This window comes from Amphiura filiformis, chromosome 20 (genome assembly GCF_039555335.1).
Source record: "Amphiura filiformis chromosome 20, Afil_fr2py, whole genome shotgun sequence".
Classification (NCBI taxonomy): domain Eukaryota; kingdom Metazoa; phylum Echinodermata; class Ophiuroidea; order Amphilepidida; family Amphiuridae; genus Amphiura; species Amphiura filiformis.
Window position 1 is genome coordinate 30407089 of NC_092647.1, and position 144179 is coordinate 30551267.

The following is a 144179-nucleotide window of genomic DNA, read 5'->3' on the forward strand; positions in this document are numbered from 1 at the left end:
AGCGGTATTTGCTTTGTAAATCATCGTTCTTGACATTATTCGCAAAAGGTAACAAAGTGTTACTAGAACACGTTTAAATGTCGGGTTAAGTAAATGGTATATAAAGGGTACAAATTGTTTTTATAACATTCAAAATTGCGTGAAAACTTATTGCGTAAAAACTTATTGCAAAACAAAATATTTTGCCAAAATATTTGCCAAAATTATTTTACAATAACATTTCGACAACATTTTAAAAATGTTGTTGTAGTATGTTTTCATAGAAAACGTTTTAAAATGTTTTCATGACCTTTATAAAACCCGACATTCAATGTTATTAAAACGTTTTAACCAAAACCAAAGCCCAAAATAAAAACCGTTTAAAACGGTTTGTGTTTGCTGTTAACTATGGAGTGCTTCTTGTTGAAATATATTAAGATACGATCAAAATAATTTCAAAATTACATAATTATAACGACCCGGTGTAAGGACATTATTGTGCTTCTTGTTATTAATATTACATGTCTAATTTATGTTTAATGATGCGAGTATCATAAGGAATCTTTTGCTTAATGAAACGGTATTATAATCAATGTTATATCTGACGTGTGTATCATATTGCAATGAATCTTTATTTATGTGTTAGTTGCTTATTTTCGCTACCAAAATATATAGCTGTTCATGTAATTAATCATTGAAACTTTAGTCATTCAACATATGCTCATACCACAACGCTAGTGAAGAAATTGAGGTGATGGCGCCATCTGCCAACTTGAAATTATTTTACAATAACATTTCGACAACATTTTAAAAATGTTGTTGTAGTATGTTTTCATAGAAAACGTTTTAAAATGTTTTCATGACCTTTATAAAACCCGACATTCAATGTTATTAAAACGTTTTAACCAAAACCAAAGCCCAAAATAAAAAACCGTTTAAAACGGTTTGTGTTTGCTGGGTATAAACATCTGTTAACTATGGAGTGCTTCTTGTTGAAATATATTAAGATACGATGAAAATAATTTCAAAATTACATAATTATAACGACCCGGTGTAAGGACATTATTGTGCTTCTTGTTATTAATATTACATGTCTAATTTATGTTTAATGATGCGAGTATCATAAGGAATCTTTTGCTTAATGAAACGGTATTATAATCAATGTTATATCTGACGTGTGTATCATATTGCAATGAATCTGTATTAATGTGTTAGTTGCTTATTTTCGCTACCAAAATATATAGCTTTTCATGTAATTAATCATTGAAACTTTAGTCATTCAACATTATGCTCATACCACAACGCTAGTGAAGAAATTGAGGTGATGGCGCCATCTGCCAACTTGAAATTAACAATTACTATTAAATAGTCCTATTATCATAATAAGAAGATAATATATTGTATTATAATGAGGCTCTTAAATTATGCTTATTGACCTAGGATGTCGGTATTAAGCGTATGTATTTCTAGAAGAAAGATAAATTCAGAGTAAATTTATATCAATATAAACAATAAAATATATTCATGAGGGGTATGTTTATTTCAAGCGCTATCATTAACAAATTATATTTAAAACAATTTCAATTTAACTTCATCCAACATATTCCATGTTCAATTTATAATATCAAACACTGACAAAGGAGAATGCTCATTATAAATTGGGCGTGGACTTGTCGCACGTATTAAACAAAATGGCGGCTGTGGTAGTGATGTATGCGTTGCTTATGCTGCGATATTTTTCTGAAACAAAGGCAACAACAGTAGAAGTAACTGTTCCAGTTCATCCAATAACGGTCGGTGGTATCTTAGCATTACAGTGTCAAATATTGAATCTGGAAGGTGGATATACAGTGAAGATATTTCGAGTTGTAAATGACCAAACAGAGGAAATAACATCTGAATTACGGTATTTGTCATCCGTATTAGATCAACGTGTATTCATTACGAAGAGAGCAATGCCTGGAGGTTATGTTGTGTATTTCATGACAATAACTGATATTACTGTGCAAGACAAAGGTGAATATTTATGCAAGGTATTTACTCTTTCCAGAGGAGATTTTGTAACAGTAGCTGAAGATTCATTCCATGTTGAAGTATATTTTTTGCCGGATTCTATCTATCCACAATGTCAAAGCACTCCAGCAGAAATTGGTAATTTGAAATTAAACATTGATATTAGACTAACGTGCTTATCATCAACTGGCATCCCTACAGTAACTTTGAAATGGAAAACATATGCCAACATTGACATTGTATCACGAAATAAGAACCAGGATGATACAGTCGTTGCGGAAATCAATCTAAGAACATCACCATCTCATGACAGCGCTGTGTTTGTTTGTGAAATGACAAGCTCAGGGTATCCAGATTTTATACGGACATGTCAGATTGGTCCAGTAACCATACAAAGGATTCCAACAAATACAGGCATTGTAATACAGTCACCACTAGTTACCAAGCAACCAATCAAACATCAAACTGTTATATCAAAAAATAATTGTAACAACAGCTGTCCTTCTGATAGCAACTTAACTGTTTTATATTTAAGTGTTGCCACCATCGGAGCCATTATTCTATGCTTAGTCTTTCTTACAACGACGATTATTTGGTGTTATAAATACCATAAAATTTCCAGGGGAGCGAGAAATACACAAAGAAACATAACGAGTAGTGATGGAAGTGAACCAGTTTATGTGTCATTACAGGGGCGTCCTGATAATGAACGGAACTCGATGTTTATGTCTGTCGATGATCCAAACAACCCAGGAAATAAAGTACTTATGCCCAAAGACGTTTTTGATGAATTCTACAGATCATTAAGTTTAAAGAAACGTTTAAATCGTGATGAAAATGTTCAGGTGTGAGAAATTTAAGTCGAATGAATAATACAAAGAAAATGCACTTAAAATGGGGGTTTTCTGTATCTTCGATGTAGTGCAATACGCTTGTGTTAATTAAACCAAAATATTTCAATTTATAATTAAAGTACATTTTTTATTCATCTCAGAGTTTAGCAGCGAAATAGAAAGACAACATTGTTAACAAATGAGACTGTCATTAGCGTCGATTTTAACAATAATTTAACTGAACTTTTAATGAATTAACTACGAACGTTTGTAAGCACGCTTGCCTGTATTATAGAATCAAGTCCGCTATGGGCTGTTCAGTATAAGGTAAAACATGACCTGCACAAAAATGTATGGATCTAATATACAAATGAGGAAAAGGTCGTGCAACCAACTTATCATGCTTATGATGGAACAGACTTTAGCTGTTACAGATCATTTAGAGTAAGATATGAAACATGACTTAGGACAGGGTTTCTTAGATAGCAAAGATTAGGTCATATTCCACCTTATACTGAGAAAGTATATATAAATCATTTTTAAAACTGAATTGCATTTAACCTGTTCAATAAAGAAATTAAATTTAGTTTAGTAAACGTACATTTCAGGAAACCATGATTTCTTTTAATGATTCATGTTGCTTTTTTGATTTATTTCACGCGCATAGCTTTATTAAAATATGATGCAGACATCGTATATAATAATATAATATATAAATATAGCCGGGGAAACAAATCAAATGATCTTGCTTTTCAATATTATGCGTGTCATTTGTCTTAATTGATTTGTATAAGCTAAGGTTTTCAACTGCTTCCGCCACATATCGCACTTGTATATTTGAAATAACGCCATCTGTTGGTCTGATAGGAATAATGACGCTTCATTATAATAATTATTAAACCTGTTTAATATATTATATTCTAATATTGATGAGTCGTGTATATTATGCTAATTATCTTAGGATGTCGGCATTGTGAATTTATATTAAATGTGTTTCTGGAAAATCACACAGTAATGTAATCAATTTAATACTGAAAGTGATAGGTTTCATTATATGTTATGTTTAATAAATTTCAGATTTCCAAAATATATATTTTATATCAGAAAAGTTTAAATTTAAGTTTCATAAAACACATTCTCCGTTCAATTTATAATTTCAAACACAAAGAATTGGGCGTGGCCATGGCTGTGTGCATAAAACAAAATGGCGGCAGTGATAGCTTTGTGTACGTTGCTTGTGCTGCAATATTTGCCTGAAACAAAGGCAACAAGGGTAGAAGTGACAGTTCCACTACATCCAGTAACAGTTGGTAGCATCTTACCAATACAATGTCAAATATGGGACATGGATGATACATATACTGTGAAAATATTTCGTGAAATAGATGGTCAGACAGAGGAGTTAACGTCGGGGATAACCTATTTCCCATCATCATTAGGGCAGCGTGTATTTGTCACTGAACGACCAATACCAGGCGGAACCCTTGTATACTTCATGACGATTGTCGACGCCTCATTACAGGACAGTGGTGAATATACGTGTATAGTTTTCGATTTATCGGATAAAAATTATGTAAAAATTGCTGACGGTTCAACTGATGTAGAAGTATATCATTTACCAGACCCTATCTATCCACAATGTCAAAGTACTCCTGCGGACACAGAAAATTTACATGAACATGTAGACATTCGACTTACATGTATATCATCGAAGGGCATTCCTACGGTAACTCTACGTTGGAAAACTAATAAAAACCTTAATATTTTTCCAAGAAATACGGACAGAGACGATACGGTATCTTCTGAAGTAAGCGGAAGAACAACACAATCTCATGACGGAGCTGTGTTTATTTGTGAAATGACAAGCCCAGGATTTCCAGATTTTATACGATCTTGTCAGGTTGGTCCAATAACCATACAAAGAAATACACAGAGGGTAACCACTGTCACGCGACCTCCAGTCGTCACTGAAGCGATAAAACAAAAAACGTTTATTCCAAATGATTGTAGCACCGAATGTCCACGTGAAGATAAATATTTAATTTTGTATTTAAGTGTAGCTACCATTGGCGCTGCTATATTATGCATAGTATTTCTTTCAACTACGATCATTTGGTGTTACAAATACAACAAAATATCTGCTGAGATGCCGAGAGATGCACAGAGGAATGTCACAGCTAGTGATGGAAGTGAACCAGTTTATGTGTCATTACAGGGGCGTCCAGATAATGACAGGAACTCAATGTTTATGTCGGTGGAAGATCCAAACAATCCAGGAAGTAAGATACTCATGCCTAAAGAAGCATTTGATGATTTTTATAGGTCATTGAGTTTGAGGAAAGGTCTGCATGCAAAAGATAATGTGCAGGTGTGATATTTGGAATCTCGTTTACAGAAAAACACTTAGGGCCATTTTGATTTCCACATAACATAATGTTAACAAATAACACAAAACGAATCATAACCACCGCTTTATCTCCTACTGTCGATACGTCCATACGTAAATTTTAATATGATACACTTAAAGGCTATTTGGGGCTACTTTTGATACGCTTTGTGTTATAACTATTACTTAACAATAAAGATATAATTCTTTACAGAAGAAATTTGAATTGACAATGATGTTCATTAAAATCTGCCACCACATTTAGCCGTGAGACAAATAAATATAATAAATTAAAACTTGTTTATACCATGTTGATGCTTGTATAGATATTTAGCAATATTATGTTGAGCTTGTTTGCTACGTCTTTGTCCATCATCTGTAGTTAAAGCATGAGCATATTAATCATGAAAACATTATTGTTAAGAATATAAGTAACATTACCAATGTTCATTATGTGCAATATGTAGCGTTTTTCCTTGTGTAAAGGTCTGTTCATACTACGCTGCATTTGCGTTGCGGTGCGTAACGTTCCCGAAAATATCGATTACTGTTTGCTGCAACTCGACGCAACTCGTCGCATTTCCAAGTTGAAATGTACTTAACTTTGTTGCGATACCGCAATGCAGTATTTTGCGACACGATGCAGTGCAGTAATTCAACGCATCGCAAAGCAATTGCGACGTAGTATGAACGTACCGTAACACATTGTAGCAGTTTATAACCACATATCTTGTATGATATTATCCATTTATTATTTGAAATAATATCGTTCCATATTTAGTACTGTTTGTGTATATATAATGTTATCTTGTATTAAGCATGTACATAATTTTTTTTTCAATGTGTAACTGAATTGTTATTATGTAATAGCAAAACAGTTTGTCATGTTCTATCAATCTAGTATAATAAGACGATATCGATATAACTTGCGATCATTCGGACGAAGACTTACATTAATTATTATTTCAAATGTCTTTCAGTATCAAACTTCAATTAAGATCCCAAATGTTTATCTCTCTTATTAAAATACTATCACTGCTTTTATGATGTCCCACTTGTAAATGTGAAATAACGCCATCTGTTGGCCTCATAGAGACAACCACGATTCATTATAATAATTATTAAACATGTTAAATATGTTGTATTGTAATATTAATGAGTCGTATATATTATGCTCATTATATTAGGATGTCGGCATTTTGAAATTATATTAACTGTGTTTCTGGAAAATCAAACAGTAATGTAATCAATTTAATGTTGAAAGTGATGGTTTTCATTATGTGTTATGTTTAATAAATTTCAGATTTCCAAAATAAATATTTTATAGCAGAAAAGTTTAAATTTAAGTTTCATAAAACACATTCTCCGTTCAATTTATAATTTTAAACACAAAGGAGCATGCTCATTATAAAACTGGGCGTGGACATGGCTGTGTGCATAAAACAAAATGGCGATAGTGATAGATTTGTGTACGTTGCTTGTGCTGCAATATTTGCCTGCAACAAAGGCAACAACGGTAGAAGTGACAGTTCCACTACATCCAGTAACGGTGGGTAGCATCTTACCAATACAATGTCAAATATGGGACATGGATGATACATATACTGTGAAAATATTTCGTGAAATAGATGGTCAGACAGAGGAGTTAACATCTGGGATAACCTATTTTCCATCATCATTGGGACAGCGTGTATTTGTCACTGAACGACCAATACCAGGCGGAACGCTTGTATATTTCATGACGATTGTCGATGCCTCATTACAAGATAGTGGCAGATATTCGTGTATAGTTTTTGGTTTATCTGGTAGAAATTATGTAAATATTGCTGAAGATTCCTCTGATGTAGAGGTGTATCATCTACCGGACTCTATCTACCCACAGTGTCAAAGTACTCCTGCAGAGACTGAAAACTTACATGAAAATGTAAACATTCGACTTACATGTATATCATCGAAGGGCATTCCTACGGTAATCCTACGTTGGAAAAATAATAAAAACCTCAACATTTCTCCAAGAAATACGGACAGAGACGATACAATATCTTCTGATGTACGCGTGAGGATAACCCAATCTCATGACAGAGCTGTGTTTATCTGTGAAATGACTAGCCCAGGATTTCCTGATTTTATACGTTCTTGCCAGATTGGTCCAATAACCATACAAAGAAATAAACAGAGGGTAACCACTGTCACGCGACCTCCAGTCGTCACTGAAGCGATAAAACAAAACACGTTTATTCCAAATGATTGTAGCACCCAATGTCCACGTGAAGATAAATATATAATTTTGTATTTAAGTGTAGCTACCATCGGCGCTGCTATATTATGTTTAGTCTTTCTTTCAACTACGATAATTTGGTGTTACAAATACAACAAAATATCTGCTGAGATGCCGAGAGATGCACAGAGGAATGTCACAGCTAGTGATGGAAGTGAACCAGTTTATGTGTCATTACAGAGTCGTCCTGATAATGACAGGAACTCAATGTTTATGTCGGTGGAAGATCCAAACAATCCGGGAAGTAAGATACTCATGCCTAAAGAAGCATTTGATGATTTTTATAGGTCATTGAGTTTAAGGAAAGGTCTGCATGCAAAAGATAATGTGCAGGTGTGATATTTGGGGTCTAGTTTACATTAAAACGCCTGGAAGTATTACGTCAACAGACAGCAATAAGTGAAACACAACCTTCATTTATCTTCGACTGTCTATGCCTCAATATCTAAACTTTTAATACAATGACTTTTTTACGTGGGGGTACTTTTGAATTGCTTGTGTTTCTCTTAACTAATCATGCTAACACAAACAATCTCGTTACCCAAGACTTTGTATTGGTAATAATTCACATCAAAATCTAATCAGTAGTATTATTTGTGGGAAAAACAAATTGGACATTAAACACGATAAAATTTTCACTTTCATGTAGATATCTTTACAATATATGTGCCCATCCACCACAAACTGGTCGTAAAGTTGGCAATCTCCATTTTGAGATACAATCAAAAATAGTATATGGATTTCTATGTAAAATATACTAGGAATTTGACCTTTGATGAACTATAACTTCACTTCCAGATGTCCGATGAAGCTGGTTAAAGTGTCATCTTAAAGCTAAAAGTGCATCCTTTTAAAATCGGCAATAAACAGAAAAGGACCTGGAGCCGACTTAACTACCATTTTGTGGTGGATGGTCACATATGTTGAGCTTTCTTGTTTGCTATGTCTTTGTTGCCTGTGCTTATGAAATAATTATGTTAATAACGTCATTATCATTATACTTAAAGACATTATAATTGCTTACCAAATGACGTAAAAAAACCTATCAATGTGCAATACTGTAGTGTATTTGAATCATGTGACAATTTCTAACAACATATCTTGTGTAACCGTATTCATTTAGTATTTCAAATAAGAATCTTTGCACCGTCTGTGTATTATTTTATCTTGTATAGCATGTAAATAATATTTCGTGTGGTTTTCACTGTGCAATCAAATTGTAATTATGCAATGGCAACAAAGGTTAAAATGTATAGATTATGAAAAATTGTCATGTTCAAGCCATTCAATGGTATAATATAGTTTGATCAGCTCGTAATTGGCGGGAATTGTTAGGCTTTTATCACTACGCCGAAAAGTAGACCCACATTAAAAGTGTCATAGTTGACCCGTCTGGTCTCTATTGTGCTTGTTAAAAAATAAACAACGTATTGGACTTGAATGAATAATTTGAGATGCTTCTGGCAAGTTGTCACAAGACAATTCACGAAATAAAATATATAGATATTAATCCGCGACGCTATAAGGCTCGCCGATTAAGAGCTGATCAAAGTGTAAATAGAGCCTACAACTTATATTACTCTATAGGATAGAAACCACCAATGAAATGTGTTGATATGTTACGATTAGCATTGTATAGCTTGGCTTAAATGCAAAAGGCAAATGTTACTACCGATGCCCTAACAACCACTGCCTAAAAAACTATTTGAACGTCTTTCAATATAAACTTTAATTTAGATCCATATAGTCAATAGAACTGTGTCATGACGTCTTGAGTGGGAAATGAAATAACAATTATATCACCCGTAATTATATTTTACTAGCTTCATGACATTTTAAACGATTCATTAAATTTATTTTTTGTGTAAATGATTTTTTCTGAAAATTGAAATGACGGGAGCACAGCCATAATACTGGTGGTGTGAAATGTTATCTCTTTAGTTCATTGTTTGTATAATACAGATGTATCTGTTATTACTAAAGTTTTTAAACAAATTCCATACCATATCAAAGAGTAATTAACATACATGTATTTTTCATATGCAATTGTATATAATGCTACTTATACTCATGCTATTGCTCTGTATTTTGCTTAGTTGAATATTATATTTTACACAGGTTGTGCAAATGCAGATCTAAAAGTGACACCCCGCTTATATAAGTGTAAAGATTACACCATATTTTGGTTAAGCAGAAGAGTTGATGCTTTTGGGGGAACTTAATTTGGTATATAAATTGGACATTACTGTTATGAAAAATTCACAATGACATATAGCATTTTACTTTGATTACTCTTGAATATATGGGGGCACGGTTGCGTAGCGGTATGGGTTCTGTCTCGTAATCGGAGGATTACAAGTTCGAGCCCTAGCGGTACCATCGTGTTGTACACTTGTGCAAGCCGTTTTGTCTCATTTGCCTCTATCTACCCAGGGGTAAAATAAGGAGGCGTTACAAATATTTTCCACCCAGCGCCGTCAAAACATATGAGCATGTATGGTAGCTGACATATTCTAGCGTAAGTGGAATAATTATAACGTGCTGTATAAATAATTTATTTATTAATTTTATATAGTCTCAAATCTGTATTTCTCAAATTAAATCCTTGTTAGCGCGTCACCCTACTTCTTGTCTCTGTAATATGCAAAGAAATGTTTCAATGTTCCAACCAATTGCTATTATTAAAATATAATAATGAACAAAATGACTCTTACGTTTGTCATTATTTGAAATAAGATTCATAAAAACAGAAGATGAAGAGGAAAAAGATAACTCCAACGATTGCCCTTAAATTGAAATAAGATTACTCTTAAAACGAAAGAGCTAAACATTTAGTTTAATAAATCCGTGTCCAAAGAAAAATATCTTTCCTGAAGTGCCTATTTGGGGCAAAAGTGACCTGGCCTCTGTATAGTTTCAGTAGATGCAATACCTTATACTGCACATTTTGTGGATCTTCTGTAGCATATACATGTAACTGGTCTAATTAACAGAAAGGATTCCAACAACCTGAACAAAAGCACCCCAGTGTCGTCATCAATTCTTCTGTTGTTTCAGTTTTCTTTTATCACTTTTATTCTCTTTTCCTGTGGTACTTTGTGCGACCACCATTCATCATTATTCACACATGCTTTAAAGAATTGTCGCATGCTCCTTTACTAAGCGTTTGTCCTGTCCTTGTTCAATCTGGTTTCATTGCATACCCGAGGAAAATACGGCAGATATGATATATGCGTAGGACAGATCTACAGAATACTACGTCGATGTACGTGATTTACTGAAAAGATACAAAAGAACTAAAAGAATCTAAAACAAAGGAATTGAAAAGCTATGAAAGATACGGGGAAGAAAGGGTGAAATAATAACATGATGCTTCAATGTGTTGACAGACATGAAAAATGTATTGCGTTATTTTGTTCCGCTTGTTAGAATCATTTCTGTTTGTATAGGCCAGTTTGTTGTTTTAAAATTCGACCTCCGCCCATTCAATTACAAGCCCAGCCCGTTTTACAGAAGAGGGTTAAATGTCTGGTTATATAAAGGGTATAAAGACGTTTTAATAACATTCATAAAACAATTTTTGTAAGGTGGTGCAAAACATTCTATAACAGATTGTTATTTTACTGTTGACAAAATAATTTGCAAAAAAATGTTATTTAAACGTTTTGAATAAACGTTTATACAACATTTTTTGTGTTTGCTGGAAGGAACTGGTAGAGGTCGCAGAATAAAATATCACACTTACTTGTAATACAAATTTTTTTAAGTGTAAAGAAATTGCTAAAGCACAAGCATAGTAAAACACCAATATTAATCATGAATTGCGCCGATTGAATTTCATATTTCAAGGCCATGTTAGCCACCACATTTTGTTTGGTCCTATAGCGCTATCGGTGCCCAAAGAGGTACCGATGACACTTTTCTTTTATCGTACCCTGAATATTTGTACAGTGCATTTGTTTTTTATTTAAATGAAAAACAATACAATATGCAACTCTTAATTATTATGCTTGATACAATTGATTATATCTCCAGGGAGCGATGTTAAGAGTCATCGGTACCTAACCGGACACCGGTAGTTCTATAGGACCAAATTGAACGTGGTGCATTATGGTGCAAGAATCCCTAATTAAAAGATAAAAGGATCCAATGTAATCTCTTTGCTAAATATCAAGTCAATATCCGCAAATAAGTAACAATATGATAGTATTTGTATCTCAGTGACCTTTGTTCATTGACCATGTTCAATAGTCTTGGTCACTATTATTAAGCAGCATACTTGCATATTGCTACAAACTATAGAATTTATTCCACAAAATACTGCCAAACGTGTCCATGTTAATTATTTATATGTCCGCAGCTTTTCCTGAAAATGGAGGTACGTATAAACCGATTTTCTACAAAGGTGTGGTTTTGTTAAACTTTTTAATTTACACTTATAAGCTTTTTATCACTGCCAGTAACACGTATTGACATTTAGACCCTGCAATTTAAAGGGTAAAAATATTCTTTAATATTTGTGAAATAAATGTTTTCACCACATCGATCAGCATTTTAACAGATGTATTTAAACATTTTGTCGAATGTATACTGTTATTTATTTCTTCTTCAGATTGCCTCGAAACAAAGTATGATTCTCAGCGGAATCGCTAATTCTCCTCCTACAAAAGATGGACAAATCTCCCGAAAAAATGGCAATGATCAACTTGATATCAATAATAATTGTGGCTGGTTCTCATATCGTCCTGACTGTCTCCATTATTGCAACAATCCTCGATGGCTTCTCTTCTGGACTTGTCTTTGGTCATTTACTGGCGGTATGGTCGTAAATGGAATCACGGATGTCTCTATAACAAGTATAGAAAGACGGTTTGAACTTTCAAGTTCAAAAAGCGCCTTAATCCCAAGTATTTACGTTATTCCGTCTTCAATATTAGGCGTTCTTGTAGGTTACTTTGGTACACATGGTAGCAAACCGAGATGGTTAGCAATTGGTGCAATCTTACAGGGAATTGGATGTATTATTTTTACCTTGCCTCATTTTCTAACGGGTGTCTACATTCCAGAAAAATCTTCTTCCATAACAGGTCTATGTGGAGAACATAATAGCACGCCGTCTTGTGGTAATAATGATGAAGAAACAATATCCAGTCTTTCATCGAATTTATATATATTCATTCTGGGTCAAATTTTGCTTGGATTGGGATCGAGTTCAAGTGTACTTTTAATAGCTTTCATTGACGAAAGTGTGAAAGACAAAGATGTAGGAGTGTATCTGGGTAAGTAGTTAGAGCGATTTTTTGTTTTGCGTATTATTTAGTGACGAACCGTGCAAAATTTCCGAGGGAGGCAAAATCGCAAAATCGTCCCGTTGACCGCCTCCAGAATAACTTATATGGGACAAATACACGCGGAGCAAAATGTCAGCGCAAATTTGGTAGGAGCCTACAATTCTGTGATCAAAAACATTCCTAAGAAGTTTGAATCAAAATTAATGACATCTGGTAGCAGATCAATGACTAATTAACCGCAGGTCAACAGGCGGCCTAAAGATGCACCAAGGATAAGGTGTGATACCGTAGTCACACAAAAGCACAAGTCTTAGATTTATGATTTCAATTTTATATTTAATCATTATACCTGGATGAATAACAACCTTCACAAACGTGACAGTTAACAAAATTGAATGGTAAAGATATCTAACGGTTTGTGCACTAAACATTTGTAAGTTGCTTGACGACAAAGCTTCATTCAAATGGGTTTATAACTTAAACATTACAACTAAGAAAGTTGGAAATTTATTTTTCAATTCATATTTTCTGTAAATGACCATTTTTAATAGGTATCTCTATGATGTCCACAACACTTGGTCCTGCACTTGGATATATCATTGGAGGTATAATCATTGACGTATTGTACACAGACTTTACCTCTGTTGACCCAAACAGGTAAATAGAGAACCATTAATTTGTCAAGTTGTTCATATTAAGCTGGTAGATTTCATATTGGCCTACTTGAGCTACAAGTGTAGCCAAATGTTTTGGGACAGTTTTAGGGTAATGAAAATATGCCCCCTGCTGCAAATTAACCGATCAATGTTGAATCCTACTTGTTTGGTCACGCGCACAACCAACATTGATTGGTACATTGTGGGGAGGGGTGGGATTGTGGTGTTAAGAAAAGGTTTAGGATTAAAACCTCCATTTCATCACGTTAAAAATAATAGAAATAAGGCCATAATTATAATATAGTGTACGTTTTCCATAAGTGCCCCCAACACATTTTGACGATGATTGTAGTTTTTTGGAAATTCAGTGGTGTATCAGGGGTTAGTTGGGCGCAAAATTTACCCAATGGACATCATTTGGGCCCGTTTTCACTAGGACAATTGCAGGCTAAGAGCAAACATTTCAATAGCTGCCATGTGTAGCTGCCATGTGTAGATGAGTACAATATATCGGTGTGTATATTGCCAAATGCTTACAGGGCAGCTATTACATTTATCCACTGTTGGTACTAAGCAGTCGATGTTTTGTTATTTATATGATTAACCAAAACTATTTAAATCTAATTTTTTAAAGTCTTGACATCGATGCGTCGAGTCATCAGTGGATTGGAGCTTGGTGGTTGGGGTTTCTGATTTGTGGATTTCTGTTGCTACTCAACTCTGTGCCATTGAGTTGTTTCCCTCCCCAGCTACCAGAGCTTACCAGGTAAGGTAATGAATTTACAACTGGTAGCATATTTACGTTGGTTTTATAATATATATAAACCTAAACAATGAGATATTCGCTGATATATAGCAGGTGCTATAGCCACTCAAAAACAATTATTTTACCCTCAAAAGGTGGAGGTGGGGGCAAAGCTAGCAGAGATAGTTGAAAATATGCGGTACACATAAATGCTGATAGCAATTGAACCGGTGTAAATTTGGCGGGAAAATGTCATCGACCTTTCCACAGGATCAAATTTCAAAGCCATACCAATGTTTTCCTCTAGTCATAAAGATTCTGAAAATACATAGTTTGACCTATCTCGGTGTACTGTTCTTTAATTATTTCCAAAAAGGTCAAAGTAACATTTGTGGCTCTCCGAGTTTGACAGAGAGGTAAAAGATCAAAGGAGACAATTGAAATAAGAAATAATAGTTAATGATAAATAAATAGATGTATTATATAACTGTTCAAAGGTACACAACACTTTCGTGCTGAAAGGGAAGAGCACCGTCACGCTGTAGCAGGTCTGGAGCTTGCTTCAAAGCCGGGTTTTGGCCAAGGAATAGATGACGTTCCTCTAGCGACAAAACTTCTCTTGAAGAATCCAATATTTATTCTTCTGACTGTCATCGTTGTGTGTGAGGCCATCTTCTTAACAGGAGCTGGAGTGTTTATTCCCAAATTTATTGAGGAACAATTTGGATTAAGTGCAGGAGATGCTAGCGTTGCTGTGGGTAAAGTAGTAACTTTGTAGTTGATTTCTGATCATATAAATGGTCAATGCCAGCTGCCTGATCTAGAGAAAATTGACAAATGGGGACAAAAATTTGGTTTTGCCTCCTCATACTAATATCCTACGCTACTGAATTTAGGATTAGTCTGCTAGATTGGAATGAGTTGCGAAGGCCAATGTTGCCTGATTTGTAACATGCTGTCGGGTCAGTAATCTGACTGATAAAGGTATTGATTGTAGTCTCAGACATGCATTTATTGCCTCAAATAACACAGGAAATTTCATTTTAACCGCAACAACGAGACCGGATTTGGTGTCAATGTTCAATATCCATCAATAAATATGTAAGTTCGTTATTGGTTTACAGAATGCAGCCAGTACTATAAATGCTATGTTAAATTATATATGAGAACTTCTGTATTGTGCCTAGTTACTAAACAGCATAATACAAACAGAGCTATCAAATATTTAGTAGGCCAGTAGCAACCTACATTTGAACGGCTCTGTTCAGAGCCACTGATCATTTTGAATGATCTCTGAATTTTACCTAAAGACAGCGCTGAAAGACCCTTGATTTTGATCATTTCAGCTCTAAAAGACCCCTCAATTGCTCATTCATCACATTTTTGTTTTGCATGCAATTTTCAACCAGAAAGCCAAGAAAGACCCTTGATTTTGACCGTTCGCAGCTCCGAAAGACCCCTTTTAACGCCACGCAGGTCAGCTCCCAAAGACGCACCAGCTCCGAATTTCGTATGACAATTTTCAGCGCCACAGATTTTTCAGTGCAATATAAGATCCGCCAACCATTAAGCTCCATAGACAGAATAATCTACATGCACAACAGCTTGGTCCCGAAGTAGTCATAGTTAATTTAGTACAAAAGAATGACAATTGCATATTTTGTCATATACAGTGCACAACTTATAAGTTCCCCCTAATGCTTTTTAAAATAAATCGAAAATTATTTAACGAAATGTAAAATTGTAAAAAGTTATGAGTAACCCTATTTGTTTTACAAATCTGGACCAATTTGTAGTGTCACACATCGTTCATCGTTTGGCCACAATGGTTCATTATGTAAAAAACGAGGGAGTTTTAAAAGTTGCACCTGAGTCCATAGGAGTCAATGTCAAACAATACAGTATGTTAGGCCTGTCCATGTGTTTGTAATGGAAATAAAACTTAAAGTCTAGATGTTTAGTAGGGGATGTGTCCTCCTGCACTGTTGATAAGTGCATTGCAACGTCGCCATGCTGTTTATTAAATTCCGGACCCGTTGCTGGTCCATGTTGTTCCATACATGTTGGATTGCTCGGGTTAGCTCTTGCAGTGTTGTGTTTTCATTGATAAGGTGGTCAACCTCATTTTTAACATGGTCCCAACTGAAATTTTGTTCTCAATTTTCGAATTGCATTAGGCGCAACTCCCATACGACGAGCAATTTCTTTCACCGGTGCATTTTCATCCAGCAAACCTATTGCTCTACCGCGAAGAAATTCGGGCAAACGCGGCATAATGTGACTTTTCACATGTGATGAACTACTGGCGATGTGGTCTATTCTCACTTCAGTACATATCCCTTCCATCGCAGACATTTATCATTAAAAAGAAAAGAATAAAACACCTGCTTTGCTTTTCAAGAAGAAGAAGAATACCAAAGATTAAGTTTTCTTTTACAAACACATGAATATCTCTGGCTTACTGTATTGTTTGAGAATTGAGTCCTATGGACTCAGATGCAACTTTTAACACTGTTTAAAACGGTTTTTTTTAAAATAATGAACCATTGTGACTGAACGCAATGACGTGTGACACTAAAATTTGGTCCACATGTGTAAAACAAATAAGGCTAACCATATCATTTTACAAATTTCGTCAAATAGTTTTCGATTTATTTTTAAAAATATCTAGGGGGGAACTTATAAGTTGTGCACCCTAACTTGTACTCTAGATCAGTGGCGTAGCCAGGATTTTGGAACCGAGGGGGCACAACTTGTAAATGTACCGACGGAAATATTTTTTGCCGACGGAAGTTGTGATTTGTTGACCCTTTTTTTTTTGCATGGTTTGAAAAAGTGAAGCAAAAAAAAAAAAAAAAATTAAAGGCGGAACCAACATAAAATTTGTATGTAAAATTCAATTTCATTCACAATTTTCATCATTTTTTTTATAATTCTCCCCATTTTTTCTTTCTCCCTGGGTATAAAATAGTCTATTGTTAACCCAATCGAGCCACAATCACGTCATAATACAATTATGTCAGATGTACAATTTTTGTTTGAGTATATTAATTATTATTAACATAGATAACACTCTATTTTGAGTATCATCGAGTATTGGGATATTTATCATCACAGAATAATGATGAATAGCGCCACCACGTGGCAATTCACTAACTTGTGATATTTTATCACATTGTGCACGACCTCTGTCATCTGCGACAAATTCAATGTTACTATTTCAAACAATGTAATACAGAAGGCAGTACGTATTATTTCCCCCGTCTGCAATATTATTACACCACGGTGTAGACAGTGAATTTTTATGTCTGGTTTTCCATGTTCTTGAAAAATAATGGCCCGTTGCAAAACTGTCACACAAAAAATCCTAGAATGCTTCATTTATTTTGCTATAACTCCCATCACCCACCTAGTTGTCAATGTATAGACGAATCCAACGAGCCATGTGTTGGTCAGAATACATTCGGTCATTACTGGGTCCCCGGAGCACCAAACTGATGTTGTGACTGCCCAATTGGCTGGATTAAAGCCACTTAACAATCGATATTAAATTATATTATGTTGTTAACTGTTATCATTCTTTTGTCTGCGTATAACACGGGTGATGGAATGCAGTTTAAAATTCCCACCAAGGTCGCATCATTTCACAGGTCGCATCATTTCAGGTTGGATAGACACATGGACCCAGCTATGGCTGCCATTGAGGTGTAGGAATGCGTGAAATCCAACAAGCCAAGTGATGGACAGACTTCAGTCGGCCATTACTGGGTCATTACTGCACCAAAATGGTGTTGTTACTGCCCGATTGGGTTTAAAAATCGATGTTGAATTGTATTGTGTTGTAAACTTTCATCATTCTTTTGTCTACGCGTAACACGGGTGATGGAATGCAGTTTAATATCCCCGCCAAGGCAACATCATTTCACATTTTAGGTTGGATAGAATAAGGGGGGACACAGCTATGGCTGCCATTGAGGTGTAGGAATGCGTTCTTGAACGTGTTGTATAACACATAAAAACATGATAAACCCATGTTATAATTTATTATTGTTTTATTTATAGGACATGGAATGACTTTCCGTCCCTTGATGCGTCTTGCAACACTGCCTGCCATTGTTCAACAGACGAGTTTTTACCAGTGTGTGGCTCAAATGGAATTGTTTTCTTTAGTTCCTGTCACGCTGGCTGTACCAATTACACAAATGAAGTAATTTCATTGTAAAGTAGTTTTTATGATAATTTAAATGAGAAAAAAAGAACCGTGTTTCATGTAAATTAAAAAAACGGATAACCTTATATTAATATTGTCCTTCAGTATTTACCAAACTATGATTTGAAACTATTAAAGTGTACATAGGGCCCATATCGTTGCGATTTCCGCATAATTATTGACCAAACCAGCTTACTATGAACCGTACCTGCAATTATGTAACATATGCAATCCTTAGCGCAGCTAGCAAAAATGTGCAAGAAAGGCTGTCCACGTCACAAAACACGCTTTCAAGTAATCGACAATACCGCCCTCTGCAAACAGCAATACGAAATGACTTTTTATAGTTATCTGAACTTTTGAATATTGTCAAGTGCTTTAATGTGGTCAATGCATAACTCTAAAGTTAACCTACTCCCTTACTTCTCAGAAAAATACAGCACTAATTGTTTGGAATTAAAATAAAATATATATTATCCTGTTTTGCCAAATGCCAACAAAACTCAAATTTTAATATTTTGTGCAATTTGAGGGAAAAGACTCTTGTATTTCAATGGTTTCTTCCTTCTGGTTTCTTCTTTCTGTCAACATTTGATATAATTTGCTTTATCTCCTTCATTATTTAACCGATTATGACCAAACTTGCACAAAAGCTCCACTACTCCAGTCTTTACATTTGGCATGACCCATTTGGGGTCAAACGTCATGCATCAGTAATATGCTAAAATAATGGCTAAAATGTTGTTTTTACCAAAAATGCTTCTTCTCCTACATATTACATGGTACAGTATTTTAGCTGGTGTCTATAGGGCCCTCACAGATTTTGAGTTCAAGGTCATACAGAGGACTAAAAAGGGTTGATTACTGAAAATCACTTTAAAATTCAATATTTGCTGCATATTAAGTGCTGAGATCATCAGAATAATGCTAAAAGGGCTCTAGCATTATAATGTGCATATACGATTGTAATCAGGTTTGGCTTACATATGGAGGAGGGGTCTGTTTTGGGGCCAAAATGGCTAAGATTCTAAAATTTGTCCAATTTGAACGAAAATTAGTATAAGATGTGATCTCGATATTATTCAAAATATGATATATAGAAAATATAGATTTAGATATAAACTTAGTGCATACATTTTTACGAAAAGATATTTTTTTCCAAAGTCATTTTACGGTAATTTGAAGGTCACGGCTAGACTTCGTGGCCTTACAAGCCTACAGCATATCTAGCTTATGTTGTTTTGGATAATTGTTTTTGCCTAAAATTAGAATGCATACTATTAGTCTAAGTGCATGTCTTATGGGCTTGTTTATCACAGCATACGAAGAGCGCCCTAAAACCGAAAGTTTTTCAAATTTGTCTTTCATGGACTGTTAGAACTGACTAAATAAATTAGGGTTTTATAGCTATGTTTCATTTGGCAAAACAACATAATAGTTTTTTTAATTCCAAAATATTCCATGGAGTATAAGGCAAATTTTTCAGGAGGGTTTACTATTAATGTTTGTTATTAATATTTTATTATTATTAGTGCAAAGAGCTTGCTTGTTATTTCAAAATTAGAATGAAATATCTTTAAATATTTATATTCTGTCATTTCACAGGATTATATGAATTGTTCTTGTATCGATGCAGTTGAAGGGACTCAAAATAATGCTGTCGATGGATATTGTGGTGAAACTTGTTCAGCCTTTTATGTGTTTATGATTTTCTTATCGGCAATTATCTTTACACTTTCTTTCTGCGAAACACCGCTGCTTATAACGACACTTAGGTATGTATTACACTGCTATCATTATTTTAATAGTTTATCAATATAAACTGGCCTTAAAAAGAAACTTGTAATTTTTCACAAGGTCATATCTTAAAATCCTCTCCATAAAAATGAACACAAGTTGCACACAGGATTACTTCAATACTCCACTCTAAGCACTGGTCAGTAATCAAACAGTTGGTTGTCCAACTGACACAACAGCAAAATGCACCGACATGGAACACCTGGACCAAATTCACAGCCCAACAGATTTCTATGGTTGGGTTCCAATTATTCGCCTGTACATGAACACAAATTACACAGGATTAATTCAATACTCTACTCTAAACACGTGTCAATTACCAAGCAGTTGTCCAACTGACACAACAGTAAAATGCACTGACACGGAACAGCTTCCGGGACCACATTCACAGGCGAATAATTGGAACCGAGCCTTAGAAATCTGTTGGGCTGTGAATTTTGTCCTGGAAGGTGTTCCATGTCAGTACATTTTGCTGTTGTGTCAATTGGACAACTGTTTAGAGTAGAGTATTGAAGTAATCCTGTATGCATTTTTTGTTCATTTTTATGGAGAGGATTTTAAGATATGACCTTGTGAAAAATTATAAGTTTCATTTTGAGGCCAGTTTATATTTATTGATAATTATATAATTTAATACTCATACTCTTGTTCCTATAGCGAGTAATTCACAAAATTTCATGTGCTGGAACTTTCTTCATTTTATTGCAATGTCCTACGATCAGCAGGTAACTGACTGACCTGCATAGCTAGCCAAAAAGGACAAAACCCTTGGTCTAAGCATTAGGCCTTCATGCTTGGACCACGCTTGGACCTGGCATCCTTTATGCTTGGACCAAGTATCCGTGAAGATATGTTGTTTTTGGATGATATGGCCAAACGCGACAAAACAATTCGTCCAAGCATGAAGACTTCATGCTTGGTCCAAGCACGCTTCGCGCGTGGACCGACCACTGTTTATGCTTGGTCCAAGTATTCTTGAAAATATATCGTTGATTTTGGCCAGCGATAAAACAGTTGCCTGAAGAAGTCAGACGCAATGTGGCAAGTTACAATAAAATCAAGTAAGTTCTATAGTACAACACTAGATTCAAAAACTGTGTGATTCGATTTCAATGACTGGAGAACATCGTAAATTTATTTAGTGAGCAATTCATTATAATTTAAGTTTATTCATATTACGGACGCAAACTGGATGATGTTCGGATACTCCGTCGGCTATATGATATTCATATTTTGGTAAGAAGAGTATGGTACTCATTACTGTACATTTCTTACATTTTGCAAAGAAGTCTTACCATGCGATCAAGCAAAATCAGTCGGAACTCGGAAATATTACATTTTCAGTTTCTTATAGGATAGTAAAAAGCATTTACAAGGCTGGATTTTGCAGAAAACCCCATTGAAATTGAACAACCCGTTCTAAAGATATGAGCAATTAAAGAGTTTCCAAAACAAAAGGAGACAAATGGAAATATTTCCTTTCTTTGGCTGTATCTCAGAATCAATATTTCCGAGTTCCGACTGATTTTGCTTGATCGCATCAATTATCTCTCTCAAGAAATATTAGTAGGGAGAATCCACAGTCTATCTGCTCTAGTTAAGTTAATTGAAAGAACTATATTAAATAAAAAGACCAATACGATGTGCTATAGAGTTGGGTTAAATCTTAAACGTAAAACACGAAAAGTCTCATCGTGCCGAATGAGGTATCAAACTACACAAAACAAATCTATCTATTGACGCCTTCATTTGGTAATTTAGATTAGTACCATAGCATTATTTCATTATTGAAGACATTGTGCTCTGTTTTGTAGGGCCAAATATTTATTGAAATAAGTCTTCTTTCTGATTATTATTGTTATCTATGTAATCATTTCATTCTTAAGGTGTGTGCCGGAAAGTTTACGTGCATATGCGATAGGTTTGGAAAGCTTTGCTGGAAGGTTATTACGTAAGTACACGGGTTAAATGTGACGTGTCATGTCAAAAGGAGACACTTTTGGGCAGGTTATCAATTTTGAGGTTTTTACATATCTTAAATATAGTGATATTTTGCTCCACAATGCCGTTTTTCCCAATGAAATCGGACATTCTTAAACGAAGATATTGAGTTCGTAAGATATGGTATTATAAAGTTGGAAATTGAGATATCGGCCTTTAAAAATATTATTGACAATGTTGAGAGTAGGAATTACCTTGAACAATGTCTCAAAAAATACAAGATGCCAGTTATATTCCAGTCTGAAACTATCAGACAATATTTTTAACATTAAAAACATCACAAATTCGCAACAAACACAAAGTGTGAAAAAATCACCCCCGGACAGACTTTTGGCTATTTCTCCATTTACGATCCTGCCCAAAAGTGTCTCCTTTTGACATGACACGTCACAAATATTTATTGGGGTGTGTCGGGGGATGATGTCAAATAATTCTTGATAGAAAATGTGCTTTCCATGACGCTACATTATGGTGCTCATAATGTGGTGAATTAGCCTAAAAAATAGCGGATTTAAGGAGACTGAATTTGAGTCATCTTGCGGAGGGGGGATTTCTGAATTTCGGAACATTGTTATGATATTATCCAATCGATTAAAGTTTGAGGTGATATGTACTGAACCTAAACACAAATAAGCAGTTTTTAATGTGGGAGGAGCTTTTGAAAAAATGTCTCTTCAAAGTGGTACGTACTCAGAAAGTTTGAATGCCCCCTGGGGTCAAGTGTTATAAACTTACTGTACATGAATAAACAGCGTGAGTTTATTGGACAAACAGCGGACATTCAATCTTTCTTCTTCTTTAACACTTTAAAGAGCCATATTTTAAGCTCCTCCCAAAATGGCACATTACAAGTGCATTCATCTGTGACAAATGCCAATTCCTGACAAAGTTTAGGAAATATCACCCTTAACATGTATACACTAAAGTTACGTATAGTTTCTCAGGGTTTTATAATGTGTAATACATGTTCCAGGGTGAAAACATCATGAAAGGTTGTGAAAGATTTGTTTTGGCCCCGGAACATGTATAAAACATTACCAAACTATACGAAACTATACGCAACTTTAGTGTATACATGTTGAGGGGCCAAGTTCTTGCGCTCAGGTCTTCATTTTGTTTTGTTCTTACGTTAACAGGTGGATTACCTGGACCAATACTTATGGGATTATTGATCGACAATGGATGTATTCTTTGGCACGAAGAATGTGGCGAGATAGGCAAATGTTGGTTTCACGATCGTGCTATAGTTTCGCGCAACATTGTATTACTTGCGGTGACATTGAAAATCGTCGTTATTGGTTGCTATGTTGCAGCCATAAAATGTTACCGACCAGTGGGTGAAAAATCCAAATATAAAGCTGTACCCGCTGTTAATCTATGAAGGGTTATGGCTTTTGGGTTTTTTACTAATTAGATTACCTTTTCGAGATTCCCATGATCCTTTGTAAACGTCAATGCTAACAAAGTGGCTACGCGGGTGGACAGTAAACAATACCACAGTCATGATGAACGCATTAAGTTTAACTCTAAATTATACAGATGTTTAGGCAAAACAAAAAAGTTGTTATGTCTCAAAGCCCATGACAGTTTCAAAAACAAATGCAGAATACGTTTTTTTAAGATATTTATTTTTTAAAGATTTGTTTAAACTTAATTTTGAATTAAGATGTTACTTTCGAGTACGATTATGAAATTATTATAAGCTGATCTACTGGACTTACGTTTTTTTGAGTGGCAATATTTCACATCCTATCTCGGATGCATCATCAGGCCAACTGATGTTAAAGCGGCAAAAGTTCGTTGACCTCCTCACAGGTCAACGAACTTTTGCCCTGCGTAATTTAATTTGATGATTTATCTTTGTTTACAAAGTTACATGAGTGATGACATTTTGGGGGAATTCCCCTCTCAAATTGAGCAAAACAAGTTGAATCATATCTAATTTGGAATATTTGGAAACCCCCCTGAGGTTGTAAAGTGAAGATGACATCACGGGATTCCGGCCTCAGGAAATGATGTCATGTGAAAGGTTAATGTTATAATTAAGGCTTGGGAATTTCCAAGATCACATTTGACTATTAATATTTGGGATTTCCCACTGCTTGATATATAAGAAAATGTAAACACAATCACAGTTTGTAGTGTTGATCTGGGCTAGCTAGCTAATATGCTTACAGTCCAATTCCTTCAAAGAAAGGAAACTGCTAACCAGAAATATTTTACGTAGTCAATGCACTACTGCCTGCCAGTGTTGTCGGAGAAGATCTAGAATACGCCAAAGAACGTACTTCTTCCAAGAAATAAAAATATATTCTTCTGCCGATTTGCTGAAGTCTGGTTAAAGGAGCAACACAACTGTCAATATAAGTGGGGACAACGGCATCGCCGTCCTGCTTCCTGAAGATATAATGTGAAAGGTGGAAATAGCACCATAGCAGCGCAAGAAGTTAAGTTTGGAGAAAGCAGCGCAAGGAGTTAAGTTTGGAGAAAGCAGCGCAAAGAGAAAGCAACGCCATTTTTGTGTGAGGATTTCATACGCAAGGATATTTATAAACGCAAGTGTTCACTCTACTTCGCTGATTTTCGCAGGACAAGTAAATAAGGATATATTTACAGTCGTCCAGAACATTGCAAGAACTTTATGATTACCAAGAAGAAGAATGCTGGCTAAGTACTAAATAGTTAAAGAGTGATTATATTTGATTATTGTGTATGTGCATTTGTTGTCATATATTGTACCAATCATAACGTGCTTTCAATTTAAGACTTAGATTTTGTTAGCTTAATCAAACAGTGTATTTGTGTTGTGCATTCATGTGAGTTCGGGTAAAAGGTGATTTTGGCCTTGAGTCAATTAAGTTCGACTCGTAACAGTATGTTATCGAATGCAACATATCTTGGCATAACTATAATGAAGGCTCACTTACTAAACATTTCTGATTTGGGGATCTACAGTTTATTGGTGACCTTTGACCTAACCCCTGCAAAATGTTCCAAAATGTTCCCCTGGTCATTATGTTTGTTGTCACCGAGTTTGAGCCCCGTACCCCTTACATATGTCCAGAAAATGCATTTCTAAAATTTGATCTCTGCATGACCTTTAACCTGACCCTGCAAGATGTTCCCCTCGTCATGAGATTTGTTATTATTGAGTTTGAGCCCCACACCCTTTACAGATATCCAGATAATGCAATTGTAAGAATCTGCCCCCTTAATGACCTTTGACCCCAAATCTGTGTATAATTTAGAAGCACTGGGTAAAGCCGATGCATATGTGCAAGTGACGTCTTATAGGTACTGATATAGCCGATACATGTGTGAAAGGAGGAGAAGCCTTTTAAAGTTGAAAGAAAGAAAGAAAGAAAGAAAGAAAGAAAGAAAGAAAGAAAGAAAGAAAGAAAGAAAGAAAAGAAAGAAAGAAAAAATGAAAGAAAGAAAGAAGGAAGGAAGGAAGGAAAGAAAGAAAGAAAGAAAGAAAGAAAGAAAGAAAGAAAGAAAGAAAGAAAGAAAGAAAGAAAGAAAGAAAGGAAGGAAGAAAGAAAGAAAGAAAGAAAGAAAGAAAGAAAGAAAGAAAGAAAGAAAGAAAGAAAGAAAGAAAGAAAGAAAGAAAGAAAGAAAGAAAGAAGGAAAGAAAGAAAGAAAGAAAGAAAGAAAGAAAGAAAGAAAGAAAGAAAGAAAGAAAAAAGAAAGAAAGAAAGAAAGAAAGAAAGAAAGAAAGAAAGAAAGAAAGAAAGAAAGGAAGGAAGAAAGAAAGAAAGAAAGAAAGAAAGAAAGAAAGAAAGAAAGAAAGAAAGAAAGAAAGAAAGAAAGAAAGAAAGAAAGAAAGAAAGAAAGAAAGAAAGAAAGAAAGAAAGAAAGAAAGAAAGAAAGAAAGAAAGAAAGAAAGAAAGAAGGAAAGAAAGAAAGACACACAGACAGACAAAAGAGCACTAGCGTTAATGTTGGGTTTGAGCCAATATTGCCTCAATTTTTAGCCGGGTAAAAAGGTTTATAGACCAACGTTGTATTATAGTTGGTAGACCAATGTTGCCATAATATTTTTAGTCTGATGTATGGTGCCTATAATTTGACCCCTGGCCCCCTATACTGAGCCACGAACGGGCATACGGAAATCAATCGTGGTGGAAACAGAACCGCATATTTCCTACTATTATTGAACAGCAATTTAATCTAGAAGGTAAACAGCAAGTATATAAACAATATAATAGTATCTCGATGACCTTTGCTTCTAAAACATTGGGCTAGTTCATTGACAGTGGTTGTAAACAATACAATTAAATTCTACTGCATGCGATCAACTTCTTTACGAGAAACTGTGACCAGTGCTGTGTGGAGTATTACCTGTTAGTATTACCAACCATTTTGCAGCTTATTCTCTTAACATGAACAATAGCTAGCTGCATGGAGGTACGTATTAGGGTTGACTAAGTAATGTTGGTCGAGGCAGCCAGAAAGTTCGATTTTCAATCTAAATCTAAATCAATACATTATTGGAAAATAACACAAATCAAATACTTAATTTAAGGGGGTACTACACCCCTGACCAATTTTGTGCCTATTTTTGCATTTTTCTCAAACATTATAGCACATTGGTGACAGGTAAGATATTTATATTATAGGGGCAAGAACTACAACTACTGTACTGAACATTCAGCAACTCAAAGCAAGTAGTTATTGATTTATTGATCAAATATTGGTTTTCCCTCATTTTCGACTGTAACTCCACAACTGTTGTCTGTGCTGAAATAAAATGCAGTAGTTGTAGTCCTTGCCCCTATAATATACGTATCTTACTTGTCCCCAACGCGCTATAATTTTTGATAAAAATGCAAAAATAGGCACAAGATTGGGCAGGGGTGTAGTACCCCCTTAAAAACTAGCATGCTTGATTTATTAGTGTTAAATGAGTTTTGTAAGTTTTACAAAGATGATATGGTTTCAGCCCTCTTTACAACATAACTCAAGAACCGCTTGACCTACAAAAGTATATCTGTGATATTTGAATCCTTCTATACGCTCGCTATGAAATGATCAATGTAATTTTTGCCAAAGCTCATTGCCATTCGCAGGATGATATCATTATTGCATTGTATTTTATATTATTCAGTATATTCTTTCGTGTTTTTAAATTGTGTATTTTAGTATTTATCTTGTAAAGCGCCTCGATCTATTGAAGAGGCGCTATATACATGAGCAAATAATAATAATAATAATAATAATAATAATAATAATAATAATAATAATAATAATAATAATAATAATAATAATAATAATAATAATAACCAAATCGCTCCAGTTGAAAATAGTCACTAACCTTGAACCGCTCTGGATGTTTTATTCTACACGTGACTGTGAGATTCAAATTCCCATTCATAGTTAATCCTACGTTAAAGACGCTTTTTAACTTGGAATCTCTATAACATTACGGCTAATACGTATTACTATTAGCAATTATTTTAATGACATTCAAACTTTTAATGGTATACACCGCTTACTTAATTTAATAATATTTTAGTTTTCACTACGCCTGTAATATTTCAGCAGATGTATTCAAAAGTTTATCTTGTAGAATTAATTATTTCTTCATCAGCTTGCCTCAATTCAAAGTATCATGATCAACGAAAACGGTAACCAGCATCCTACAACAGACAGCAAAATCTCACATGAACATGACGGGGATCCTGTTGATACCAACCTTAAGTGTGGCTGGTTCTCTTGCCGTCCTGACTGTCTCCATTACTTCAACAATCCCCGATGGCTTCTCTTCTGGACTTGTCTTTGGTCTTTAACTGCCGGCATGGCCGTGAATGGACTCACGAATGTCTCTATAACCAGTATTGAAAGACGTTTTGAACTTTCAAGTTCAAAAAGCGCCTTAATTCCCGGTGTTTATGAGATTCCATCATCCATATTCACTGTCCTTGTAGGTTACTTCGGTGCACATGGTAGTAAACCAAGATGGTTGGCAATAGGTGCAATCTTACAGGGAATTGGATGTATTATTTTTACCTTGCCTCACTTTCTAACGGATATCTACATTCCAGAACAATCTTCTTCCATAACGAATTTATGTGGAGAACATAATAGCACACACTCTTGTACTAACAATGACGAAGAAACCATATCCAGTGTTTCATCGAATTTATACATCTTCCTTATTGGTCAACTTATGCTTGGATTGGGATCAAGCTCAAGCGTGCTTATAATGGCTTTTATTGACGAGAGCGTTAAAGATAAAGTTGCAGGAATGTATCTTGGTAAGTATAAGTTACGAAGTATTATAATTATTACAAAGAGTATTACATGCGTACACCAAAACAAGCGGAATTGCTTGGGGCGAAGGATAATAAAACCAAAAAAAACCAACAAGATGTAAATCGTTCATACTATTTTCAAAAATTGGCGATGCAGGCCCTTATTGTTTATTTGGGGTTTTTTTTTCAAGATGGCCACGTGTAAATTAGCTGCTGTGATATTTTCAAGGGTAAGTTAATATGCTGCAATTGACGTGTATTTTTTTTTTTTTTGTTTTTTTTTTTGTTTTTTTGTTGTTGTTATTTTCAACTACGACGATTTAACGAACGTGGCAGACAAATGTAATTTATGGCATAATTGTAGAATTTTACAAAATAATGATTTAACGATCTGTGCAACACTTGTCATTAAGGCCAAATAAAATAAAAAACATGTTTCACGTCCGGGTTTTTGAAAAAAAGGAGGAAGAGGGGGCTTTTTATTTTTTATTTTTTATCGCAAAATCGGTGTAAATACTCATAATTAGAGCTATTTTAGCGTATACAATAATGCCTGGAAAGAGGAGGAGGCCTCTTTTTATTTGTTGTTCTGAGAGGCCCCCTCTAACTATCACAAAACCTTATAAAAGTGTTTCTTGTATATTAGCAAGGCTATAGAAAGCACCTCTACTTCCTAGACATATTTTTTGAAAAGTTATAACTGAATTTCAAAAAATAAAAATAAAATTGAAGAAACCTCAAAAAAGGAAGCGGGAGGGGACGTGAAACATGTTTTATTTTTTATTTGGCCTAACTTGCTGGAAAACAAAGCTACATTAAAAATGTATTTGCATTTTTAATATTTTACAGGTATCGCTGTGATGTTCACCACACTAGGTCCTGCCCTTGGATATATCATAGGTGGTATAACTATTGACATATTGTACACAGACTTTCCCTCTGTTGATCCAAGCAGGTAATTAGAAAACCACTGGAGTATTACATACATGTAGCAGCGTTAGAACCGCACACGCTACTTTATGCATAAGATCCGTGTTCCTTTGCGTGAAAAAAATCCGTTTCCCGCCACAAATGCGAAATAGACAAATCACAGAAGATCGTCGGCCTTTAAAAATAAAAAACAGAAAGATGACGATGATAATAACAATACAATATTATTTTTGTCTTTAGCTTATACCAAAAAACAGATACATGACGATGAAAATAACAATACAATATTATTTTTGTCTTAGTTTATACCAACAAAACAAACTATTAACTTATTTAATTCTGTACATTACTTTTTGCTTGGAAACCAACTTTTATAATTCGCTCAAATGATGAAATGTATTATATAGGTATGAGAGCACGAACCAGCCTCAGTCTACTGCGGCTGCCCTACTCTAGTTTCATTCAAATCTGGTATAGATATTTACAAAAACAAACTATAAGATATTTTCGCAAATAGAATTGATTCCTTGGTCCCAACTCCAATTGGCCCTTTATTATATGGCAACAGTTCAATATACAGTAAGCCAAAAATTAAGGTACCAGTTACGTTCACCCCTGTATATCCTAAACAAAGGCATACATGTCATAATTGGAACCAACAGCCAATAGCTGCATCTTTCAGCTCAAATTTAAGACCTCGTTCGTTGACATTGTCCAAGAAATAAAGACACGACGATCCAAAAACCCAAGGAAGATGCAAATTTAAAAGCTGCAGTTTGCCACGATGCATGCCCTATTGTACACAAAGCGTTCGCGAACAAGATAACTAGCGCTGTGCCTTCATTGATTAGCACGAACAACTAGCATCGTGCTTTCATTGATTAGAACACAAAAGTGCAACTTTTTATTTCGTATCTTCAACCGGTTTTGGACTACCGTTTCTTTAATTCTCAGCCAATTTCAACAAATAAGGTCTTAAATCAGAGCTAAAGAGTACAGGCATCGGCTGCTTGTTTTACTTACGACACATTTGTCTTTATGTAGGATATACAGGGGTGAACATAACTGCTACCTTAATTCTTTTGCTTACTGTATTACCACCCATGGTGATGCCCACTTTGGAACAGCTGCGATTAGAGTGGGCCAGTTGGTGTTGTGTCGCAGGTATCTGTTCCACCATTTAGTTTGCAAATATCTACTACATTTGACTGTGGCCAGAGTGGGCGTTCCCAGTAGATTGAGACCGGCCTATGCTCTCATATACCCGCAAGACATCAGGTTAGGTAAAAATTGAATACATGAATCCAAAACCCACCCAAGTCCATGGGAAGTGATTTTGAGAAAAAAACCTGTGTATCATTTTAATTCCTTCAGTTTGATTTACCTGGTCAATATGGTAAGTTGTACGTGCAAGTGGATGGTTTAAACTGTATTAGGTATGACGATTAGCATTTCAGGGACTTCGTGGGGTTCATTTTAAATTCTGGACTTGGGTGGTTTTTTGAATCATATACAAAGACAATAATGTTGGAATGAGATTACCACTAGTAAGATAATACAAAATAAAGCACACAGTTGTGTATAATGTTGATAAGCATTCTGCCATGTAATATAAACCACACACTTTCCTTGATTAAACCCATTTTTTTTCAAAAGTCACTCTCCAGCAATGAAGATCGTACAAGTGGACTTTTATACATACTGGATTTCAATCAATGTGTTACAAGACTCAAATCATGGACTTGGGTTGATTCTTTCATACATGCTATTTATCACATGCTCAATAGACACAGAGGATGAATTTGAGTTGTTCTTTCATACATATGACAGGCCTATATAGCAACACTTTCCCATGCTTAACTCAATTTGGTCATAGAATGGACTTGGGTGGCTTTTGTATTCATATATTCAATTGTCTCTGCAAGTAAAGTTGGTAACGTAAGTCCAATAAGCTATTTCTAAAGTTATAAAATTATAGTTGGTCTTACATGTACATCACCTGTTTGTTTTTTGCTTGTTTGTTTGTTTGTTTGTTTGTTTGTTTTTTGTATTACCTATGATTAATCAAAACTATTCAATCTGATTATTATTCAAAAGTTTTGACATCGATGCGTCGAGTCATCAGTGGATAGGAGCATGGTGGTTGGGGTTTCTGATTTGTGGACTATTGTTACTGCTCAACGCTGTGTCATTGAGTTGTTTCCCTCCCCAGCTACCAGGTAAGCCATTTAAATGTGGAAGCATTAAGGTTGGGTATCGTGGAGAAGTAACAAATTAATTACGGCGTAAAATGAGATCATCGTATTTATCAAAGTCGCTGATCATATCTGTTATTCTCCCAATCCCAGTAATGGCGATTATCATCATGTAATGCTTCTTTTTTTTGACTGAACATGCTGGCAGAGCGTCATATGTCTAAGTTTAAGGGAGGGCGAGTTGGCGCAGCGGTAATTCCCTCGCCTTGCACCACTGAGGTCCCGGGTTCAAGCCCGGCGCGGCCCAAGGACTCATGTGCACTTGGTTTATCCCGATTCCATGCTCGCTCTCGCAGGTTTTCTCCGGGATCTCCGGTTTCCTCCTGCTTTCAAAAAATCGGTGATTAGTTGTTTGGCTATCATAAAACTTCCTTCACCCAATGGAATTTGGGGAGCTGCATAGATAATTGGTGGATGTTACAATCTAAGTGCGGATATGTTTGCGCCAAGTTCGGCTGCAACCAGCCTAGTTGATGCGATCTGATTGTGATGATCCACCATGGCAGCGAAATTACAGCGCTTTGATCCCTCTAATATCCGGAAAAGGCGCTATATAAAACACCGAAATTTATTTATTTATTTATTTATTAAGTTGTATTGTTCAAGTAACTAACAAATGAATAAACAACACGACTGTTTGATGGCATGTAAAAGTGTAGTTGTTTTTAAGTAAAGGTGAACAATGATGGCGCTATTTATCTTGTTTGCATTTTTGCAAGGGGTAGATACTTCTATAATGGCGTTAGAACATCAGAAACAAGACTAACACATGCTAGAATTTTTTTACAAACATTCCGAATGGAATAATTCATATAATTTGGCTAATTTAGATTTAAATTATACGTAAATAACGCCCTCAATTTGCATACAAATAAATAAAAATACTGAAACTGGTCTTGACTATAATACCATGTGTAGTGACTATAGCATGGTGTAAAATGTATTTGGTTTAAATAGATAGAAAAGAGATATTGTATATAATTATTGTATTCAAATAACATTTTAAGGCACACATGACTTTCTTGCTGAACGAAAAGAACGCCGTCACGCTGTAGAAGGTCTGGAGTTGGCTTCGAAGCCAGGTTTTGGTCAAGGAATAGATGATGTTCCTCTTGCGACAAAACTTCTCTTTAAGAATCCAATATTTATTCTTCTGACTGTCAACGTTGTGTGTGAGGCCATCTTCTTAACTGGAGCTGAGGTGTTTATCCCCAAATTTATAGAGCAGCAATTTGGGTTGAGTGCTGGAGATGCTAGCGTTGCTGTAGGTAAAGTAGCAATTTGTTCTCATGAAACCGAATTCTGACATTTAGACAAAAAAATACTATCTTTATTAGTCTGTGATTCACCTATCGCCTAACTAACATACCAAAACAATGGTACCGTATTGCGTATTATATGAGACAATGGATGCACGCAGTGGCATAGCTAGGGAGAAAGAGCAGGTACGTGCCATAGGCACCCGTCGGGGCGGGGCAGTGTTACCGAGTCGACCGATTCAGTGCCCCATAGCTAAAATTTCAGCGCACTTCTGTGCTATTGTATTTGTGGAAGGAGTAGCACTTTTTTAAACTGAAATCATATTTTCACCCCTGTGACCATTCCGTGGCGTGTGTCGTGTGTCGTTATGAACAGTGATTATATACCGGCAAGTTTGAATGAATTTGGTACGATTGGGAAATATTACGCAGTTACTGGCGTTCTACGGTATCACTGACCTCGGTCTTTTCAATTTTGAAATCACTTCCTGTATTTAAAGCGTATAATTTTACTTTCAATTTTTCAAGTGCACCAAACTTTATTTAATACAATTATTAATATCTTGATCATCCTCAGTGAGTGTAGATTTCAAATTGAGTTCAGGTAACCCTATATAAAATCTATACTCTTTGTATGGAAGATCAAGAGCATGTCTTCCATAGGAGGTGTATAGGGTTAAACTGGAATAGCCCATTTAGCCACCTGTTTATATAAAATCGATTGCTCCTTTTTATCTGTGTTAATAATTATGGCCACTTGGACTTTGTGTGCGAGGTGTATATTTCTTCTTTTTACATTAGGCATTAGTGCTACCTTGAGCGGTTGCTCAGCCATGATCGTTTCCGGATGGCTTATTAAACGATTCCGTCTGACCATACCCGCAATGTTGAAAATGAACTTAGGAAGCATGGTTATTTGTACCATATCTCTTTCGGGGCTATTTCTAAGATGTGAGGAGCAGCGTGTGGCTGGTGTCAATGTTCAATATCCGTCTAATGTGTAAGTTCATATTAAGAGAAAGCAGTTAATACTATAAAGATGCTCAGAAGAGGTCCATGGGTTATTATTTCATCATACTGTAGGCATGAATTACTAAATCAGACCCACCGATTATTCAGTTGGCCAGGATGAATCCACTTTGAACGGATCTGTTTAGAGCCACCAATCATTAATTAATTAATTAATTAATTAATTAATTAATTAATTAATTAATTAATTAATTAATTAATTAATTAATTAATTAATTAATTAATGGAGAGCTTTTAACGGCAATAGATAAAGTACAATAGTGTAGGGTCATCATCCAACCTTAACGGATCGGGTATCAACGTTTGCACGGTATTTTTGTGCGACATGAGTGCACATAGGGCATATCGAATTGCATTCGGAATATGAGGAATGTCCTTTTGATATCAATTAGTAATTTAGATTTTTTGAAATTAGCGATATGCAGACTTGACATTTAGTATGGAATATTTCTTCACGAATTGCCAAGACTCGTCTGGAAGGGGTCTACATAAACCGCACCGTCTAAATATTAATTGGGGTGTGTCGGGAGATGGTATAAAATAATAGTTTGATAGAAAATGTGCTTTTCATGAGTTTACAATATGGTGCTCATAAAGCAGCGCATTCACCTAAAATGGCGGATTGGAAAGAGGCTTAATTTACGCTTTGGGGGACACAATTTTGGACTTTATGCAACATTGTTCTGTTATTATCCAATTTATTGCAGTTTGAGGTGATATTTCTAAACTTCGAAACTTTCTAAATTGGCACTTGTCAGAAGCCGAAATGCACTTGCAATGTACCAATTTTCTGCAAATGGGAGGAGCTTAAAATATAGCTCTTAAAAGTGGTACGTACTTAGAAAGTTTAAATGCCCCCACTGGAGTCAAATGTTATAAACATACGGTACAAAAACAACTGTGCGGATTACTGGTTGTCCAATGAACTCACCCTGTTAATTTGTGTTCAGTAAGTTTATAACATTTGTTACAGAAGGCCATTCAAATTTTCTGAGTATGTGCCACTTTTAAGATCCATTTTTTTTAAATCTCCGTCCACATTCGAAATTGGTACATTACAAGTGCATTTCAGTTCTGATCAACACTTATTGGTATCCAGCAAACACAAAACGTTTTCGACATCATTCGCAAAAGGTTATAATATGTTGTCAGAAAACCTTTAAGTGTCGGGTTATATAAAGGGTATATTAAGGGTATAAAACGTTTTCATAACATTGAAAAACATTTGTTGATAATCTACTGCCCAGCAAACACAAAATGTTTTACAGAAAACGTTTAAATGTCGGGTTATATAAAGGGTATAAATACGTTTTAATAACATTCCAAAAACATTTTTGAAAACCTGATACAAAACATTCTAAGCAGAATGTTATTTTTGGGTTGAAAAACTATTTTGCGAAAAATGTTTGCCCACAATATTTGCAATAACGTTTGAAATACGTTTTTATGACCTTTATATAACCCGACATTTAAATGTTATTAAAACGTTTTGAAGAAAACATTTTAAGAACATTTCTGAATGTCAAAGCCACTTAGTACAACTCCAATATGCAATACAGGGTAGCATTGGTAGCATTAAAATGTACAACATGTAGCACATGTGAACAAAAAATGTATAAAAATATCAAACCATGTAGTCATTAAAATACATATTTAATCACAATTTTAGAGTAATTATAATTTATATGCATATTTGGAACCCACGGTTGTTTGATAGCTTGTAAAACTACGACATTTTAAAGAAAAGGTGAACACTGATGGCGCTATTTATCTTAAATAGTGTTTTCATCTTTACAAGAAGTAAAATGGCATTAACACATCATAAATAGCGACGAAATTTTCAAAAAACATTTTATCATGAAATGTTAGGAATAACTTATATTTGGCTTAATTAATTTAAAAATGTATGTAAATAGCACCCTCAATATTTACACACAAATATACTGCTTATATTTATAGAATAAAAAATACCACAAAAAAAACTACAAAAAGTTGAAAAAGAAACGAAAATCTATGTTAAAAAGAGCTGGAAATATATGTACATATTAGTGTTATGTTAGAAATTTAAACATTAATAAATGTACTGATTCATAATAAATAAAATGTACCTTTCTTTGATACAATATTATTCTTTTATATAATAATAAGTAAATGGAATTCAAGGGCTAAATAAAAACACAGTCATTATAACAGCACATAACACCCACGATATGATTTATCATCGTTTTATTTACAGGACATATAATGAATTTCCGTCCCTTGATGCGTCTTGCAACACTGCCTGCAATTGTTCAACAGATGAGTTTTTACCAGTGTGTGGCTCAAATGGAATCGTTTTCTTTAGTTCATGTCACGCTGGCTGTACCAATTACACAAATGAAGTAAATTTAATTTAGAATTTTAAGTATTTTTATGATCTTCTGAATTCGAAAAGGGACACTGTGTTTCTTGTAAATTTTAAAACCAACATGTCGTATAAATGTATTAATAGTCTTTACTTGGCACCAAAATATGATTTAAGACCATATCGTTACTCTGCTACGATAATTACCAAGTAATTTTTTGGTAATTTTGAAAATAAGTACAAAATATGGTTCAAGCATATGCATCAGTTACGTAATTACCCTTTTCATTTCTGATTATTTCTTTTACTATGTCTCATTTTCATTTGTTCTTGTGCAAAGATTGGTGAATAAATATGTTTAAATACATGCTTGATCCATTTTTTGTACTTGTTCTCAAAATTGAAAATTGACAATTATCATAGCAGGGTGACCTAATGGTTAGGGCCCGAGCTTCATAATCGAAAGGTTGCGGGTTCGATCCCCACCACGGCCAGTGTGTTGCAACCTTGGGCAAGATAGCCAATTTCCCAATTGCTTCACTCCACCCAGGTGTAAAATGGGGAGCAGCTGGGGGTAATCACAATATAAGTCGCTGAGAGTACTTGCGCATCAGTTGCGGACTTTATGAAGCTGAAATGATTTTTGATTAATAACCTGATGATTTTCGCTTAGTGAATAGCAGCATATTATAAGCCGTCTCTATGCAATGCATTGTGCGATTCATCAAAGCCTTCTCTTAAAAAATCAACAAAAAAAGCACACTGATTTATACATGTAGTATGTTACGCAAATGCCCATCACTTTGACGTTGATCCACAAGCCTCAGCACACTTTAAAGGTTGCCGCTGCCCTCTACGGCCCCATATCATGCCTCTCTATCGGGAACACCGAGCAAGGGTATAGGCAAAATTTCCAAATCGTCCAACTGACCTACTACTATAATGACTTTACCCTAGCAAATGTGGGAAAATTCGCTATTTTATGCTAAAATGGACGCCAATTAAAACGACTGTGGCCTGAAACCGGGCCAAAGGAAGATGCACCCACCCGGTACGCGTCTGCCCTCTATAGTCATTGCAAAACATAGTGACGGGTTTTAGTTATAGGGCATGAGAAAATCACAGGAAATATTCTAATGTTATATAACCCAAAGGTCAAGTTGTTTGATCGTAGATTGGATTTGAAATCGAAAAGAATGACAATATTTGTAGTTTCCAGCTTATCTCAACAAATACAAAAATTACAATTAAATTATACATGTGGTTAAAGTAAGATATGTTTAAATATGTACATGTTGTACTTTCACAGGAGTATGCAAACTGCTCTTGTATTGTTGACACAGACAATGATTCTACCGCTACCGATGGTTTTTGTGGTAAAACTTGCACATCATTTTATATATTTATGATTTTCTTATCGACGATGATCTTCACATTTTCTTTCTGCGAAACACCACTACTTATAACATTGCTTCGGTAGGTATAAATGCGACAGTTTTTATTCAATTCATTTTTAATGTATTAGTCGATATTAATTAATTCATCTATTTGCTAATTAATGCAATGATTCTTGTTTTGTACCTAATGAACCGGTTACCTAGGTTCTTACCTTGTGAACCAGTAACCTAGCCTAGCCATGCAAGTAGACGAGTATTTCGCCATTTTGGGACTTCCAAATTTGAGTAACTGACTAAACTATTAAAGTTACATTAAAGCATTGGTTGTTGTTGTTGTTGTTGTTTACTCGGCAACTAATATCATGTTATTTATTTGTACACAAACTTGATGTTTGTTTACTCTATATGGTGTAATACGGAAAACATCACTAGCTTACAGGGCAATCATGATCGTCAAAGGAGTAAACTTTATTTAGGTAGAGATTTGAACACCAGTGACGACCACGATTGTGGGGAACCGCTAAATGGGGTAAACTTGACTAAAATCAGCAAGGGTAATAGTTTACACCTGTATGGTGTTCCTTTTTTACACATAAACGGGGTTCAATTTTTTTACACCACATGCTTGTGTAATGATTATACCGTTTCTTGTGTTGATTTCTGACACTCTTTTACTCAAAATTGTGTAAGCTTATTGATATACCCGCAGGGACTAAAATTACACATCCAACGGTAATTAAATACCGTAAACGTTTGCCTAATGGCGCACGTGGGCTCCTTTGCCTTGAGGTAAATTTCATGTACAAACAGAGAGCTTCCTCCTTTAAAAATCCCAACAAGAATGAAGGATTTGTGCCCTTATTTGCTGGTTGTATTTTTATTGGAGGGCACCCTTAGTTTATGTCTAATATTCCTGTTATGTCAAGGGAGCCTACAGCCCAATTAGGCGAATGTTTACGGTACATGCACTATACTATACTATACTATACTATACGCATGTATACGGCCTTTCGAATAGTGCCCTGTTATATATCCCATTTTTTGCAGCTATGTATCTAAAATATAAACCTGGAAAAGATTTAGTACGTATACCTAACGTTCAATATAGTGTATTTCAATAGATATACCACAAAGTCAACACATATCTACATTATTTCATTCTTAAAGGTGTGTACCAGAAAGTTTACGTGCATATGCATTGGGTATAGAAGGCTTCGCTGGAAGATTATTAGGTAAATAAATTATTGTTTGGTGTAGAAATTCTTTCGTTTCTTTTTTCTTTAAGAAATACACATCTCTTTAATATAGATGAGGTGTGTGTTAATAGCTTTTGTGTCACTTACTGTCAAGCATGAATGCACTTTTTACCTGAGGTAGTGTTTATATTTTTATACCAAGTACCTTTTTATCTAAAAATTCACATATCTGTCGTTGTATGAGATGTCTTTTACATTATGTTACGCTTGATTATTTATGGTATATTTATAATATTGTAGGTATGATGTTTTGAAATGCCTTATGACGGGAATAATCAAAATGTATTCGTTTTTCCCAATGGATTCAACATTGTTAGAATAGACCTGCCATGATTCTGTGAAATGTGATTGAGGTGTCAATTTACTTCTTATAATATGGATGTTGTAATCCATTGCGCTACAAAATCATTTTAGCTGAAAATAGGGTAACACTTTTTTCAACCTTGTTGAACGGGGTCATTTGAAGTAGTTATTAACTGATCTGGTTCATTTATTGTCCTTGTCTAATGATACACTGGTAAATTGGACATTAACACGGCCGTTAATTATGACAATTTTTTTATATCTAGGGAGCCCTCAATTTAAGGCTTACTAATATTACGTAAGCTATACCTATCTACAATAATCTACGTACACATATCATGTAAATCTTACGAGAAAGCAGGAAGCCTTAAATTGAGGGCGCCCAAAGTGGTTGTCACAAATAGGCGGTAAACGGCCGTGCATTTTATGGGCATAGGGGCAGTGAAAGAATTCCTTTGGGAAATAAAACTTTCGAGGCTGTCGTTAGGTCACGATTGTAAGTTTCCACTGACATAAGTTTGGTGTTTTACCAGATAAAGTTACGTAATAACGAACAATGTCTTATCACAACTTGACTTGACTTGACTTGACTTGACTTGACTTGACAACAACATGACGGCAATAAAATAATAGAAGTCTGTTATTGCTTTCATAAGTGGAAGTTATCTTTAGCTTGTTTTAATAACTGGCAGTTATCTACAGCAGTAGTACCCAAGATCAAAATAAAAGTTCGAGAACAATAAAATAATCCTCTTACGGAATTCAAGGTCCTTGACCCGATCGACAGCCTCATCCTCCGTTTTTCTTCATGAAAACTGACATTTTAGTTTCAGAAGAAAGCTCTTTTTTTTTCTAATTTCCCCAGTGACATTTAACACCAGAGATATCTTTCGTTTAAATGGTGTGAACAAAAACGTATCTATTTGTGGTGACCACGGTGGGACGGTGTATGCAGTATCCTGTGGGGCATTGCGAAATTCGCGAAATAAAATAAAAATAATTTCAAATTATTAAAAATGTGTGTTTTTTATATTTTTGACATTTAACAGTCCTGGAAGTAAACTTTATAAATCTAATACCGTCCATCATTTGAAAATTTGGACCTTTAATATTGAAGATATATATTTTTTTCTCAAAAAGACCGAACAATTTTAGGTATCTCTATTAATGATTTCGATAAAATTATATCACGGATGACTACAGTGTTTGATTTTAGTGTTACCGTGGTAACTAATTCTATTTCACAAAAACAAACATATTGCACACCCATCCCTTGGTGTTATAGTTTTACTTTTACTTTGCACATAATTTAAAAAGGAAGGGAGATATTTAAACGAATATTATTGAGGGTTTGATAGCAAATTGGCGCTTGCAAGAAGTAACGCGGCTTGTTTTAAAAGCTACTGCAATTTAACGCATTTTTTTAAAGCTTTTAACAGAATGTAGCATAGTTTTCTATGATCTAGCAAGCATACTTTAGCAACGTTTTCTGCGATTCATCGTATTTTTTATATACATTTACACCAATTAATTGTTTCCCCCATGTGGCATGTGTATTCTTTTTGTGTTAACATGGTAATTAAAATGTATATTTTGTTTTGTTTTCATAAGGTGGATTGCCCGGACCGATAATTATGGGATTATTGATTGACAATGGATGTATTCTTTGGCACGAAGAATGCGGCGAGATAGGCAAATGTTGGTTTCACGATCGTGATATAGTGTCGCGTAACATATTTTTATTTGCCGTAACATTAAAAATCGTCGTTATTGGTTGCTATGTTGTTGCCATAAAATGTTACAGACCAGTGGGTGAAAAATCCAAATATCAAGCTGTACCAGCTGTCGAGCTGTAACGAACTGTGTGTGACAAAATACAACAGACACGATGTCATTTTTGTTTTACATTTATGTTTTGAAGACACAAAGTAGACGGTTTTACAGTCATGGACAAAAGTTTGGAATACTTTGCACCTTCTTGCCATGACCTTGCTTAAAACGTGTATTACTTGATAATGAATCGTCAATGAATCGTTTCTGCGCATTGCAAGTCGGCGGGACGTCAAATGACGACATTTCAGGTGTACTCGCAAAGGCTTACGGGATTTACCGAAAAGGTCAATATTGTAACTGTAAAATCAATCTGGAGAAAGAAGGACCATTCGCATTTGATTGATTTGTGATGATGAGTTTTCTTAGAAAGTACCCAAAATATGCTCCTGCAAAACATCTTGTTTTTGTACGTTATCATATTAAAATCGCCATATTTTTACCAACAATGCCATTTCTGTCAAAGTCTCTCTCATTTTGATCAATTCTGTTCAACCCCTGGGTGTCTTTCTTCGGCCCACGAATATAACATCAAATTCAAAACAACCAGAAGTATATTTGCAATACACGCCCACAATAAGCAACATCATACACTACTATATTTTAGACCGTTTTTATTGTCTCCTCAGTATCATTGTCGCCTATACGTACGCTAGTTATTTTATAATTATCACACGTTTTATTTTATGCAAATGAATATATATTTACTCGTAAATTTAAATAATTATTGTATATCTAATTTGTCGATAATGGCTGTGTATTGATAATATTGTTATGTGTCTGACGCTGACTCCTTTAATGGTGTAAGACAATGCGTTGTTAACATACTTATAAGAAACGTGCAAAGAAGGTGAAGGTTTAAAGGTGAGTGACTATACCATTTTTCACTCTGATGTAGCAGTGACGTCAGTGGGCATTTCATTGAACGCAGCTTCAAATTGCTCAAAGCGCTGGCATACACACGCACGCACTTAAAGACGCCACATATACGCGAGCGCAAAACAGCGGCCTCGGCGTGTTGATGTCACTGCCACATCCGGTTTGAAAATGGTATAGATTGTGGTCCGATTAACACGTTGTGTTTTATACCTCACATTGAGGCCCATCACCCAAACATTATCAAAGGTTCAGCGCAACATGGCATCCTTTTTTGGCGCAAATGATAAAATAATGGGCTTTCCAATGTCCATTTCCAACCCAAATAAATCCACAAACCAGTTAACAAATGTCTACATTGTGTAAAATAATGACATGGTGTCAATGAAAATGCCTACATGGTGTCCCTGAAAGAAATGTATTGTCGGAAACATACATTTTTGCGTATTTTAGTGCCCAAACAAACCAGAACTGGCACTCCCAACGCAGATCATTGATTGACGTTTGAATTTGAGATCATGTTTGATAAATAAATGCACATGGCACTACTGTGTGCTCTGCAGAAAGATACAAAAGACATTTTAATCCGTTGAGAGGTTTGTAAATGAGGTAGTTTCGTAAAATCCTTATATTTCAAGAACAGTGTGATCAATTGTCAAAATTAAAAAAGAATGTAATACCGTAAAACCTCGTCTTGATGAAAGCTAAATTAATCCTGGCGCCATCCATCGACAAAATCATAATATTATGGAGTTTGAACAAATTAATTAACGATACAAACACATACAAACAAGTACTATTGTAAGACCAATCTATTGTATTGGCATATTTACGGTTGTCTCGTTTTAATCTAGCTATCATCAAAAACACACTATATGCCTGTAGACGAGGTTTTACGGTAGCTGATTTAGCCCTTAACCACATCTGTTATTTAGTTATGTTTGGTTTGTGCGTTAAGACACCCAAAAATTAAGTTTTCGATAATACGGTTCTTTTAGGAACACCCTGTATGAGGGCAGATTCTTTAAACGGAATTAAATTTATCAAAATGGAGACGAATGAGTATTGCACTGAACCCTCAATAATAATCAATCTGCATTGATGGGAAGGACGAGGATTAATGTAATCCCCAAGATCAGATGATTCCTCATGAGAGAAATGAGTTCATGACACAAGAAAGCTTAAGAAGAAATAAACATGATTACAGTTTGAAAACTATGGACTAACAAGCAAGCATCGTCTCTTATAATAAATATCACGATACATCTCTCCAATCATGCTAATTAAGGGGCGCACAAATTTTCCCGTGAGCTTGGGGAAAACAACTTTAAGTTGTACGCAATCGTGATACTGAAAAAAAAAACCCTTTGAGAATGCGAATAATTCAACCTAACCCAATTTAACGGTGCGCCCCTAAGTAACATATCTTTCTGAATAGATTACTGTTTGGTGATCCAGCGTTTAAGCTTCTGCCAGATATGTTTTGCGTCTTCTCGAAATCTTTGACTAACTATACCATAAATAAATGGATTTACAGCATGATTTATCAGTAAAAGTTTACTAAGAAATATAACCACAACATAGCCTGCAGGGCTGGCTCGATATAATGCCGCCTTGGTCTCTGGTGAAAAATTAATGGTAGCCATAAACGGTATCCAGGTAATGACAAAGACTACAGTTGTTATAAAGAGCATTTTCGTTGTTTTAGATTTGACCTTGGATGGTTGACTGCGTACTGTTGCCTGTTGGTCCGGATTATTAGCGGCTGCGCCCACTATTGAAACAGTCGTCACTCGAGTTCCATTTCCCGTCGACCCTTCTTCATCTCTTGTAGATGAAGCTGCTGGCCGTCTATCAATCATTAATCCTTCAGCTCTGACCTTGATACGATGCCGTACGGCTATATAGATTCTGATATAGAGGATGATTATGATCATTAGAGATGCACTTCCAACGATATACACTGGGGTGACCAAGAAGCTTGTTGTCCACTCTGGTGTCACAAAAGCGCACACAACTCCGTAGTGAGGATACTCAACAAGCCCAAATACGACCAATGGTGGAATGCTTAAGATAAGGCAGAGCGTAAAGCAAAATCCTACTGCGAGTTTTGCCCGATGTACAGACATGATGTGACCGTGCGGCTTGCAAACTGCAAAATAACGATCAACAGCAATTCCTGATGTAATTACAACAGAACTGAACATGGCGACGAATTTTAAGAAATACGGCAATCTGCATAGGATTTCACTTGAATGTTTGTATTTTTCGAGTCGCGGAATGTTGTTAAATACACCTAATGGTCTTGTAAAACACACGAAGATATCGGCCATAGCGAGACCAATGATGAATACATGTGCACTAATCCTGATTCCTTTTGTACCGTAAACTAAAATAATCAATAGATTACCTGGTGTCCCGATGAGGATCAGCAATATGTCAATAATTGTCCTCATCCAGGCTTCGGCATCCATCGTTTAATAATTCAATACCTGCAAGTCCAACTTAGGAAGTTGTCTAAACTCAAATTCTGGTTCTGCTCATATTCAGTTCAATCAGTCAATTGTTATACAATAGTATTCAACAGCAAACAATCGACTTTAAGTTTGTTCTGTTGTTTTATTCGTTCATCTCTATTTATTAAATGATGTATAATTGTAATCATCAGTCAGTAACCTTCCTATTGTTTCATCCAACTTAATATTGAGAAGAATCAGAATGTGTATTTCATCTTTACTTGTTCCGTAGCTCGTACTTGTTTGAATCGTCTATGGTTTGAATCGGAAATGAAATTCGATATCACCTACACGTTATAAAGCATCATCGGTGACGCATGTGACGTAAAAGACGTAAAGTATAATTGTTAAGGGATCTGGAATGAGCGTTTTCAGCGTTTCGACAGTATTTTTTGTGGGACATGAGAGAACATCAGACATATCGAATTGCATTCTGAATACGAAGAATGTCTTTCTGATATCAAATAATTTTCATTTTTGAAATTCACGATATAATACAAATTTTATGACAAATTATTAAAATTTGATATTTTTCACATTTTGATATATAATAGTCTTCGAAGTAAATTTTATAAATCTAATGACATATTCTTAAAGTGTATGTAGCTGGGAGGAAAAGCCGACGATCAATTGAAAATTTTGACCTTTCATATTGAAGATATGGATTTTTTTCCCAAAAGACCATTTTTTTGTGTTTTGGGAAAAAAATCCATATCTTCAATACGAAAGGTCAAAATTTTCAATTGATCGTCGGCTTTTCATCCCACCTACATACACTTTAAGTATAAATCATCAGATTTGTAAAGTTTACTTCGAGTACTGTTAAATATCAAAAATAATTTTTAATCATTTGCCATAAAATGTGTATTACATTGCGAATTTCAAAAATCAAAATTATTTGATATCAGAAGGACATTCTTCGTATTCAGAATGCAATTCGATATGTCTGATGTGCTCTAATGTCCCACAATAAATACTGTCCAAACGTTCATACCCCACCCCTTAAGATGCTTTTAATAATTTGTGGTTTCAAAGCTATTCAGCAAAGGGCAACGTCAAATGAAATGTTATGAAAAGGTTAATAGAATATATAAATAAAAAAAACAATGAGAATGCCGTTTATTTGAAATCATGGGATTTGAAAACAATAATTCAAACAATTGCGTTGCCTACAGGAAAATACATAAACAGTCGCGCATGATATATCGTATAATATGTCTAAAAGTAAAATGTTAATTAAATTCCTATGTCCAAGTTGATCTGTCCACATTTGTATTGTTGTTTTTAACCACGATATAGCTGAACAGGTATAGATTTAGCAGTATTAACCGCTGACTACTTTATCAATAGCAACATTCGCAATAATAATAATATGATCGACAACGTATTTGAGGTGGTTTGCTGAGTTGTTGAGCTCGAAGCGTGTTTGCATTGTTAGCAAAGCAATTATTGCAAAAGACGAAAATAAATAAAATACTGAAAAAGGTACGGATAAAGAATTTAAACTTTCGAAGCAATTTCCACGTAAAGTACGTTATGAATATCAGCGGTAGCATGTATAATAGACTGAATCTTTTTTCATTACTGCGTTACATACAGGAATCACAACTTCTAAGTTGATATGTGTTTGAATAAAGCAATAAATTTGCAACGGCTTTTCAAAATTGTACAAATGAAATTGGTATCTCATGTTAAAATCGCGCAAATCCATTGATACTATTTCAGCCCGCGTTGTTTAACGTTAAGCCATAAAGCCAACGCAGTACACGCTGAACTTCAAAGCTAAAGTGCATGCCGGGGACTCGAGGCAGATATATTGGCTATAGTTGTAAATTGATGCCAAAACAAATTAACATATTAATCACACAATGAATATTATTATACTATTATTACCACTTCTGAATTTGCAAGGGCACCCAAAAATCTCGGAATTTGATAATAAAAAAACGTATTGTGTTAGTTCGTCTCCATTAGAATATTAGTTAAGTCAAAAACCTCATTTTGGTGACCACTCTCTGGCTAGTAAGGTTTGACGATTGATTCGACTTCTATGGACCATTTAGAAAAAAAAATAGCCTCCATGTCCCTCGCGAAAATCCCGGCATTTTTCGCTAGAGGCCAAAATCCAAAATGGACGCCCCACCATTTTGAAAATTTAAGTTTTGAACCAGAGCACCTCCCTATAATCATGCACATAGACACTTTTTCGGATATGTCGAGTACAAGGATTCCCATTCTGACATTAATTTGACATTACGGCATCATTTTCACCCAGAATTCCAAGACGGTGGCCGACACCATCTTGAAAAAATTAGTTTTGAACCAGAGGACCTAAAATCGAGTGCAAAGGCACTTTTTTGATTAGTCGACCACAAGGATTTCGAATCTGACATTACTTTGACATTACGACCTCATTTTTACCCAGAAATCCAAGATGGCGGCCGCCGGCGCCATCTTGAAAAAATAAGTTTGGAACCAGAGTACCTAAAATCGTGTACAAAGACACTTTTTCGAGTAAGTCGACCCCAAGAAATCCGAATCTGACATTAATTAATTTGACGTTATAACATTATTTTTGCCCAGAAATCCAAGACGGCCCCCATTTGGTAGAGCGTAAATGTGATTTTTGAATGAGAGCAGAAGCATAAGTGTGTCATTTCCGCCTTATCTAGGGTTCATGTCCCTTATATGGGGTTTAAACATCGAAGGTTAATTTATGAATGTACATGTAAATAAGAGAACTGTATATCCTGACTAATGAGCATAATTATAGCGATCCTAGAGTTGTTGTTGCTCTAAGATGAATAAGATTGAGAGCTTTTATGAGTGAATCGGGCACAAAATAAGTGAACAAATTAGGCAAAGCATGAATTTGAAAAACGCATTAGAAAAAGGTCAAATTATTTAAGGCTAATGTTTAAACTTCTGTAGGGCCCATGTGCCTTGCCTAATCTTGTATTTAAATGTGTGTATTGGATATTTTTCCGTGAAATATCTGTGACAGGTTGAAAAATCGGTGGAAAATCTGTGTGGAATCACCGATTTTTCACCGATTTTTCAACCGATCATAGATTTCTGTCTCCTATAGTGTACGTAGGAAATGCATCATTTCGAAAAACGCATTTAAAAAAATCAAACTTTCTCGCAATACTGGCTTTGCATGCTGCATGACATATCAAACTGATTGTTCGCCATCCATTTGTGTGGGTGGGTGGGTGGGGGGGGTGTTTTGGTGTGGGGGTGTTTGTGTTTGTGCCAGCCTTTTCCAAACGCACTATTAGATCCACCTGCAATGACCAGATTTTATTCTTTATACTTTATATTCTGGTCATTTCAAGTTGATCTAATGGTGTCTTGGAAGAAACAGACATTTCAAAAAGTCAAAAAACAGACGGAGAACAGATTCAAAACAATCATTTGGATACATCCTGTAGTTTTTAACCGTGATCACATTTGTATGGGGCAATATTATTACTATCAAAGAGAGCAAATAGTGAGAGCTGCAACTGATAAAAGTGGTTATGGTCTGGTCTATTTTTACAACCATTCTGAAGACGTTTCCTGCTCTTAAAATGTATTAAAGTGGAATACGTTTCTTAAGGGTACGTTCGGTTTTGCAATATCTGCCCTCAAATTTCATGGAAAAACCACTGTTCAATTTTTTTTTCTGAAACTAAACATCGTAGGGAAAACAATAATTTTGCATCAGAAATTTTATTAGGTTAAGGTTGCAAATTCACCCAACTTATAAGCTAAGCAAGTTGCAAGTGTTTAAATGTTTGTTCAATTTAGTGACCACGACGACTTTTTGGGAAAGAGGCCCGGAATTAGGGGATAGGTACCGATTTAGTTGCAGTTTTGGATATGTGTTACAAACAATTAAAGCAATACAATAATGTACCTATTTATTCTTTATATAATGAAGAAAGGAGGCGGTCTATATGATTTGTGGAAAAGTTAATATATGTGAGGATCGGAAATAAATGATGCAAGCCGAAGAAAATTATGTTTTAAGTGCCTTTTATTTATCGCGTAATTTCTTCATTCTTTAGATATGTCGTCCCGATTTAACAATATTTCAATGTACATTGCAACAACAATATGTGACCGTACAGCACAAATGAGCCGTAAATTCCCTAAATTGTATTCTGAGTTACAGTGTAAAATGTGTACGAAGGTCGTATTCATCGGTAACTTAAGCTGGCGCGGCATCTATCTCATTTTGATAGTCAAACACCAATCAATAATCCTATTGTTGAAGTGGATAATAAGCTTCTACCTTAGATGGCTATAGAAATTTTAATAACTCTGGTCTTTGTTTGCTTTGGCTAAATCCTTCAAGTGGTGGGTTACCAGGCATTGTATTTTGTATAGGGTTGTATTACCAACAATTAACATTAACAATGAGAGAACTTTCTTAAACTTCGTTGACTTGGGGATGATTTGAAATGACCGCCAATTATGACTGTTTGATATTTATTGCCAGCAATGTGGAAAAAGTGACACATGTAGAAACGAAAAAAGCTATAATTTTGTTGAAGGAGCAAAGTTTAACAAACCATAACCCCGCTTCTGGATATCGTTTGAAGTCAAATGATATACCATTTTAAAGCTTATGATGTATTTTTCTAAACACGAAATAAAACAAAATTGACCGGGGAGGAATTTACGGCTCATTCGCCGTGAACGGTCACATATTACTTTTATTGACTATTTATATCAACACAATCATTCCCTACATTATTTCCAGCTAACATATGCCCGTCAAGATTTCATGAATCAGCACAACTATAAGGGAAACATTCAAAATAATAGCCTACAGTTTAGCTCAGCATAATAAGCAAACATATGTCCTAAATGGAGTTCTCAGATAAAGACACATTTAGTTTCAATTAGTTGATTCATGAAATCTAGACTAGGCATGATATTATAGCTCAACATTGAAAATAGAGCTTTTTAACCAATTGAGTTTTTGTTTTGTTTTTTTTTTGTCAGGTGTGGAGCACTGAAAATCACCGTGCAGTCAAAACAAAGAAATCAGGAACCACTTATTTCCATTTTTACGTATCAACTTTGTTTCTCTAGTATGTTATCACCGCGTATACAAAATGTAAACAAAATCCGTTGATAGTAAGCTAGCTCTCCAAAAAGAAATGCATTTAAAATAACAGACATGGTGCTTTAATGAGGTAAAAATTCAAATACTAACAACAAAAGTTTCCCTTTGACTGAGAATTCTTGGCCCTTTATCTTTTGCACTTTTGCATTGTAAAGTTTTCTTTCTACGATATTTATTTCCAGGAATGGTTTTGAAGGAGGCTACCTTTATCAAATTTGAGAACAGATTTTGTCACTTTTCAGTGATCCGAATTTAAATCAATTCCGTTATGATTTAGTCTATCATCGAGTTGCGTTTTGGGGCGCCCTCTACGGAGGGTGCACCATATAGGCATGACTTTGTGAAAAGCTTCTAATTTCACTCTTGCTAGATTTACTTCGCAAGTGTTTTGCTAAAATTATGCCCAGCTCAGAAATAAAACCACAATTTGCTTGGATTTTATTTTATTATTGTTTTCTGATATGCACGGGATAAAATGTTGTGCGTATACTCTTTGTTTATAATACAAAATTAATGGACTTATAAAAACACCAAATAAATCGTGACCTTTGTACCTTTGTAAGGCTTTAAACTGGTTTAAAAACCAGTTTACCGCCTCTTACAACCTGATAGACGGTGACCAACACTATGGACCACAATAGCCTAATCTCAATAGCCTAATCTCAATGGCATAGTCCAATAACCTCAATTAAACAATCATAGTGCAAAATTTGACCCAAGTTGCAGAGTATGAGTTTTTGTACCCAAAGTTTCAAAGTCATTCAATGAATAGTGTATTGGGGTTAAACCGATGGCCTTTGTTTGTTAATTACCATAAAATCCATATAGGGGTTATTGTCAAACTACAGTTGCCAAACTTACAATATGGTGACCCAATAATATGATTTTTATTTGTGGATGAATTTTGCTGTAATCAAAGGAATCTGGTGAATGATTCAATTTTAGTCCAGATTGATACCACACACATTAAAGTTTGGTACATTTTGATGAAAATATGATATTTTCTTTTGAATTAATGCTGGGCCAAATTTTCTTCATACCAACAACAAGACGGCAATGAAATCATCACCGCACTGTTCGAAGTTTTATATAATATTAATAGTCAGTAGTCGTTATCAGGTGTTAATTCCAATGATATACATTTGCAGACCTGCTGGATACCAGCACAGCATGGGCCGGATATGTTTGATCAGGGAATAGATCCATTGTCCATAGGGGAAGTCTTATAGATAATATTATATCCTGAATTTAAATGCTTACGAATGATATAATTAAGATCTTAGACATCAATATTGTCTTTTCAACAGAAACAAGAACTACTTTTAAAAAAGACAACACCGTGGATGAAGATCATGTTACATGACAAGTTCTTTGAATGCAATTTTTGTGTGTGGCACAACTACCGGGTGGGAAATATCGGTATTATTGGTTAATACCACCAATACTAGAAACAAGAATTGTTCACGGATCAGGTGTATAGTACATGTACTTTGAGCTACTTTGATCTAACATTTAATATTCATATCTAACCTACTCTGCACTTATTTGACAATAAATAAGTGATATGAGGCTTAATAATGATACCTGCGTCTTGACTCTGGAAAACAATATTTTTTAAGCCACCTCGGAAGCCACCTACAGGATCTCATTTTGCATTTATGTTTTTATTGCGTTGCAAAGTAGCAAAACTTTCTTTATATATGGCCCAATTCGTGCCTGGAAAAGGCTATCCCCTCTTACAACCTATCGACAGGTCATAAATCTATAATGAGGTGTCACCGGGTTTGCAAGAGATAATAATACCAAATCTAAACACCATGAAATTCACCACATCACGACCAAACTCACATTGGGCGCCCATTCCTTTTTTTAGTGTGTTAAGCGCAATTTATTTACAATATAATTGATTCTTGTATCTTCACTGGAGACAGAGTCAATAGACTTTGTAAGTTTCACTTTATTTCATGATTATAAAGACGTTTTGGGTTTATTTTGAGGTTAAAAAGAGTCTATTGTAAAGATGTAAAATACAATAGTGCATGCTGCAAAGTTACCTAATTTACATTAATTGCATTATGACCTTAAATATTGGGCTAGTTCATTGGCAGAAAACAATACAATTGTATTCTACTCCCTTCGACCAACTTCTTTTCAAGAAACTCTGACCCGTACCGATCAACGTATTAGAGAGTTTGCGGAATGAAGTTACTGGAACTTTAACGGCAACTTCAAAAATATTGATTGGATTTCTTGCTCAAATTCACTTCAACGCGAACGTCAGATTGGTTTCTGTACCAACAGCGTCTTGTTGCTTAAACTCGGGACATGTGTATCAATGTGCGTTCAAAAGAAGGGCATGTGTAAGAGCTTGTTACCAACTACATCCAAATGTCTCTCTTTTGTTTAGTCAAATGGTTATTAGTCCCACTTCAAGACAAAAGACTCTACCTTAAGAGCTTCGTTTGAGTAAACATGAATGAAGTCGCGATACCACTCAACATGGATTATGTCGGGACCCAGCGTTAATCTCCTTATCATATTATTTTGAAACTAGCTAGGCCCTATACGTTTCAATTAATATTCTTACGATAGTTATAGGCCTATATATATATAATATTATTTAATAAAGGCTCGTCAGCTTTGTCAATTCCATATTCCAATTTACTTCGCAAAGCCTAATGAAATACATATTCTTTATTTCTTTCCCCTCCTTCTGAATCTCTCTCCCCTTCCCCTCCTGTTTCCCCTTCCCTACATTCTCCTTATTTTCCCCTCCTTCTCCCCTCTATCTGTACTCGCTCTCTCAAACTTGACCCTCCTATAATTACCCACTCGCACTCCTGTTCCCCCCTCCCCAGTGATTTTGTCAGGGTTTTTCTGTTAGGAGGGCGTGGGCCGATTCTCAAAGGGAAACGTTTTTACAAAAATGGGCTTAAAATGGCAGAAAAAGGCCTAAAAGCGTAAAATATCACGGCGGCCAGCATCCAAAAGGGAAGGGTCAAGAAGGAAGAGAAGATGTCCCACGGGGGAGCCCCCCTGACTACCAGCAAAGCACCTCCCTGTCCACTTCCAATGCCCTCCCTCTCCTCCTCCCTACCCCCCCCTCTCTCTCTCTCTCTCTCTCTTACCAGGCACAACCTATGACATGTTATATATAAAAATGTTATGCACCTGCTTTACTCTTCCAGAAGTATCGTACACTGCTGGCTCAAGTAAAACCAGATCATTTTACGGGAACTTAATCCCCTTGGCGTTGAAGTCAAGCCAAAAACTTGGTTCCGCAAGCTGATTTGGTGTACGTCATGAGCACACACAAAATTATATATCAAGTGTGACGTTTGGAACAAAATTTATTTTGATTTAATTCAATCAGTAATTTTCAGCAACATGTAGCATGTTTTTTACCCAAACCAAATTAGATTTCCAATAATTGGTCTATTAACTAGATAATACATAAGTGGTAATTATGTAGTCTATGAGGAAATAGGCAAACTATTGTTCTAAAGTATGACGTATTTCATCATAATTTACGGCACACTATAGATTCTCGCGTTAACTTTAACTTCAAGCGGCTTTAATGGCAGAGTGGTTTTGAATACATGATCCTCTATAATCCTCTAGACGTTAAAGTTAAAGTTAAAGTAACTTCATTCCGCAAGGTCTCTAATAACGAAACACTGTGACCCGTACTGTATTGGTTAAAATTTTGCAGCTATTTTCCTGACATGGAGCATAGCTGCATTGAGATATGTATTTAACCGCTCTTGATATTTTATTCTATATACATGTGAGATTTATTCAATCCTATTCATAGTTTGTCGTACGTGTTTTTTGTTCAAAGAACATGCCTTTTAAACTTTGAATCTTTTTAACATTGCGGCAAAAACGGAGCAATATTATTTTGCTGACATTCCTACTTTAAAGCGTCTGCAGTATTTCAGCAGGTGTATTCAAAGTTTATCTTGTAGAATTTATGATTTCATCATCAGCTTGCTGATCAAAGTATCATGGTCAACGGAAAAGATTACCAGCATCCTACAAAAGACAGCAAAATCTCGCGTGAAAATTGCGAGGATCAAGATGATACCAATCGTAAGTGTGGCTGGTTTTCATGTCGTCCTAACTGTCTCCGTTACTGCAATAATCCCCGATGGCTTCTCTTCTGGACTTGCCTTTGGTCTTTAGCTGCTAACATGGCCGTGAATGGACTCACGAATGTCTCCATAACCAGTATTGAAAGACGTTTTGAACTTTCAAGTTCAAAAAGCGCCTTAATTCCAGCTGTTTATGAGATTCCATCATCCATATTCACTGTCCTTGTAGGTTACTTCGGTGCACATGGTAGTAAACCAAGATGGTTGGCAATAGGTGCAATCTTACAGGGAATTGGGTGTATTATTTTTACATTGCCTCATTTTCTAACGGATATCTATATTCCAGAACAATCTTCTTCCATAACGAATTTATGTGGAGAACATAATAGCACACACTCTTGTACTAACAATGACGAAGAAACCATATCCAGTGTTTCATCGAATTTATACATCTTCCTTATTGGTCAACTTATGCTTGGATTGGGATCAAGCTCAAGCGTACTTATAATGGCTTTTATTGACGAGAGCGTTAAAGATAAAGTTGCAGGAATGTATCTTGGTAAGTATAAGTTACCAAGTATTATAATTATTACAAAGAGTATTACATGCGTACACCAAAACAAGCGGAATTGCTTGGGGCGAAGGATAATAAAACCAAGAAAACAACAACAACATGTAAATCGTTCAGACTATTTTCAAAAATTGGCGATGTAGGCCCTTATTGTTTATTTGGGTTTTTTTTTTCAAGATGGCCACATGTAAATTAGGTGCTGTGACATGTTCAAGGGTAAGTTAGTATGCTGCAATAGACGTGTAGTTTTGTTTTTTTGTTTTTTTTGTTTTTGTTTTTTTGTTTTTGTTTTTGCTATTTTCAACTACGACGATTTAACGAACGTGGCAGACAAATGTAATTTATGGCATAATTGTAGAATTTTACAAAATAATGATTTAACGATCTGTGCAACACTTGTCATTAACTTGCTGGAAAACAAAGCTACATTAAAAATGTATTTGCATTTTTACTATTTTACAGGTATCGCTGTGATGTTCACCACACTAGGTCCTGCCCTTGGATATATCATAGGTGGTATAACTATTGACATATTGTACACAGACTTTCCCTCTGTTGATCCAAGCAGGTAATTAAAAAACCACTGGAGTATTATATACATGTTGCAGCGTTAGAACCTCACACACTACTTTATGCATAAGAATCCGTGTTCCTTTGCGGGAAAAAAATCCGTTTCCCGCCACAAATGGTGGTTGGGGTTTCTGGTTTGTGGACTATTGTTGCTGCTCAACGCTGTGTCATTGAGTTGTTTCCCTCCCCAGCTACCAGGTAAGCCATCTAAATGTGGAAGCATTAAGGTTGGGTATCGTAGAGAAGTAACAAATTAATTACGGCGTAAAATGAGATCATCGTACAGTGTGGGCCAAAAACAACTTTACCCAATTTAAAAGGATCATATCTCAAAATTGAAAAGACTGCTGCAAATTGTTTTTATATATTCGTATAAAAGAACATCTTCTTTGAAATATGTGGTGAAAAAACTATCCAAAAATGTTTTAAATTAAAAATGTGACGCTAGTTTTAAATCAAAGAGTTAAAATTAACTTTGTCCACGCGAAGGCTTACTAGCTGTCGCGTCGCATCACTTGCAATGACGAGTTCGATAAAGAATGAGAACCACTCAGTATACGCACAAATTTGTTCAGCAATTTTATATAACTCAATCAAATAAATCAAACATCAACAATTTAAATGTCAAGCTATGCTATTTCGTCATGATATGCAGTTTTCACGCTGCAAAGATAAACATAATTCTCTTCAAATATGCGCAAAGCAATTGTAACCTCAGACCTGATTTGTTTGTCATTACGAAATGTTATCTATAAGGAAGTTTGAAGTTATTGAACTTATTGTGTTCGTGGTATGTTCGGCAAATTGTTGCGTCAACAACTGACTCTGGGGTTAGTGGCAAGTGCCCTTTGAACCGCTTCAATATTTGCAGCTGAACGACCAGTTATTGGACGTCCGCTCCGTGCTTTGCATCTATTCATCACACTTCCGAGGTTGTGAAAGTTGTTCGTATGTAGAGTTAGTTATGATAGGTTTCGGTGGGATCTTACGTTCGGGAAACGAATCCGAAATTTGGCTGTACTACCAAAAAACTTTATGTTCTTAATTAAGTATACCTCTGCCATAAAAGTCATCTCTAGTGTTGTGAATTGCCTTATCTTGACATCTTGCAAACCTATTAGAAATAAGCCACGCAGTCACAAAATGCACGAAGGCCTATTTAAAATTCAAAAATTGCGCCAGATAAAACCTTTGTAATTGTGTAAGTTTTATGCTAATTGTTGGTCAACAGGAGTGAAGTTCGAGTACATGACAAGTAAATGGAGGTTAAAATCCGATTGTATTCATGCATGTAAAACAATCATCACTTTTCAAAGACAAGCCAAACGTGTTTACCAATTACATGTATGCCTAACGCATATATGTATGACATACGCTTAGCAATCGGACACATACCATTGAATTACGTGTGGACAAAGTGATTTTTGACCCTCGGACGTAAAACTAGCACCATTTTGTTAATTTAGCCTCTTTTGCTTTCATTTCTTCATCACATACTTTATATATACATTTAAAATATGTAACAATATTATGAATAGCTCTTCTACAATTCGAGCAACCACCCTCTGAAATTGGGTAAAGCTGTTTTTGGCCCACACTATATTTATCAAAGTCGCTGATCATATCTGTTATTCTCCCAGTCCCAGTAAATGGCGATTATCATCATGTTATGCTTCTTTTTTTTACTGAACATGCTAGCAGAGCGTCATATGTCTTTTAAGTTATATTAAACTTTTGTTCAGCTAAGTAACTAACAAATGAATAAACAACACGATTGTTTGATGGCATGTAACAGTGTAGTTGTTTTTAAGTAAAGGTGAACAATGATGGCGCTATTTATCTTGTTTGCATCTTTACAATGGGTAGATACTTCTATAATGGCGTTAGAACATCTGAAACAAGACTAACACATGCTAGAATTTTTCAAAAACATTCCGTATGGAATAATTCATATTATTTGGCTAATTTAGATTTAAATTATACGTAAATAACGCCCTCAATTGTGGGGCTCAATATAAAACGACCTATCCCACATTTTGGTAAAAATAGAGGGCGCTTCTGAAAAATGTAAAGGTCACCAGAGGTCATTATTACAAACATGAATCATCATTAATGTACCTTGGTAAAGTTGTTAAATCAATGTTTTAAGATGTGAAATTGTTATGTATTGTATTGAAAATTCCTGTTTTCTCAAAATAACCCAATTGTGGGATAGGTCGTTTTTATATTGAGCCCCTCAATTTGCATACAAATAAATAAAAATACTGAAACTGGTCTTGACTATAATAGCATGTGTAGTGAATAGCATGGTGTAAAATTAATGTATTTCGATTAAATAGATAGAAAAGAGATATTTGTATATAAATTTTTGTATTTAAATAACATTTTTAAGGCACACAGAACTTTCTTGCTGAACGAAAAGAACGCCGTCACGCTGTAGAAGGTCTGGAGTTGGCTTCGAAGCCAGGTTTTGGCCGAGGAATAGATGATGTTCCTCTTGCGACAAAGCTTCTCTTTAAGAATCCAATATTTATTCTTCTGACTGTCAACGTTGTGTGTGAGGCCATCTTCTTAACGGGAGCTGAGGTGTTTATCCCCAAATTTAAAGAGCAGCAATTTGGGTTGAGTGCTGGAGATGCTAGCGTTGCTGTAGGTAAAGTAGCAATTTGTTCTCATGAAACTGATTTCAGACATTAAGAGCATAAAAAAGAAATTATCTTTATTATCTTCAGTCTGTGATTCATCTATCGCCCATCTAACATACCAAAATAATGGTATTATGTGAGGCAATGGATGCATGCAGTGGCGTAGCCAGGGAGCAAGAGCAGGTACGTGTCATAGGCGCCGTTGGGAAGGGCGGTGTTACCAAGTCGACCGATTCAGCGCCCCATAGTCAACATTTTAGCGCGCTTCTGTGCTATTGAATTTGTGGACGTAGTAGCACTTTAAACTGATATCACGTTTTTACCCCTGTGACCATTGCGTGATCTTTGACCAGGTTCACGTATCTTGTGTCGTTAAAAACGGTGATAACATACCGGCATGATTGAATGAATTTGGTACGATCTACGGTATCACTTACCTCATTCCATTTGGAAAGCATTTCCTGTACTTAAAGCTTATAGTTTTACTTTTAATTTTGCAGGTGCACCAAACTTTATTTAATTCAATCATAAATATCGTGATCATCCTGATATTTTTTACAAAATTGGGCTATTCCAGTTCAAATCCTTACACCTCTATGGAAGATATAACATTAATCGTCACACAGGGAGTGTAGATTTCAGGTAACCCCATATAAAATGTATACTCTTTGTGTGGAAGATCAAGAGCATGTCTTCCATAGGGGTGTATAGAGTTAAACTGGAATATCCCATTTAGCCACCTGTTCATATAAAATCGATTGCTCCTTTTTATCTGTGTTAACAATTATGGTCACTTGGACTTTGTGTGTGAGGTGTATAATTCTTCTTCTTACATTAGGCATTAGTGCTACCTTGAGCGGTTGCTCAGCCATGATCTTTTCTGGATGGCTTATTAAACGATTCCATCTGACCATACCAGCTATGTTAAAAATGAACTTAGGAAGCATGGTTATTTGTACCATATCTCTTTTGGGCCTATTTCTAAGATGTGAGGAGCAGCATGTGGCTGGTGTCAATGTTCAATATCCGTCTAATGTGTAAGTTCATATTAAGAGAAAGTAATTAATATTATAAGGATCCTCTGAAGAGGTCCATGGATTGTTACATCATACTGTAGGCATGAATTACTAAATCAGATCCACCGATTATTCAGTTGGCCAGGCTGAATCCACTTTGAACGGATCTGTTTAGAGCCACCAATCATTAATTAATTAACTAATTAATTAATTAATTAGTTAGTGGAGAGCTTTTAACGGCAATAGATAAAGTACAATAGTGTAGGGTCATCATCCAACCTTAACGGATCGGGTATCAACGTTTGCACGGGGTTTTTTTGTGCGACATGAGTGCACATAGGGCATATCGAATTGCATTCTGAATATGAGGAATGTCCTTTTGATATCAAATAGTAATTTTGATTTTTTTTAAATTAGCGATATGCAGACTTGACATTTAGTATGGAATATTTCTTCACGAATTGCCAAGACTCGTCTGGAAGGGGTCTACATAAACCGCACCGTCTAAATATTAATTGGGGTGTGTCGGGAGATGGTATAAAATAATAGTTTGATAGAAAATGTGCTTTTCATGAGTTTACAATATGGTGCTCATAAAGCAGTGCATTCGCCTAAAATGGCGGATTGGAAAGAGGCTTAATTTACGCTTTGGGGGACACAATTTTGGACTTTATGCAACATTGTTCTGTTATTATCCAATTTATTGCAGTTTGAGGTGATTTTTCTAAACTTCTAAACTTTCTAAATTGGCACTTGTCAGAAGCCGAAATGCACTTGCAATGTACCAATTTTCTGCAAATGGGAGGAGCTTAAAATATGGCTCTTAAAAGTGGTACGTACTTAGAAAGTTTTAATGCCCCCACTGGAGTCAAATGTTATAAACATACGGTACAAAAACAACTGCGGATTACTGGTTGTCCAATGAACTCACCCTGTTAATTTGTGTTCAGTAAGTTTTTAACATTTGTTACAGAAGGCCATTCAAATTTTCTGAGTATGTGCCACTTTTAAGATCCATTTTTTTAAAATCTCCGTCCACATTCGAAATTGGTACATTACAAGTGCATTTCAGTTCTGATCAACACTTATTGGTATCCAGCAAACACAAAACGTTTTCGATATCATTCGCAAAAGGTTATAATATGTTGTAAGAAAACCTTTTTAGTGTCGGGTTATATAAAGGGTATATTAAGGGTATAAAACGTTTTCATAACATTGAAAAACATTTTTTGATAATCTACTGCCCAGCAAACACAAAATGTTTTACAGAAAACATTTAAATGTCGGGTTATATAAAGGGTATAAATATGTGTTAATAACATTCCAAAAACCTGATACAAAACATTCTAAGCAGAATGTTATTTTTGGAGTTGAAAAACTATTTTGCGAAAAATGTTTGCCCAAAATATTTGCAATAACGTTTGAAATACGTTTTTATGACCTTTATATAACCCGACATTTAAATGTTATTAAAACGTTTTGAAGAAAACATTTTAAGAACATTTCTGAATGTCAAAGCCACTTAGTACAACTCCAATATGCAATACAGGGTAGCATTGGTAGCATTAAAATGTACAACATGTAGCACATGTGAACAAAAAATTTATAAAAATATCAAACCATGTAGTCATTAAAATACATATTTAATCACAATTTTAGAGTAATTATAATAAATTTATATGCATATTTGGAACCCACGGTTGTTTGATAGCTTGTAAAACTACGACATTTTAAAGAAAAGGTGAACACTGATGGCGCTATTTATCTTAAATAGTGTTTTCATCTTCACAAGAAGTAAAATGGCATTAACACATCATAAATAGCGACGAAATTTTCAAAAAACATTTTATCATGAAATGTTAGGAATAACTTATATTTGGCTTAATTAATTTAAAAATGTATGTAAATAGCACCCTCAATATTTACACACAAATATACTGCTTATATTTATAGAATAAAAAATACCACAAAAAAAACTAGAAAACGATAAACAAGTTGAAAAAGAAACGAAAATCTATGTTAAAAAGAGCTGGAAATATATGTACATATTAGTGTGATAGATAGGTCTAGAATTGAACGTTATATCGTGTTATGTTAGAAATTGAAACATTAATAAATTTACTGAATCATAATAAATAAAATGTACCTTTCTTTGATACAATATTATTCTTTTATATAATAATAAGTAAATGGAATTCAAGGGCTAAATAAAAACACAGTCATTATAACAGCACATAACACCCACGATATGATTTATCATCGTTTTATTTACAGGACATATAATGAATTTCCGTCCCTTGATGCGTCTTGCAACACTGCCTGCAATTGTTCAACAGACGAGTTTTTACCAGTGTGTGGCTCAAATGGAATCGTTTTCTTTAGTTCATGTCACGCTGGCTGTACCAATTACACAAATAAAGTAAATTTAATTTAGAATTTTAAGTATTTTTATGATCATCTAAATTCGAAAAGGGACACTGTGTTTCTTGTAAATTTTGAAACCAACATGTCGTATAAATGTATTAATAGTCTTTACTTGGCACCAAAATATGATTTAAGACCATATCGTTACTCTGCTACGATAATTACCAAGTAATTTTTTGGTAATTTTGAAAATAAGTACAAAATATGGTTCAAGCATATGCATCAGTTACGTAATCACCCTTTTCATTTCTGATTATTTCTTTTACTATGTCTCATTATCATTTGTTCTTGTGCAAAGATTGGTGAATAAATATGTTTAAATACATGCTTGAACCATTTTTCGTACTTGTTCTCAAAATTGAAAATTGACAATTATCATAGCAGGGTGACCTAATGGTTAGGGCCCGAGCTTCATAATCGAAAGGTTGCGGGTTCGATCCCCACCACGGCCAGTGTGTTGCAACCTTGGGCAAGATAGCCAATTTCCCAATTGCTTCACTCCACCCAGGTGTAAAATGGGGAGCAGCTGGGGGTAATCACAATATAAGTCGCTGAGAGTACTTGCGCATCAGTTGCGGACTTTATGAAGCTGAAATGATTTTTGATTAATAACCTGATGATTTTCGCTTAGTGAATAGCAGCATATTATAAGCCGTCTCTATGCAATGCATTGTGCGATTCATCAAAGCCTTCTCTTAAAAAATCAACAAAAAAAGCACACTGATTTATACATGTAGTATGTTACGCACATGCCCATCACTTTGACGTTGATCCACAAGCCTCAGCACACTTTAAAGGTTGCCGCTGCCCACTACGGCCCCATATCATGCCTCTCTATCGGGAACACCGAGCAAGGGTATAGACAAAATTTCCAAATCGTCCAACTGACCTACTACTATAATGACTTTACCCTAGCAAATGTGGGAAAATTCGCTATTTTATGCTAAAATGGACGCCAATTAAAACGACTGTGGCCTGAAACCGGGCCAAAGGAAGATGCACCCACCCGGTACGCGTCTGCCCTCTATAGTCATTGCAAAACATAATGACGGGTTTTAGTTATAGGGGGTCCGGCATGAGAAAATCCCAAGAAATATTCTAATGTTATATAACCCAAAGGTCAAGTTGTTTGATCGTAGATTGGATTTGAAATCGAAAAGAATGACAACATTTGTAGTTTCCAGCTTATCTCAACAAATACAAAAATTACAATTAAATTATACATACAAGGTTAAAGTAAGATATGTTTAAATATGTACATGTTGTACTTCCACAGGAGTATGCAAACTGCTCTTGTATTGATGAGACAGGCAGTGATTCTACGGCTACCGATGGTTTTTGTGATAAAACTTGCACATCATTTTATATATTTATGATTTTCTTATCGACGATGATCTTCACATTTTCTTTCTGCGAAACACCACTACTTATAACATTGCTTCGGTAGGTATAAATGCGACCATTTTTATTCAATTTATTTTTAATGTAGAAGTCAGTATTAATTAATTCATATATTTTATACTTATTAATGTAATGATTCTTGTTTTGTCTAGCCTAGGTTTTGCAAGTAGACGAGTATTTCGCCATTTTTGGACTTCCAAATTTGAGTAACTGACTAAACTATAAAAGTTACATTAAAGCATTGTTGTTGTTTTTACTCGGCAACTTATTATTATGTTATTTATTTGTACACAAACTTGATGTTTGTTTACTCTATATGGTGTAATATGGAACACATCACTAGCTTACAGTGCAATCATGATCGTCAAAGGAGTAAACTTTATTCAGGTAGAGATTTGCACACCAGTGACGACCACGATTGTGGGGAACCGCTAAATTGGGTAAACTTGACTAAAATCAGCAAGGGTAATAGTTTACACCTGTATGGTGTACCTTTTTTACACATAAATGGAGTTAAATTTTTACACCACATGCTTGTGTAATGATTATACTGTTTCTTGTGTTGATTTCTGACACTCTTGTACTCAAAATTGTGTAAGCTTATTGATATACCCGCAGGGACTAAAATTACACATCCAACGGTAATTAAATACCGTAAACGTTTGCCTAATGGCGCACGTGGGCTCCTTTGTCTTGAGGTAAATTTCATGTACAAACAGAGAGCTCCCTCCTTTAAAAATCCCAACAAGAATGAAGGATTTGTGCCTAATATTTGCTGGTTGTATTTTTATGGGAGGGCACCCTTAGTTTATGTCTAATATTCCTGTTATGTCAAGGGAGCCTACATCCCCATTAGGCGAATGTTTACGGTACATGCACAAACAGCGCATAATAATACAACAACAACATAATATTTACAAGCAAAAACAATTATCAACAATCTGAGTGAAAAAGTTACTATTGAAAGAGATGTGTTTTGAGACCTTTTTTAAAACTGTGTAATGAGCTGGAAGTTCGGTTACTAATGGGTCATTTATTCCATAAACCTGGTGCTGCGAGCGAAAAACATTTATCAGCGGCTCTCTGATGATGAGCGAAGTCCAGGACGAGATTGACTGTACAATGTGAGACAAGATGATAAATAATCTGGTGCCAGTCGATTCAAGCTTTTGAAAACATAGAGCAATATTTTGAAAAGCCAGTGAAGTTTTTGCAAATATGGTGTGGCATGATCATGTTTTCTAGCACAAAAAATTAATTTGGCAGCCCAATTTTGAAGTCTTTATATTCCGTTAATCTGAGAGATGTTTATTCCAAGCAAAAGAGCGTTTCCATAGTCCATAGTACCTAGATAAAACAAGTGAACGAACAATATTGCTGGATGTTTCCAAGTCCATGAACCGGCGAATACGAGTGATATTACGTAAGTGGTAATTCACACTGCATGACAAAGATGTTACATGTTCAGACATTGATATCACATCATCAAAATTGATACCAATGTTACAGATTGTCTTGGATGGAAAAATAATATCACTACCAATCTGAAGATGAACTGCAGGCAAAGATTTCTTAAAATGGGGAGAAGTTGCAACAAAAAAATCAGTTTTATCACTATTCAGTTTTAACATATTTTCGGCCATCCAAGTTCTAACTTCACTGATACACTGCTCAAGTACCGCCAGGGCTGACTGAAAAGATGTTAAATCCGAAGGAATATATCCCATTTTGTGCAGCTATGTATCTAAAATAACCTGAAAAAGATTTAGTAAGTATACCTAACGTTCAATATAGTGTATTTCAATAGCTATACCACAAAGTCAACACATTATCTACATTATTTCATTCTTAAAGGTGTGTACCAGAAAGTTTACGTGCATATGCATTGGGTATAGAAGGCTTCGCTGGAAGATTATTAGGTAAATAAATTATTGCTTGGTGTAGAAATTCTTACGTTTCTTTTTTCTTTAAGAAATACACGTCTCTTTAATACATGTATGGATGGGGTGTGTTTTAATAGCTTTTGTGTCACTTACTGTCAAGCATGAATGCGCTTTTTACCTCTAGCTGAGGTAGTGTTTATATTTTTATACCAAGAACTTTTTTTATTTAAAAATTAACATATCTGTCGTTGTATGAGATGTCTTTTACATTATTTTACGCTTGATTATTTATGGTATATTTATAATATTGTAGGCATGATGTTTTGAATTGCCTTATGACGGGAATAATCTAAATGTATTCGTTTTCCCAATGGATTCAACATTGTTAGAATAGACCTGCCATGATTCTGTGAAATGTGATTGAGGTGTCAATTTACTTCTTATAATATGGATAGTGTAATCCATTGCGCTACAAAATCATTTTAGCTGAAAATAGGGTAACACTTTTTTCAACCTTGTTAAACGGGGTCATTTGAAGTACTAAAAAGTAATTATTAACTGATCTGGTTTATTTATTGGCCTTGCTTACATATAATGACACACTGGTAAACTGGACATTAACACGGCCGTTTTTTTAACTAGGGCCCCCTCAATTTAAGGGTTACTGATATTACGTAAGTTATACCTATCTACAATAATCTACGTACACATAACATGTAAATCTTACGTGAAAGCAGGAAGCCTTGAATTGAGGGCGCCCTAAATAAAAGTGGTTGTCACAAATAGGCGGTAAACGGCCGTGCATTTTATGAGTATAGGGGCAGTGAAAGAATTCCTTTGGGAAATAAAACTTTCGAGGCTGTCGTTAAGCCATGATTGTAAGTTTCCACTGACATAAGTTTGATGTTTTACCAGATAAAAATACGTAATAACGAACAATGTCTTATCACAACTTGACTTGACTTGACTTGACTTGACAACAACATGACGGCAATGAAATAATAGAAGTCTGTTATTGCGTTCATAAGTGGAAGTTATCTTTAGCTTGTTTTAATAACTGGCAGTTATCTACAGCAGTAGTACCCAAGATCAAAATAAAAGTTCGAGAACAATAAAATAATCCTCTTACGGAATTCAAGGTCCTTGACCCGATCGACAGCCTCATCCTCCGTTTTTCGTCATCAAAACTGACATTTTAGTTTCAGAAGAAAGCTCTTTTTTTTCTAATTTCCCCAGTGACATTTAACACCAGAGATATCTTTCGTTTAAACGGTGTGAACAAAAACGTAGCGATTTGTGGTGACCACGGTGCGCCGGTGTATAATGGGGCATTGTTATTTACGTTTTTGCTTCTCATATCAAAACCACTGGAGCAATACAGCTCAATTTGTTGTATTGGTAGGCCTTAATCTAATAATAAGCCTATACGATAGAAAACAGATCATAAAAATTGAACCACGCCTCTTTAAGGGATCGGATATCAACATTTGCACAGTGGTTTATGGGACATACGAGCACATCAAAATGCATTCTGAATACGAGGAATGTCCTTCTGCTATCAAATAATTTTATTTTATTTTTAATTCGTGAAATAAAATAAAAATAATTTCAAATTATTAAAACATTTTTTTTTTTTTTTTTTTGACATTTAACAGTCCTGGAAGTAAACTTTCAGAATCTAATACCGTCCATCATTTGAAAATTTTGACCTTTAATATTGAAGATATACATTTTTTTCTCAAAAAGACCGAACAATTTTAGGTATCTCTATTAATGATTTCGATAAAATTATATCACGGATGACTACAGTGTTTGATGTTAGTGTTACCGTGGTAACTAATTCCATTTCACAAAAAAACAAAAACATATTGCACACCCATCCCTCGGTGTTATAGTTTTACTTTTACTTGCACATATTTAAAAAGGAAGGGACATATTTAAACGAATATTATTGAGGGTTTGATAGCAAATTTGCGCTTGCAAGAGGTAACACGGCTTGTTTTAAAATCTACTGCAATTTAACGCATGTTTAAAGCTTTTAACAGAATGTAGCATAGTTTTCTATGATCTAGCAAGCATACTTTAGCAACATTTTCTGCGATTCATCGTATTTTTTATATAAATTTACACCAATTAATTGTGTCCCAGCTTTTCCCCGTGTGGCATGTGTAAATTTTTTTGTGTTAACATGGTAATTACAATGTATATTTTGTTTTGTTTTCATAAGGTGGATTGCCAGGACCGATAATTATGGGACTATTGATCGACAATGGATGTATTCTTTGGCACGAAGAATGCGGCGAGATAGGCAAATGTTGGTTTCACGATCGTGCTATAGTATCACGTAACATCTTTTTATTTGCCGTAACATTGAAAATCGTGGTTATTGGTTGCTATGTTGCTGCCATAAAATGTTACAGACCAGTGGGTGAAAAATCCAAATATCAAGCTGTACCAGCTGTCGAGCTGTAACGAACTGTGTGTGACAAAATACAACAGACACGATGTCATTATTGTTTTTACGTTTATTTTTAAATACTTGTCGGATGCCAAATTTTGAAGAAACAAAGTAGACGGTTTTACAGTCATGGACAAAAGTTTTGTGCACCTTCTTGCCATTTGACGTCGGCGGGACGTCAAATGACGACATCTCAGGTGTACTCGTAAAGGCTTACGGGATTTACCGAAAAGGTCAATACTGTAACTGTAAAATCAATCTGGAGAAGGAAGGACCATTCGCATTTGATTAATTTGTGATGATGAGTTTTCTAAGAAAGTACCCAAAATATACCCCTGCAAAACATCTTGTTTTTATACGTATTTTTACCAACAATGTCATTTCTGTCAAAGTCTGTCAATACTTCATTGGCTTCTCGTTTTGAAAAATTTTCCAACTTCTACAGATCATCCTAAGACACTCCCCTCTCACCCCGCGTCACGGAAAATAATCAATAATGGTGCAAAAATGCTGCACCTAATGGCTTCATTTAGCCTTTCATTTAGGAAAAAAAGTTCAATTTCTAAGGGGGCATATCCCCAGATAATCAATCATAAAAATGGTGCACTAAATAGCTTTACTGCTTCTAATTTTGAAAAAAAAATCCAACTTCTCATGGTGCACCTCCCTACAGACACCCCGGTATCGCGGAAAATTACCAATAATAGTGTAAAAATTGCTCATCAAATAGCTTTTTTGGCCTCTCATTTTGATCAATTCTGTTCAAGCTCTGGCACATTCTCCGATAAAGTGTTCAAAATGCCAAATCTGTGTCGCCCATAGTTTCAAGTGGTATTCAGACTTGTTTCGTCAGAAAGAAATAACTTTTATTAATATAACTTATACTTAGGAGTTGCCTTCTAAAATGTATGAGGCTAGAGGTTGTGACGTGCCTAGCAAGTATAAAACAATAAAGCTGATTATGCATGTCCATTGTTTTCCTGCATGTCGCCAGCCAAGGTGCGTTCCGTATAATGTGTCCCTGCTCGCTAAACATGCGCGCATATAATGGATTATAGGTACTTTTCATTAGTTGGTATCATGTCCTAATTTTAAAGTATAAAACATCACAACACAGATTATTAAATTTTTCCAACAGGTCTTTGAGACTATGTCGCCAATATTGTTCACAGATACGTTACCATATTTCTAATGGATAACAATCTGTGAAAATAATTGGCTAGATGAATGTTCCCATATGTGATGGATCAAGCAGGCTCCATAGTTATATAATATATATGGAACATAACACAATGGTTTCAAAGTAAATATAATCAGGTCTATTAATGGCAAAAAGTCCTGACGTTACGTTCATGTCATCACAGACCTAAATTTTACTCCCCTCGGAAAAAACGCTGTGATAAATGAAGCCAAATACCATACCAGACTTTAGTACATTGGGTGATGACTGATCAAGTATGGGTATTAAGTCGGTAAGTTTTTACACCTGCACGATTAAGACAAAGGTGGGAAAGGGCTTGACAGATACGTTACGACAGATACGTTACCACCAATACGTACAAGTAATATTGCTCAAAAATGAAATATTGTTCAAAAATCACCCATGCATTGTTTTGTGTTCTTAAACTATTAAAGTTTACGATTCTGAATGAATTTTACGAATTCTTCGTGGTTGGCATTTTGTCATTCCTGAGACCAAACTTGAACACTTTATCGGCGAATGGGCCCTCTGGGTATCCTTCTTCGATGATAACTGTGTCCGCCTCTCCTTCAAATCCTGAATCGGCCCCCGAATATAACATCAACCTCAAAACAACCAGAAGTATATTTGCAATACACGCCCACATTAAGCAACATCATACACTACTACCCAGCAAACACAAAAACGTTTTTAAAACGTTTTAAGTAAGTTATATTTTGGGTTTTGGTTTAGGTAAAAACGTTTTAATAACATTAAAATGTCGGGTTATGTAAAGGTCATGAAATCGTTTTAAAACGTTTTGTATGAAAACACACTACAACAATATTTTTAAAATGTTTTCGAAATGTCATTGTAAACTATTTTTGCAAACATTTTTGGCCAAATATTTTGTCAACACTTAAATAACATTATGTTAAAATATTTGCACCTAGCAAACACAGAAATATTCTTAAAATGTTTTTTACAAAACGCTTTAATAACATTTAAATGTCGGGTTATATAAAGGTCGTGAAAACATTATAAAAACGTTATTTAAAATATTTTGGGCAAATATTTTTGCAAAATATTTTTCAACCCCAAAATAACATTCTGTTTAGAATGATTTGTACCAAGTTTTCACAAATGTTTTTGGAATGTTATTAAAACGTTTTTATACCCTTTATATAACCCGACATTTAAATGTTTTCTGTAAAACATTTGTGTTTGCTGTGAAATAAATTACCAACAAATGTTATTTAATGTTATGAAAACGTTTTATACTCTTAATGTACCCTTTATATAACCCGACATTTAACCGTTTTCTGACAACCTTTTATAACCTTTTGCGAATGATGTCGAAAACGTTTTGTGTTTGCTGGGTATATCATTAGACCGTTTTTATTGTCTCCTCAGTATCATTGTCGCCATTACGTACGCTAGTTATTATTATCACACGTTTATTTTATGCAAATGAGTATAATACCAATACGACTGTTTTTGCACTTGAAAACATTTCTGAAATACTTCATTTTTGAAATGCGAATACAGTAAAACGTGCGCAGCATGATTCTCTCGTAAATTGAAATAATTGTATATCCAATTTGTCGATAATGGCTATATAATGTATTGATAGTAGTGTATGTTATATTGTGTCTGACGCTGACTCCTTTAATGGTATAAGACAATGCGTTATTAACATACTGTATAAGAAATGTGCAAGGTTTAAAGGTGAGTGACTATACCATTTTTCACTCTGATGTAGCAGTGACGTCAGTGGGCGTTTCATTGAACGCAGCTTCAAATTGCTCAAAGCGCTGGCATACACACGCACGGCACTTAAAGACGCCGCATAGATGCGAGCGCAAAGTAGCGGCCTCGGCGCATTGACGTCACTGCCACATCAGGTTTGAAAAGATTGTGGTCCGATTAACACATTGCGTTATTTACCTTACATTGAGGCCCATCACCCAATATTATCAAAGGTTCAGCGCAATGGCATCCATTTTTGGCACAAATTATAATTTAGTACCAAAGTTTGCAGAAAATAATGGGCTTTCCAATGTCCATTTTCAACCCATATAAATCCACAAACCAGTTAACAAATGCCTACATTGTGTCCCTGCAAAATAATTACAGGGTGTCCCTGAAAAATGCCTACATGGTGTCCCTGAAAGAACTGTATTGTCGGAAACATTAATGTTTGCGTATTTTAGTGCCCAAACAAACCAGAACTGCCACTCCCAACACAGATCATTGATTGACGTTTGAATTTGAGATCATGTTGGATAAATAAATGCACATGGCACTCTGTGTGCTCTGAGGAAAGATAAAAAAAAGACATTTTAATCCGTTGAGAGGTTTGAAAATGAGGTAGTTTCGTAAAATCCTTATATTTCAAGAACGGTGTGATCAATTGTCAAAATTTAAAAAGTATGTAATACGGTAGCTGATTTAGCCCTTAACCACATCAGTTATTTAGTTATGTTTGGTTTGTGCGTTAAGACACCCAAAAATTAAATTTTCGATAATACGGTTCTGTCAGGAACACCCTGTATGAGGGCAGATTCTTTAAACGTAATTTTCTAAAATTTATCAAAATGGAGACGAAGGAGTGTTGTACTAAGCCCTCTATATGTAATCAATCTGCATTGATGGGAAGGACGAGGATTAATGTAATCCCCAAGATCAGATGATTCCTCATGAGAGAAATGAGTTCATGCCACAAGAAAGCTCAAGAAATAACCATAATTACAGTTTGAAAACTATGGACTAACAAGCAAGCATTGTCTCTTATAATAAATATCACGATACATCTCACCAATCATGCCAATTAAGGAGCGCACAAATTTTCCCGTGAGCTTGGGGAAAACAACTTTAAGTTGTAAGCAATCGTGATACCGCAAAAAAAAAAACTTTGAGAATGTTAATAATTTAGCCTAACCCAATTTAACGGCGCGCTCCTAAGTAACATTTTTCCGAATAGATTACTGTTTGGTGATCCAGCGTTTAAGCTTCTGCCAGATATGCTTTGCGTCTTCTCGAAATCTTTGACTAACTATACCATAAATAAATGGATTTACAGCATGATTTATCAGTAAAAGTTTACTAAGAAATGTAACCACAACATAGCCTGCAGGGCTGGCTCGATATAATGCCGCCTTGGTCTCTGATGAAAAATTAATGGTAGCCATAAACGGTATCCAGGTAATGACAAAGACTACAGTTGTTATAAAGAGCATTTTCGTTGTTTTAGATTTGACCTTGGATGGTTGACTGCGTACTGTTGCCTGTTGGTCCGGATTATCAGCGGCTGCACCCACTATTGAAACAGTCGTCACTCGAGTTCCATTTCCCGTTGACCCTTCTTCATCTATTGCAGATGAAGCTGCTGGTCGTCTATCAATCATTATGCCTTCAGCTCTGACCTTGATTCCACGCCGTACGGCTATATAGAGGATGATATAGAGGATGATTATGATAATTAGAGATGCACTTCCAACGATATACACTGGGGTGACCAAGAAACTTGTAGTCCACTCTGGTGTCACAATAGCGCACACAACTCCGTAGTGAGGATACTCAACAAGCCCAAATACAACTAATGGTGGAATGCTTAAGATAAGGCAGAGCGTAAAGCAAAATACTACTGCGAGTTTTGCCCGATGTACAGACATGATGTGACCGTGCGGTTTGCAAACTGCAAAATAACGATCAACAGCAATTCCTGACGTAATTACAACAGAACTGAACATGGCGACGAATTTTAAGAAATACGGCAATCTGCATAGGATTTCACTTGAATGTTTGTATTTTTCGAGTCGCGGAATGTTGTTAAATACACCTAATGGTCTTGTAAAACACACGAAGATATCGGCTATAGCGAGACCAATGATGAATACATGTGCGCTAATCCTGATTCCTTTTGTACCGTAAACTAAAATAATCAATAGATTACCTGGTATGCCGATGAGAATCAGCAATATGTCAATCATTGTCTTCATCCAGGCTTCGGCATCCATCGTTTAATAATTCAATACCTGCAAGTCCAACTTAGGAAGTTGTCTAAACTCAAAATCTGGTTCTGCTCATATTCAGTTCAATCAGTCAATTGTTATACAATAGTATTCAACAGCAAACAATCGACTTTAAGTTTGTTCTGTTGTTTTATTCGCAAACAATCGACTTCAAGTTTGTTCTGTTGTTTTATTCGCAAACAATCGACTTCAAGTTTGTTCTGTTGTTTTATTCGCAAACAATCGACTTCAAGTTTGTTCTGTTGTTTTATTCGTTCATCTCTTATTTTATTAAATGCTGTATAATTGTAATCATCAGTCGATAACCTTCCTATTGGTTCATCCGGGTTAATATCGCGATAAATCAGAATTTGAATTTCCTCTATACTTGTTCCGTAGAGCGTACTTGTTTGAATCGTCGATATCAGCTACACGTTATAAAGCATCATCGGTGACGCCTGTGACGTAAAAGACGTAAAGTATTGTTAAGATGCTTTTAATATTTTCAAAGCTATTCAGCAAAGGGCAACGTCAAATGAAATGTTATGAAAAGGTTAATAAAATATATAAATAAAAAACAATAAGAATGTCGTTTATTTGAAATCATGGGATTTGAAAACAATAATTCAAATAATTGCGTTGCCTACAGGAAAATACATAAACAATCGCGCAAGATATATCGTATTTGACTAAAAGTAAAATGTTAATTAAATTCCTATGTCCAAGTTGATCTGTCCACAATTGTATTGTTGTTTTTAACCACGATATAGCTGAACATGTATAGATTTAGCATTATTAACCGCTGACTACTTTATCAATAGCAACATTCGCAATAATATTGATTTGATCGACAACGTATTGGAGGTGGGTTGCTTGCTGAGTTAGGTTTCTTACTGTTTCTTGCGTTTGCCTCCCTTGATTTTCTTGTGGAAACATTGTTGTGCTCGAAGCTTGTTTGCATTGTTAGCAAAGCAATTATTGCAAAAGACGAAAATAAATAAAATACTGAAAAAGGTACGGATAAAGAATTGAAACTTTCGAAGCAATTTCCACGTAAAGTACGTTATGAATATAACGGTAGCATGTATAATAGACTGAAGCTCTTTTCATTACTGCGTTACTATACAACTTCTAAGTTGATATGTGTTTGGATAAAGCAATAAATTTGCAACGACTTTTCAAAATTGTAGAAATGCAATTAGTATCTCATGTTGAAATCGCGCAAATCCATTGATGCTATTTCAGCCCGTTGATCAACGCCAAGCCATAAAGCCAACGCAGTACACGATGAACTTCAAAGCTAAAGTGCCGGTGACTCGAGGTAGATATATTGGCTGTAGTTGTAAATTGATGCCAAAGTAAATTAACATATTAATCACACAATGAATATTATTATACTATTATTACCACTTCTAAATTTGCAAGGGCACCAAAAAGCTCGGAATTTGATACAAAAAAACGTGTTGTGTTAGTTTGTCTCAATTAAAATATACCAATATTCTCTTTGCGCTAAAATATCCAATCGATATTGGATATTGGTGGTGGTGGGGGGGGGGGTGTTTGTGTTTGCGCCAGCCTTTTCCAAACGCACTAGTAGATTCACCTAAAATAACCAGATTTTATTCTTTATACTTTATATTCTGGTCATTTCAAGTTGATCTAATGGTGTGTTGGAAGAAACGGGCATTTTAAAAAGACAAAAAACAGACGGAGAACAGATTCAAAACAATCATTTGGATACATCCTGTAGTTTTGAACCGTGATCACATTTGTATGGGGCAATATTATTACTATCAAAGAGAGCAAATTGTAAGAGCTGCAACTGATAAAAGTGGCTATGGTCTGGTCTATTTTTACAACCAGTCTGAAGACGTTTCCGGCCCTTAAAATGCATTAAAGTGAAATACGTTTCTTAAGGGTACGTTCGGTTTTGCAATATCTGCCCTCAAATTTGATTGAAAAACCACTGTTCAATTTTTTTTTTCTGAAACTAAACATCGCAGGGAGAACACCAGGGGAGAACAATCATTTTGCATCAGAAATTTTATTAGGTTAAGGTTGCAAATTCACCTAACTTATAAGCTAAGCAAGTTGCAAGTGTTTAAATGTTTGTTCAATTTAGTGACCACGACGACTTTTTGGGAAAGAGGCCCGGAATTTAGAGGATAAGTACCGATTTAGTTGCAATTTTGGATATGTGTTACAAACAAAGCAATACAATAATGTACCTATTTATTCTTTATATAATGAAGAAAGGAGGCGGTCTATATGATTTTTGAAACAGTTAATATATGTGAGGATCGGAAATAAATGATGCAAGCCGAAGAAAATTATGATTTAAGTGCCTGTTATTTATCGCGTAATTTCTTCATTCTTTAGATATGTCGTTCCGATTTAACAGTATTTCAATGTACATTGCAACAACAATATGTGACCGTACAGCACAAATGAGCCGTAAATTCCCTAAATTGTATTCTGAGTTACAGTGTAAAATGTGTACGAAGGTCGTATTCATCGATAACTTAAGCTGGCGCGACATCTATCTCATTTTGATAGTCAAACACCAATCAATAATCCTATTGTTGAAGTGGATAATAAGCTTCTACCTTAGATGGCTATAGAAATTTTAATAACTCTGGTCTTTGTTTGCTTTGGCTAAATCCTTCAAGTGGTGGGTTACCAGGCATTGTATTTTGTATAGGTTTGTATTACCAACAATTAACATTAACAATGAGAGAACTTTCTTAAACTTCGTTGACTTGGGGATGATTTGAAATGACCGCCAATTATGACTGTTTGATATTTATTGCCAGCAATGTGGAAAAAGTGACACATGTAGAAACGAAAAAAGCTATAATTTTGTTAAAGGAGCAAAGTTTAACAACCCATAACCCCGCTTCTGGATATAGTTTGAAGTCAAATGATATACCATTTTAAAGCTTATGATGTATTTTTCTAAACACGAAATAAAACAAAATTGACCGGGGAGGAATTTACGGCTCATTCGCCGTGAACGGTCACATATTACTTTTAGTGACTATTTATATCAACACAATCATTCCCTACATTATTTCCAGCTAACACATGCCCGTCAAGATTTCATGAATCAGCGCAACTATAAGGGAAACATTCAAAATAATAGCCTACAGTTTAGCTCAGCATAACAAGCAAACAGATGTCCTAAATGGAGTTCCAAGATAAAGACACATTTAGTTTCAATTAGTTGATTCATGAAATCTAGACTAGGCATGATATTATAGCTCAACATTGAAAATAGAGCTTTTTAACCAATTGAATTTTTTTTTGTCAGGTGTGGAGCACTGAAAATCACCGTGCAGTCAAAACAAAGAAATCAGGAACCACTTATTCCCATTTTTTACGTATCAACTTTGTTTCTCTAGTATGTTATCACCGCGTATACAAAATGTAAACAGAATCCGTTGATAGTAAGCTCTCCAAAAAGAAATGCATTTATAGTACTACACCCTGTGGTAAATTTTAGATTATTTTGCATTTTTCAAAAATAATAACACACTGGTAACAAAAGTTATGTAAATTATTGGGGCAAGGAATCCAATTACTACACTGAAATTTCAGTGACTCAAGACAAGCGGTTCAGTATAGGAAATGCGGTACATCCTAGTGGTACCTTATTTCTTATCATAAATAACGAACCGCTTGACTTGGGTCACTGAAATTCCAGTGTAGTAATTGGATTCCTTGCCCCTATAATATACATATAACTTTTGTTACCGCTGTGTTATTAGTTTTTGAGAAAAATGCAAAAATAGACGCAAATTTATCGAGGGGTGTAGATAACAGACATGGTGCTTTAATGAGGTAAAATTCAAATACTAACAACAAAAGTTTCCCTTTGACTGAGAATTCTTAGCCCTTTATCTTTCGCACTTTTTTCATTGTAAAGTTTTCTTTCTACGACATTTATTTCCAGGAATGATTTTGAAGGAGGCTACCTTTATCAAATTTGAGAACAGATTTTGCCACTTTTCAGTGATCCGAATTGAAATCAATTCCGTTATGACTTAGTCTATTATTGAGTTGCGTTTTTAGCGTGTTAAGCGCAATTTATTTACAATATAATTGATTATTTCATGATTATAAAGACGTTTTGGGTTTATTTTGAGGTTAAAAAGAGTCTATTGTAAAGTTGTAAAATACAATAGTGCATGCTGCAAAGTTACCTTTACATTAATTGCACTATAACCTTAAACCTTGGGTGGGCTAGTTCATTGGCTGTGGTTGTAAACAATACAATTGTATTCTACTCCCTTCGACCAACTTCTTTTCAAGAAACTCTGACCCGTACCGATCAACTTTACGAAACACTGTGACCCGTACTGTATTGGTTACAATTGTGCAGCTATTTTCCTGACATGGAGCATACCTGCATTGAGGTATGTATTTAACCGCTCTCGATATTTTATTCTATATACATGTGAAATTTATTAAATCCTATTCATAGTTTGTCGTACGTGTTTTTTATTCAAAGAAAATACCTTTTAAACTTTGAATCTTTTTAACATTACGGCAAAAACGGAACAATTATTTTGCTGACATTCCTACTTTAAAGCGTCTGTAGTATTTAAGCAGGTGTATTCAAAGTTTATCTTGTAGAATTTATGATTTCATCATCAGCTTGCTTCAAATCAAAGTATCATGGTCAACGGAAAAGATTACCAGCATCCTACAAAAGACAGCAAAATCTCGCGTGAAAATGACGAGGATCAAGATAATACCAATCGTAAGTGTGGCTGGTTTTCATGTCGTCCTAACTGTCTCCGTTATTGCAATAATCCCCGATGGCTTCTCTTCTGGACTTGCCTTTGGTCTTTAGCTGCTAACATGGCCGTGAATGGACTCACGAATGTCTCCATAACCAGTATTGAAAGACGCTTTGAACTTTCAAGTTCAAAAAGCGCCTTAATTCCAGCTGTTTATGAGATTCCATCATCCATTTTCACTGTCCTTGTAGGATACTTCGGTGCACATGGTAGTAAACCAAGATGGTTGGCAATAGGTGCAATCTTACAGGGAATTGGATGTATTATTTTTACCTTGCCTCACTTTCTAACGGATATCTACATTCCAGAGCAATCTTCTTCCATAACGAATTTATGTGGAGAACATAATAGCACACACTCTTGTACTAACAATGATGAAGAAACCATATCCAGTGTTTCATCCAATTTATACATCTTCCTTATGGGTCAACTTATGCTTGGATTGGGATCAAGTTCATACGTATTTAAATATACTTTTATTGACGAGAGCGTGAATGATAAAGTTGCAGGAATGTATCTTGGTAAGTATAAATTTTGTATTGAGTATTATTATGCTTACACGAAAACAAGGGGAAATTGCTAATAGGGCAAAGGAATTTTTGCTGGACAGCAAAGCGGCTACATTGAAATGTATTTGCATCTTAAACATTGTACAGGTATCGCTCTGATGTTCACTTCGCTAGGTCCTGCACTTGGATATATCATAGGTGGTATAATTATTGACGTATTGTACACAGACTTTCCCTCTGTCGACCCAAGCAGGTAATTAGAAAACTACTGGAGTAGTATATAAACTCAACCCAGAAAGTATCGAAACGATTATAAATGGTTAGATATATCGGGAAAGTGCAACTTTCAAAATCCGACTTGAAGCCACTCAAACACCCATAACTCGACCAAATAATATCGTAGAGCAACCTAAGAAGCTCTAAGAGGTATCGAAATGCGCAGGAGAAAGCTGCGCTGTATATACATTAAATAAGTGTTTGCTATATATTTCAGTTCCCGATATATCTGACCATCTATAATCGTTTCGATACTTTCTGGGTTGAATTTAGTAATATAGTATAATCACACACAAATCGTGGCCCTCATGCTAAATTACAAGTGGTTTACAGTATTAACATCTGTAGCAGCGTCAGATGCAATAGTTTTTGAACCTCACACACTACTATCTGCATAGGACCTTACGGAGAAAAAAAAATCCGTTTCCCGCCGCGACAAATGCGAAATAAACAGAAACTGAAATAAGTACTTTGACCTATCATTGGTCTTTACGGAAAAAACAGAAAGATGGATGACGATATAAGGATACAATATTGTTTCTCTCTTAATTCATTTAATTCCCCTGTGCATTACTTTTTGCCATGTACCAGCTTTTGTAATTCGCTCAAATGTTGAAATTTATTAGACATGAGAGCACAACCCTACCCCACTCTAGGTTATACACCACTAATAGGCCCGGGCGATGCATGGAAATAATACGACGACTAACTATTTGTTTGCATGGCATCTGAAAAGACTGCTTTAAAACCACTGAAATTGACCAAATTATATTAGGGGTCGGTTATAGAGGGGTAAAAAAAGGGTGATGTGTCAGATTCCTTAGGGCTCAAGCTTATTTGATGCAGGATGATCTCCTGAGCATTTTGACACCTTTTTTACTGAAATCGGCCAAAAAATGAGAAGGTGCCGGCCAAAAAACTTATTCGGACAGGGGGGTCTGAAAATTGTAATTTTTCATCAAAAATATTATTCTATGCCTTATTCTATTGATATTGGTGTTGTTTTATATGTAATTGGTGCCAAAGAATCCATTTTTTAAAGTTTTATAAGATTTGGAGCTTCCATGTTCTTGGAAACGGCCATTTTATGTCAAAATTAGGGTATGAGGGCGCTTTGCATTAAATTCGAATTCGCTCTTCCAATTGAAATTTTTGTTGACATAATTACCCTTACCTAAAAAACTAGCATTCCCCTAGCACTCACTAGGCATTCCATTGAATGGTAAAGAACCGGTAATGAATGCCTAAATGGTGAATGCCTCCAATACTATAACATTGAGTTAATAGGCGGTTGTTAGCACTCAACTGCCTGTTTGCTAGCCCTCAACCGCTTATAGCGGTTCGTAAGTGGTTCATAAGCCCTCCTCAGAGGCGAAATATGTAAATGAGCTAAGCACTCGAACCACTAAGGAGGCATTCAAACCACCAAGGAGGCATTCAAACCGCCTAGCATTTAAACCACCTAGGAAGCATTCGAACCGCTTGGAAAGCATTCCAACCACCCTCCAACCGCTAGGAAGCATTCCAACCGCTAGGAAGCATTCCGACCGCTTACAGGTTAGCACTCAAACCACTTATTTAGCCCTCAACCGCTACTAGTGGTTCGTAAGTGGTTCATAAGCCCTCCTCAGAGGCGAAATATGTAAATGAGCTAGGCCCTCGAACCACTTAGTGGCATTCCAACCGCCTATGAAGCACTCCAACCACCAAAGAAATTTCCAATCGCCTCAGAAGCATTCCAACCGCCTATAGGCATTCCAACCGCTTATAGGTATTACAACCACTTACAGGTGAAGCACTTGAACCACTATATAATTATATAGCTATGCTGGCTAAGCAATTATACGAGAGTGACGAATAGGAATATAATGCACTGGAGAAAATCGCACATGGTAAGCCCAGAATTTTTTATCCATTGTGACAGGACGCAGAGGCATTTTAGTTCAGTACAGCGTCTGTCTTTGTCGAGTCTATGATATTTTTAGTGTAGACACTAGCGGAGATGTGACTCCAAGTTCTTCTGGTTGAACAATATAATTGTCAAATCAGCTTAGAATTCAGTATTGACATCAATTGAGTGAACGCAAAGATGTAACATCTGGTGGCTAAATCACATCCGATGGAAATCACTGCGTCTTTTGTCTATGGAAAAAAAGTGAGTAAATTTGAGGCTTGGGCCTAGTTCAAATGCAAACTATGCTTCAATGAATTCCCATCACATAAAGGTAGTTGCTTTAGCCCTCTAATCACACGGTTGTATTAGCCCTTGAACGAATATATCAGAATCAAAGGATACCATTATTATTGTCTCAATTAACACACAAACCATATGCAAACACCAGAAAGCTGGCCACTGCTATGGTTGTTATATAGTTTATCTTTTTTATTCTTTGATGTAATTCTCCAAATTGACTCCTGGAAACAAATTAAATAATTCTTATCAACAACTGTGGAGGTCCAAACTATTCCCTTCATAATAAATGAAGTCAAAAGTGAAAAAAAGAAAATTTCCCCTAATTTTGCGCCATATGAGTGCTTTTTTAGTGGATTTGTGCGTGGTATAAATGTACACTATTATTATTAATGTTAATAATAATGCCCAAGCCAATATGCTAACTAACTCCTCCTTCCTAACACTAGACCATTCCATATTTCAAGAAACTGCCTACATAAAAACCTATATTCAAAAGTTACATCTAGTCATATTTAAGCTTACCTATACTTACACCATCCATATTGTGGCATATTATTGCACACAAAGATAACTATACATGGATCCCATACATGTATGATGTTGTCCACATAATATGCATTGTCATGTAACATCCCAAATGTAAAGAGTGAAAAATAAAGCCTATAATAAAGCTGGAAACATGAAAGGATTCAGAATCAATCATCTCTGCATTCACACCAGTTCAAAATGGCAGTTAGAAATATATTCCCATCATGCACCTGTTTGACCCTTGGGTCAACCACTAAGGAATGCTAGTCAAGGCTATTAGCAGAATGCCTAATTGAATGGAATGCCTATTACTTAGAAATTTTTTAACCGAATGCCTAATACTTAGAAATTTTTCAGTGGAATGCCTATTACTTAAGAATTTTTTTAACCGAATGCCTAATACATAGGAAGTTTTCAGTGGAATGCCTATTACTTAAGGATTTTTTTAACCGAATGCCTATGACTTATCCGAATGCCACTGAGTGCCTATAGCAAACCGCCTAATCCAAGAACCATGAGGGCTTAATGAGTAAATAGGCATTCGGTAGCATTCTAGTGAGGCATTCGGAATGCCTGTGAACCAGCTCTATAGGCATTCATTAGCTGCTGAGTGCTAGTGACCACCTAGTACCGCTATCCTTGGCACTCGAGGGCTTGGCGAATACCTACAGAATGCCAAATAGGCATTCATGTTTGGTAAGGGTATAAAGATAATCATAGGTGGAACCTCCACAAGAAATTTGGGCATTAAACTTTTTTTCGTTTGACCGTGGCACCGTTTTTTATAATTTCATGAAGCCCTCCATTGAAATGTACACGGTATGAAAGTGCATTGACCCCTGTACATTTCAATGACAGTGTTCCATGAAATGTTCAAATGGGTGTTGAAGTCAAACCGTACCATGTAAAAAGTTCAAATTTCTTGAGCAGGTGCCACTTATGATTATCTTCATGCGCGCGCTAAGAGCAAAGCGCCCTCATACCCTAATTTTGACATAAAACGGTAGTTTCCAAGAATATGGATGGCCTGAATCTTATGCAACTTTCAAAAATGGATTCCTTGGCACCAATAACATATAAAACAATAGCAATATCAATAGAATAAGGAATAGAATAACATTTTTGATGCAAAATGACAATTTCCAGACCCCCCTGTCCGAATAAGTTTTTTTGGCCGGCACCTTCTCGTTTTTTGGCCGATTTCAGTAAAAAAGGTGTCAAAATACTCAGGAGATCATTTTGCATCAAATAAGCTTAAGCCCTAAGGAATCTGACATATCATGGTTGTATAACCCAGTACTAATTATATAGCGAAAAGGGTACATTTTAGTGTTTGATCCTTCAAAATGGTATATTTTCTATGACATTTTTGTTGTAATCTAAATTTCATACGCACGTCATTAGGGGTGGCGCAAAAATTATGTGTACCCCCGTGGTTGTGAATTCTCAAAATGGTCTGCAAAAAATTGCTTGCCCCCCCCCCCTCTCTCTCTATTTGGCCGTGCCAAAAATCTTTGTCCCCCCCTTTCGACGTGCCAAAAACCTTTGCCCCCCTTTTGACGTGCAAAAAATCTCCCCCCCCTTACAAATTTAAAACCTTAAATTGACTTATGTTAATCATGTAATGCGAGCGCAGCGTGCAAGAAATTTTGCATATTTGAACGTGTTCCTAACGTTTTCTTACGCCTTTATAGGGCGTAATATAGAAACGGTGCCCAAAATATCTGTGCCAAATATTGCTTGCCCTCCCCCTTTCGACCTTCCAAAATCGCTTGACCCCCCCTTTTGGCCTGCCAAAAAATCTTTGCCCCCCCCACTATAATTCACTACCCCGGGGTACACATAATTATTGTACAACCCCTTAGTTTTTAATAAATGGGGCGCACTGTCATTTTAAGGTGTTTACGGTCCAGTGCGTTAAAACAACAAAAGTCTCGGGTCAACCTATGTTGAGTTTTTGATCATTTGGCATCTCCACCATTTAGTTTTGTAAATATCGTAAAAAATCAGGCTCAATAGGCTGTTTTTAAAGTTATAACCATGCGTGAACATTAAGGGGGGTAAATTTGTGACTCGTTTTGCATTTTTCTCAAAAAATAATAACACACTGGTAACAAAAGATATGTATATTATTGGGGCAAGGAATCCAATTACTACACTGAAATTTCAGTGACTCAAGACAAGCAGTTCAGTATATATGGTAGGAAATGAGGTACATCCTAGCGGTACCTTATTTCTTATCATAAATAACGAACCGCTTGTCTTGGGTCACTGAAATTCCAGTGTAGTAATTGGATTCCTTGCCCTATAATATACATAACTTTTGTTACCACTGTGTTAATAGTTTTGAGAAAAATGCAAAAATAGACACACATTTATCGAGGGGTGTAGTACCCCCTTAAGTACTTGTTCTTACATGTACAGCCTATTGTGTGTGTTGTTGTTTTTTTGGTATTTTTTTGTTGTTGTTGTTTTTGTATTTTTTTATTTGATCAACCAAAATCATTCAAATATGATTATTAATTTAAAAAAGTTTTGACATCGATGCGTCGAGTCATCAGTGGATAGGAGCATGGTGGTTGGCATTTCTGATTTGTGGACTATTGTTGCTTCTCAACGCTGTGTCATTAAGTTGTTTTTCTCCCCAGTTACCAGGTAAGCCATTTATATGTGGAAACATTAAAGTTATAAACATCCCAAAATTGGTCAAGATAAACATGATTCAATGGCCTTTGATTTTATACCCTGTTAGTCAGGTAATGAAACACCGGAGATATGGCAAACTATATTTTGGTTAAAATGTTTTTCCAAGCGGAACAATTTGAGACCACTTTGATCAAAGTCGTAGCATTTTTTTATAATTTTTTTTACCCCTGTGGACAATGATGGAGACCAAAATTTGACATTTGACCTTGATGCCTATAACTCAAAGACTGTGCATCAGAGATAGATCAAACTATACTTAGAATAAACAATTAGATTTTCTTTATCCATATCCGCCCAATTTTGAAATTTGATCCCTGCATTAGCGGCCATTTTGGATATATGCAAATTAACATTTTGTCGCCATTTCCTTTTTTCTCCTTTTTTTGCTGAATGACAATTCACTACTAGTTCTATGCCAAACAATTGTTCTTAAAGGCCGATTCAGTGATTTGCTCATCCGGACGATCGTAAAAATCATCCAAATTTAGATTTTGGTGTCTTTGTCATTGTCATAGATGTGCTAACATAGCCTGCCAGTGGTTCAGCTAAAAGCTATGCATTTAAGGCAAATTTTTCGCTGGGATCACTGAATGGGACTTTAAATGTTAGATTTGCGTAATATGTACTCTCTCATTTCATGTCACAATCTCACCCATTTGCCATCTTGTGTGATAAAATAAATCAATCACAATGATCTGTTAAATATGAGAAGTGAACTGATTGGTAAATATAGGCATGGTAACAGACCGCGCAAAGGAAAAAAGAGTGAGTTTGGTTTAAGCCTAGTAGTAAACTGCCATTCAGTCACCTGAAAGTGATTTGCGCGGAACTTTTTTTTCGGCGCAATTGGCTATTTTGTTCCTATGGACAGGGATACATGATTTGCACAGACAAAAGTTCCGCGCAATTGGCTATTTTTTCCGCGCAAATCACTTGTCCTTGGCCTTGACTATAGGATGTGTAGTGACTATAGCATGGTGTAAGATCAAAATAGATAGATACTTGTACTAAATTATAATTCTATTCAACTCTAAATTCTATTTAAATAGATAGAAAAGAGATTTGTTTGATATCATCAATATAATTTGTTTTTGTATAATCATATATATAAAACATTTTTAAGGCACACAGAACATTCTTTCCGAACGAAAAGAGCACCGTCACGCTGTAGAAGGTCTGGAGTTGGCTTCGAAGGCAGGCTTTGGACAAGGAATAGGTGACGTTCCTCTAGCGACAAAACTTCTCTTGAAGAATCCAATATTTATTCTTCACACTGTCATCTTTGTGTGTGAGGCCATCTTCTTAACGGGAGCGACGGTGTTTGTTCCCAAATTTATAGAGGAGAAATTTGTGTTGAGTGCCGGAGATGCTAGCGTTGCTGTAGGTAAAGTAGCAATTTGTTTTCATATAAGTGATTTCTGACATTTAGAGCATTAAGATATTATCTTAAGTCTGACATTCATCTATCGCCCTAACTAACATACTAAAATGAATGTGCGCCAAAAATCCCTTTCCATCTCCGCTCAATAATGCTTGCCCCTCCCTCTTCGTCTGGTCAAAATATTCTTGCCTCCCCAATTTTAGCCTCCCAGGGCTCATAATTATTGCACAGCTCCTAAGAAAACCAGCGCATGATGACGAAATAGCGAGAAGTTTAACTATAAGGCCAACAATAACCTCATAGTAGAATAAACATCTCATACAAATGCATTTAAAAGATCAGTAACCCATTGCACGTATGGAGTTGAGGTTGATGGCCCAAAGGTGGAAACAGAAAATCTAAACTTTGTCCACAGTCCGAAAGTGCATGAATCAAAATTCCAAGTTTATTTGTATAACCCTAAATACATTGCCAACATATATATTCCTAGTAAATCGATGACATTATGCGGATTTGAGACGTTTCAGGTCAATTTTCTACCATATTCATTGCATAATTTTAAACTAACATTAATACATTAGATATGGCTACGTATTCATTCACTTCTACGTGGGTCAGCGGTAAAGGCGGGTTCGAATCCCTTTGTTAGTTTTGTTAAAATTAATATTTTCCTCTCCTAATCCTTCGTATTATTGTTGGCTTAATAGTTAAACATCACGCTATTTCGTCATTATTCAAATAATGTTGAAATTGTTTGTGTACTATCTTCATTAGATAGCATGTAATGACGATTGAGAAGTCTTTTGACATATTTCCTTAGCAATTTGCAAAATTGCTAAGGTCTGTTTCTGTCAAGTTCTTTGTTTCTTTGTTTCTTTCTGTCAATCTTATAATGAGCCACCGTAGCCATATGCTTTGAGCCATGTTGACCATAGTTGGTCATTAGGACCATTGGGTGGGGGGACAAATGAAACATGATCAACTTCAGGTCAAAGGTCATCTACTTCCTGTCAATGGCCAAAAACGTGATTTCACTAAAAATGCTACTTCTTCCACAAATTATACAGCACGATGATGGCACTTGGGTACATGCATCAGCTATACCCAGTGTCTAAAAGTTATTGTCCAGAATTGGGGTCAAAGGTCATTAAGGGGATACTTCCGGTATATGACCAAATACCCTAAAATGCTGCTGCTGTCGCAAATATATATGGTACAACAATGTTACTTGGTCATCAGGACTAATAGCTGGTGGCACAAATGTCACGTGACCAACTCAAGGTCAAAGGTTATGGAAAGGTCATTATGGCCGAAAATGTTATTTCCTGTTATTTTTACTAAAACTGCTACTCCTTACACGAATTACACAGCAAGATGATGTCACTTGACACATGCATTAGCCTTGAGGTCAAAGGTCATACGAAGGTCATTATGGCTGATGTGTTTTTCTGTTCTGTTACTAAAAATGCTAAGTCATTCCACAAATTATAATATACATTGTAGCATGATAACATTACACATTGTATTCATCCATTGGGGTCCAAGGTCATTAGGGTCAAAGGTCATGCAGATATTACTTCCGGTATGTAGAAAAATACCTTAGGAAGTCGCACTCTAATAGCGCATGACCAAAGTTGAACAGAAATATTTACATGAATATTGAATAATTTTTGGTTAACAAAATGATTTCACAACTATGGAAAATAATTATGTAATATAATTAATAATTATAAGGCCAAAATAAACATGTTTCACGTACCCTCCCGCTTCCTTTTTTGAGGTTTCTTCAATTATATATATTTATTCAGTTATAACTTTTCAAAAAATATATCTAGGAAGCAGAAATATTTCTATAGCCTTGAAACACTTTTGGAAGATTTTATGAAAATTAGAGGGGCCGGCCTATATCCTCAGAACAAAAATAAAAAGAGGCCTCCTCCTTTTTCCAGGCATTATTGTGTATGCTAAAACAGCTCAAATTATACACCGATTTTGCCATGAAAATATAAAATAAAAAGCCCCTCTTCCTCCTTTTTACAAAAACCCGGACTTGAAACATGTTTTTTATTTTACTTGGCCTAATTATATGATATACTACAAACTTCTGTTCTAGTTATACATGTATATTCCAATGAATTACACCAAACTGCTGGACCTTTTGAACTCACATATGCTATAGGTGAGCTAACAAATTAACCTTGCTCCCATTGTCCCTATGGTCAATTTCAAATTACAGTGCATTTCAAAAAAGACCTCTCAGGAAAATCAGCATATTATACTACTGCTGGCTGTTTATATGTCTTAATACATGCATGCATGCTAGATAGCTGGCCTAATTAGCCATAGGCCTAGTTAATTAGCTATTGCTAAGGTCGCGTATATGTGTATGCGCAATTAGCTCTAGTTTGCTTTATTTTTGCATCTTAATAATTATTCTATTACCTCCACGACCCATTATTCAAAATCGCGCACTGTGATTTGTTGAAACGCGTCACGTGAAAGACCATTAATTAGCAATAAAGTGGCCAGGGCAACGAACTTTATGTTCTTCTTGCATCACAGCGCACAGCAAAGCGTGATACCGAGCGCGATGCAGTATATTAGCGTCGTTAAGCATTCTACGCAAAGCATTACGCTTGGTTACGCGTTCTGCAATACTCGCTATCACTTACGCTTTGGTACGCGCACACCTTGAGGTAAACATAATATTGGGCAAAAAATGTGATATTTCTCTTTAAATCGCACTATTTTGTGGTAATAGAATAGAAATAAAGGGTAATGCATTATCCTTTACATGCAAATAATGTGTCCTCGGCAGTAAAAACGTTTAAATAATGGGTGAGGCTGCGCCTCACCCATTATTTACATTTTTACTGCCTCGGACACATTATTTGCGTGTAAAGGATAATGCATTACCCTTTATTTCTTAAATAATATACATAGACCGATCCGTGTGATAATGATATGAAAAAAGGTATCTACGCTTAGTTATATCAAGGATAAAATGGACAGTATCCACTAAAAACCTGTGTGTTACGATTTTCCGTTTGATTGATATTTAACAGAAAAACATGCAGTTTAGTACCCTAATTACGAAATGTGTATAATTTAGCATAAAGGGTGTTTTCAGTGACCACTGCCTAACTATCAATAATTTTATCAGCAATCAAAAGAATATTATCTACTCCCAAATCGTGTGCAATATGAAGCTCATACGACATTCCGTTTTTGAGTAACAAAGTGTGAAAATTACAAGTGAATCGGACATTCCGTTCTATAGATATGGACGATATTGTAATTTCAGGTGGATTTTTTTGCATCTCGTCCAGACAATCCTGGCGGAAATTCGTTGCCACCTCAGCACGTTCTGGTTTTAAAACACGCAATCGGAGCTACATATGTGATAGTTCCGCGTTATTTTGTATAATGGTTGCAAATGCGCATTCAGCTTACAACTCGCTCCCAATGTTGGGAGACTGTAATGTAGAAATTATGACGACTTTGTCCGAATCAACAGTGCAATAGGGGAGCGGGGAAGGATGTTGGCCAATCAACACTCTGGTGTGGCAACAATTTTCGCCAAGATTGTAGGTTAGATGTGTTATCTTATGCGTCTTTTGAAGCTATCTGCCTTTCATAGAGTACCGAGTCGACCGATTCAGCGTCCCCTACTCAAACTTTTAACGCGCTTTTAATTTGTGGAAGGAGTATCGTTTTAAACTGAAATCACGTTTTACTCCTGTGACCTTCGACCCGGATCAAGTGTCATGTGTCGTTATAGACAGTGATAGTATACCGGCATGATCGAATGAAATTTGGTACGATTTGGAAATATTACGCACTTAATACGCGGTGCAGATGTACGTATGTCATAGATCGGTATCACTGACCATTTGGAAAGCACTGCATGTATTTAAGGCGTATATTTTTACTTTTATTAAAGGGTATAATTTTTCTTTCTTAGGTATTAGTGTCACCCTGAGCGGTTGCTCAGCCATGCTCGTTTCCGGATGGCTTATTAAACGATTCCGTCTGACCATACCCGCAATGTTAAAAATGAACTTAGGAAGCATGGTTATTTGTACCATATCTCTTTTGGGGCTATTTCTAAGATGTGAGGAGCAGCATGTGGCTGGTGTCAATGTTCGATATCCGTCTAATTTGTAAGTTCATATTAACAAAAGCAACAAAACCTATGTGACACAATCTGGTCCATGGGGGCCAAAGGCAAATTTGAAACTGAGATAAAGGTAGAACTATGGAGCAAAAAACAATTAAATACATAAGAAAATAGACATCAAAAAACTTCATAACTTTGGAACCAAGTATGCTAGACCTTTGGCGTTTTCAGTAAATGATAGCCTATTGTACATGTATGTATAATGTAATAATCACAGTAACTCAATTTCAAAAATGCCCCCTTTGGCCCCCATGGACCAGATCGTGTCACATATATGCTCTAGAGAGGTCAATGAGTTATTATTTAAATATAAAGAAGGCCTATAATTATTATTTGAACAGAGCCGCCATTGGTCAGGTGCAATATACTTTGAACGGCTCAGTTCAGAACCACCGATCATTAAGCGGACAATGGACAGGTCACTTTTACGACGCTTTTAGCGGCAGTAGATAAATTACAATCAAAAGAGTCATCAGCCAACCTCAACGTTCTGGAATAGTCTCCATTTGACGTCGCTATCACGTCATCACAATGTAACTGCGCCCTCATGAAATTGAAAAATTGATTTTCGGCTTTAAAATACTGCAAACACGCGTTCGGTTCCTAGTATGAATGTCAATTTTGACCTTCCTACCAAGTTTGGAGTAGCTTTTCTGAAAGGCCCGTTGGTTATTTTCCCACGAAAACATTGTATCAGTATATATACCCAGTAGTTAAAAGATAAATCTAATAAACAATGAACCATTAATAAAAGTTCAAAATGAATTGTAGTAAGAATATAAAATGTGCCTTCATTTGATAAAAATATTATTCTTTTATATAATCTAAGCAAATGGAATTCATGGGATAACAAAAACACAGTTATAATAACAGCAAGTGAACGAACGATATGATTTTACTTTCGTTTTATTTGCAGGACGTATAATGAAATTCCGTCCCTTGATGCGTCTTGCAACACTGCCTGCCATTGTTCAACATACGAGTTTTTACCAGTGTGTGGCTCAAATGGAATCGTTTTCTTTAGTTCCTGTCACGCTGGCTGTACCAATTACACAAACGAAGTAATTTCATTGTAGAATGTACATTATTTAAAACATTTTTAATACCTAAATTTGGAAAAGGACATTGTGTTATTCTTGTTGATTTTAAATCCAAAATGTCGCATAGATTTACAATTTGTAAGCGTTCTTTTAGCAAAGTCATAGTTCATTGAATTTACAACCGTATGACAAAACAGGCGAAAATAGTAACTTTTTGAATAAGATTTGAAATTTAAAGAGAATTGGCCATTGTTCATTCTAGTGACGCTAGTGTATGGACAATATTAAGTGTGCTTTTTCATTTAATGACATAAAATTTGACAAATATTGTAATGAACACTTGATGTTTTGACTTTTAAAACCTACATTTTGGTTAAAAATGTGCTTGGATAGGTAGTTTTCAACATATTTACCACATTCGCCTTGCTATAACATTGAATTGCGTTATCTGTTGACCTAGTGACGAAAAGTGTCTTAGGGGGAAGTGTTAGCTTTCGTTTGATATATAAAAAAAATCTGATTGGATGAAGGGAACACTTGAGGTTTCGACAAAACCAATCAAAGAGGCCCATTTTCGGTTAGAAGCTACACAGCTCTCACATTACTATGCACTCAACCGTGTAGTGTAATCAAAGACTGTGTTGGAGAAATTCACTGTTTGTTGTTATCTGCTTGAAAGCTCTTGGACGAAAATGTGTGCTCAGGTGTATCGAGGTGGAAACTGTGCGATTGATGGTTTATAAGAGAATCGTTTTTGTATAGAAACCTTTCCATATGCTGCTTATCACCAAACTATGATATAAAACCATATATGTGTATAACGTGGATATATCCGCATACTCGCGAATAGGAGCCTATTATCAACCTTCCCTATATAATCCGTACAATGCCTTGCACATCAAGCGCGGGTTGCAACCATATAACATGACAAACATCCCTCTAACCAGGGGCCTATTAGGGCCATCGATCAAACGTAGGCAAAATATTCTAAATCGTCCCACACGCTAGTGTAATGACTTAAAGCCATATTATAACATTTCTGTAAAAATAGATTAGTATTTATTTTCCATAAAATGTTAGCTTTTACTGTCCCCTTTTAATTTTGAGCCGAACAAGTGAGGTAAAGCATAGAAAATTGGAATTTACTACAAGCGCCCATGCATGTTACTCCCGCGGTTGTATTACGGTACGATCCTCGGGGTGTGTGTGTATGTGTATCCCGCACGCCGTGTACGTACTGTACATACGTGTTCGACTAATATTTCCATCATAATAATAAAACGCCGGTTCCATCGTTTTATTCAAAATCTCGGATTTTGACAAAACTACAGCACCTTTTTTGCAGAGTATCTTTATTGACTAAAGTACATTACAATCGTGTAAAAACCAGAATTAAAACAAAATTGAGGGCGTTCTCCTCAGCAAATGTTATAATATGGCTTTAACCCAGGCAAATGTGGGATAATTTGCAATTTTAATGTCGTAAAATGGACGAGAATGAGGGCCTAAAACCTAAAACCAGGAAAGAGCAAAATGCAATCACCCGACCGGAACGCCTCTGCCCTCTACAGTCATTATAATACAAAATGATGTATTCTAGTTATCGGGCATTCGTCGCTATGAAAAAATCACAAGAAATATTCTAATGCTATGACCAAAAGGTCAATTTCTGGATTTGATCGTAGGTTATATAATGATTGAATTTGTAGTTTCCAGCAAATTTCAATTAAACTTCAAATCATTTGCGCTTTTTGTATTAAAAGTAAATTAGTACAAAAATTACAAGTAAACTATGCGTGTAAGGTTGAAATAATTATATTTAAATGTGATATAACAATTAAGTATTACTTCTCAGATGACTGTCTGTGCAATTAAAAATGCTCAAACCCATTACAGGTGAGCTTAAAATGTGCACATGTTGTACTTTCACAGGAATATTCAAACTGCTATTGTATTAATGAGGCAGAGATTGATTCTACCGCTATCGATGGCTATTGTGGTCCAACTTGCACAGCATTTTATGTATTTATGATCGCCTTGTCGATAATGATCTTCACATTTTCTTTCTGCGAAACACCACTGCTTATAATATTGCTTCGGTAGGTACAGTATTAGGATGCGTCAATTTGTATTATGTTTATTAATTCATCCATTTACTAATTAATGTAATGACCTTGTTTTGTTCCTAGTGAACCGGTTACCTTGGTAACCGGCTTCCTGGTGAACTGGTTCGCTAATCTAGCCTTGCAAGTAGAAGAGTGTTTTGCCATTTTGGGACAGACTTATATCATTGCTATTATGTGTACATACACTTGATAATGTTTGTTAACTGCATAAGCTACTACTTAACCCCCATCACGTTCTTTTTGCAAATCTTTATATATAGTACTGATGAATTAATCATGTTTTATTTGGCAAGTATACAGGCCGTATCAATATTATTGTTCTTCGACTAGTTCTAATTTTTGTGAATTAGGATTGGCAATTTTGTTTCAAAATTCAAATTGCTAAAATGACAGGTTTAATAAGAATTTTAGCTTATGAAAATAGTACATCCAGTGATGAAACTGTGTGCCTTTAAAGGAAGGTAGTAGTAGGTGGAAGTTTTATTACTTCCCGCGTGCGCGTAATTGCACAGGCGCGGGGAAGTAGTCAAAATACCGTACTCGGACGCAGACGTTAAGATGTCTGGATTACCTAATAAATATTAATGAGGTATAGCAATACTTACTTTACTGATTATTATTGTTATCTATATTATTTTATTCGTTAAGATGTGTACCGGAAAGTTTACGTGCATATGCAATGGGTTTAGAAGGCTTCGCTGGAAGGTTATTAGGTAAATAAACAATTATGAATACTTTCAATTTTTTCTTTAACATATCTTTAATGTCCAATACCTTGTCTTAATAAAACTGGCGATGAGGTGTGTTTTAATAGATTTTGTGTTAGTCTGTGTTAGTAAGTGGCAGTTATCTTTAGCTTGTTTTAATAACTGGCAGTTAATTGTAGCAGAAGTACCCAATATCCAATAAACGTTCTAAATTTTCTACAAAAACAATTGATCGGGGATATTTTGATACCATGAATAAACAAATAAATGGAGTTATGATGAAATATGGCAAAGAGGAAGCAACGGTCTAGGGATATCATATTCTTTTGCCTGCTTTGACTATGAAAATTTTAGATCAACTGAGCACCATAAAATGATCCTCGTACAACATTAAGTACTAGTATAAGATTAATTCAACATTGGCATCTCTATCAGTGATTTCGATATATTTATATCACGGATGACTAGGATATAATTTCAGGGTTACCGTGGTAACTATAGTTATATTTCACAAGCAAAAATGAACACATCGCACCAATGCATATACCTGAATGTCATAGCTTTACTCTTACTTGCACAGATTTAAACAATTGGGGGGAAATATTTTGGCGAATATCATTGAGGATTTGATAGCAACTTTGCGCATGCAAGAGATAACACCGCTTGCTTTAAATTTACTGCAACTTTTCGCGCTTTTATGTGATGTAACAGAACTTAGTATTCTATGATCTAGCAAGCATACTTTTCCAAAATTGTCTGCGATTTACCGCATTTTTATAAATTTATAGCAATTAATTTTTGATCCCCTGGGTTTTGCCCCGTGTGGCATGGACCTTCTTTTTGTGCTACGTGGTAATTAAAATGTGCATTTTGTTTTGTTCTTACGTTAACAGGTGGATTGCCTGGACCGATAATTATGGGATTATTGATTGACAATGGATGTATTCTTTGGCACGAAGAATGCGGCGAGATAGGCAAATGTTGGTTTCACGATCGTGCTATAGTATCACGTAACATCTTTTTATTTGCCTTAACATTGAAAATCGTCGTTATTGGTTGCTATGTTGCTGCCATAAAATGTTACAGACCAGTGGGTGAAAAATCCAAACATCAAGCTGTAGAGCTGTAACGGATTGGTGCGTGACGTACACAACATATATGATTTTTATTGTTTTTTTGCCTTTATTTAAATATTTTTAGGGCCCTGAAGTTTGAAGAAACAAATTAGACGGTTTTACAGTCATGGACAAACGTTTGGAATAAATTATTTTCTTGCATGACCTTATTTGCTTTAAACGTGTAATAATTACTCAATAATACTGCAACATTAAAATCACGCTAGAGAAGGGCGAGTATTCCCATGCTTTGAGTTGTGGTGATGAGTTTTACAAGAAAGTACCCCCAAATCGTCGGCTGTATTCCATAGTGGGGCGCCGCGAATAAACAACTTTTCGAGAAAATCGGGTTTGAAGAAATGCCAATTTAAAATCGAGTTTTGTAAATCAGACATTCATTATATTTTATAAATGATGTGAAATTTCTGTAGTAAACTTAATATATTTTATTTTCATATATTTTTCAAACGAAATAAATGCATAATATTGCTGGCAAACTGAAAACAAAAAGCACAAAACTATACGTCACTATGGAAAACACGCAAAACGCAATACCCTAACCTAACGTTAACCTTACGCCACCTCGGTCGCCGTGTAATCCCTATGGCGTTACTTTTCGTCGGTTTCATTCCATAGTGGCGTATAGGTCCGATACGTCACTATGACATGTAGGAAGGTGTACGCAACTATGATATACAATGTTTTTCATTTTGCCGATATTTCATAATTATAAATGTGTATAAAAAGTGGCATATGGTCGATACGCCACTATGGAAAACACAAAATTTCACCTTGTAACTATACGCCACATTTAATTAATTAATTACTAATTAAGTAGCTAATTTTGACTGATGAGAGTTAGAAAAATGAAAGAGAACATCATTAAAAACATATGTGCCAATTTTCAAAAAAATGACCAAAAAATCACTACACGCCACTATGGAATACAGCCGACGAAATGTTTGTTTTTATTAAACTCTTGCAAAACATCTTGTTTTTGTAATTTTACATTAAAAAATCGCCATATTTTGCCATCAATGTCATTTTAGTCAAAGTCTGTCTATTATTATCACGTCGCGGTTTTATTTGCCTCTCGTTTTGAAAAAGTTTCTAACTAATAATCAATTATTGTGTTAAAATAATTTGCCTAATGGCTTCATTTGGCCTCTCATTTAGAAAAAAATAGCCAACTTCGAAGGAGGCACGCCCTTACGCAGACACACCCCTGCGTCGCGGAAAATAATCAGTCATAAAAATGGTAAACCAAATGTCTTCACTGTTTCTCATGGTGCACATCCCTACAGGCACCCCTGCGTCGCGTAAAATAATCAATAGTGCACTCAGAACAGTGCAGTCAGAACCACGTACATGACGATCAGTCATTTAATGAGGCAATACAAACGATCGAATTTGGTGTTGAAATGAGCAAAATAAAATTTTGAGTTACACCTTTTCAATGTAAAATTAATTTTCTCGGCCAAATGAAAAGCAATAATTTTCATTTTTTCAGTAAATGTCAAGAGAAAACTATACTGTTTGGTACTGTATATATTTTTAAACCCTGGTGTTAAACTTAGGTGTGAAATAAAGATTTTTCAAAGTAACATAATTCGCTAACCAAAGATATTTCCCAACTTTCTAAAGCACATCATATAAAGCTATTATGTCAGAATTTCGATTGCACAATTTTCAATTCCAACTGCCAATTTTGTCAAAATCAACACGCGAATGTTCCCATGGATGGATGACTTTGCCACAATAGAAATATCGATTATTTCTGCCGGTTATTATTAGAAATGAAGCACTGGTTGAACATTTTGGTGAAATCAAAACGGTAATTCTGATAAAACTATAATATATAGACCCACACGATGTGCTTACAGAGGTGGGAACAATCTTTTTTCAGCAAACTATATTAGTTTGAAACGCTAAAAAATGAATGCATGCCTAATTTTAACACCAGGATTTTTTTTAATGTATATCCAAGCACTATGTTTTAACTAGCTGAAGGATAAAAATGTTGCTTTATATTTGACCGAGAAAATTTCATTGCAAAAAGGTGTATCTCTGAATTGTGCTGATTTTAACGTGTATCGATCGACTTTTAGCGAGACTATGCATAAAAAAGAACTGGTGACCACCGTTCTGGCTGTGTGTAAATTGGTGCGCCAAATAGCTTCTTTTGGCCTCTCATTTTGAATAATTCTGTTAAACCTCTGGGGTCTTTTTTTATCATCATAACTGTCACGCCCCCCGAATACAGCATCAAACTCAAGCAAGCAGATAAGGCAAACATATATTAGCAATACACACCCACAATTAAGCAACATATAAGACACTACTATAGACCATTTTTATTGTCTCCTCAGTATTATTGTCACCACTGTGTTCGCTATATTTTTTATCATTAGCACATGTTTCATTTTGTGCGAGTGAAGATATAATAAAAATACGAATGTTTATGCACTTGAAAACAGTTCTAAAAGATTTCATTGACTGCTGATAGTGTGAAACGTACACAGCATGGTTCTCTCGTAAATTTAAATTTTATCTCCAATATGTCAATAATGGCTATAATGGCGATTCAGATTGATGGTATTGTTATATTGTATCTGACGCTGACTCCTGTAATGGTTTCAGACAATTATGCGTTATTTGAGATAAAAGAAACGTGCAAAGAAAGTTTATACATTGAAAGCTTTTAAAGGTGAGTGACTAGATTTTGGTCCGATTGACACATTGTGTTTTCTACCTCACATTGTGAGCTATTGTGAGGCTCATCACCCAAGCATTATCAAAGGCTCAGCGCAACACGGTTTCATATCCATTTTGATGAGATTTTGGTTCCAGTTTTAGCAGAAAATATGAATGTCCAATTCCAACCCAAATAAATCCACGGATCTGTTTAAAATGTCTATGAGTGCAGATTCTTTAAACATGGTAGATATCCATATGTAATCGGTCTCTTGGGGAAAAGGATTAATGTAATAAGATCAGAGGATTCGTCATCAATCTTAAAGAGAAGTGAGTTCTTGGACCAACAAGAAATAACCATAAGTTAGAAACACATGGACTAACAAAATAAGCAGTGTCTCTTTAAAAAGTGTATATCACCTCAGCAAACACAAAAACGTTTTAAAAACATTTAAATAAGTTATATTTTGGGTTTTGGTTTAGGTAAAAACGTTTTAATTAATAACATTAAAATGTCGGGTTATATAAAGGTCATGATAACGTTTTAAAACGTTTTGTATGAAAACACACTACAACACTATTTTTAAATGTTTTCAAAAATGTTATTGTAAACTATTTTTGCAAACATTTTTGCCAAATATTGTGTCAATACTTAAATAACATTATGTTAAAATATTTGAACCCAGCAAACACAGAAATGTTCTTAAAATATTTTTTTCTTAACTATATAATAACATTTAAATGTCGGGTTATATAAAGGTCATGAAAACGTTTTTAAAACGTTATTGAAAATATTTTGTGAAAATCAAGTTTTCAAGAATGTTTTTGGAATGTTATTAAAACGTTTTTATACCCTTTATATAACCCGATATTTAAACGTTTTCTGTAAAACATTTTTGTTTGCTGAGCAGTAGATTATCATAAAATGTTTTTAAGGTTATGAAAACGTTTTATACTCTTAATTATTATATATCCTTATATAACCCGACATTTAAACGTTTTCTGACAACCTTTTATAACCTTTTGCCAATGATGTCGAAAACGTTTTGTGTTTGCTGGGACGGTACATCTCACCAATCATGCCTATTAAAGAGCGCACAAATGTTCTCCTGAGCTTGGGGAAAATAACTTAACTCCCTTTTGAGTAGAAAGGTGGAAATTCTGCCTAACCCAATATGGTGCTCCCCCTATTTTTCCGAATAGATTACTGTTTAGTGATCCAGCGTTTGAATTTCTGCCAGATTTGTTTTGCGTCATCTCTAAATCTTTGACTAACTATACCATAAATAAATGGATTTACAGCATGATTTATCAGTAAAAGCTTACTGAGAAATATAACTATAACATAGCCTGCAGGGCTGGCTCGATATAATGCCTCCTTGGTCTCTGATGAAAAGTTAATGGTAGCCATAAACGGTATCCAGGTAATGACAAAGACTACAGTTGTTATAAAGAGCATTTTCGTTGTTTTAGATTTGACCTTGGTTGGTTGAATTCGTACTGATGCCTGTTGGTCCGGATTATTAGCGGCTGCATCTACTGCTGAAACAGTCGTCACTCGTGCTCCATTCGCTGCCGACCATTCTTCATCTGTTGTAGATGAAGCTGCTGGCCGTCCATCAATCATGATTCCTTCGGCTCTGACCTTGATACGATGCCGTACGGCTATATAGATTCTGGTGTAGAGGATGATTATGATAATTAGAGAAGCACTTCCAACGACATACACTGGGGTGACCAAGAAGCTTGTTGTCCACTCTGGTGTCACAATAGCGCACACAACTCCATAGTGAGGATACTCAACAAGCCCAAATACAACCAATGGTGGAATGCTTAAGATGAGGCAGAGCGTAAAGCAAAATCCTACTGCGAGTTTTGCCCGATGTACAGACATGATGTGACCGTGCGGTTTGCAAACTGCAAAATAACGATCAACAGCAATTCCTGATGTAATTACAACAGAACTGAACATGGCGACGAATTTTAAAAAATACGGCAATCTGCATAGGATTTCACTTGAATGTTTGTATTTTTCGAGTCGCGTAATGTTGTTAAATACGCCTAATGGTCTTGTAAAACACACGAAGATATCGGCTATAGCGAGACCAATGATGAATACATGTGCACTAATCCGGATTCCTTTTGTACAGTAAACTAAAATAATCAATAGATTACCTGGTATGCCGATGAGAATAAGCAATATGTCAATAATTGTCTTCATCCAGGCTTCGGCATCCATTGTTAATTAATTCAATTTCTGTTAGTCCAACTTAGGAAGTTGTCTAAAATCAAAACCTGGTTCTGCTTCCTTGTATTCAGATCAGTCACTACCGTTCATGGTTGGCAATTTTCATACCACAGTGTTCAACAACAAACAAATGACTTCAAGTTTGTTGTGCTGTTTTATTCGTTCATCTCCATGCATCTATTAAATGCTGTATAATTGTATTTGTCAGTCAACAACCTTCCTGTTGTTTCATCCCGGACAGTACCGTAAAAATCGGAATTTATATTTCCTTTTTATTTGTCCATGATAGCGCGTAGATGTTTGAGTGGTCTTTGGCTTGCATCGGAAATGAAATTTGATATCAAATACACGCTGTAAAGCATTATCAGTCACTGCGCATGTGACGTTAAAAACGTAAAATATAGATGCTTTTAATACGGCAATCTGCATAGGATTTCACTTGAATGTTTAAAGCTATTCAACTCAGGTTAACGTCGAATAACATGTTATGAAAAAAGCATAAGCATTAGAATAAAGGACAATGAGAATATCGTTTATTTGAAATCCTAGGATTTGAAAATAATAATTCATTGACAATTACCTTGCCTAAAGGGGAATACATAAACAATCGTGCATGGTATAAAACACAGGCTATAGGTAGAATGTTAATTAAATTTCCATTTCAAAGGTGATATGTCCACACTGGTGTTTTCATTCTTTAACTACGATTTAGCTGAACAGGTATAGATTTATCATTATTAACCGCCGGCTACATTGTCAATAACAACCTGCCCAATATTATCACAAATTTGATCAACAACGTATCGGTGATGATTTGCTGAGTTTGTTTTCTTACTGTTTCTCGCCTTTTCCTCCCCCGCTTTTCGTTCCTCTTAACATTTATTTTAGTCAACAGCATCTAAGTGTTCTTGTGATCTGCTGTCACGGAATGAGCGTAAAGTCGCAAGTTGGTAGTTTTAGTTTTGAGAAATACTGTCTGACTGAATTGATTTTGGCGCGCAGCTGCACAAGCCATAAGTATGTCCTTCGTGAATGGCATATTTACTTCTTCACCAATTTACTAAGGCTTTCAATCCAATGTCTTCGTTCACAGTCTAGTCGGGTTGCCGGACATTTAACTAGCACAAGAAGCGCGCAATCTCAAGTAGACGTGTACGCTATATCAACTTACTTGAAAAATGTTTGCCGTTATGCGTGTCTTGCCATTTCTAAGATAAGGTACATGCAAACTAATATATTATCAATTGCACTGGCTCCCAATAAAGGACCTCATATAAGATTCAAGATTCTTCCCATCACATGGAAAGTTCGTTTTATTAAAAAAATCTGTCATCATAATAATCATATCTGCACTGCTCACAGAATATACTTCTGTGAGAAGTGTATATTCGTACTTCTCGTCGTGTACTTCGTACAGTTTCGCCGCCTCGTCTTGTTCCTTCAACAAGTCGTGAGGTGTCGACTGCTTACTAGAGACGTCCGCACCGTCAAGTTTACCTGTGTTTCTCTGTGCTTTTAAACTTTCGTATGCTTTAATAATTATGTTTGATGTGCTTCTTATTAAATTACTGATTGGTTGATTTGTTCACATCTCTTCGATTGTAGTCGGGGATATCACTAGCTGGACAACAAAAACATTTTCATTTTTTCGTGTATTTTATTATAAAATGCGGTCTTCCCCGACTGCTGTCGACCGTGATTTGTGTCAAACTCTTGTTGACAGAAAAAAATCCTTTTTTTTTATTTGTTTGTTGTTTTTTGTTGTTGTTTTCCTGAAATCCTAAATAATGACAAATGCCTGTACTCTTTAGCTCTAATTTAAGACCTTATTTGTTGAAATTGGTTGAGAATTAAAGAAACGGTGATCCAAAACCTAATGAAGATACGAAATAAAAAGTTGCACTTTTGTGTTTTAATCAATGAAATCACGACGCTAGGTTTTCGTGCTAATCAATGAAAGCACGGCGCTACTTCTCTTGTTCGCGAACGCTTTGTGTACAGATCAATAGGGCATGCAATGTGGCAAACTGGAACTTTTTCATTTGCATCTTCCTTGGGTTTTTGGATCGTCGTGTCTTTATTTCTTGAACAATTTCAACAAATGAGCCTGGGCAAATGAGGTCTTAAATTCAAGCTTAAAGATGCAGCTATTGGCTGCTGGTTCCAATTATGACCTATCTGCCTTTATTCAGGATATACAGGGGGTGAATGTAACTGGTTACTTAATTATTTGGCTTACTGTATTTTATATATTGCGTAATTTGTGTAATATAGGTCTTATTCCACGTGCAATAATCTTGTGTTTTGCTACGTATTTGTATTTTATCTTATAAAGCGCTTAGAGGTCTCTTGGTAGTGAGCGCTATATTTAACATTTTTTATTAGATATTTTTTATTTGCTCAAATTGTGCACATTATATTGAAGAGTCACTCTTGATAATATCGATTCTTTGAGCCCCTAGTGTAATATTGGAACCGCATCAATAATAATACGTTTCTTTCAATCTGACAAATTGTTCACTCTTTAGATTGACTCTTGGGTAATATGATTATTTACGGCAAATTAAACAAAACCATTTGGAATCCGTTTTAGCTTTAAATATTCGTTATTTTGATATTTATATCCCAATGGCTATAAAAAGATAGAGAGAGAAACCCGGTTTCCGTTCAACAAACACGGTTTTGTCGATCGCAAAACCGGGTTTTCGATTAATTGCACATTTTGTCTTGCCAAGCATAACGGCGTAACTATTATTATTATTATTATTAATAATAATATTATTATTATTATTATTATTATTATTATTATTATTATTTTTATTATTATTATTATTATTATTATTATTATTATTATTATTATTATTATTATTATTATTATGTATCTGTACCCAGCAAACACAAAAACGTTTTAAAAACGTTTTAAATAAGTTATATTTTGGCTTTTGGTTTAGGTAAAACGTTTTAATAACATTAAAATGTCGGGTTATATAAAGGTCATGATAACGTTTTAAAACGTTTTGTATGAAAACACACTACAACAATGTTTTTAAATGTTTTCAAAAAATGTTATTGTAAACTATTTTTGTAAACATTTTTGCTAAATATTGTGTCAATACTTAAATAACATTATGTTAAAATATTTGAACCCAGCAAACACAGAAATGTTCTTAAAATGTTTTTCAAAACCTTTTAATAACATTTAAATGTCGGGTTATATAAAGGTCATGAAAACGTTTTTAAAACGTTATTGAAAATATTTTGGGCAAACATTTTTCGCAAAATATTTTTTCAACCCCAAAATAACATTCTGTTTAGAATGTTTTGTATCAAGTTTTCAAGAATGTTTTTGGAATGTTATTAAAACGTTTTTATACCATTTATATAACCCGACATTTAAACGTTTTCTGTAAAATATTTTTGTTTGCTGAGCAGTAGATTATCAAAAATGTTTTTAAGGTTATGAAAACGTTTTATACTCTTAATATACCCTTTATATAACCCGACATTTAAATGTTTTCTGACAACCTTTTATAACCTTTTGCGAATGATGTCAAAAACGTTTTGTGTTTGCTGGGTATCTGTCGCTTTCAGCAGAATCTCCTCTTGTAGAGGCAACATCGCCAACCTTATTATTATTATTATTAATTGCACATTTTGTCTTGCCAAGCATAACGGCGTAACTATTATTATTATTATTATTATTATTATTATTATTATTATTATTATTATTATTATTATTATTATTATTATTATTATTATTTTTATTATTATGTATCTGTATCTGTCGCTTTCAGCAGAATCTCCTCTTGTAGAGGCAACATCGCCAACCTTATTATTATTATTATTATTATTATTATTATTATTATTATTATTATTATTATATTATTATTATTATTATTATTATTATTATTGAAAAATTGAAAAATATTGAGGGCGTCCTCCTTAGCCTGTTGCAATAAGGCTTTAATAGAGTCAAGAAACCCTGTTTTGCAATCGACGAAAACCTGATTTCTTCGCCGAAAACCGGGATTGTTGATAATGTGAAATGTGTCTTGTCCATCGGAAAACACTGGTTTCTTAATTAAAATACCCGGTCTTTTTCTCTTGTAGCATTTCTTATTTTTTCTACGAATTTGCATAAATCTGTTTAATATTTTCAGAAACAACTTCAAAGTGGCTAAAGTCATTCTTCTAAATGCTCTTCCGATTCTGAAGCGTTTCCTGTTCTTGAAATGCCTTTAAGTTAAGTGTACTTATTACTAAAGGCACCATACACTAGGGAATTAAAGCAGTATTCAGCTGTGAATAAAAATGAATAAACTGCATTCTAATCACACACCACTATTATTGAGTGTCGTTCTAGCATGTGAAAATATGCGCAACTTATTTACAGCTGATTCTTGTATACTTTCACAGGTGACACATCCAATGGATTCATTTTGCATCAAAGGGAGACTACATACAGCAAAAGAATTAAGGTATCGGTTAATTTCACAGCTGTATGTTCTAAACAATGACATATATACCATTAATAGAACCAGCAGCTAAATTGCTGCAACTTTAAGCTCAGATGTGAACCCTCATTTGCTGAAATCGGTCAAAAAATAAAGACACGGTGATCCAAAATTCCAGGGAAGATGCAAATTCAAAAATTGTAGATTGCTCCAGTGGATGGCCTAATGATTGGTACACAAAGCGTTCTCTAACAAGAGAAACCAATTGCCGTGTTTGCATTGATTAGAACATTAAAACTTTGACTTCATTTCTTCTTTTGATTTTCGATCACCGTTTCTTTAATTTTCAACAAATGAGGTAGAAATCGGAGCTAAAGGGTACAGGTATTGGCTGATGGTTTTAATTTTGAAATATTTTCTTTGTGTAGGATACGCAGGGGTGAACATAATTGGTACCTGAATTATTTTGCTGTGTGTATGAAAATACAGAATTACTAAAAATACAATTGTGCAGTGTTACTTTTGACATCATCATGACTGTGTAAACCATTGACACGTAAAATTTTAACATTTTACAATTTGTTTCTGCATGAATACATTTAAACTATACGGCAAATAGCTAACAGCTATGAATCTACAATTGGACATTTGGTAAATTAAATCATGAAGGAGTGCTACAATATTCCTGTCGTCTTTATCTATTGAATATTTAGGAACATTGCACTAATTATTTGGCTTCGGGGAGGTAAATTTGAGCTTGGTGCAAGCACATGTTAACAAGCTGAAAAATTTAAAAATATAGCTGTGATTACCACGGCCAGTGTGTTGCGTCCTTGAGCAAGATAGCTTAATTCTTAATTGCTTCACTCCACCCAGGTGTAACATGTACTGGGGGTAATCACAATCTAAGTCGCTGAGAGTATCTGCGCAACGGTTGCGGACTTGGTGAAGCGGAAATGATTTTGATATATCCTAATGGCAGCGCACGTTAAATCAAACAACATTTATTTATTTACTCGTATTATTAGCTCTGCTTTAATGCATCGAGCACTCTGCTTATTTATTTATTTATTTATTTATTAAAGGGATATTTTCCTTCAAATTTCATTTCATTGTATTATATTTTAGTGTGAACCTTCACCGCTATTTTTTTTAAATTATTTTATGATTAATATTAGCATATTTTTTTCGGTTGTGCAACTTACCTTGAAGAGTCTAGATAATTAATATATCTTGATAATATGTGCCTGGACACCTCGAATAAGCCGTGAAGTCCCCCTCTGGTAATTTTTACCTTTTTATATATTTACAAAGAGCATGTTTCAGGGATTAAAATGACACCTCAATGAACTTCATATGACAATCAGAAGAGAAGTTATGGCTTGTTATAGGTTGTCATGAATCAAACCGAGAAAAATGCGTTCAAAGTTAGGGAAGCAAAATACATACATCATACACGTACATACATCATCATTTTATTTCATTCAAATCAACATACAAAATATATATAAAAGACACAAAAATTTGAATGAGGAGATGCTCAAAAGGCCCAAAGGCCTGAAGCGAGCACACCATTACACTACCCTAAGTTACAACATACAAGTACACAAACTTAACAAATAAAAGAAAAAGAAAGAGGAGAAGAACATGCAAAGAAAGAACCAATATAAATATTTATAACATTTCAATAAATAGACATTCCACAGTTCACACAAAAAATTGATAGTTGGGGCTGGGGGAGGTCATTAAATAATGCCTAAATATTAGATGTAATTTTTTATTAGACTTTTCTTTATTTGTAACTTAAACTGGTTTACTGATTTTGCCATCTTTACATATTTATCAGTAATATTCCATTTCCTAGGACCGGCAGCTCTTATTGTTTTGTGAGCAAATTCTGTTTTTGTATGACATATATTATAGTCATCGGCATTTCTTGTGTGATACTTATGTCGATTTATCTGCTGCATGAAATAGTTGTCGAATACTACAGGCAGCTGATTTGAAAAATGTTTATACATAAATATGCTTAATTCCATATGATATGTGTCATAAACATTAAGTAATTCATAAAAAAAAAAATAGGAGCAGAGTGACATAAATAATGACTATTTGAAATGATTCTAAGTGCCTTTTTTTTGCAGTACAAAAATCTTCTCTAAGTATTTCTTACACGTATTTCCCCATGCTAAAATAGCATAATTTATATAAGGAAGAATTACTGTGCAATATAGTGAAAATAAAACTTTCTCTGGTACAAAGTGCTTAATTTGGTTTATTACTCCAATACCTCTGGAAATATTCTTTGATATATTATCAATGTGAGTTTTCCATGTCAAATTTTCGTCAATTGTCACGCCTAGGAATTTGGTCTTGTCAACCCGTTCTAGGGTAGTATCGTCCAATATGATATCTTTTTTTACATTATTTGATATACGTGATGTTTTATGGTTAGTTCCAAGTACCATATAATTTGTCTTACTTGCATTTACTGACAGCTTATTCGCCTTAAACCAATTATTGACTTCAAGTAATTCTTTATTAACTAGCTCATACTTAGACAAAATGTCTGTATGTGAATAGGTGATGGTGGTATCGTCGGCAAACAATACAAATTCAAGAATCGATGAGGTGTTTGTGATATCGTTTACATACAAAAGAAATAATAATGGGCCCAGGATTGATCCTTGGGGTACTCCACATTGGATATTTTTATATTGAGATTTGCATGAATTATAATATACATACTGTTTTCGATTTGATAAATAATCTTCAAACCATTTTAAGACATTACCTCTAAATCCATAGTATTCCAATTTATATAATAATATGCTATGATCAATAGTATCAAAGGCGTTTGACAAGTCCAGGAATATTCCTAAGGTTGTTTTTTTTTTCAACTGAATTACTGACTTTGTCAATAAATTCTAAAATTGCCATATATGTAGAATGTTTTGATCTAAATCCAAACTGTTTATCATTTAATATGTTATATTTGTCAATACAATTCATACATCTGTTAAATACAAGTCTTTCAAGTATTTTAGAAAAACATGGCAAAACTGAAACAGGGCGATAATTAGAAAAACATTCAGGATTCTCCTTTTTATAGATAGGAATTACTTTTGCTATTTTTAATTCATCTGGAACGACACCTTCCCTGAGAGAGAGATTACAAATTATTGTTAATGGATCTGAGATTTCTTTAGCAATTCTTTTAACAATGTAGTTACCATTTTTGAAATGAAAACCAGCATATTTCCATAGTAACCAGTATGTTCCTTACATCCTAATTGCCTCAAATTTTACACAGACACGTTATGGGTATTATTATAATAATAAAACAAGATTGAGACTGATATTGGAATTTTCGTGTAGCACCTGAAATGAAATGAAGTTTGCCGAGTTTACGGCTCATTCGCCGCGTCCAGCCACATATCGAGGTGTTTTTTTTAATTGAACCGTATCTGCAATAATACATATGCCTTTCTTTCAACCTGACAAGTCTTTCTTTTCAATCTTTCAATCTCACAAAAATCCTAAATTTTCAAAAAAAATCATAAAAAAGCCTCATTTTTTGTGCAAATTTCTCAAAGTTAGTCATAATTCAAAAATGTAAAAATATTCCCAAATATTTTTATCTACATAGTTCTAAAAATTAATAATTAAATGGTTAGAGTCTTCTAAAGGCGCCGTACACTAGGGAATTAAAGCAGTTTTCAGCTTTCAATAACAATGCATAAACTGCATTTTAGCGGCTCTAACCGCACACCACATATTACACTACAGTCGTTCTAGCATGTGAAAAAAAAATGCGCAACTTATTTACAGCTCAATTTATTCTTATATACTTTCACATTGACAGGAGACAGATCCAATAGATTCATTTTGTATCAAAGAGAGACTACAGGCAACAAAAGAATTAAAGCCATAATGTACGATCTTATACAGGGTGTCCCAGAAAAAAATACCGAGTGAAAGTCGAGAAGTAGACATTAGAATCAGAAGATTTAAAATGCCGCGCATAGCCTATTTTAATGTCAATCACGTACGAAAAGTTTGTTTGATTCGGTTGACTTGCGAATAAATTAATGATTACATAATGTGCGCATCAATGCAGTTCATTCCAAGTTTGATTACAGGCGCTTTTTTCATACTCGCTCACCGCTTCCTAAAGTTTGTGTATCTCATTAAATTGAGTCTACTATCAGTTATATAATCCGATGGTGTTATGTTATTCATGCTTTCACTGAATATGAATAACAGTTTGTCCGAGAAAACTTTGATTTCTGTAATTAGAAGCTTTCCAACTTTAAATTTTTAGGTTGTGCAAATATGTTACAGTTTAACTTTCCAAAGAACATTTGAGCCAAGAATGACAATGATCAAGTGCTTACAGTTTACGTGACATGCGATTTTTGATACCATGCAACATTAATGTTGAAGTTTTAAAAGATTTAAACTTTGCATTACAATTTCTACGAAATATTCCAAAAACTTAAATGTTCTTAAAAACAAATTGTTTAAGCCAGCTGGAATTCTTTTATGCAATAATTCTTTATGCAACATTTATATCAACATTAACGAAACAATATATTTACAAGTACCGAGCATCATGTTACATGCAAGCTTTCATTTTCAATATCGTGCAGGTTTTCAAATTTAAACAAAACCTAATTAAATGTTTTGCATGAAACAGATTGTTTAAAGAGAACGAAAAGGATTTCACAGAACAAAACATGAAGCTCATTGACAGGTAACCACTAAGGTGCGCACTGTGTTGAATGATCTTTCTTTCAAACTTGGAATGAAGTGAATTGACGCATGCGTTATGTAATCGCTCATTTCGTCGCAATCTGTCAACCGATTCCAGTAAAATTAACGTATAAGATGCAGAATAAGATGGGCTACACGTTCATATTTAGATATTTGGATTTTGATGTCTATTTCTTGACTTACATCCAATTTTATTCGCCCGGTAATTTTTTCTGGGACACCCTGTAATATGAAATCGGTTAATTTTTTCCAAACCTGATTTTTTTGCATATTTGTAATATTTACACATGTCCCTTGCACCTAAATGGAATCGGTCTTTTTAGGTCAACAGAGCAAAGTTCGACATATTATCATAATTTAAAAATATGATAATATGTCCTCAAAAGTTGCAGATTGCTCCTTGGATGCCCTATTGATTTGGTATACAAAACGTTCTCGAACAAGAGCTTGCATTGCGTTTCCTTAATTCTTTAATTGTTGCTGCTCTAAGATGAATATGATTAAGAGCTTTTTGGAGTGAATCGGACAAAAAAAATAAGAACAAATTATGTCAGAAGGCATTAATTTGAAAAACGCAGTATAAAAAGGTCAGATTAAGGCTATGTTTTCTTCTGTTGGACCATTGTGCCTAATCTTGTTTTTAAATGTGTGTATGTAAAATAATGTAGGAAATACGTTATATCGAAAAACGTACTTTCTGTAAAGATTACAGGTATTGGCTGCTTGTTTTATATACTTTCACACTGACAGGAGACAAATCCAATAGATTCATTTTGTATCAAAGAGGGACTACATGCAGCAAAAGCATCAAGGTATCTGTAGTACAGTAAGCCAAAAAATTAAGGTACCAGTTATGTTCACCCCTTGTATATCGTAAACAAAGGCAGATCTGTCATAATTGGAACCAGCAGCCAATAGCTGCATCTTTTAACTCGAATTTAAGACCTCATTTGTTGAAATTGTTCAAGAACTAAAGATATGACGATCCCAAAAAAACCAAGGAAGATGCCAATTTAAAAGTTGCAGTTTGCTCCATTGCGAGCCCTATTGATTTGTATGGATGGCGGAAACCTTCAAAATACGCCTAAGAATACGCCTAACCTTAGACGTCTAAGATGCAATCTTAGACGTCTAAGATGCAATCTTAGACGTCTAAGATGCATTCTTAGGTGTCTAAGATGCAATCTTAGGCGTCTAAGAATTTCGCGGTTGACTTAAATCAACGAATCACAGGACCAGAAATCCCAAACAACCAATCATCTTAGGCGTATTCAATTATTGACCAATGAAATCTTAGACGCCTAAGATTTTACACGCCTAAGAATTCTTACGCGTCTAAGATTGACCATTTGACCGTGACTAGTGATGGACGGTATCGCAAATTCGATCAAAACGTACGAAGGACGCTGTGCGTTAGAGAATACTTCGGCTGGGTGGTGTGTTTTTAGTCAACTCCGTTTCTCTCCATAGCCATGGGCGTCAATCCCAGAGAGAAAGGGGTGATGGGGTAGGGTACATGTTCTCCCATCTTTCGGCACAATTGCCCATTGTTTTGTTCTTTTCAGCCACTTTTTTTTTCATAATAGACTTTTTTCATTTGAAGATAATCTAGCAGTTGATGTTTTTGTTGCAAACTGAGCGCGCAGTGATAAAACAATAATTTGTTTTAAATATTTTGTTTTTCTGATGACTTGCAGTTAATGTAAGATTTCTATTTGTGTGGCTATAGTGTAAATGATGATGATGACGATGATGATGATGGTGATGATGATGGTGTTGGTGTTGTTGTTGTTGATGATGATGATGATGATGATGATGATGATGATGATGATGATGATGATGATGATGATGATGATGATGATGATGATTGATAATACAAATGATGTCAGATGATTATTAGAGTCGTGGTGGTGATGATGATGGCAGTGATGAGGGATTTAATTTTATTTAGTATGAAATCTTCACCCCCCCCCCGCACCCACCTAGTCAATGTTGTTTTGATACTGAGATAGGAACGGACTAGTATTGGTTCCAACATTGATTGGGGGGAGGAGGGGGTTGCAAGCAATATTAAACATTAATGTTTGCCACTCATGTTACTTGTAATGTTTAAACAAAGAGCACGTGTCTATGGTGTCAACTATACTGCTCATTTTTCATGTATATGTTTTTTCTTAACTCGTGTGCTATGACTGAGCCAAAAGGACATCATCTCCAACAGTTAAGAGACCGCGATGCCCCCATTCAACAAGAAAGTTAACCGGACGGTGTAGGGTATGATGCGTTTACATCCAATACGTTCAGAGGTCAAGTTATGAGTGTACACACATTATAAGGTCAACCAACTATGTCTTTATAATTAGAACAGCGTGTGACATATTTTCACCAAGGCCCCGGCCAAGGCCAAATCGTCTTTTATAATTGAAGAGATCAGATGTGCATAATTTCAGTCTGCAAGAAGACAAGAGGTCAAATTTGTCTACGTTAAAAATAGAATCATGGAGGTATATAAATATATGCTTGGCATGTTTGTTCCACTTTGTTGTTTGTGTATTAATTTTCATCATCATCATCATCATAATAATAATCATCATCATCGTTATCATCATCATTTATCATCATCATCATCATCGTCGTCGTCGTCGTCGTCGTCGTCGTCGTCATCATCATCATCAACATTAATACCTGACTACTTCTAGCCACACCAAAACAGCACACCGAAAATAAAATCAAAACAATTAATCAATTTTGCTGCAAGTTCAAAGAAAATTAATATACAAATATTTAAATTCGTGTTTTATTTAATCTAATTGTAATTTAAACACAACCATGACAACTGCTACATTAAGCTGAATTGAGCTATTTTGAAAAGAAATGTTGTCGCGGATTCTCTACCACACATTTCAAGCTGGATTGGCGCCAATGTCCATAGCAATGGAGGGTTATAATTTCCCCCAAGACGCTCCCGGATCCCCCGGCATTGCAACTGAATTTAGAGCATGTTATGGTTATTTAAAAGGTCCCCTGTAAAGAAATAATTGCTTGTGTCCCTTTCCGACCTGCCAAAATTGTTTGCACCCACCCTGTTTTATAAAAAAAAAATTTCCCTGACGCAAATTTGACCCTCCACCACGCCACAGACCCTGTAGATGATGTTGAAGGCTATGTTGGCAACCTGCTCTATAACCTGGTACAAAATGGGGATTATGGCACTTCTATTCAAAACTTATTCCTGTAGATAACCTGAACTGAACCAGAGATGACGGAACGGATTATCCCGTGGTACTTTCGATCACTGCGCATGGTATCTGTAATACGAGCTGCTAGTAGTCTTCCAAGGTGCTTTTAAGATTACATCTTAGACGCCTAAGAATGCATCTTAGACGTCTAAGGTTAGGCGTATTCTTAGGCGTATTCTTAGGCGTATTTTGTATCACATTGGTGATACCGTCCATCACTAAAATGTCAATCTTAGACGTGTAAGAATTCTTAGGCGTGTAAAATCTTAGGCGTCTAAGATTTCATTGGTCAATAATTGAATGATTTGATTTGATTTGATTTTATTCGGTATCTCCATATTGCACATACAACAATACAAGGTAAATAGAAATAAAATGCATTAAGATAAATAACATATAATACACAAAAAACAAGGCAAGGAGATATCACAGGATAGCCCTTTAAGCCCAAAGGCTTATTTCCGAAGGGGTCCTTTATACATAGAAGGGCAAAAGGCATACATACATATAAAACATACAAAGAAATATATATATATACAAGTGAATATTAAAAGTAAAATAAAATCTTTAAACATGATTAAAATCATTAGAAACTAAATTTGGTTAAAAAGATGAGTTTTTACAGACTTTTTGAAACTTGGTTTATTAGAAATTGATTTGATTGCACTTGGTAAGCTGGCCCAATCCTGAATGGCATTATAAAAAAAGAGCCAGAAGTGATGGTAGTGGATTTTGGAACACGAAAATTTTGAGCACTGTTTCTAGTACTGTATTGGTGCACGTTTGAAACTCTGGTAAAATTTGAACTAAGATAGTCTGGGCCAACTTCATTAAAAATATCAAAAACATGGTTCAACCTGAGTTGTTTAGCCCTATTTTGTATGTTAAGGAAATTAAGATCTTTAAAATCATCTTCTGTAATATGATACATGCAATTTTATTTAAAATAAATCTGATAACTTTGTTTTGAGCAATTTGTAGGCTTTTACTCATCTGCTTATGTGTGCCAGCATGCCAAGAAGAAATAGAGTAATCAAACAAACAAAGTACAAGAGCAGAGCATAAAATTTTCTTGATATTTTGATCAAGAAACTTTGCCTGTCTGTAAAGAAATTTGAGTCTAGAATTTACTTTTTTTATGACACCAAGACCCATTTCGTCACCATTCAAGCACTGGTCAATAGTAAGGCCTAAGTATTTGACTGAGGGAGTAGCATGAATTGTTTGCCCTTCACACTCAATGGTATAATTTTGCCAATTCTTCAATTTACGTTTTGTTCCAAAAAGAATGAGTTCTGTTTTACCCATGTGGAGAGAAAGTTTGTTATCTATGAGCCATTTGTTACAGCTTTCAAGATTTTTGCTAAGCTGCTGCCCAATTTTCAACGGATCTTTATCAGAAACCAAAAGAGCGCTATCGTCTGCATACTGAAGGAGCATACAATCAACACAGTTGGGCATGTCGTTCACGTAACAAAGGAACAAAATGGGACCCAAGATACTCCCCTGTGGAACTCCGCATGTTAAAGCCATGGAGTTGGAGTCTGAGCCATTAACATTAACAATCTGAGATCTGCAATTCAGATATGACTCAAACCATTTAGTGGAGTTCATTCCCAGAGCAGTAAGCTTTTGACATAAAATAGAGTGATTAACACAGTCGAATGCTTTCTGGATGTCAAGAAGCACCATTCCAGTAAACAGACCAGCACTGATTTGGTTTCTGATATGATCTTGAAGATAGATAAGACATGTGTCTGTGGAATATTTACCTCTAAAACCTGACTGAAATTTAAATAAGATGTTATTTTCCGTGAGATACCTGTTAAATTGTAGAAACACTGCCTTCTCCAAAATTTTGGAGGCCACAGACAAAATACTAACAGGTCTGTAGTTGCCTACTTCCAACCTGCTCTTCTTTTTATATAATGGTTTGACCTTGGCAATTTTCATTTCACTTGGAAACACTTCAGTCCTGATAGAGAGATTAATAATAGATGTGATTGGAGTTTTAATGACTTCTGCAGCATCTTTCAGAAAACGAGCCGGCAAGCCATCTAAGCCAGTGCTTTTATCGATGTTAAGATTGGTTAGCTCATCATAGACAAAGGTCTCACTGACCTCATGGAGATCAAAGGATCCATTCCTGATATGACTGTAATAGCTTTGGAACCTGTTGGAGTTAACATCATAAAGACCACTTGGCTCAGGTAGCTCACCAACAAGTTTGGCAGCAACTCCAGTAAAGAATTTGTTGAAATGATTAGCAACATCTTTGTTCTCAAAACACTTTTTACCATCAATATCTAAAACCATATTGGTAGAGTCTTTTGTTTTGTTTTGGTACCCAAGCTCTTTGAGATTTTTCCAGAGCTTTTTAGAATCATTTTTATTTGCCTCAATCTTATGCAACATGTACTGTTGTTTAGCAGATCGTATATCTCTTTGGACTTTATTACGTAACTTACAGTACTCTTTATAATACTCAGACATATGTTTGTTTTTATTAAATTTTGCAAGCAAACAGTCTCTTTCTCTGATGTTATCAATAATCTCACTTGTCATCCATGGTTCAGAGCGTTGTTTAATCCGAACTTCCCTTAGAGGAGCAACAGAGTCAAGAGTGTTCAAGAATATGTTACAAAACATGGACCAAGCTCTATCAACATCGTTACATAACAATATTTCAGACCAGTCAGATTCAGACAACTTATCAATGAAAGATTCCTTGCTGTAATTCTTTAAAGATCTTACTTTAACTATTTTATGCTCGTTAAATGTTGGTTTGGATGACTTCCTTGTACAGTACGTGAAAAAGTGATCACTTAACCCAGTTGTTACCACACCATATTGACTGATTACATTGTCATAATTACATATAATGTGATCAAGAGCAGACTATGTGGTAGGGGTGATTCTAGTTGGGGTATGAATAAGTTGTTTATGCCCAAACAAGTGCAACATGTTAGCATATTTGGTGTATACTCGGTCTTTACGTAAAGCACACATGTTCATATCACCCAAAATAATCACTTCAGAATCAGCAGGCAATTTTGAAAGGACATTCTCAAGATTGTTGATAAATTGTGAATGCTTTTCAGGCCTGTAACAGGAACCAACAATAAAAGGTTTGCATCTTGGTAGCAAAATCTCAGTCCAAATAGCTTCCATTTTGGGAATGTCTAAATCAGGCCTGGGATTAAATGCCAAATCAGAATGAATGTAGATGCAGGTACCGCCGCCATGTTTGTTACGGTCCTTACGGATAACAGAGAAATTAGGAATGTTGATTTCATTATCGGTGACTGAATCATCCAGCCATGTTTCACAGACAGTAATTATTTTGGCTCTAGTATTGGATGCAATCAATTTCAATTCACTCATTTTGGGACAAACAGAACGGGCATTGAGATTGATAATGTGAATACCCTTATTAGAAAAGGTTTTTAAAACATCGTCAGAGTCAATATTGTTTATTTTAATATTGTTTATTTTACAGTTTCTATCATCTTTCCTTGTGGAGATCCCGGTGTCCTGGCGAACGTTGTTATTTTCAGGCTCAACTTCATTTGGTGAATCTGTGCGGAATCTGGGACCTTTTCCTCTATGAGTTACAGGCCTGGAATTGATCTTTAAAGCTCTAAGACATTTCCAAACATCAGGGTTGATATGAGTTGATTTTCCATAGTCTTTGAATTCAAGTAGTTTGTCACGATCATAAGTAATGCGATGGCCAAAGTTCGACGTTTGGGATGGTGATGGACATTGGTCAGGTCCGGGGTTAGGGTTTACATCACCAGCAACAAGGAGGCGGAGATGAAAAGTAGCATCAGAGTTATGGTGGTATGGAATACGTGCTTTTAAAAAACCAGAAGTTGTTATGCTCTGATGTATAAGGGTTGGAAATCTGGGATGAACATAACACAGATCATATTGCACAGTATATTGTACAGGAGTCAAAGGACACCATAGTTCATCATATGTTGTTGTTTGTACATATTGACAACCATGAGAAACTGTCAATAGAATTACAAGTACTTGAAACCAGCAGGTCAGCATGACTATTGTAGTTCTTGTAAACAGTCACTTTAAATAATTGATGTTCCCATTAAAGTTGGCTTACCAAGCATGAGTAGAGTTTGAAGTGGCTCTAGTACAGTGCAGAAAGGGTTAACAGTAACTGTATGCTATACTGTAGACTAGGTAGTTCTGAGGTCCATCCAATTTTAGAAACTTTAAAAGACAATTTCTAACTTCAAAAGCAGATCCAGTTCAAATAACTATCCTCAGTAGATGGAGCAGTCTATAATAAACACTTGTACATAGCAGAATACCAACAATACTCCACAAAAACCATATAAAACAGCACAAAATTACAGAGGTTGAGGAGGCGACCTGCTGGTGCACAACCTCTTTTATATTTAGTGGAATACGCCTAAGATGATTGGTTGTTTGGGATTTCTGGTCCTGTGATTCGTTGATTTAAGTCTACCGCGAAATTCTTAGACGTCTAAGATTGCATCTTAGACGTCTAAGGTTAGGCGTATTCTTAGGCGTATTCTTAGGCGTATTCTTAGGCGTATTTTGAAGGTTTCCGCCATCCATAGATTTGCACACAAAGCGTTCACGAACAAGACAACCATCGCTGTGCTTCCATTGATTAACACGTTAAAACTAGCGTCGTGCGTTCATTGCAACTTTTGATTTCATTTCTTTATTAGGTTTTAGACCACCGTTTCTTTAATTCTCAACCAATTTCAACAAATGAGGTCTTAAATCAGAACTAAAGATTACAGGTATTGGCTGCTTGTTTTAGTTTTGACACCTTTGTCTTTATTTAGGGGTGAACACAATTGGTACCTTAATATTTTGGCTTACTGTAATATAGATATGTCATAATTACAACCAGCAGCCAATAACTGCAACTTTTAGTTCAGATGTGAAACCTTATTTGCTGAAATCGATCAAGAAATAAAGACACGGTGATCCAAAATCCAAGGACAAATTCAAAAGTTTCAGATTGCTCATTGGATGCCCTATTGATTTGGTATACAAAACGTTCTCGAACAAGAGCTTGCATTGCGTTTCTTTAATTCTTTAATTGTTGCTGCTCTGAGATGAATATGATTGAGAGCTTTTAGGAGTGAATCGGGCACAAAATAAGAACAAATTAGGTAAAAAGGCATTAATTTGAAAAACGCATTATAAAAAGGTCAGATTAAGGCTATATTTTCTTCTGTTGGACCATTATGCCTAATCTTGTTTTCAAATGTGTGCATGTAAAATAATGTAGGAAATAATTATATTATATCTAAAAACGTACTTTCTGGCAACACTGGCTTCATGTGTGGGGGTGTGGGGGGTGAAGGTGTGTGGTGTGTGTGGTGGGTGTATAAATCCACCTGAGATGAACAGACTTTATTCTTTATACATAAGTTTGATTTTACCGTGATCACATTTGTATGGGGCAATAGTTTTACTACCAAAGAGGGCAAATACTGAGAGCTCTTAAAAGATAAAAAGTGACTCTGTAATCTCCCGATTCTGGGGACGTTTCCGGCTCTTAAAATACATTAAAGGGAAACACATTTCCTAAAAAGTACGCTCGGCTTGGCAATATCTGCCTTCAATCAAACTTCACCTCTCAATTTTTTTTCTGAAAGTTAACATCGTAGGAAGAAAAATACTATTGCATCAGAAATTTGATAAGATATGGATTTCACCTAGCAAGGTATAACGTTCTTTTCAAGTGTTTCAATCGTCAAAAGCTTTTTATTAACCAAGTAGTTGGGGTTTTTTTGTCAGGTGCGGTGCACCGACAGCAGCGCTTATACAAAATTGAAACGCAATCCGTTGGTAGTAAGCTTTCCATAATGAAGTGCATTTAAAAAACCAAATGGTGCTTTAATGTGGTAAAAATTAAAATAATAGCAACAAATGTTTCCCTTTTACTCAGAAAAATCGATTACTAAAATAAGAATTCTTTGACCTTTTGCACTACGATATTTATTTTCAGAAAAAATGATATTAAAGGTGGTTACCTGTATCAAATTTGATGACAGATTTTGCCAAACATTCAATGTGCTTTTTTTTGCTTTGCTTATGTCGACTCTTGTAGTCGGACTCCCATAATGGCTCTCCAAACTGCTCTGTCAAGCATACAATTCGTGATGTCTGGGCCTGTTAATCCTGTAACATCTGCCAATATCTTGATATAATCCTTCTTGGGTGCACCTCTTGTTCGCTTTCCATGTTTGGGCTGCCACATAAGAACACTTGAAGCTGCTTCCTCTTCGCTTCTTGCACAGTGCCCTGCAAACTTTAACCTTCTAATTCTGAGCCTCTCAGAGATTGGAAACAGATTCCCATATAGTTCTTTGTTGGTGGTGTGAGTTTGCCATGAGATATCTAGTGCCTTCCGCAAGAGACGGGTATAACAGCCATCCATAGCTTTTCTCATTTTGGTTAAGTAAAGTTAAACCACTTTTCAGTGATCCGAATTTTAATCAGTTCAGTTACTTACGATTTAGCTTCTCGAGTTTCGTTCTTTAGTGTGTTATTATGCAAAGTGACACGCGCAATAATTTATTTTCAATTTAATTGATTGTTGTATGTTCATTGGAGACAGAGTCAATAGACTTTTTAAGTTTCAATTTGTTTCGAGAGGAGGAACGTCGTTTTTGGTTTCACTTCAAAGTGCAAGGGTATATATAGTGAGGTTTAAAAGAGACTACTATAAAGTTGGCAAAATACAATAGTGCATGGTGTAAAGTTACCACTGATTGCATCGTGATGTGTAAACTATGGAACTAGAAAATCAATTTGTCCTCGTATTTTGGAACCTTTATGTCTTAGCGTGCACGCAAGCACCAGGAGCATTATATCTGTAAAAGGTATCAATTCGAAGGCTTAGCAAAATTATTACTCAAGAGTAATGTTTTATATTTATTGCTATGGCCGGTTTTATAATTATGGAGACAGGGGTTAAGCTAACATTGGAGTAGGGGAAAGCAAATTTTGGCAAACTGAAACAACGTAAAAATATAGCAGTGATTAAAGGGCATTATTCCAAATTCGTTATACGGTATGCTGTTTTATTGTGTATGAACGTTCACTACTGTCTGTTCAATTAGCTTAGATTTTTGTATTTTTTAGATATTTGAAACATGATTTATAATTTTCAGATTCGAAAGTTCAATTTGAAACCCCATTTCTTTTCAATTTTTCATTTTTCAATCTTTTCCCGCGATATTTTTTTTTGTAAAAAGCCATAGAGCGTCGGGTACCATAAACTTTTGAATTAATCCATTTAGTGCATGGGGATGAATGTCATAATAGTTACATGCGCTGAGATAGGGTTTATTCGACCATCCGCATCGGGATGTATTGTCCACTGTTGAAACATTACGTTATAGAGGTTATCCGTGTCCTAGGCCTCGTATCCATAGGCTGTTCCCTTGTGGCGTGTGCCCTTGTTCCGTGTTTACTTTTTTCCCATGTGACCTGCCACACAGACAACGCACCTTTGTTTTGCTTAGTGGCCGCTACGGTTCGTTGTCTGGGAGGCAGGTCACATGGGGAAAAGTAAACAGGGAACCAGGGCACACGCCACAAGGGAACAGCCTATGGATACGAGGCCTAAGCTGCATATCCTATCAACGACTGCTATACCTTGTTTAGGACTTTCAAAAGAAGTACCTGCATGTGCAACCATGACTGTTTCAAAATAGCCCCCAAGAGTCATGCAGGTAACTCCGAGGTCATGCATTGAATTGTTTTGAATAAGGAATACTACGGGAATCGGCGCCTTTTGTTAGAAGTCACACATGAGTGAAGTGGATAACCTCTATTATAAAAATGTGAAGATGAACGAAGGTTTTAGAATAGGCCCAGCTTATATAAATACATTCCTTGTGTATCTTTTAATGTATTTATTTATTTATTTATTTATTTATCACTTGATTTATAGATTTATTTATCAATTTATTTATTTATTTATTTATTTATTTATTTATTTATTTATTTATTTATTTATTTATTTATTTATTTATTTATTGTGTGGATGGGTCTGAGAAGGTGTGGTTTATTATAAAACTACACATTTATTTTGTGAAAAGGTCGAGAACCCTTTTGGTGGACCCAAGTAACTGCCTCAAATGAGGCAAAATAGAAAGGAAATGGGGTTTTAAATTGAACTAATTGAACAGACCGTAGTAATTCTTAATACTGTAAAATGTTTCAATTCACATTTTCCGCCAGGTTATAGTTGAATTAATTATAAGAAAATTGACACCAATATATCGAATACTTACTCGCGCAAACCCACTTCTAATATTAAATGACATTAGTTTTCAATAAAAACTCTTGTTTGCAACGACACGCAAAGATTCGGAATTTAATAATAAAAAAACATCCAAGGTTAATTCCGTTTCCTCTTAAATATATCGTGGAAGATTTTAATTTGCTCTCTGAGCCAAAATTGCCTCATATTCAATGGCCTACTCCCTATTCCAGAAAAATACAGCACTATTTTTTGGAATTAACAAAATACTATCCTGTTTTGCCAAATGAAACATAGCTAAATCCTAATCCTTTAGTTAGTCCTAACTGGCAATAAAAGTCAAATTTTAACATTTTTGCAATTTCAGGTAAAATGGTACAAAAAAACATGCAAATTTGCATGTTTTCTTACAATTGCAGTGACAAAATTGTAAGACTTTGCACAAGTCCAAACATTCAAAATCTTGCGTATAGGTTAAGAGGAGGTAGCTCATAATTTAATATTATATGTTATTTTTGCTAATTGGTTATGAAAAAGATTAGAAAATGTGTTTTCCAAAAATTAGAATGCATAACATGAAATTAGTCTTAGTTCAAGTCTTTGGGCTTGATTGTCACAGACTACAAAAAAGGTCGAAAAACATCCTAAATATTTATGTTTTTGGCCCTTAATTCCGAAAATTGGCCAAATAAAAAACCAAATGGTGCTTTAATGTGGTAAAAATTAAAATAATAGCAACAAATGTTTCCCTTTTACTCAGAAAAATCGATTACTAAAATAAGAATTCTTTGACCTTTTGCACTACGATATTTATTTTCAGAAAAAATGATATTAAAGGTGGTTACCTGTATCAAATTTGATGACAGATTTTTGCCAAACATTCAATGTGCTTTTTTTTGCTTTGCTTATGTCGACTCTTGTAGTCGGACTCCCATAATGGCTCTCCAAACTGCTCTGTCAAGCATACAATTCGTGATGTCTGGGCCTGTTATTCCTGTAACATCTGCCAATATCTTGATATAATCCTTCTTGGGTGCACCTCTTGTTCGCTTTCCATGTTTGGGCTGCCACATAAGAACACTTGAAGCTGCTTCCTCTTCGCTTCTTGCACAGTGCCCTGCAAACTTTAACCTTCTAATTCTGAGCCTCTCAGAGATTGGAAACAGATTCCCATATAGTTCTTTGTTGGTGGTGTGAGTTTGCCATGAGATATCTAGTGCCTTCCGCAAGAGACGGGTATAACAGCCATCCATAGCTTTTCTCATTTTGGTTAAGTAAAGTTAAACCACTTTTCAGTGATCCGAATTTTAATCAGTTCAGTTACTTACGATTTAGCTTCTCGAGTTTCGTTCTTTAGTGTGTTATTATGCAAAGTGACACGCGCAATAATTTATTTTCAATTTAATTGATTGTTGTATGTTCATTGGAGACAGAGTCAATAGACTTTTTAAGTTTCAATTTGTTTCGAGAGGAGGAACGTCGTTTTTGGTTTCACTTCAAAGTGCAAGGGTATATATAGTGAGGTTTAAAAGAGACTACTATAAAGTTGGCAAAATACAATAGTGCATGGTGTAAAGTTACCACTGATTGCATCGTGATGTGTAAACTATGGAACTAGAAAATCAATTTGTCCTCGTATTTTGGAACCTTTATGTCTTAGCGTGCACGCAAGCACCAGGAGCATTATATCTGTAAAAGGTATCAATTCGAAGGCTTAGCAAAATTATTACTCAAGAGTAATGTTTTATATTTATTGCTATGGCCGGTTTTATAATTATGGAGACAGGGGTTAAGCTAACATTGGAGTAGGGGAAAGCAAATTTTGGCAAACTGAAACAACGTAAAAATATAGCAGTGATTAAAGGGCATTATTCCAAATTCGTTATACGGTATGCTGTTTTATTGTGTATGAACGTTCACTACTGTCTGTTCAATTAGCTTAGATTTTTGTATTTTTTAGATATTTGAAACATGATTTATAATTTTCAGATTCGAAAGTTCAATTTGAAACCCCATTTCTTTTCAATTTTTCATTTTTCAATCTTTTCCCGCGATATTTTTTTTTGTAAAAAGCCATAGAGCGTCGGGTACCATAAACTTTTGAATTAATCCATTTAGTGCATGGGGATGAATGTCATAATAGTTACATGCGCTGAGATAGGGTTTATTCGACCATCCGCATCGGGATGTATTGTCCACTGTTGAAACATTACGTTATAGAGGTTATCCGTGTCCTAGGCCTCGTATCCATAGGCTGTTCCCTTGTGGCGTGTGCCCTTGTTCCGTGTTTACTTTTTCCCATGTGACCTGCCACACAGACAACGAACCTTTGTTTTGCTTAGTGGCCGCTACGGTTCGTTGTCTGGGAGGCAGGTCACATGGGAAAAAGTAAACAGGGAACCAGGGCACACGCCACAAGGGAACAGCCTATGGATACGAGGCCTAAGCTGCATATCCTATCAACGACTGCTATACCTTGTTTAGGACTTTCAAAAGAAGTACCTGCATGTGCAACCATGACTGTTTCAAAATAGCCCCCAAGAGTCATGCAGGTAACTCCGAGGTCATGCATTGAATTGTTTTGAATAAGGAATACTACGGGAATCGGCGCCTTTTGTTAGAAGTCACACATGAGTGAAGTGGATAACCTCTATTATAAAAATGTGAAGATGAACGAAGGTTTTTAGAATAGGCCCAGCTTATATAAATACATTCCTTGTGTATCTTTTTAATGTATTTATTTATTTATTTATTTATTTATCACTTGATTTATAGATTTATTTATCAATTTATTTATTTATTTATTTATTTATTTATTTATTTATTTATTTATTTATTTATTTATTTATTTATTTATTTATTTATTTATTGTGTGGATGGGTCTGAGAAGGTGTGGTTTATTATAAAACTACACATTTATTTTGTGAAAAGGTCGAGAACCCTTTTGGTGGACCCAAGTAACTGCCTCAAATGAGGCAAAATAGAAAGGAAATGGGGTTTTAAATTGAACTAATTGAACAGACCGTAGTAATTCTTAATACTGTAAAATGTTTCAATTCACATTTTCCGCCAGGTTATAGTTGAATTAATTATAAGAAAATTGACACCAATATATCGAATACTTACTCGCGCAAACCCACTTCTAATATTAAATGACATTAGTTTTCAATAAAAACTCTTGTTTGCAACGACACGCAAAGATTCGGAATTTAATAATAAAAAAACATCCAAGGTTAATTCCGTTTCCTCTTAAATATATCGTGGAAGATTTTAATTTGCTCTCTGAGCCAAAATTGCCTCATATTCAATGGTTTACTCCCTATTCCAGAAAAATACAGCACTATTTTTTGGAATTAACAAAATACTATCCTGTTTTGCCAAATGAAACATAGCTAAATCCTAATCCTTTAGTTAGTCCTAACTGGCAATAAAAGTCAAATTTTAACATTTTTGCAATTTCAGGTAAAATGGTACAAAAACATGCAAATTTGCATGTTTTCTTACAATTGCAGTGACAAAATTGTAAGACTTTGCACAAGTCCAAACATTCAAAATCTTGCGTATAGGTTAAGAGGTAGCTCATAATTTAATATTATATGTTATTTTTGCTAATTGGTTATGAAAAAGATTAGAAAATGTGTTTTCCAAAAATTAGAATGCATAACATGAAATTAGTCTTAGTTCAAGTCTTTGGGCTTGATTGTCACAGACTACAAAAAAGGTCGAAAAACATCCTAAATATTTATGTTTTTGGCCCTTAATTCCGAAAATTGGCCAAATATTAAAATGTGACTTTTATTGCCAGTTAGGACTACAGGATTAGGATTAAGTTATGTTTCATTTGGCAAATCCAAAAAAAATTAGTTCTGTATTTTTCTGGAATGGGGAGTAGTGTCAAAATGGTCAATATAAAAGCATCGCTCAAAATTTAACCTTTGAATAGTTGTGAGCTTTTTATACCCAAGATATCAAAGGTCATCCCATAAATTTACAAGTGCATATATACAAATATGTGTCCTGACAAGTAATGAGCATGTATAAGATCCTAGTGTTGATGTGTTTCTGCCTTATTAAAAATAAATATGATCAAAATAGGAGTGGGCTTTATGGGCCCCAAAAATGCTTTTTTGGTTGTTTTCTCTGTTAACAGTTTTGGACAAAGACCGAACAAAACAGTGTGCAGCGCCCTCAAGCGTCACCATACTTTATCTAGTGAAATGAGTGAATTATGGTGCAAAATCCTTCAAATTATTTATATTTTGGTATTTTGATATGATTTTGGTGTCTAAATATAATTATGTAAATGAAGTCGAAATATCAATTCTTGAAAGTTCCATGAATTTGGATGTTGCGTTTTCGTGAAAATTGACATTTAAGGTCAAAATTGTGAGGGCGCTTTTCAAGATTTTGCGCAAGTTGTTGATCATTCTTTGTTTTTAAGTTTACATATGCAAAGATAACATTGTGGTGCGCTGCACACTTTTTTGTTGGGTCTATATCCAAAAATACTGTCATTTCATGGTGAGATGGGCCAAATGGAATACAAAAAACTGTTAACGGAGCAAAACTAAATTTGACTCCTATTCGCCTATTGCACGGTTCCGCCATATGCGAGGAGAGCCTCGAACTGGCAATAGACCAGACTTGTACCCGAGTCCAGCTTGTCCGAGTCCGAGCCGAGCCGAGTCCATTTGTATCCGAGTCCGAGCCAAGTCCGAGTCCTTTTGTGTCCGAGTCCGGACTCGAGTCCAAGTCCGGGGGTGCCGAGTCCGAGCCAAGTCCGAGTCCAACAAAAATAAGACCCAAGTCCGGACTCGAGTCCGGCTCGAGTCCGGACTCGGCGAAGTCCATGCCCGGAGGGTTAGGGAGGACATTCAACTTTAATGTGACACTGGTATCTGCCTACTGGCATTGCTTAGTAGGAGCCTATTTATATAAAAATGGGTCATTTGGTATAACAAAATGAAAAAGGGATAATTGGGTATAAAATTTTGAAAGAAAGAGGCCATTCGGTATAACATTTTGAAAAAATGGGTCATTATTTTCAAAAAATGGAGCAAAATTTTATATTTTGTTTCTAATTAGAAAATTTAGAATTCAAATTTGCTGAAAAAAAAAAAGAATATTTCAAAGTTTCTGCATAATGATGATAAAATTGCAGAAAAAGATGGTAATTGGCCAAAGGACACTCACTACGCTACACCACACACCACTCTCCCTACACACACCCACCCACCCTACCAAACCCCACCCCACTCCACCCCATTCACAAAGTTAACATTTCAAAGATGCAACCCAACTCAACCAACTGTACACACACCCCTTCAAAAACCCATACATGTCTGCATGAACCCATGAACAGGTAACCATGGGAGCTCCTGAAGGTAAAAACTACATGTATCAGACCACCTGTATCAGACAGCAGTCATGTGAGGGTATTTTGTGTAGGGGTGTGTGTGGCACACTACATGTATGTAAACTGAAACTCACAGGGCACTTGCACCAAGGGACTAGAGAAGTGTCACTAGGCTGTGTGCAGCATGTAAATGAATTAATTGCAATGTATTCAAATACATTATAGAAAAATTACATCATCATCATTATTGTCATCATCATCATCATCATCATCATCGTTGTCATCATCATAATAATAATAATAATAATAATACTAACAGAAATTCTTTAATTCTAAACGTCTTTTCAAAATTGTCCCACACAATGTGCAATGAGTAGTGCAGACTTGTAGTACCAGTACCTGTACTCGAGTCCCAATTTCTGTACCCGTACCCATGGCTCCGTACCCGTAACCGTACTCGTGCCTTATTTTGACTTCGGACCCGTACCTGTACTCATGGACTGGGACCCGTACCCGTACTCATGGCTTCGGACCCGTACCCATACTCATGGACCCGGACCCGTACTCATGGCCCGGGACCCGTACGATGATACAGTAGGCCTACATGGCTAAATGCATGCAGGAAAGTAAGAGTCAGAGTAGATCTACTCTCACTTCCCACTCATGAATCCCACTGCACTGTGAATCCTATCATAATCGAAGCAAATCTATGTTACAAGGGATGGGGATGGGTGGGAAGTAGCACATTGAGCCAGATAGCAAGTGCCCTAAATTTTAGCCTGGCCCAGGGCCATGATAAAGGTAAATATGGCCCTGGCTACACAAAATGTGTATGCTACATACAGTGTTACCTACATTAGCTTACATTGTGACAGCCTCCAGCCTGATGATGTACACACTTTATGCCATACATGTATTACAATACTACATGTTGCATTCACCATGTTCACACTCTGACTGATACAGAAAATAAGCAGCGAACTGGAAAAACATTTCAAGAAATTGTCTTTTGAGGTGAATTTCAAGTTATCATGTTCATAGCTTTTGTTCATCATTTTAATATTCCCCACCCTAATAAAGTGCACACATGAAGAACTACACATCCAGATTCTCATTCACGGTTTACCCCCGCGGCAGATTACCTTCGCGGCTACACCTGGTGTAGCCCTGAAGCTATAGGCTGTCTCTACGGGAGGTACACCGTGGAAACCCGGATAGGAGTAGTCCACGGATTTTTGACTCGCGTTACGGTACACCGCTACAGAGTAGCCCTGGGGGTAATCCGGAGTAGCTCCAGAGTACATCTAGTGAGAAATTGGATGTGTATAATGTGACTGGTGTGAGCAGTGAACACTTTCCACCATGCACATGTACAGTCTGAGCCACATGAATAGAGAGTTCTTTTACCACACCTGTAAACACTGAGGCAAAGTATTAATAAATATTGGATATAATTATCCTGATGTACATAATTAACGATAATAATTATATTAAGCTAATGGATAATCTGGTCTGAAAGTCTACCAATTGTGGATCAAATTTCAGATCCAATTGATGTTTTGAAATAAATAACAACTTGAATACTAAATGTCAGCCCCAATTAATTTGGAAAATGGCCAAATAAGTAAAGTCAACAAGTTTGAGATCTATTTTGACATTTTAGATAAGCATTTCACATTTTACAAGGATTTATAAATTGACTGGACTCGGACCGGACTCGGCTTCGAGTCCGAGTCCTTTTGTGTCCGAGTCCGAGCCGAGCCGAGTCTTTTTGTGTCCGAGTCCGAGCCAAGTCCGAGTCCAACAAAAAGTGGACTCGAGTCCGGACTCGAGTCCGAGTCCGGACTCGAACGATACATCACTGCAATAGACATGAAAGGAAGTATTACGTAACTTTACGCAATGTTATATGACTGGCTCAATTCCCATTCATGCATGATGCCAGATCGAGGCTCTCCTTGCATATGGCGGAACCGTGCAATGGGTGAATATAGCTCACTCCTAATCAAAATATTTAAAAGTGAATCAGCATTTTTTTTTTGGTATTTTTTATACAATACACTATTTTTTATGGAGTGGAAACATGTTCGTCTTAATGGGGACAAACTATTTGAGCTGCTAAAGTAAAATAAGCTTCGCTAACCCAAAGGAACATAAAGTTCGCTAATCCGAAAATCAAAGCAGGATTCGGTTAGGCGACGAAAAAAAAACCTGTTCTACCTTTCAAGTAGGGTCAGTCGGTCGGGATTTTTTTGGGGTTTTTTTGGTAATTACCTCAATCTGTAAATATTTGCAATTTGGGAAAATACAAAAAAAAACTGTTACTGAAATTCTCGAAATTTGGGTCGGCATTCATTTTTTTCCCAATTTGTTCAAAATCTGGGTCGGTCGTGCCCGTAGAACAGGGTTTTCTCTTTTCGTCGTCTAATATTTCCTATAAAATTTTCAGACAAGTGAACCTTATCCAGGTTCAGAAAGAGGTGGATATGAGTCTAAAGAGAGTGTGATGCGCAGCACGCGGGTGATGCAGACCTAGTGAATTTGCAGATGGTACACAGCAAGAGCGCTGGCAATCACCTGTTCTCTAAACCTCATAAAAACTATAAAGTGCAGACATTTTTCCCGTTAGTAATGCGGCCATACATTATCTCATACCCTCAAAACTAATGAGAAACTTATATCTTAGCATCTATTCCACGATCAAGTTTTTGATAAGTTCCATCATCTGTTGGTGTTGTTGCTTGCAGGTGCCCATAATCTACATCACACCCCAACCCAGATGTATTCAGATCCTTTGGTCGATCCAATCCGTCATCAGGTTCTCTCTTTTGAACTTTCGCGTAATCATTTGAAGGCTTGACAGCTTCATTAGCCACAAAATTTGATGAAGGCGCTTCATAATCACTTTGAAACTTGGCATCTTCATTAGCCGACAATAACACAGATGAGGATGTTTCATAATTATTTGGCACGGTTAACGAAATACGCGTTGTATCTTCATTAGAAGCATTATTGTGACTTGAAACTGCTGGTGGGACATCAACTTTGGTTACACTATGTTGATGATTATCAACCGAATCCGCTTCACCGTATGCATTTGCGCCGGTTGCTTTTAGAGGTGAATCTAATCCACGATCAAGTTTCTGATAAGTTCCATCATCTGTTGGTGTTGTTGCTTGCAGATGCCCATAGCTTTCATCGCACCCGAGCTGGGATGCATTTAGATCCTTTGGTCGATTTATTCCGTCACTGGGTACTTTGTTTTGAACTTTCCCATAATCATTTTGAAGCTTGGCATCTGCATTAGCCAATAGCATAGAGGAAGATGTTTCATAGTTATTAGGCACGGTTAACGAAATACGCGTTGTATCTTCACAAATTCTTGGCGAAACAGTAACTGTGGTTACGCTATGTTGATTATCAACAGAATCCACCTCTTCGTAAGCATTTGCGCCGCTTGCTCTTAGAAGTACATTTGAATTCGGTGATTGAGGGTCGATAGTGAAATCAGGTACATCATATGCTTGGGTATTGCCCTTACTCTTTCCATCTGCTACCCCCATCGCTTCTTTTGGCTCTGCGTAAGTTTGGTCTACTGGTGAACTTCCTCCTGGAATGTTGGGTTCTGCATATTCGTCAGAATGTTGTTGATGTAATAAATTACCTACTCCAACAACGGCACCTTGACTATGCTGAGTATTCAAGGGAAGGGAAGCCGGTACATGGCAACTTACATTCTGAAACTCGGCTCCTGCAAAATTTCAAACAACATGACAAATACATTTGATTAACGTTAATTAATGTGGTAAAATATCCAACAATCAAAAAGTATCGGCATTGACGCTAAATAAATAGAAAATCAACAACAACGGCCTCCCATCTCCTGCCCCAGATATCAACATCGCATATTTTAATCGCAATCAGAGTTAATATATAAAAAAAGAAAGAAATAAAAACCAATATCGATTTACCTCTTTGTTTTTGACGGTGTCTAGTTCCGCTCTTATATTTCTTGCTTACTGTAACCACTACCATAGCACAAACCATGAGAAGAACTAGAACAACAAGTACAGCTATCGCTATGCCAACGTAAGCACCAGCTGAGAGGTTTCCTGCATGATGTGAGATAGATACAAGAATTGATTAAGTCCAAGGAATATGGCTATTTTATACTTTAAAGGAATGGATAGATTGTATAACGCGTTTTGAAGGGTCCACATCACAAAAACGTAACTGTGTAAAATGAGTTGGTAAAATGATAGATATTCAAATATAATTTTCTCTGCTACCAAACGCGAAGTCCACTCCACATTATTTTGGAAGACAGATACCTATCTAGGTAGACCTAACATACGACAATAATTACCTGCTCGATGCTAAATATTTGATATACAGACCTGAATCCACATTAGACATACAGTACATAATATTAAACAACTTAGTACATCTAAAAAATCCGAAGCGAGATCTTGCTTAAAGCAATATTATAACATTTGCTGAGGAGAACGCCCTCAAAAAAAAATTGTTAAATTCTGGTTTTTACACGATTGTAATGTACTTTAGTCTATAAAGATACTCTGCAAAAATCAAGACTTTACGTGCTGTAGTTTTGTCAAAATCCGAGATTTTGAATAAAACGATGGAACCGGCGTTTTACTATTACGATGGAAATATTAGTCGAACACGTATGCACAGTACGTACACGGCGTGCGTGATACACATACACACACCCAGAGGATCGTATCGTATTACAACCGCGGGAGTAACATGCATGGGCGCTAGTAGTAAATTCCAATTTTCTATGCTTTACCTCACTTGTTCGGCTCAAAATTAAAGGGACATATCTTACAGTAAAAGCTAACATTTTATGGAAAATTTAATACTAATCTATTCTTACAGAAATGTTATAATATAGCTTTAAGGTGGTACTACAACCCCTGATAAATGTTGCATTTTTCTCAAAAATAACTACACATTGGAAACAAAAGTTATATTATAGGGGCAAGGAATCCAATTACTTCTCTGAAATATCAGTGATTATATATGTTAAGAAATGAGGTACATTCTAGTGGTACCTCTTTTCTTATCATAAATAACGTACCACTTGTCTTGAGTCACTGGAATTCCAGTGTAGTAACTGGACTCTTTGCCCCTATAATATACATAACTTTTACAAGTGTGTTATTATTTTTTGACAAAAATGCAAAAATAGTCACAGATTTATCAAAGGGTGTAGTACCGTAAATAATAAAATTTCCTTCTTATAGGGAGGGGCGAACAGTTTTTAAATGAATTTAGAAGAGCAGCAAAGACATCTTGTCCGTAACATTCCCAATGTTAAATGTACATCACATTGTACACAATTTGAACAAAAAGGGTGTATTTATTTGATGCCCGTTTATCTATAACTCCATTAACTGACTCTTATTTATTTATTTATATTTATAATTGATAGAAAATAAAAATTTGCCAAAACACAATGTTTCGTAGCACGTGTTTCAATTTGGAGACTTTGTGATGTGGAATCATTCCTTGGGATGGAGTGTCTAGATATGAGCCACAAACGTTGTCATTTACAATTTTCTCTGTTTTTTTAATAGTGTGTTCCAAAACAATTAAAGCAAAATTTAATTTTTTGTGTGTTTTTCCAATATTGTTGATTTTACACAAAATCTGTAGAATACCGGGCTATGCAATATATATTTTCATACATATTTTATTTTTATATAGTCCCTTTCCTAAAACTTATACAACTGCGATGCCATATATGATAATCAAATTTAAGCAGCATTTTCGCAACTTATTGAGATCGAATGCATAAATCAAGTATAATAAGTTACTCTCTACCTGTATTGGATTCTGGGTTTTTCTTCGACCTGGAACAACAGAGAATACAGAAAAGGTCAATTTCTGTCTAAATTATGTATTGATCTAATTAATCATGACTAGCATCAAACTGATCAATTCTTCGAGAAAAAAGGATTAAAGAAAACAGAAACAAACAGAAAACAACAACAATAAGAGTGCTAACTCAAACCATTTTCACCAAGCGTGATCCTTTATACTTGTGTAGGACTAGGGGGAACTTACGCAAGAACTGTTAACACCATAATTTTAAAACAAAAATGTGAAATATCTGATCCAATGCTCCACAAAAAATAGGACCTGTATTTTCTTAGAACTACATTTAAGCACTTCCATACTTCTTCCACCACTCTAGTACCAATTGGGGTGGGGGGGTTATCAGCCCTATTGGTATCTTTGATCCCCCACCCCACCCCACCCCGGTTAAAATCAAACGCTCGTCAATATAGGTTCGAAGCATATAGATAATCCTTGCAAATAAATCAACTTACGCCGTGCACTGAGTTGAATATGTATCTGTTAATAATGACGCAGCGTCAGAATCACAATCACATATCTCATTATCCCCATTTTGATTGCAAATACAAAATGTCCAAAATGTCACAGTACAGTTGTCTGAAGTGTTCGGGCCGCAGTCAAAATTTCCATAGCTACCCGTTGGATAGCATGTCCTGGTGTCACTGGTCATGTACGCCCCTAGATTTACGTGAGATACTGGCGGATATGACAAGAACAAAAAGGCTTAACACTTTATATCATGCTAGTAATGGTGCAACCTATATCGTAGTCATTTTTTGAAACGTGAATAATAATCCATAATTGCACATAGAATAGTATACTTCCGGCGGTGGTACTAAACAGATTATTTTTTCATATCTGTATCTGTAGTAGGTACTACACAACGCTCCCTACTGGAACCAGGCGTGTAGGAATTGGTGTGCGCATGGGTTTTAACTTAGTTCTGTCTGAGGTTCTTATTGCGCCCTCTTTTTCTCCAATTTATGAAAAGTTAATCAAATATATTTTGGTATGTGAAGAAACCTTTATTCATTAACTTTAATAAACCGCAAGAATTATTTCAATTGGCTCACAACTTTTGAAGATATGCTGTTTAAAAACAATTTTCCCGTTTTTCACTCTGTTAACGGAGGAGGTTTGGCTACTTCAAAGATTGAAAAGGAGTACACGTACCATGCATGGATATCAAGCATTCTTCAATGATAACCTTATAAAATAACAAACTTTATTTAGGGAATGGGCTTTACCGGTGGGCATATGGGCTATGGATTATGTTATTGTGTCATTAACTTGTCGGCAAAATGGATGTAGGGTGGGACTTTTCTTGCAATTTCTTGGTTACTGTGCTGCTTTGCCCTCTACCTGGTTACCTCCTTGAAGAATACAGGTTTCAGCCCTGGTCCTCATTGCACTGCGTACCCTCCTTGTGCGCCGTACTTGTGAATGCAGCAGTAATACGGTTGCGAAGATGTTGGAGGCTAGCTGGTGATCCTCGCTCATAGTGAATGCGTTCTAAACCCGAATGCTATCATCTATCTATGTCATTAACCTTGTATTTCATTTTAATCTTTTGATGTAGCCAAACCTCATCCGATGGCAGAGTGAAAAACGGGCGCATTTCTTAAAGAGGGCATATCGTCAAAAATTGGGAGCCGATTGAAATAATTGTTTTGGTTTATTTAAGTTAACGATTTAAGGTTTCTTCACATACCAAAATACATTTGATCAACTTTTCATAAATTGGAGAAAAAGAGGGCGCAATGAGGGTTCTCTTTTTATTGGGACACCCTGTATCAAGAATATCAAATTATTTGATATCAGAAGGACATTCTTCGTATTCAGAATGCATTAAATATGTCTGATGTGCTCTCATGTCTCACAAAAAATACTGTCCAAACGTTCATACCCCAGCCCTTCAGAATGCCTAAAATCTTGTTTATTTGTTTCCAAGCAAAGGAATACAGACATATATAATAGTATGTACTATTATTACTTTTTCCTCTCATTCGAATTGGATTAAAATGCTTACGTGGAATAGTACAAATGTCAGTGGAGTTTGGTTGACTGTCTTTGTCTTTCTGACTCTGAACTGACGAAGTCCGGTTGTGATGATGTTCACCATCTCTACACGTACAAAATGATCTGTTGAAATTGACAAATGAATAAATTACTAAACAGATGAATAAAAACACATTAAATAAACGTCAACAAAATAATTCGGTGTAAAGTGATGAAAAATTATTATTACAATGCTCAGTATTTTCCATATATCTTAAATCCACAGCGACGCCCTCAATTTCTGCTGAATTTCTATTTTTTGCGTGATAAAAACTAAGCCTGAAGTGCTTTAATTACAGTAAAAAATTTTTTTAAAGTTTTTATAATACAACCGGAGATCAAAATTAATCGATAGCATAACGTCCCTGTAGTCGAGCGGCTCTTAACCTTTGATCCCTTCCGGTTGACCTTTTACCTCATAAACTGTGTGCATGTTGCTATGTTAACAGAACAAAATTGAAATTTACACCAAATTCAGGATTTCTTACATGGACAACAAAATCTACTGGTAAGATTATACTTGGGCAAAGGTGTCAGATGACATCGAAATCTCGGCAAATTTTGAACAAATGGATCTTTAACATGAAAATGTGGTTCCTTTATTAATTTTTCTTTCTTTTTCCTTCTTTGGTACATTTTGATATTAGCCCATCAAAAGTAGACCATTGTCGATTTATATAGAGGAGTGTGACGCACTTCCGCATCCAGCCTCTTCCACGGCTATGGGCTTTTTCTTCTAAATGTATTCCCCCGGCTCACCCGATTACGTTCCCAGGCTCATTCGTCGTAACTACAATATAACTTACTTATTACAATCACAAGTTAACGATAAATCTGAAGATGGACAGACTCCTTCCGATAGAGAACAGCCATCGTCGTAAAACTGAACGTCAAACGTGTCGTTTATACTGTTGGAGAAACCTTCAAGGCACATACAGGTATTGTTGGAATCTAAGAGATGGATAAAACCATAGAAAGAGATACTTTTAGCACTAGCTTTGTAAAATGTTGTACATTGGGGGTCGAGACCATAGTCAGGCCAAAACACTGGACATCTTCAAAACCAATTTAAAAACTCACGTGTTTGTTTAATTCTTTGTTTGTCTGGAAAATGTAAAATGGCATTGTAATTTATGTGTTCTTTTGGAAAGTGCTGTGGTCCTTGGAGGGCGCTATAATAATTTATATTATAAATTGTATTGTATTGTATACACTGCTCAAAAAAAGTATGGTTACACTTGAAAAAAGTCGCAATAATTTTTTTTTTAAAGAAGGTTATTGAGCAAATCAATGAACTCGGTGAACGCAGCGTTTAATACTGCGAGGTTTGACACCTCAGTTGTTGCTCTGCGATCTCGTTGAGAAAGGTTACCAGTACATATCAATAGTAAAGGAGCACGGTCGCCGGGCGGAACCGGCTCCGACTCATAATCGCAAGGTTGCGGGTTCCAGCCCCGGTGACGCCATCGTGTTGTGCCCTTGAGTAAGGTACTTATCTCGATTACTACTCTTGAAATATATAAATGGGTACCGGCATTCTTTAATGCTGGGAAGGTAACAGACTTGCTGTGGAGGAGGTGTAGCAATCCCCCTATTTTTTTCCGATCCACCACACAAAAATCTCACGTCTGACATCGTCAGACGTCAACATAGCCCAAAGCGTAAATCTCGATAAAAAATTCTTCATCTTGACCACAGTGCAACCCGCCCCATGGGAGATAAATAGGTGGTCTTTTCTTGCCACAGATACACAAAATTAAAGTTTAAAAAAGTAATTAAATTAATTAAAACTGCATTCCGTATTAAGTTTTTAACTTTGGAAGGGTTTTGAGAACTATTAAGATTGAAATTTAAGATGGCATAATCACTGCTGTCATTGATAGATAATGACTCCGTGGAAAGGCTTGAAAATGAGGGAGTTTCGTAAAATTCTTTTATTTCAAAAACGGAGAGGTCAATTGTTAAAATTCAAAAAGTATGTAATAGCTGATTATGTTCCTCAATATTATCCGTTATTTAGTTACGTTTGATTTATGTGTTAAAGTACCCAAAAATATCAGTTCCCGACGATACAGTTCTTTCAGGGACACCCTGTACCTACCTGAGATCATCATGTGACGATCTCGTCTGTAATAAAAATAGAGAAACGTGCGGTGTGTTGACGTGACGTTGAGTCCACAAGGTGGAATTTCAATGTTTTCTGAGCTTGGTTCTGATGTTACTGTCTCTGGTGTACCTGTCGGTAACGTTCGATCCTTTGTACAATATTCAACGTATCCTACGTTGCACCAGCTATTTAAAGAGAACAATGTTCCATGTAAGTACATTTTAGACGACAGTGAATGTAAACTACACCTGGCAAACTGAGAGCTGTGGTCAGGGGGTTGACAGTGATTCGCCGATTCTCCAAATTTGGCCAAATTTGCACGCTACGGTATGCTATACAGAAGTTGCCGGGAATCACAAATTTGGTATCAGCATGGACGCCGCCATCTTGGAAAAAGGGGCCGTGATAGTACGGCGAATCCTCTCGTTTTTCAAAAGCTACGCATGGCGATTTTGTTCGAGATAGGCCGAGCGACTCAGGCTAAGCATACCATTTACATGATATGAGATACCACAGAGCCTGCCGCTTAGTTTCTATTCTACGATTAGCGCATGATCAGTACCACATATGGTGTTGCTATTACAGAAAATTCGATTTGTTGTCAAGTAAAACGCAGGTTTTGTTTCCAGTACACTAACTCGAAAAGCAATACACAAATTAGCGGGGCCTTGCTGTTTGCTGTGGATATATTTTACTGCATTTTATAAGTAAAGATTTTGAAATCCAAAGTAAAAATTGTGATATATTCAACTGTTTGAGAAATGAATTATACAAAGGAACCCGTGTAAAATCCAGGTGCTGTATCTATAATACAATGTACATTATCGACTTTCTTTATCTGCGTCAATAATAGAATATCGATTTCAATCGAATTGAATACATGTCTCCATTTTGAGTTTGTACTACACCGCTGAGCGAACAAGCGATCGAACAATCAGATAGGCCTCCTTTTCTTGCGTTCGGTGAAATACCAATCACCCGTCGCTCACCAACGGAGTATTAAGTTTATATTTATAACACTGGGTGTCGACACTGTGCGGGGGTCAATCACCTCGAGCTTGACAACGATATCTGAATAGACTATTGCCAAGTCTTACGTGTAGGCGCGAAATTGAGGTTAATTTTTGTGATTGAAACATTACTTTTCTTGTATAAATCTTGGTCTGGATAGTGGGATTTTTGGTCGATTTGATGTATTTAATAAATTAAGTTAATGGATGCGCTAAAAATATTATTAAAAGTATTAAAAACAGCTTTTCAACATTTGAAAAAATGCACTGTTGCAGGCTTGAAAAGGTCTAACCTTGTTTGCAGCAAGCCGTGATTTTTACGGGTAATTTTATTACTTGAACGCGGTGCACGGGCACGATGCAGCCGGTACAAATCGCGGTAGTGTTCCAGGCCTACGCTATGGCAGGGTAATGGCGGCGTCCATAGTTTTATTACATTTATCCTCGACTGACCCTTCCCAATCTTATTTATTCCCTGCTGTGGTCATTGTGCAAAACGCTATTACCTTGTGGGACATAATTTCGGTCAAACTGACTTCCAGTAGAGATACCCGGGATCCACGTATTGCAACATGTACTTTTAAGTAAGCTTTTGTGAGGTCCTCACAAGAGGGAGTCCCACTTATTCCAGTAATCATATTTTTACTTGAGTTCCTGTCATTAGTATACCTTCATACATATATTTGTCTTTGCTATTTTAACCCTAAAACTACTGCTATTGATTATCGGGAAAAAATATAAGGAACATGCGATTTTCACAGAATTTTCTACTAAATGTAAAAGAATATGAAAAATAAAAAGTCAATAGCTCTTGGAATAATATTAAAGAGTGAAATGAAAATATCATAGATTTTACTGCAGAAACCAATGGTGGACCTCACCACCCCCTAGTAATTTTTGATGGCCGGCTCTACTCCTGGGTAAGGTGCTGGAGTAAAACATTTTATCACTAAAATGAACGCAAAGGAAGGATCTACGATTACCTTAGGTCGTTTGGGCGTAAACACGCGCGATATTTTATGACGGATGAAAAACCTTAGACCCCCTTCAGCTTTATGCTAAAAGGTATAGTGAAAATAAAGTGATTTCCCACCAAACGTGATCCTGCGTGCTGCACAATTAATCAGAATGCCATTTACAATGTTTATGATTGAATGACATTGGTGTGTTTTATTTCTTTTCAATTGCATGTCTACAATGTGTAGCATTTCAAAAATAGTCTCCCGGACAAGCCTCCATTTAAAAAGTGCATGAGACCCTCGTAAATCTCAATATTGCCAAAGGACCATGCATGCGATAGTTTTACTAAATCATTTACATATAACACTGAACTGCAAGATCAGTTCGTTATGTATTAACTACATGATGAGCAAAAGTAGATACGGCTAAGTATTAAAAATGGTGGCTTAATTGTAGAAATACTAAATCATCCCAGACAACCTATGGTGAAATGATGAGATATAAAAAGCAGTTTTTATATACTTACAAGCAATCTGTCGTAAATTCATAGCATGAAAAATTAATAAAACCATCAGCGCTATCCATAACAATGAACATCAAGCTTACTGTTATTATACTCCAGCGTAGCGCATTCATGTTCCGTCAATTACTGCTCGATATAAACGTATAAATCAACAGTGGTTTGAATGTAGCACTTCAGTGTTTAATATTAGGATTCATAATACCCTAACACTAAGAAATATCTAGGTGTCAATGCAGACTTTATACTCCAGTCGAAATAGAGTTGAACAATTTTAACCGGTGGATTGATTAAACTAATTCTCGCATTGAATAAACAATACCAAACAAACTAGATCGTTGTTGAGATTTCAATTGCACATCAATAGCCTGTATATTGTTGTTGTAGCATATCCTGTTAGAAGGTTTCCTGTTTTATAGTAGAGTAAGTGAAAGTTCGAGCTATAGGTGCTTGCTGGTAAAAGTTGCACAACTTTCTGTGCGATTTAGAAATAACGACAATACTCACAAGCCGAAGTGTCGATCTCTTTTTCCTTGAAATTTGGGCCAGACTCCTCTAATGCAACATGCTGCAGGGGTACACCATGTACCCCAGCTCCATACTAAGGCTGTTTTACCTTCCCCATATGTTCCCAGCATTTTTCTGTACTCACTGTACCACTATTATAATCCACATGAGAGATGGAGAGTATTGGCCAAATTTAGGGTTCGAGCCCGCAACTCAGGGTCATGAGTCTAAGCTAGTATCACTGTACCAACGTTCACTAACCGATTGCAGATTGGCAATAAATTTTACCCGAGTATCTGAGCAATGTGGCCATATTTATTGTTCGGATAAACGTACTATGAAGGCTTTATACTTACGTATTTTGACCAAAAAAATAAACAAGTTTATCGATTTACGGTTCCCTCTTGGCGTACGATACGGAACATCGACATAGACAAGAGGATTCAGGGAGGTGGTTGGTACAAGAACTGTGACCCTTATTGTTGTAATTAGGGTTAAGACTAGATATAGAGTTATACATAGTTTTAGTGTTGAACACGCGCTGGTCGATGAGATGAGTATATTGTGGTTACTTATAGCTGTCATTTCCCTATTATATTGTAGACCACATAAGGAAATAGAACACACTTAAATGTATACGAAGTTGTTAGAAGTCCTACTTCTTCTTTAATAAAAACCAGAAATCTCATATACAATGTGACATGCATTTACGATGTGACTAAGTACCATCGACAAACAACACAAAGAAAAGAATTAAAAACATGAAACCTTAAACATTCTGTACACTATTATAATACAATCTGTTTGAACAAGAGTACCAGGCCCAATTGCCGGTTCTGCCGGGCGCCAGCAGACGGCCGTCGGTTGGGTTTTACAGTCATGCCTAACATTACTCATGCAGTATCATAACTATGAAATTAGACCTGCGATAAACTTGTATGGTCTCAGACTAAGGTAGTATAAGAAAATACATATTATGTAATTGTAAATAAGATATACACCTAAATGAAGATACAGATTGATACTTTATAGCTAATTAAACCTAAACAGGAAATCAACAACCCATGATAAGTAAACGGAGGACAAATTATTTGACAATTTCCAGGTGCTATCTATGCCAGGTAAAATAAGTGTATTAAAGCAAAGCAATAATGTCCTTATAATATTAATATAATAATTTGATGGTTATCGTATATTATGGCTTTAATGCATTACACATATCAGTTATAGCTATATCCTTCAAAAGTGGTCACCGCTGTTACAATATATTCATTTGAAGAATATGACGCTTGTTGTTTTAAAAGACCATTTCCTCGTTTGATCCCGGTACTATCAGGAACAAGCATAATTATAAGGAACAAGGAAGATCCTCTGTATAGATCAGTAATTGTCACGATGCCAATAGTAAAATGGACGGAGACCATTTTATTATAAAATGGACAACGATATCCCAACTTATTACGTTAGAAGTACTTTAAAATTATGTATAATTTCACCGCATTTTTTCATTTAAATCGATAGTAGTAAATCCTTTAGTCAATCAGAACTTGTAACATACTCAGTGTAGTGAGACCGTCAATAATAATGGTAATGACGTATCTAGTCAACGGTGCATGTTACATTACTATACCCCATATAGTGCGACCGTCAGTACAATTTGCCGTAGAAGTAGAGATGTAACAGGATTATTTACCATAGCAATGGGTTTACATTATTTTTTTAATGCATTGCCCTGCAGTATATAAAGCAGGATACACACAGATCACCTGTGTAAGTGTACAATCATTGATTGACCACGATACCGCTCTTTTCAAAGACATCAATTTTACAGGTGCGGGTGATCAGCACGGCGTAACTTCTAGTGCAGGGCAATCAACTAAAAAATAGTCTAAACCCATTGCTATGGAAATTAATCTTATTACATTACTGCTTCTATAGCGAATTGAAGATCACTTCCTATAAACTACAGGACTGTACAGTGTACAAGGACATGGTTATTTATTCATTTTGGATTAAAATAATCAGAAATTAAACACTTTTCGTGCCCTTCACGCACAAATGGTCCTAGCAAGCCGACAAACAATATGTTCGTCCCATCTAAATTTGAATGCCATCCCGGGACCCCATCCTGGATATACTGTTGCTTTATTAAAACTTCTTCTTATATGCCAGTATTATTTTTCTACAGTAAAGAAGTCAACTTTGGCCTAAATATCCCAGAATTGCATTTCGAAATAAACCTGTAAATTTTGAAATGCAATGTGCTTATTGAAAAAAGGAACTGAACATACTTTATGAATTCTGTTGGCAATAAGGTAAGTAGTTAATAGGTCATCTGTAAAAGTTGAAACGAAATCGAGATCGAAAGCGTAGTATTAGCAACCAAATGCGGTTTTGGATATGCCCTGTTAGGGAGAATTAAATTAAATTTCCATTAAAAGCATCGGCACCGTGGGAAAGCAGAAATAACCATACTTGGGTAACTAAGATTATACTGGCTTATTGAGAGATTGCGCTTTCCAAAACTATGTATCGAAAGTCCGCGTAATCTATTCAAAATCACTCTCATGTGACGGGATTTTGAATAGTATACACGAGCGTCCGTTGGAAGTCGCAATCTCTCTATTACATTATATCTAATCTACTAAAATCGTAAGCTCTGTCTGTCTGTCCGGCTATGCGTTTCGCCGCGCTTCGACGCATCGGCCCAATATTTCGGATATAGATGGGTACCGGGCATGGTCTGTTGAAGGGGAGGTTTTGGAAAGGCCCCCTCGAGGTCAAAGGTCATCTAGGGGGAATACCTTAAGTGGATAACAAGCAAGCAAGAATCCAATAGACGATTCCCAACATGTCTCAAGTTGTCCAAGCAGCATGGTGCTTTTATGGGTGAATAGGTCATTCATTCACTCATTCCAGGAGTATAATTGCCAGAGACCACAAGTGACAAGAGTTATTTTGCTTTCAAAGAATAATGTACATGTATCTGTAGTAGCTGCAGGTACCACACAAGGCTCCCTACTGGAAGCAACCGAGTAGGAATATGGGGGATTCCCCAATATGTTTGAAATTGCTGATATAAACCTTCAAACAGTATGCTATCATGCTGCTGGTGCTGCCACAGCTTCAGGGCCCTCACAGCTACAGGTGTACTAGTTAACGCGGCTGTGTACTCTAGCCATTGTTTCTTTCTCAAAATTGAGTTTTTATGATATGTTTGTACCTTGTTATGTTTTTTATAAATACAAGGAATGAAAATCCAGATTTGTAAACTCCAACTGCAATATTTTAAGGATTTTATTTCACTATTCCACTCGTGTTTGAAATTGAAAAGGAAAGAAAATCTTTGTTGTACCAGCAAGGTACACGCGCGCAACAACTCATCGCGTTGCGTATCGCGCAATTTGTTAACGCACAAATACGCGACGCATACGCGACGCTTATCTGCATGCGCGGCGCATCTTATGGAAACACCACGGAAGCACTGATTTCACAAAAACCTAGTGGTCAAATGGCTCCGTTTTAGCTGATAAAATGTGGGTTTTTCAAGTTCTTTCCCCGATTTAAATATCAAGTTATGAATGGATTTCGCTCAAACTTCTTAAGGGGCTGTGGATTTACCCGATGTTCACGTAATATAAGTTACAAAAACGAAAACTGTCGCATTCTCCTGTGAGATTCGATAAAAGTGCAAAATGTGACCACTTTAAACTTCAACGGCCATTATTTCAATGTTCATTTTCTCGGTAAAATGACGATTTAGGTACACGATAACTCAATAAATACAGCATCTATAGGTAAGCAAATATGATCATCGTAAAAAGCATGATCGACTCAAGAAACGGTTTTCTCATTTTTTTATATTTTGGTCTATTTCCGATTTTGGGCATCATTTTGTGCAAATAGGCGTTTTTGAATTTTAAAAAGTTCATTTTGATGCCTTATATGGTCAATATCTCAAAAAATAAGGCCAATATCAAAAAAATAAAAAAACTGTTTTTGGAATGGAGCCTCAAGATTGAGCTAAAAACAAAATAAAATATTTTGGAAAGAGTGTTTTTTTGTTATGATGTACCTAACAAATATTGCCAAAAACTCACTTTTTGTGATTTTCTTCAAAATTGTTGTTTTTACCCCAAATCTGTATTTATATTAAGATTTATTGATGTCTTGCCTTCATAAAAATGTATACTTTTATATGTTTTGCGCGAATAATTACAAAGTTATTGCACTTTTACTACATGCATGTCTGAGAGTACACAGCCACCTTCAGATCTCACACCACCAAATCAGAGTCCCATAGAGATATGTGCTAAATTTGCCTTAAGAAAACGTCATTTTTTCTTCACAGGAGCGACTCAGTTTTAAGCGACAGCTATGATGGTTGAAATCAGCCCTTGCCTGATCCCTCTGGCTGGGAAAAAATATAGGTTGACCGTCATTATTTTTTAGGACTGGCCCTCGAAGTCTACGATGTCTGGGAATTGCCTATTTTACAGGCAAAACCATGCCAGTGTTTCTGTAAAGAAAAGGCTGCTTAAAATCATTAAAAGTTATTTGATCTCGCCCATCTGTGGTACACTTGCAGGAAATAATATTACTAATCATGACCAATCCAAATTTGGCTAAAATTATGCAAATTTCTGCTCATTTTAATGTTAAATTGAGAATCCATGGGTTTTTCTAAGAAGTGAAATTAAGGGCGCACAGCGATATAATTCTATTTGGTGGTGTGAAATCTGAATGATCCAACATGTTTCTGATTGTCCTTAATTTCAGACTATTTTAATCTAATTAACTTATTTTTAGCATAATTTGAGCAAGAAGCTGGTTAAAAAAAATTTCAAGCAGAATCATTGTGTCTCTGACATCTGCTATCTACTGAAGATAGCATTGTGATTACCAAGTTAAAAGTTCACCAAGACTTAGGCTTTCAGCAATTTACAGTCAAGAGGGACAAGAAGCCTGGCAGACACACAGAAACAAAGAAGAACATGTCCACAATGCCTGAATTATAGATGTTGAATTATATGGCCTATTAGTGAAATCTTAAGTCTACCCCCCCCCATAAGCTTACCTGATCCATGGGCACATTTTATGGGCTCCAACCAGTGCCCTAGCCCACATGCCACCATATACTGATGTCTTCTCCATCTGGTACTGAGTCACTGCATACCATCATGATTGTAAACATTACATGGGTTATCAGTAGTGGAATCATAAGCTTAGCCTACCCCCCCCACCACACATACACACACACACACCGTAAGCTTACCTGATCCAGGCGCCTATTTCATGAGTTCCGACCAGTACCCTAGCACCATACTGATGTCTTCTCTATCTGGCACTGAGTCATTGCATGCCATTGATGATGTAAGCTTACAAAATATTATGATTGTAAACATTGCATGGGTCTAAGTCACTCTACGAAATGGAATCTTTCACTCAAACACACATTTCGGGTCATAACTCACCTTAGCACTGGTATATTTGTAGCAAATGTTGCAGTTCTCTTCAATTTTAGCCTTTAATTACATAAATTCAGTCAATGCACTTCTTCGGTGGATGCAAACGCAAATTTGGAACAGGGCTAACTTGCTCAATCAAAAGTTGAGACTCACACACACAGCTCCATTCAGATCTCACACCACCAAATCAGAGTCCCATAGAGATATGTGCTAAATTTGCCTTAAGAAAACGTCATTTTTTTCTTCACAGGAGCGACTCAGTTTTAAGCGACAGCTATGATGGTTGAAATCAGCCCTTGCCTGATCCCTCTGGCTGGGAAAAAATATAGGTTGACCGTCATTATTTTTTACGACTGGCCCTCGAAGTCTACGATGTCTGGGAATTGCCTATTTTACAGGCAAAACCATGCCAGTGTTTCTGTAAAGAAAAGGCTGCTTAAAATCATTAAAAGTTATTTGATCTCGCCCATCTGTGGTACACTTGCAGGAAATAATATTACTAATCATGACCAATCCAAATTTGGCTAAAATTATGCAAATTTCTGCTCATTTTAATGTTAAATTGAGAATCCATGGGTTTTTCTAAGAAGTGAAATTAAGGGCGCACAGCGATATAATTCTATTTGGTGGTGTGAAATCTTAAGTAATAACCCTAACGGTCAACAAATGTGATGCGATCAAGCAAAATCAGTCGGAACTCGGCAATAATAAATTTTCAGTTTCTTACAGGATAGTAAAAAACAGTTACAAAGCTGGATTTTGCAGAAAACCCCATTTATATTGAACAACCAGTTCCAAAGATATGAGCAATTAAAGAGTTTCCTAAACAAGAAGAAACAAAAGGAAATCTTTCCTTTATTTGGCTATATCTCAAAATCAATATTTCCGAGTACCGACTGATTTTGCTTGATCGCATCACAAATGTTAATGTCATCACTAGTGGAAGTTTTGGATGAGAAAACGGACATTTTGATGAGAATCGGCCAAAATGGTGAGAATTTAATTTTCTCATTCTTTTGGATGAGAAAATAATAGAGGTAAGAGAGGATTAGCAATTCTCACCAGTTTTAATAAGACAATAATGATTGACACACACACCAGGAAGTTTCTCATCCAAAAGAATGAGAAAATTAAATTCTCACCATTTTGGCCGATTCTCATCAAAATGTCCGTTTTCTCATCCAAAACTTCCACTAGTGTAGGTGTTCGTGATCACAGTCTTTATTTAACACGCCACGCCGG

At 35.6% G+C, this 144179-nt stretch overlaps 4 protein-coding genes and 1 long non-coding RNA gene across 6 annotated transcripts; 4 read left to right on the plus strand and 1 right to left on the minus strand.

Moving 5' to 3' along the window:
- The first annotated feature begins 11861 nt into the window (after positions 1–11861).
- Positions 11862–23570, plus strand: LOC140142264 (solute carrier organic anion transporter family member 4C1-like). The gene is made up of 8 exons (XM_072164232.1): positions 11862–11867; positions 12102–12768; positions 13332–13437; positions 14071–14202; positions 14704–14939; positions 18244–18388; positions 22075–22139; positions 23326–23570. The coding sequence occupies exons 1-8, from the start codon at positions 11862–11864 to the stop codon at positions 23568–23570; spliced, it is 1602 nt and encodes a 533-aa protein (XP_072020333.1).
- Positions 23571–26487: 2917 nt separating this feature from the next.
- On the plus strand, positions 26488–41072 carry LOC140142265 (solute carrier organic anion transporter family member 4C1-like). Its single transcript, XM_072164233.1, has 10 exons — positions 26488–26596; positions 27780–28446; positions 29293–29398; positions 31471–31592; positions 32636–32896; positions 33689–33887; positions 36153–36297; positions 37570–37736; positions 38825–38889; positions 40828–41072. Exons 1-10 carry the CDS (start codon positions 26591–26593, stop codon positions 41070–41072), a joined length of 1983 nt encoding a protein of 660 aa, XP_072020334.1. The 5' UTR covers positions 26488–26590.
- A 2289-nt stretch (positions 41073–43361) lies between these two features.
- Positions 43362–44396, minus strand: LOC140142266 (alpha-1A adrenergic receptor-like). The gene has a single exon (XM_072164234.1). The coding sequence runs from the start codon at positions 44394–44396 to the stop codon at positions 43362–43364; it is 1035 nt and encodes a 344-aa protein (XP_072020335.1).
- Positions 44397–62221: 17825 nt separating this feature from the next.
- On the plus strand, positions 62222–93191 carry LOC140141970 (uncharacterized). Of its 2 annotated transcripts, none has more exons than XR_011857499.1 (3): positions 62222–62320; positions 64133–64197; positions 93155–93191. It is a non-coding gene; the product is annotated as an uncharacterized lncRNA (long non-coding RNA). The 2 variants fall into 2 exon arrangements; XR_011857498.1 differs by lacking the exon at positions 93155–93191 and adding an exon at positions 66389–66886.
- On the plus strand, positions 76490–89464 carry LOC140142953 (solute carrier organic anion transporter family member 4A1-like). The gene is made up of 4 exons (XM_072164980.1): positions 76490–77135; positions 83951–84211; positions 88173–88371; positions 89305–89464. Exons 1-4 carry the CDS (start codon positions 76490–76492, stop codon positions 89462–89464), a joined length of 1266 nt encoding a protein of 421 aa, XP_072021081.1.
- Positions 93192–144179: the final 50988 nt, after the last annotated feature.

Excerpts from the sequence above, each read along its gene's own strand:
- LOC140142264 (XM_072164232.1), top strand. Across the intron at positions 14,203-14,703 it reads CAGCTACCAGAGCTTACCAG|GGAAGAGCACCGTCACGCTG; the intron begins GTAAGGTAATGA and ends TCGTGCTGAAAG. Across the intron at positions 22,140-23,325 it reads CTTTGCTGGAAGGTTATTAC|GTGGATTACCTGGACCAATA; the intron begins GTAAGTACACGG and ends TTACGTTAACAG.
- LOC140142265 (XM_072164233.1), top strand. Across the intron at positions 29,399-31,470 it reads CCCTCTGTTGATCCAAGCAG|TTTTGACATCGATGCGTCGA; the intron begins GTAATTAGAAAA and ends ATTATTCAAAAG. Across the intron at positions 37,737-38,824 it reads CTACTTATAACATTGCTTCG|GTGTGTACCAGAAAGTTTAC; the intron begins GTAGGTATAAAT and ends TCATTCTTAAAG.
- LOC140142266 (XM_072164234.1), bottom strand. The coding sequence starts at position 44,396 with ATGGATGCCGAAGCCTGGATGAGGACAATTATTGACATATTGCTGATC.
- LOC140142953 (XM_072164980.1), top strand. The coding sequence starts at position 76,490 with ATGGTCAACGGAAAAGATTACCAGCATCCTACAAAAGACAGCAAAATC. Across the intron at positions 84,212-88,172 it reads AGATGCTAGCGTTGCTGTAG|GTATTAGTGTCACCCTGAGC; the intron begins GTAAAGTAGCAA and ends TTTCTTTCTTAG. Across the intron at positions 88,372-89,304 it reads GTTCGATATCCGTCTAATTT|GACGTATAATGAAATTCCGT; the intron begins GTAAGTTCATAT and ends TTTTATTTGCAG.